This window comes from Rhinoraja longicauda, chromosome 15, assembly GCF_053455715.1.
Source record: "Rhinoraja longicauda isolate Sanriku21f chromosome 15, sRhiLon1.1, whole genome shotgun sequence".
Classification (NCBI taxonomy): domain Eukaryota; kingdom Metazoa; phylum Chordata; class Chondrichthyes; order Rajiformes; family Arhynchobatidae; genus Rhinoraja; species Rhinoraja longicauda.
In genome coordinates this window covers 37,334,699-37,473,235 of record NC_135967.1, presented here as the reverse complement: position 1 = coordinate 37,473,235, position 138,537 = coordinate 37,334,699, and the positions used below count along the sequence as shown (strand labels likewise).

At 41.2% G+C, this 138,537-nt stretch overlaps 3 protein-coding genes across 5 annotated transcripts in view; 1 reads left to right on the top strand and 2 right to left on the bottom strand.

Moving 5' to 3' along the window:
- Window positions 1–12,815, top strand: part of LOC144600658 (ras-related protein Rab-39B) — a 14,749-nt gene extending 1,934 nt beyond the window's left edge. The window contains exon 2 of the mRNA XM_078412509.1: window positions 11,327–12,815. Within this exon, the coding sequence (XP_078268635.1) occupies window positions 11,327–11,753 (427 nt within the window). The 3' untranslated portion in view covers window positions 11,754–12,815. The remainder of the gene's footprint in view (window positions 1–11,326) is intronic.
- A 9,653-nt stretch (window positions 12,816–22,468) lies between these two features.
- vbp1 (von Hippel-Lindau binding protein 1) lies at window positions 22,469–35,568 on the bottom strand. The gene is made up of 6 exons (XM_078412007.1): window positions 35,460–35,568; window positions 30,839–30,963; window positions 29,042–29,108; window positions 27,594–27,692; window positions 26,399–26,537; window positions 22,469–22,947 (listed from the first exon to the last, which is right to left on the bottom strand). Exons 1-6 carry the CDS (start codon window positions 35,547–35,549, stop codon window positions 22,877–22,879), a joined length of 591 nt encoding a protein of 196 aa, XP_078268133.1. The 5' UTR covers window positions 35,550–35,568; the 3' UTR covers window positions 22,469–22,876.
- A 9,870-nt stretch (window positions 35,569–45,438) lies between these two features.
- On the bottom strand, window positions 45,439–129,032 carry LOC144600657 (phosphatidylinositol-binding clathrin assembly protein-like). Of its 3 annotated transcripts, XM_078412505.1 has the most exons (22): window positions 128,401–129,032; window positions 98,295–98,437; window positions 90,839–90,914; window positions 90,517–90,619; window positions 88,470–88,563; window positions 86,862–86,973; window positions 82,833–82,939; window positions 82,581–82,622; window positions 78,365–78,450; window positions 74,821–74,944; window positions 69,318–69,353; window positions 69,058–69,206; window positions 68,030–68,130; window positions 62,900–62,983; window positions 61,665–61,730; window positions 60,520–60,630; window positions 58,696–58,812; window positions 56,540–56,570; window positions 54,215–54,332; window positions 51,703–51,759; window positions 50,883–50,987; window positions 45,439–50,247 (listed from the first exon to the last, which is right to left on the bottom strand). In XM_078412505.1, the coding sequence occupies exons 1-22, from the start codon at window positions 128,528–128,530 to the stop codon at window positions 50,233–50,235; spliced, it is 2,007 nt and encodes a 668-aa protein (XP_078268631.1). In that variant the 5' UTR covers window positions 128,531–129,032; the 3' UTR covers window positions 45,439–50,232. The 3 variants fall into 3 exon arrangements, with proteins under 3 accessions (XP_078268631.1, XP_078268634.1, XP_078268632.1); XM_078412508.1 differs by lacking the exon at window positions 61,665–61,730; XM_078412506.1 differs by lacking the exon at window positions 69,318–69,353.
- Between the last annotated feature and the right edge of the window lie 9,505 nt (window positions 129,033–138,537).

Below are 138,537 nucleotides of genomic sequence, written 5' to 3'. Positions count from 1 at the left end.
GTGCCTTGCTTCATTGTTTTATGCCGGAGGACTGCTGGCAGTAAACACTTGGTGCAGAAGTCTCTCTGGTGTGATATCATGGTTTTCCATTCCCATGATGCTATGAATGGAGAAATCTCTCTGCAGATCAAAGTTTCCATTCACAGCTCACTGAAGTCACACTTCAGCGCGCTTCCAACTTTTTTCTCTGACAGATCCCAGCAGATATTGACACATCACCACATCTCTGCAAATAGCAGCACCCCTTATACAAATGTGGAGACATCCCTAGAATCCCCTGCACCTTCTACAAATATTATCTCATTGCCAACATTTCCAGCCTTCTGTCTACGCTATCAAAAAGCAATTATTGCTAACATTGCAGAAGACAATATTAGCATGTAGTGACAGAAATAATTTAACCTTAACAAAAGTGTTAAGGAAAGAATATAAAAATTCTTGCTTTCATGCTTTTGTGGTATATCTTGTCCCAGATAAGATGAATCTGATGATCTTGCAGAGATCAGAAGATTCAAGGATTCAATATTTTAAAACGATGTGAAAAGTGTTACTTAGATATTCTAAGTTATATTCTTTGTTGAGTGTTAAGTAGGATCTACACTCCACCATTTCTATTGATAGAGCCACATAAGGGAGAACTCCCCACAAAATGTCTGCTGCTGGCTGTCTCTGAATATAAAAACAGGTGACAGAGGTATTATAATAAATGTACACAGAATGCTGTTTTAATGAGTACCTTTTTGAAGGATTATGATCAAAGCTGATGGGTTGTGGCAAAGCAGATAATTAAACAGCGTGCGGAATACAATGGCAGGTGAATGACCTGCTGGTAACCCGGAACTCAGAATCACCCTGTTTTCACCTTCTGAGGTTTTGAGCAAAGGAGCGAGGATGAAGTTCAACATTTTAAGGCAGAGATAGACAGATTCTTGATTAGTACAGGTGTCAGAGATTATGGAGAGAAGGCAGGAGAATGGGGTTAGGAGGGAGAGATAGATCCGCCATGATTGAATGGCAGAGTAGACTTGATGGGCCGAATGGCCTAATTCTACTCCTTTCCCTTATGACATTATGACACTTATACTGGACCTTAGTGAGACTGCACCTGGAGTATTCTGAACAACTTTGGTCTTTGTACCCAAAAATCTTTTACACAGTGATTGGTAAGGCTCTGGGGTGTGTTATAGAGCAGAGGGATCTAGGAGTGCAGATACATAGTTTGTTGAACGTGGCATCACAGGTAGATAGGTTGGCCAAAAAGGCTTTTGGCACATTGACCTTCATATGTCATAGTATTGAGTAGAGAAGTTTGGAGTCAAGTTGCTGTAAGAAAATAACTGCAAATGCTGGTACAAATCGAAGGTATTTATTTCACAAAATGCTGGAGTAACTCAGCAGGTCAGACAGCATCTCAGGAGAGAAGCTGAAGTTGCTGTTCAGAGTCAAGTTGCTGTTATATAAGATGTTGGTGAGGCCGCATTTAGAATATTGTGTTTAGTTCAGAGCACCATGGTATAGGAAAGATGTTGTCAAGCTGGAAAGGGTTGGTCGGTGTCGACAAGAAGGCCTTGTTTCCACACTGTATGACTCTAAAGGAAGGTTTGACACAGTTATTCTTTGGATGGTCTGCCTGTCAGATGAGGAGAGATTGGGTCAACCAGCCTGTATGCACCAGAGGTTTGAAGAATGAGGGGAGTTCCAGATGAAATGCATGGCATTTTGACAGGGCTGGATGCAAAATAATCTCCTTGCATCCAACATGATTCTCCTTGCATCAGGCTGGATGCACAGATAATATTTTCCCGAGCTCTGGAGACAAAAAACACGGAATCACAGTCCTGGTCTCATGGGATTATACATTTGGAACAAGGTTGAGGAAAAATTTCAGAGAGGTGAACCTGTGGAATTCTCTACCAGTGAGGTCAAAATACAGGAAAAGTATAAGAAGATGATGAATTAATAGATACATTTCTGAACTAAAAAGACATCATGGGGTATGAGACTGAGAAAGAGGAATATATAGAATGGCAGAGTAGACTCAAAGGGCCACATGGACTTGCTCCAGTTTTTTCTATGTTTCTAAAATGATAGATTGAATTCTACATAAAGACCTGGTATCATCAAATGGAATATGATGAGATAAGGACACCACAGCATATTGATTGCATGCAGCAAAATGTCCCAGAGTGATCAGGTAACATGTCAAACTGAACCAGACGAGATTTGTGGAGTGTAATGCAAGTCTTGGTTAGTTAAGGAGATCTGAAGGAGCACTCCAAAGCAGAAGTGAGAAGTGAATCGGAGGGACTTGTGAGTAGAATGCTACAGCCTGGACATGGTCGTTGATGAAGGGGGAAAGGAAATTCTTCATGCACAAGAATTGGAGGAGTGCAGTATACTCGGAGAATTGTGAGGCTGCAGCAAGTTGCAGAGATGTTGGCCTGCTATTTGCTGGCGATAAAGCCTGTGACTTGGACCAGCCTTATCAATCTTACTTAACTTTGGATTGAGACCAACGATCCTCCCTGTGGTGCCATGGTCTTCTTGGCAAAATGCATGGAGAGACATGTTCCAGCCCAGCCTTGTATACGCAGGAGATGCCCGTGTTAAAGTCACAACCTCCAAAAACCCGTTTCTCAACCTGAAAGATAAAGCTGACATCTGAATTCCTTATTAAAGGATGCAGGAAAAAAAATCTCCTCGTGGAGTTCCACACGATTTATGACCATAGTATTTTGTGACCTACGTCATAAATCTTAATGCAGGCCATGTTACTCTGGTATTGCATCAAATACATTATTTTTTATCATATCCTGATGTCTCATGGAGGTTTGAATAAATACTTTTCTCAAGCTTCTGCTGGCTGTCATGGTAATAATTGCTGGACATGTTGTGAGATGATCCCACTCACTGCGTGGAGGCATTTGAACGTAAGGAAATCTAACTTGTTGTTGTACTGGGAACTAGGGTTGATGGTGAGTAGGCCTTGCTACAATTTAGTATACAGACAGCAGGGATTTGGGTAAACTAAAGAATGTGAAAGGGGACAGAGGCGAGGTTAAGTGGGAGTGTTTGAATAATCAAACAGAGAGCAAGGGCATGATAGAGGATAGCAACAAAAGGGTCTGCAGCATTAGTGAAGCCAATGATATCATAAGATCATACGTGAAACGAGCAGAATTACGCCATTCGGCCCATCAAGTCTACGCCATTCAATCATGGCTGATCTATCTCTCCCTCCTAACCCCATTCTCCTGCCTTCTCCCCATAACCTCTGACACCCGTACTAATCAAGAATCTATGTATCATAAGAAAATAACTGCAGATGCTGGTACAAATCGAAGGTATTTATTCACAAAATGCTGGAGTAACTCAGCAGGTCAGGCAGCATCTCAGTCTGAAGAAGGGTCTCGACCCGAAACGTCACCCATTCCTTCTCTCCCGAGATGCTGCCTGACCTGCTGAGTTACTCCAGCATTTTGTGAATAAATAAGAATCTATGTATCTATCTCTGCCTTAAATATATCCACTCCACAGCCTTCTGTGGCAAAGAATTCCACAGATTCACCACCCTCTGACTGAAGAAATTCCTCCTCATCTCCTTCCTACAAGATCATCCTTTAATTCTGAAGCTATGAATAGTCCTAGACTCTTCCTCTAGTGGAAACATCATCTCCATATCTACTATCCAAGCCTTTCACTATTCTGTACGTTTCAGTGAGGTCCTCCCTCATGCGACAGGTGCAATGGCAGTTCTGGTGATGGAAGGGTTATGGGGAAAGGAGCTCGGTTCAGAATCAGATAGGAGGCCATGTTTGCAAACATTCTGGTCCAGTTTGTTTACTTCACTGGAGATGAGAAAGGAACAAATGGATGGAGAATAGACGTTATGTCGAGTATGAAAGACAATGACTGTGGTCTTCTTAATATTTAACAGGAAGAAATATTTGCTCTTTCAAAACTAGATATTGGACAAGATATGGAACGAGTTGGAAGCCTAGGAGAGGGTTTAGTTTTCTTATCATCATGTGTACCGAGATGCAGTGAAAAACATTGTTTTTGCATGCTATCCAAAAAGATCAGATATGCCATACATGAACACGGTCAAGTCAAACTCGAGTACAGCATGGGTATAAAACAGATTTAAAAGAGTAGAGCGACTGTTTCTGATGATAGTAGATCCTTCTGTGGGAAGATCATGCAGAGTCACCATGCTCCAGTGGCATCTTGCTGAGAGGTAAGAGACGTGATGGGAAAGAAATCAGGTCAGCATCTCTGGAGAACCAGTTGTGTTTTTTGGATGTTGCCGCCCAGAGGATACCTACTGATGGAATACAGGAAAGGTATCTTTGGGGTAATCGAGTTTACTCCACTATTCAATTAGGTCAAGGGTAATCTGCATTTACCCTTTGGTACCCTGACCGTTTGTATTCCTTTTGTTTCTTACTATCCTTTATGTGCCTACGTGCCTCCTGATTTTCCTTCTGAATAGTGCAGCCATAATTCTGCTTCATTGTTCTTGATTCTCCCAGCAGTGGATATAAAAGCTCGGCACCCACTGTTTAAAATCGGATCACCTTCCGTCTTCTTTCGCAGAAATTACACAAAGATTTACACACGGAGCATCAGTAATACAGTCAGCATTCCACACTGGCTGGTGCAGGTTAGGGAGGGAATGGCTATTGTTTACAGCAGCAAATCTCACGGGAACAAAAGTGGAGAGAGTGAGCATAAAAATGGGGTTTACAAGCCATGTTTATCCAATCCAATGCTGATAAATTCCCTCTGTAATTGTCAAAATGGGATATGCCTCGTGTTTGTATAGGAGAGCTCGTACTAAGTCAGAGCACAGGGCCTTGGACAAATTCTCAGCGATTTTATATGCATGACGCACCAGCCCATTGAGGCTGTTAGGTATGAAAAATGACGTCAAACAGCATCCAGTTTCGTTTGCAATCACTTGCACACAATTTGACTGCAGATGCAAACAGCATACAAATGCTGCAGGTACAAACACAAGAAGGTCTTAACTAGTGGATTCAATCTTCACTGTTGGGTTACAATCAGAGAGTGTGAGGAGAGTATTTATATTCAAGTAGGTGCTTTTTTTTCTCCAAGAAAATTTTAAGGGAGAAAAGGTTGAGATTAAGCAATCCTGATCTCGCTCCTCACCTCTCCCCTCCCCCCCCCCCCCACCCCCCCAACATAACCCAACAATCTTTAGACTTTAGAGATACAGCATAGAAACAGGCCCTTCGGCCCACCGAGTCTTGCCGACTAACTATCACCCCGAAGACTGGCGCTATCCTAGACTAGGGACAATTAACAATTTTTTGTATCAAAGTCAATTAATCTACATGTACATCTTTGGCTTGTGGGAGGAAACCAGAGCACCTGGAAAAACCCCCCACGTGGTCACAGGGAGAATGTACAAACTCCGTGCAGACAGCACCCATAGTCAGGATTGAACCCGGGTCTCTGGTGTTGTAAGGCAGCAACTCTACCGCTGCTCCACCGTGCCGCCCCAACACAGAAGAAATATGAATGTATGGAATGCCTTAGGCCTTGAACATAATAAAGCACAATCTCCCAAAGATAATCAATGAATCAAGTTGAGGGGATTTAATTGTCATATGGACCTGGACCAGAAACAAGGAAGCTTTATAGGCTCACAATGAAGCTTTATAGGTTCATTAATGGATTAAAATTAAAAATAAATATATAATAAACAGTAAATGATCAGTTGCATTAGGTAAATCAGATCATAATAGTGCAAGTCAAAGTAAGTAGTGTAAACGTGGAAATACTAAGTTATTTGGTGCTGAGGTAGGGTTATTTGGATTGAAAGGTACAACATGGAAAAAGATCCTTCAGCCCACTAGGACCATTGTGAGGCAGCAACTCTACAAGCTGTAGTTAGAATAGGAACGAACTACAGATGCTGGTTTATACCCGTAGATAGACACTAAATGCTGGAGTAACTCAGCGGGACAGGCAGCATCTCTAGATAGAAGGAATGGGTGACATTTCGGGTTGAGACCCTTCTTCAGACTGGTTTGTGCAGTGTTTCAAGAGACTGAAGGTTGATGGAAAGAAGCTGTCCACTAACCTAGAGATAATGGGTCTCGGGCTCCTGAACCTGCCTTCTGATGGTAGTAGCGAGATGAGAGCATGGCCAGGGTGGTGTGGGTCTTTGATGATATGGAGTACAGGAAGGAAACAGAGAATTTAGTAATGTGGTTTCAGGACAACAACCTCTCCCTCAGCCTCAACAAGATGAAGATAGTTATTGAATTTAGGAAGTCTGGTGGAGTACATGCCTCAAACATGAATATATTACTTTTTTCTCTCACCCCTGGTCATAAATAAAAGAGAGAAGGTGAAGTCACAGAAAAGATCTCTGGAGATTTTGCCAGTCAGAATGTGTACTTTTTAATCCTGTCTTTTATCTCCTAAATCTCAATGAATTCCCATATCAAAATGAAAAGAGTTCTGCATGTTGTCCTTTTTATTAATAATCTCTTGCAGGATGCCTTTTAGAAGACCTTGTACGTAAAGTCCATAGACATGACACTATTAGTAACCGCCTAACAGAATTTAGCTAGATTAGTCATACATGACTTATTCTATACAAAATGGGACTGGCTCTTCTGATCAGCTCATGTTTGCTCACGTACTCAGTCAGGCCACCTCTAACGACACATTCTAGTAGCTTTTCCACAACACGCAGGCCTAAGCTTATCAGATTTTTCTCTTCCACCTGCCTCAAAAAATGTACTAACTTTAGTACATTTCTACATCAATGTTATAATTATGAAAAAAACATTTCCTATCTATTTCTCCTAATCTCTGAGGTGGAAAGTAAAAAGTGACTTGGAAAGGTACATGGATAGGAAAGGTTTAGTGATGTGGACCAAATGCAGGCAAAGGGGAAGAGCTTAGATGGGACATCTTGGTCAGTCTGAATGAGTTGGGCTGAAGGGTCTGTTTTCCTTGCTGTATGATTCTATGACTCTACTGCACATTTATCTGTCATAGAGTGATACAGTGTGGAAACAGGCCCAACTCGCCCACACCGTCCAATAACGTCCCAGCTACACTAGTCCCATTTGCCTGCGCTTTGTCCATATCCCTCCAAACCTGTCCTATCCATGTACCTGTCTAACTGTGGGATAGTCCCAGCCTCAACTATCTCCTCTGGCAGCTTGTTCCATACACCCATCACCCTTTGTGTGAAAAAATTACCCCTCAGATTCCTATTAAATCTTCTCCCCTTCACCATGAACCTATGTCCTCTGGTCCTCGATTCCCCTACTCTGGGCAAAAGACTCTGTGTATCTACCCGATCTATTCCTCTCATGATTTTGTATCCCTCTATAAGAGCTCCCTTCATCCTCCTGCGCTCCATGGAATAGAGACCCAGCCTACTCTCCCTCTCCCTATTGCTCACACTCTCTAGTCCTGGCACCATCCTTATAAATCTTTTCTGAACCCTTTCAAGCTTATCCTTGAAGAGTACAGCACAGGAATAGGCCTTTTGGCCCATAATGTCTGTGTCGAACATGATCATGAACACATTTCCTCTGCCTGTATGTGATCAATATCCTTCCATTCTATGCATTTCCATGTGCCTACCTAAAAGCCTCTTACATGCCACTATTATACCTGCCACCACCACCATTCCTGGCAGTGCATTCCAGGCACCATCCATTCTGTTCATATTTTTTAAAAACTTTGCCCCTCTCACCTTTGAGCCATGCCCTTTAGTCTTTGACTTTTCCACCCTGGGAAAAGATTCTGACTGTCCACCCTGTCTGTGCCTCTCATAATGTTATGTATTTCATTCAGGTCTCCCCTCAGCCTCCATTGCTCCAGGGAAAGCAATCCGACCTCTCCTTATAGCTAATACCCTCTATTCCAGGCAGCTTTCTGTTAAACTTATTCTGCACCCAATCAAATCCTCCACATCCTGTCTGTAATGAGGCAACCAGAACTGCACAATACCCCAAATGTGGCCAAACTAAATTCTTATAAAGCTACAACATGAATTTCTGAGTTTCATTATTTTCTCCTTCCTCCTGCCTGAAGTTCTTCGTTGTGATTTAGTAGATCCTTTATCGTGAAATGTTAAGAGCTGCGTGCCTGGAATTTTTTTTGCATCAATTTCTTCATGATGCACCCATTGCCACCAAGGATAGCATTAATTGCCCCTTTCAAATCACCCTCGAAACAGTACTTGGTTTAATGTGGAAGGCAAGATGGATCACCCAATCAAGAGTTTCCAGTTTAAAATTATTGCAAATGCTTGCCTTTTGTACTCGCATGTTGCCTCCTGTAGTCCTGCCTGGATGTGGCAGGATTGCAGAACGTGGCAGGAAGAGATGGGAGCAGAATTAGGCCATTCGGCCCATCAAATCTACTCTGCTATTCAATCATGGCTGATCTATCTCTCCCTCTTAACCCCATTCTCCTGCCTTCTCCCCATAACTTCTGACACCCGATCAGTCTTTGACTCTTTGATCAGTTGAGTGGCTGTTGGGTTGCTTAGCTCTGTCTATGCCGTATAGCTTATCATGCAAGTAGTCCTGCATTGCAGCTTTTATCAGGTTGGCACCTCATTTTTAGGTATTGGGTACTGCTAGGAAAGCTACTGCTTCACGGTGACAGAGACCCAGGTTCAGTCTTGACTGTGTGGAGTTTGCACATTTTCTCCATTCCTCCAGGTGCACTGGTTTCCTCCCAATCCGGCCTTGGTGAATAGCCTGGCTCGGTAATGTATTTTTCTTTGACTATGACTCAGTGGACCAGAGTTGATCACCTGGCTGGATTGCAAGAGAGAATGAGGGATATCCCAGACTTCATGATCACAGATTATGATGGTGTAATTTGTTGCTGCAAATGTCCATAACACCTTATGGGTTCTGTCAGTTTCATTTTGAATCTATCCCATTTTGCATGATGATTGTGCCTTATAGGATGGAGAGTATCCTTATGAACAGACAGACTGTGCAGTAGTCACTTCTACCAATGTTGGTGTGGACATATGTATCTGAATTTGTAGATTGGTGAGAACGAGGTCAATTATGTTTAGTTTATTGTCACGTGTACTGAGGTACACTGAAAAGCTTTTTTGTTGTGTGCTATCCAGACAATGGAAATACTATAAAGATTACAATCTAGCTGTCCATAGTGTACACATACAGGACAAAGGGAATAACGTTTAGTGCAAGATAAAATCCAGGAAAGTGTGTTTAAGGATCGTCCAAGGGTTTCCAATGAGGTAGATGGGAGGTCAGGACCGCTTACTAGTTGGTGATAGGATGGTTCAGTTCAGTTTACTCCACATCACTTCTTACTGCAGACCAATGTGGCAGCCACACCCTTCTGGACTCCGCCAACACAGGCATAGTTAATGCTATCACTTTCATAGGAAGAGCATCCCTATGTCTGACATTTCACATTGTGGCAGTTGTGCTGTAAATCTAAGTGTGCATATAATTAAGCAGTTGCTGTGAAGATCTCCAGATTCATAAACTTGGTGATTTAGGGGAAAAGTGTGTTGTATCTCAATTTGTTTGTCCTTCGTGAATTCTTCTTACTGATCTAAAAGGTAAAATATTTTCACAATGATGTAAGGAATTCTTATGCTCAGCACAATTCATGGTGTCACCCAAGTGGTATTCACCACCATGAATAAGGATAAATGACAGTAAGGCAAAGTCAATTAACAAAATGAAGTAGGGTGTAACTAGAAATGGAAAAATATTCCCCAAAGTCCAACAATATTTATTAGTAAAAGATTAGGTCAGTGTGAGGGTTTCCATCCAGATACTCATGGAACTTCTGCATGCTCACCGTCTTCTGCCAAACTGCTACTTCCACTCCACTAACAGAAGTATGCCACATTCACAAGGAAATCTGGAGTGCATGACTAAAGTCATGAACATGGTGTCCTTTTGGTAAGTGATAAAATGGTAAAACGAGAGGAAGCCATACTTCTGTATTACCGTACTCAGCTTACATTATAGTTCTGCTTGTGTAATGATGCAACGTTATAATGTGAAATGCATGTTAACAATATTTTGAAATCTAACTGTTCCATTTGATTGCCACTTTTGTTTGCTACTCTATAAAATCAAAGCAGAGCAGAACTTTGTCTCTTCCCAGAAAGATGAAAGTTGTGTTCAGATCTCCAAGAGTAGGGTTTCCAGAGTTGTGTCTCAAAATGGTTTCTCGTCAGACTTTGCATACTTATTATCAAAGTTTGAAATGTTTCTCAAGTGTTTTATTTGAGTATTCTAATTTTTACTACTTTTAAGATTAGTTTTAACATATCTCAAAAATGTCCTCATTTTTCTCAACCAAGAACAAAAACTGATCAGCAAGTGCCAAGGTGCATGTTAACATCTTGATTTATCAGCATCACCTTGTAACAATAAATAGCTAGATAGGTACAAAATGCTGGAGTTACTCAGCGGGCCAAGCAGCATTTCTGGAGAAAAGGAATAGGTGACATTTCAGGTTGAGACCCTTCTTCAGACTAAGACTGAGAAGGGCCTTGGCCCGAAACTTCAGCTACTCCTTTTCTCCAGAAATGCTGCCTGGACCGCTGAGATACTCCAGGACTCTGCCAGTTGTAACATGGGCAACTGCTGCCGCCTTAGAACATAAAGCCAACTCTCTCCGTGGCCTGCATGGTCATTAAATGTTCATCAGTAGCAGAAAGCCTGGCCACAGTCGACTCTTTCATTGATTTATGGTCTGTGGGTATCACTGGCAAGGTTAGTATGTATTGTGCATCCTTAATTGCCATTGAGATGTTGGTCACAAGCTGCCTTCTTGAAGCACAACAGAATTATGATGAAGTACTTCGACAGTACTGTTAGCAGAGAATTCTAGTATTCGTATTTAAGGACTTAAGGAATGGTGATATTGATCTGAAGGTATCTTGGAAATAGCAGGGACATTCACCATGGATTTGCTAAAGGAAGATCATGTGTGATAATATGATTGAATTATTTGAGGAGATCACTCTGTTGATCATGTGTTTTAATAATTAGCCACTGATTTTCTCGCTGGGGACTAAATAAGGAAGTAACGCTCACAAGAAAGAAAATTACATATGGTCTTTTTAAACACTGCTTTTTCTCATTTTTAATTTTTGTTTGAAAAAAAATCACTGATTTTACTTTCCTCTTGACTTTTGTCACCAAAACCAAAATCAACAAGGTTTACAAAATGTAAGATAAAATGGAAATTTTAAATAAATGTCATGAATTTTGAGATTATTAAGCTGTTTTCAAACATTTTCTCTCCAACTTTTTAGGTCCATTACTCGTGCATACTACAGGAATTCAGTGGGAGGACTTCTGTTATTTGATATTACCAACCGTAGATCCTTCCAAAATGTCCACGAGTGGTTGGAAGAGGCCAAAGTTCATGTCCAGCCATTCCAGATCGTCTTTGTGCTAGTCGGCCATAAATGTGACCTAGCATCTCAGCGGCAAGTCTCCAAGGAAGAGGCAGAAAAGCTCGCTGCTGCTTACCGGATGAAATACATTGAGACATCTGCAAGAGATTCCATCAACGTTGAACAGGCCTTCACTGACCTGACGAGGGATATTTATGAACTTGTGAGGAGGGGCGACATTGTGATGCAAGAGGGTTGGGAAGGAGTGAAGAGTGGTTTTGTTCCAAATGTGGTCCACTCATCAGAGGAAGCTGTCAAATCAGGCAGAAGATGCCTCTGCTAATTAAAGAGTGGAAGCATTTAAATTGGATAAGTTCCTTCGCACGTAGAGACTGTACCAAATAAATACTGTTGGCCTTTTTAAGTTTGTATTGCAAATAATTCACTATTTCCACACAGTGGACATCTTGATCTATAAATTATGGGGCAGTCCTGAGCAGTCAGTTACCCTATTCTGCAAATGATGATGAAGATTTTCCAAGAGGGGCGATTATCCCTCTGCCTGCAAACTGACAACCTAACCCTGACCTTTGTACCACTGGGATGGGGTTCCCCATTTTAAGTTTGAAAGTTGCAATAAAGTACCTGCATATGGATTAGACCAATATCTACATCTTACTCTAAAAGAGGAAAGGAAGGCAGTTGAAGAACCTGCATCACTACATTGATTTGATCACCCAGTGCATATTCCTGGTACAGGTGAAGATCTGCAATGTAGCCTACCAATTCCCAATCAGTCACCCATGACTTAATTAGAGAAGATCCCAGTAGTAAAGACACAAAATTTAGGAATTTATTCTGCCCAAGACCTACTTAAAGTTGAGATTATTTTGTGTGTAGAAAAATGTTGTTCTTAGATTGCAGCTTCATGAACTTGTTTCTTTGGGCCTGGACATCATCATTGACCCCAATTTTGCCCATGGGCTCCTCCAACAAGATTCATTGGGCAGTAAATGATGAACTGCCATTTTCCCCTGAATAATCAGGAGACACGAAAACCAATGGTGTTATCTCAAATGCCACTGATCTTACACAGAATGGATCCTTCATGGTCAATATGGCTCATGAAGCATTATTTATAATTTCATCAAAGAATTCTCTATAATAGTGGGGTAGAGAGAAAAGGGGGAAACAAAAAAATTAAGATCAATAACATTTAATGTGAGTGAATAGTGAACATTTTGGAACTGCAAAATTAACAAGGCCTTTCCTAGCCTATGTGTAGTGACTGTACAAACAGATAAAGAGGTATTTGTAAATCAGTAAGTTGACTATATGCTGTATATGATAGATCAGTGCTATTGAATGATTCATTACCTTGCTGAATAAATGGTTAATCCATCTAGTCATTACTCTGGTGAATAAACCAGACCTACATTGAAATAACCAAAAAGTGAGTTTAATGAATAAAGAAACTCAAAAGTTAGTTAGTAACATATCCCGTTGTGTAAAAAGAAGCCACACACAGTACAGCAAAAAAAAAAGAACCTTCATCTGAATGAATTCATCTTGGATCATTACAATTGCATTATAAGATGATTCCAGGCTGAGAAATAGGGAGAACTAGAAAGTACATTTAGATATTAGGAAAGTAGTTAGGAGCTTTGTACAGTGGCACTGCAAAAACCTTTAGGTTCGTCAATAAACAGGAATTCTACCGAATGGGTAACTGCTGAAGAAGGCAAGTATGCATAATTCTGGATGAGAAAAATGCAATACAGTTCCACCCAAACTGCATGACTTAGATGTCGATTCTTCATCCATTGAGCAAACAAGGGCTTTAATGCAATTTCACAGCAAGTGCTTGGACTGTAATGCTTCTAGGAATTGATATAAATATCACCGAAAATTACATTTCTCAAGATTTTGAATTGTTTTTAATCTATTGCCGCTTTTAATATAATTTATTGCCACAGACGTTTCTGAATTTACTGAACCAGAGATCCTAACAATGTACGTTTCCTGTTTCTTGCATGTTTGATTTTCAGGAACTGCAGATGTTGTTTTATATCGGAGATTGACACAGTGCAGTAGCAACTCAGCGGGTCAGGCAGTTTCTCTGGAGAAAAGGAATAGGTCTCATTTTGGGTCGGAACACTTCTGCAGACTCATGCCCGAGACTGAAGAAGAGCTCCGACCTGAAACATCGCCTGTTCCTTTTCTTCAGAGATGCTGCCTGACCCACGGAGTTGCTCCAGCACTTTTGATTTTCTGTTGCTTATTTGACACAAGTGCCAGAAATCAAAATCAGCCCTAGTTTTTACTGCACCAAATGCATCAGATGGATCAGTAACACAAAATATATGCAGAGAGAAGTCTCCCTTGTCCATTCAAAAAACAAATTGGTTTCACAAAACTCCTTGTCAGACATCAGAACATACCAAAACACTATTTGAGTCTGTGTCTGGAACTCAGTCTGAAGAAAGGACTTGACCTGAAACGTCACCCATTCCTTCTCTCCAGAGATGCTGCCTGTCCCCGCTTGAATGAAAGGCATGCAAAAGGACAAATTAAGTTCAGCAAAGTATTGTAGAACAACATGAAGAAGGGTCTTGACCAAAATGTTTATTTTCCCCAGAGATGCTGCCTGACCTGCTGAGTTACTCCAGCATTTTGTGCCTATTTTCGGTTTAAACCAGTGTCTGGAGTTCCTTCCGACACCTACCAAAACACTTGACAATCATTCTGTTATTTAGAAAAAAAGCCTCTGATGCGCAGGGAAATAAAATTGCCATTTTTTGCAGAATAGGTTCCCCAAACTACAAAATAAATAAATACAGGCGCCCAGGCCGTTACAACCATTTGGGTTTCAGAAATACATCCTTACAGAGAATTCGGAAATCACTGGCTAGAAATTTGACAAATTGAATAAATTTTCACTTATGGAATGTGACAAAACCAGTAAACACGATTTTTTTTTAGCGTTTCTTAAAATCTAGGAATGCTCCCCCCCACTCCAATAATATGGGGATCATTTTGTAAATATTCAATCTAATTTTAATGAAGGAATTATGAAGGCTTGGATATGTGGAATGTTTCCATCTCTGTTCTTCAAACTTAAATGATCTATTATGATGATGTAGCATTATAGACAGATATACCTTTCACAGGTGACTTATTTTCAAAATACAGAAATTAGTACCAATTTCATGGTGGGAATGGATCATACTTATCTTTTCCTGAGACGGTGGTATTTAAATTTTGAACATTCTAAATATATTTGCATGAAAAGTTACAGATATGGTGGTGAAAAAGGCTTTTGGTACATTGGCCTTCATCAGTTAGGGTATTGAATATAGGTTGGATGTTAGCTACAGTTGTACAAGACATTGGTGAGGCCACATTTGGAGTAATGTGTTCAGTTTTGGTCATCATGCTACAGGAAGGATTTGAGCTGTAAAGAGAATAAAGAGGATTTACGAGGATGTTGCCAGGACTAGAGGGGCTGAGATAATAGACAATAGGTGCAGGAGTAGGCCATTCGGCCCTTCGAGCCAGCACCGCCATTCAATGTGATCATGGCTGACCATTCTCAATCAGTACCCCGTTCCTGCCCTCTCCCCATACCCCCTGACTCCGCTATCCTTAAGAGCTCTATCTAGCTCTCTCTTGAATGCATTCAGAGAATTGGCCTCCACTGCCTTCTGAGGCAGAGAATTCCACAGATTCACAACTCTCTGACTGAAAAAGTTTGTCCTCATCTCCGTTCTAAATGACCTACCCCTTATTCTTAAACTGTGGCCCCTGGTTCTGAGTATTTTACCTAAGGTAGGGAAATCAGAAACCAGAGCACATAAGTTTAAAATGAGAGGGGTAACATTTAATAGGAACCTGAGAGGCAAATTTTTCACTCAGAGAGTGGTAAGTATATGGAACGAGCTGCTGTAGGAGGTAGTGAGGCATATAAAAGACACTTGAACAGGTACAAGGATAGGAAAGGATATGGGCCAAATGCGGGCAAATAGATGGGCCATCTTGGTCAGCTTGGAAAAGTTGGGCCAAAGGGCCTTTTCCATGCTGTATGACTTTATGACTCTAAAAGCACTTGTTAATGTGTCCTATAATTTCCATTATACTATGCATGCGAGCTAAGTTAAGATATCCTAGCAGGGTGCAACTCTGAGCCTGGGGAAATTTAATTGATAGATACATTGACATCCTAAACAGTACTCCCCTGAAGATTCAGCCACGGTAATGTCCGTAGTTAAGCTGCAAATCACAACTTCTGAAACAGAAACGTGGTTACTTCTACTGAGCAAAGTTATCAGTACTATAAAAAGTGGATCAGAGAATCCTAGAAGTTTAGAGGGAGGCTGTTTGATACATTTAGTCCATGACTGCCAAAAAATTATATTCAGAAAATGGAAATGCTTTCCATTTCTTTGTCCGTGGTCATGTAAGTTATGGTACATTAAATGTTTATCCAAGCATTATTTAAATGTGAAGAGTTTCTGCCTTTAACATTATTGCAAGCAGTGAGTTAGAAACCACTATCCCTCGGGGGAGAAAAAAAATCCTCAATTCCACTCAAAACCTTGCAACGGTTACTTTGCTTCTTGGTTCTTGACCTTTCCGCTAAGGGAAATTGGCCTTTTTTGTCTAATCAATCTTATGATTTTATGTAGGTAGACACAAAATGCTGGAGTAACTCAGCAGGCCAGACAGCAACTCTGGAGAGAAGGAATGGGTAACGTTTCGGGTCAAGACCCTTCAGGCTGATGTCAGGGGAGTGGGCGGTATATAGATAAGGAAGTGTATAGGTTAGGAATGTAAGGTGTGAAAACAAGACTACGGGAATGAAGTTCAAGGAAAATGTGGAATAGATCATTGTTAGTTGGGAGAAGGTAACAAAGCAAACAGATAAAATGTACTCGGAGACAGACTGGTCGGAGAACTGGGAAGGGGGAGGGGATGGAGGGAGGAAAAGCAAGGGCTACTTGAAGTATTTACATGCTGTCCATTTAGATCAGTTAATACTAAATGTGAATTTAATCAAGCCAAACGCAAGTACATAAAGTAGAGCTAAGAGAAAGATACAAAATGCAGAACATAGTTCTCAATTTTGCAGTTTAACAGATTCAGAGAAAACATCCCTTCATCCAGAATGAGGAAAGCAATGGCAATAAGGTAACAATGACAGAGAACCACTCCTTTGTGGTATTTAACTTTTATGATGCTAGTTATTCAAATGTTATACTGATTTCTGTCATCTGTGGCATTTGTAAAAGTTAATATATAATGGTTTAAAATTCTGGAAGACTTGCTCAGTTCTTGTAAATGAATAAGCAAGATGTTTTTCCTGTAAATGAATAAGCAAGATGTTTTATGTATTTCAGTTAAATCTTTGCTCAGCCAATTAATTCTGTTCCAAAGAAAATAATCTTAACCTAGGAATAGATAGGGTAGATGCAAAGGAATAAATAAGGTAGATGCACAGTTTTTCACCCAGAGTAAGGGAATCAAGAACCAGAGGACATAAGTTAAAGGTGAGAGGGCAAAAATTTAATAGGAACGCGAGGGTCAACTTTTTCTTACAGAGGGTAGTGGGTATATGGAACGAGCTGCTGGAGTAGGTGGTAGAGACAGGTACTATAGCAATATTTAAAAGATATTTGGACAGGTACATAAATAGGAAAGATTGATAGGGATATGGGCCAAACGAGGGCAGGTGGGACTTGTGTAGATAGAGCATCTTTTCCGGCATAGGCAAGTTGGACCGAAGAGCCTGTTTCTATGCTGTATGACTCTGACTAGCCAATCTCGCAACTCAATGTTTCTCATAGTGTAACCCTTGAAGGATATCTTCAATTTACGTCATATTAGAGTAATGGAAGCAGTTAGACACTTTAATAGAGATGCTCCACAAGAAATTTTATTTACAATATCTCAAAAATTAAATATCAATTCTGGGGTAAATAAAGTATTATCTATTCCTATTATTTAATTTTAACACTCATATCCATGCTTTCAAAGTAGACATGCTAAACTCTTGTCAAAGAGAGAACTTCTTCAAAGTAGACATCTTCAGTCTGAAGAAGGGTCTCGACCCGAAACGTCACCCATTCCTTCTCCTGAGATGCTGCCCGGCCCGCTGAGTTACTCCAGCATTTTGTGTCCACCTCCATGCTTTCAAAAATAAGTCACCATTGTGAAAAGTTGCTAATTAATTTTTTTTATCCTATAAGCCTCAGGAACCAATTATTTTTTATTGCTTTCGCTCACCTGCCTCTTTCACCCATCAATTACAAGCTTTAATGCTAAGTGAAAGGCATAAGGATGAAGCTAAAAGGATGAATGCTCCATCTATACTAGTCCCACCTGCACACATTTGGTCCATATCCCCATTAACTTTTCCTATCTGAATGTCACTTAAATATTGCTATAATACCTGTCTCAACTACATACTCTGGCAGCTCATTCCATGTACCCACCACCCTCTGTGGGAAAAAAAGCAATGTTTAGTCCTGAAGCTTCAAAGCCAGGGATGGCATACGATAACTACTTGTGGATGGCAATAGGTTTATATTAATGTGCACGTCACGAAGTGTAGATGGTAGTACAATAAACTATGAGTGGAGGCCACAGATAAGTAAATGAAGAGATTGTCATAGTCATATAGTGTCATAGTCATACTTCATGGAAACAGGCCCTTCGTATCATCTTGACCACACCAACCAATACACTCGTCCCATCTGCCTGCGTTTGACTTATATCCCTCTAAACCTGTCCTATCCTATCCATTGTGGAGGAAGCTTACTCAAAACTGGAGTAGACAATAGGATTTTTCAAATCCATAATCACTGCTTAGACTTTTACATCATGAGTATAGAAGTAGGGAGGTCATGTTGCAGTTGTATAAGACGTTGGTGAGACCGCATTTAGAATATTATATTCAGTTCTGCGCACCATGTTGGAGGAAAGATATTGTCAAGCTTGAAAGGGTTCAGAGAAGATTTATGAGGATGTTGCCAGGACTAGAGGGTCTGAGCTATAGGGAGAGGTTAAGTAGGCTGGGTCTCTATTCCTTAGAGCGCAGGAGAATGAGGGGTGATCTTATAGAGGTGTATAAAATCATATAGGAATAGATCGGGTAGATGCACAGAATCTCTTGCCCAGAGTAGGGGAATCAAAGACCAGAGGACATAGGTTCAATGTGAAGGGGAAAAGATTTAATAGGAATACGAGGGGTAGCTTTTTCACACAAAGGGTGGTGGATGTTTGGAACAAGCTGCCAGAGGAGGTAGTTGAGGCTGGAATAATCCCAACATTTAAGAAACAGACAGGTACATGTATAGCACAGGTTTGGAGGGATATGGACCAAGTGTAGCTGGGACGTGTTGGCCGGAGTGGGCAAATTGGGCCGAAGGACCTGTTTCCAAACTGTATCACTCTGACCTGATTTTATGTTTTGTTTGTATCTGATTAGAATATATGATCAATTAGAACACTGGGAATAATCTTGCTAAAAGGAAAATTCACAAAAGTGAGAGTATATTAATAATAGAATCAAAATTGTCATGTACAATTATCCAACATTATATAGAGAAAATATTTGTGATGAGAAAGCAATGTTGGTGTTTCTGTAATGCATTCATTGCTAAGTTCTCGGTATGTTGTTGCTTGAAGAAATGCAACTTGATCTAGTGGCAGCACAGAGCAAGTAGATAACTAAATAAGGGAAACATTTAGGATCACAGCAAAAACACATCAATGAATAGATATGAAGATGACAAGGACACTGACTGGGGAAGATCCATCTACTGTATAGATTAAAAGGGAAACACAAGGAATTGCAGATGCTGTTTTATCAACAAAAAAAACACAAAGTGTTAGAGTAACTCAGCAGGTCAGGCAGCATCTGATGAACAGCCCTGACCTGAAAGGTTACCTTTCCACGTACTCCAGAGGTGCTGCCTGACCTGCTGAGTTACTGCAGCATTTTGTGGGGTTTTGTAGGTCTAAAAGGGCTAACCCATAATGAATGGAAAGAATTTGGCAAATAGGATTGCAAACCAGGAAAAAGGGTTAATCTTCATTGACTCTGACAAAATCTTGATCCTGCAATCAAATCACTCATGGTATTGTCGCCCACTTCCCCTGCCCATGTTTGTAATGTGCTCTAACCCAACAAACCAAGATCTCAGTATTGTTCCAGTTCCAATTTCTTGTTTAGTGTTTAGATGGTGTGTGGAAACACACTCTTCGGACCACCGAGTCCACGCCGACAAACGATCATCCATACACTTTTTCTATCCCACACACTAGGGACAATTTACAGAAACAAATTAACCGATAAATCCACAAGTGTTTGGAATGTGGGAGGAAACCAGAGCACATGGAGAAAACCCACGTGGTCACAGGGAGGACATACCAACTCTGTACAGACAGCACCTGTAGTCAGGATCAAAATCATGTCTCTGGCACTATAAGGCATCAACGCTACCGCTGTGCCACCGTGCCGCCCGATTTACTCTCCTACTTTTCATCAGACATTGGCAGTCATGCTTCAACAATCCAGATCCCGAGCTGCACATTTTCCTCTCTAAACCTCTCTGTTGTTTTAAACTAGGCAACTTTTAATCATCTACTATCTGCGATTAGTGATATACAGTAGTGTGAAAATGATCAATTATGACCAATGAAAGTTGCTGTTGCAGTGTTAGAAATCCAGATAAGCTACAATATGGCACAAAGAATTGCTGAAGAATGGTCCCAACCCAAAACATTGCCTATCATTCCCTTCACAAATGCTGCTTGACCCGCTGAGTTACAACAGCACTGTGTTTTGTAAAATACGACGACTTTCCGTCAAGACTCTCATTGTTCAAGTTACAGACAAAGGGTTGTGTTTTCATCTCCCAAATTACAGCACTGCTTCACTCTAATGAACAAACAAATCTAAAGAGTAAGATCTGTGAAACCTGCATCTCATCACATGCCGTGCAGTCACACTGAATGTTAACCATGTTAAATCAATATATTCACCACTTTTCTGAATAGCTCAAAATGACTATTTATGCCATAAACAGTTTTTAACGGTTAAAAGAAGCAAGCTGTAAAATAGTACCTATGGGCTTTGGAACATAGGTATATTTCAAATATTCCGAGGTAATTGCCTTCATATATTCAAACTTTTATTCCCCTCTTCTCCATACATAGTTAAAAATAATTTTCTATCCTCTTCATTACCAAATGAAAAATTCCAATGCCACCATTTGTTAATATCAAGCTGACTAACCTTCTAAATTGTTCTGCAGATAGCAAATGAGATGAGTCCAGCATGGAAATTCCAGTTACCCATGAGAATTGATTTTGTTCCATCACTCTATGTTCTTCCATCTTCCTTGTTCTTTGCACATCATTGTGGTGCGTTACCACATCTTTTAGTTTTAGAGATACAGCGCAGAAACAGGCTCTTCGGCCCACCGCATCTTCGGCCGCATCGATCCCCGCCATTAACACTATCCTACATACACTAGGGGCAATTTACACTTATACCAAGCCAATTAACCTACATACCTCTAGGTCTTTGGAGTGTGGGAGGAAACCGAAGATCTGAGAAAACCCACGTAGGTCACGGGGAGAACGTACAAACTGTACAGACAGCATCCATAGTCGAGATCGAACCAGAGTCTACCACTACGCCACTTTGCCTACACTAAGGGGATAGCCCGACTCAAAGATCATTATGGGACCGAGAGAAGGAATTAAAATAGTTAGCAACTGGAAAATCTAGCAGGCCTTGGCAGCTAGAGTGCAAGTGTTTGGAGAAACAGTCATCTAGTCCATGCTTGCTCTTGCCAATGTAAAGGATGCCACATTGGTAGCACCAAATGCAGTAGACATGGCGCGGGTGTACTTGACTAATTTGGAAAGGCTTCTGGGGTATCTGGATGCAAGTGCGAGAGGTATAGGGACAGTTGTTACGTCTCCTGCAGTTGCATGGGAAAGTACCTTAGGAGTGGTCGGATTGATTGGGGAGGGATGAGCGAACCATAGAGTTTGATTGAACGAGCATGGAAACAGCCCCTTCGGCCCACCGGGTCCTGCTGACTGCCAATCACTCGTTCGCACTAGTCTATGTTATGCCACTTCTGCATCCACTACCTACACACTACAGGCCATTTACAGTAGTCAATTAACCTACATCTTTGGGAAACCAGATCACCCAGAGGAAACCCACATGGTCTGCATGGAGAATGTTCAAACTCCATGCAGACCACACCCGAGATCAGGATTGAACCCGGGTCTTTGGCACAATGAGGCAGCAGCTCTTACAGCTGTGCCACTGTGGTGGAGGTAGTGGTCTCTACTAAAGGGGCGGGGAGAATGGGAAGATATGACTGGTGGTGGGATCACGTTGAAGGTGTCGGAAATATGGGATAATGATGCATTGTATGTGGAAGGTGGTGGTGTGAAAGGTGAAGACTAGGGGAACTCTATCCTTGGTCAGTCTGAAGGAAGAGGGAGCGAGAGCAGAACTGCTCAACACTGAGAAAACATGGGTGAGGGTTCCATCCAGACCAGCATGGGGAAAATCATGCTCACTCAAGTCATGCTCATCTTAAATATCCTAGAGTGGAAAGCATCATCTGGGGAGCAGATGTGGCAGAGATGGAGAAATTGAGAGTAAAAGATGACATTTGTGCAAGAGGAAGGGTGGGAGGAGGTGTAATCAACGTTACTGTGAAAGTCAATAGGTTTGCAGTAGATATCAGTACATAGTCTGTCCCCTGTGATGGAGACAGAAGGATCAAGAAAGGGGAGAGAGGTGTCAGAGATAGTCCAAGTGAATTTGAGGGCAGGGTGGAAGTTAGAGAAATCTTGTAGTTCAGAGCTGTGACTTTCCTCACCACCTGATCTATGCCAAAATGACCTAGGAATGTTTAATCCATTCACCGAGTGTTTGAAATGGAAAATGCTGTTCTTACCCACCTCTGATTGTCTTCCTTTTTGAACTGACAGTTAAATACTACAGGAGCACTTATTTTGTTCAGCAGTTTATTAACATCTCATGATAAAACCATACAAAATCTTTACAGGTCTGGTATCGCAGCAAATTGCATGGATACACAAGGTGTCTAATGTGCCTGTTTGACTGGACTGCAGGACTGCTGCATGTGTGGCTTGCAGTGAAAACTGACAATACATCTTGAACCTGTAGTTTATAACAATCTTTTGCATTACCACAAATGCCATATAAGCATGCAATAAGTCAGCGTTTCTACATTTCCGTAGTTTGTCTCTCATATGTTCTCAGGTCTAACATTCAATTTCTCAGCATTTCCCAAAGACTAAAATAACTGCAGCTTTCCAAACGCAAATGTTGCCAAATCGGTGGAATTCTTTTTAAGAAAACAAAGGAGAGTTTGGTGGTTAAACTATGTAAAATGTGCTTTGGTGAGCCTATGCAGTGCTTTTAGATGCTGCTTCGGAGCTTCTCCTTTTAACGTCCCAGTTATACACTCTTGCCATATCTAAAATTCAATCAATTAAGGAGAAATCAGATGCATCACAATCATTTTCAGTCGGTGAACGCGAGTACCTTCCTTATACCAGAAGATTTCCTGTTAATAAAAAAGTTATAGAAAGGAAAGAGCTCTCTAGGTCACTTCAATGGGCCCATACTTGCCCATGATAGGGAGTGTGGCAAAGTAACAGCTAGAGTGCTTCATGTTACATTATGAATTCAGAATCTATTGAAATAAGACCATGAAAAATGACCACGAGACACGTGTAATGCAAGCTATCTACTTGATCAAAGTGACTTACTGGCAACTATCTAGTCTGGTCTACCTGTGTTTATTCCTACATTACACAACCAGTATGTTTCAATGTGCTCTGTTGACTGGAAGGTTTCCTCATAATGTTTGGGTAGTGTATTTAATGATTATAGTGGTGATATTCCACTTATCCTTCAGCAGGACTTGGATAATGCAGCCAGCAAACCGAACTCTCCTTCGCCTACGAACGCACTAATCTGAATCAAACGATGGATCCTATCATCACACCCTGTCTAGTTTAGTTTAAGGATACAGTGCGGAAACAGGCCCTTCGGCCCTCCGAGTTCACGCCGACCAGCAACCAAAATGGCGGCGCTGCCATAGCAGCTGCGGCTTACCTGCGGTCCATTTGTCTTTGTGTTTTGTTGTTTTTTTGTGTCTTAATTGTCGATGTGATGTCGTGTTTTTGTGTTTGTGTACTATGTGTGGGTGTGGGGGGGAGGGGGGGAACTGTAAAATTGTAAATATGTGTCCCTTCCGAACGGAGACCCGACCTTTGTTTTCTGGGTGGTGTCTCCGTTCCTGCTGCGGCCTACCATCGGTCCAACTCCTGGAGCTGGCGGCCTCCAGGGCTCTGGTTCGCAGAGCCCGCGGATCGGACTTACCATCCGCACAGCCCGCGGATCGGACTTACCATCAGCGGAGCCGGCCGTCTTCGGAGGCTGCGGGAGCGGCTGCGACTCGCCTTAGGCTCGGGCCGCGAGGATGCCGACATCGGGAGCTCCGGCAGCGGCAGCATGTTCGCCCGCCCCGGGTCGCGGGGCTTGGGTCGCGGACATTTCACCGTCCGGCGCGGCCTAAAATAGGCCGCGGGATTTCTCTCTGCTGGGCGGGGGCTTCAATGTCGGGAGCCACGACCGCCCCGACGTGCAGCAGCAGCAGCGTGTTCGCCCGCCCCGGATCGCGGGGCTTGGGTCGGTCCGCTGCGGACCTTTCACCGTCCGGCGCGGCCTGCAACCACAACAGCTTGACTGCAGGAGAAGACGGCAGGGGAAGGGAAAATACATTGTGGCCTTCCATCACAGTGAGGAGAGGACTGGAGGAGGCTCACTGTGATGGATGTTTCTTTTTTTTGTGTGTGTTTTTGGGGTTGTGTAATTTGCCTATTTTAATGCTTTATTGTGTAATCTGCCTAATTTAATGTTTTTATTGTTGGACTGTGGGTGGCTGAATTTCGTCCAAAAAATTCGTTTTTTTGGATGACAAATAAAGCTATCTTGAATCTTGAATAGACAATAGGTGCAGGAGTAGGCCATTCGGCCCTTCGAGCCAGCACCGCCATTCAATGTGATCATGGCTGATCATTCTCAATCAGTACCCCGTTCCTGCTTTCTCCCCATACCCCATGACTCCGCTATCCTTAAGAGCTCTATCTAGCTCTCTCTTGAATGTATTCAGAGAATTGGCCTCCACTGCCCTCTGAGGCAGAGAATTCCACAGATTCACAACTCTCTGACTGAAAAAGTTTTTCCTCATCTCTGTTCTAAATGGCCTACCCCTTATTCTTAAACTGTGGCCCCTGGTTCTGGACTCCCCCAACATTGGGAACATGTTTCCTGCCTCTAATGTGTCCAACCCCTTAATAATCTTATATGTTTCGATAAGATCCCCTCTCATCCTTCTAAATTCCAGTGTATACAAGCCTAGTCGCTCCAGTCTTTCAACATATGACAGTCCCGCCATTCCGGGAATTAACCTAGTAAACCTACGATGCACGCCCTCAATAGCAAGAATATCCATCCTCAAATTTGGAGACCAAAACTGCACACAGTACTCCAGGTGCGGTCTCACTAGGGCCCTGTACAACTGCAGAACGACCTCTTTGCTCCTATACTCAACTCCTCTTGTTATGAAGGCCAACATTCCATTGGCCTTCTTCACTGCCTGCTGGACCTGCATGCTTCCTTTCAGTGACTGATGCACTAGGACACCCAGATCACGTTGTACGTCCCCTTTTCCTAACTTGACACCATTCAGATAATAATCTGCCTTCCTATTCTTACCACCAAAGTGGATAACCTCACACTTATCCACATTAAACTGCATCTGCCAAGCATCCGCCCACTCACACAACCTGTCCAAGTCACCCTGCAACCTCATAGCATCTTCCTCACAGTTCACACTGCCACCCAGCTTTGTATCATCTTCCCTACGTACTAACACTATCCTACACACACTAGGGACAATTTACAATTTTACCACGCCAATTAACCTGCAAAACTGTGTGTCTTTGAGTGTGGGATAAAGCCAGAGATCCCGGGAAAAACCCACGCAGGTCAAGGGGAGAATGTACAAACTCCGCACACGGTAGCGCAGCGGTAGAGTTGCTGCTTTACAGCGAATGCAGCGCCGGAGACTCAGGTTCGATCCTGACTACGGGTGCTGCACTGTAAGGAGTTTGTACGTTCTCCCCGTGACCTGCGTGGGTTTTCTCCGAGATCTTCGGTTTCCTCCCACACTCCAAAGACGTACAGGTATGTAGGTTAATTGGCTGGGTAAATGTAAAAATTGTCCCTCGTGGGTGTAGGATAGTGTTAATGTGCGGGGATCGCTGGGCGGCACGGACTTGTTGGGCCGAAAAGGCCTGTTTCCGGCTGTATATATATGATATGATATGATATGATATGATATGACAAGCACCCGTAGTCAGGATCAAACCAGGGTTCCTAGCACTGTAAGGGAGCAACTCTACCGCTGCGCCATCATTGATACAAATTTGCTAGAAGACATATGAGAGATGAATTCCTTCTGAAAGGCCATTGTAGGGAGTAAACTAGGTTTGAGATTTTAAAATAATACCCCAGCAAGCCCCCATTTGTTGCAATCCCCACTCTAATCTTGCCATTATCTCCTCAACTACCCCAGATTCTGCTACATACCTACATACTAGGGGCAATTTACAGTGGCCAATTAATCTGCATGTCTTTGGGATGTGGGAGGAAACTAGATCACTTGGAGGAAACCCATGGCTTCACAGAGAGAAGATGCAAACTCAATGTAGAGCAATGGAAGTCGGGACTGAACTTTGGATCACAGAAGCTGTGAGGTGTGCCACTGTGCCACCAAATTTTCAAGGTAGCTAGGCATTTTTCCAGAATAAACTCAAAGGCTACTCAGCTCAATGCCAACTTGTTCTAAAGGATACTGACTTCTGTGGTGGTGAACTGATCGCGAAGGAAATCCAGATCATCTTCTAGCCCTTCCAGATTACGTGTTGCAGTTGTCAGATTCTTCTCAAGTAACGCACGAGCTTCATCAATATCATATTCAAGCATTACATTGGCCTGAAGTAAGACAGAAACCTTTCTCGATTATTTTTTCATTAGTCCTCACCTTCACCTTGTTTACACTTTTAAAAATATAAATGGTAAGAACACTACATCGTGGGCTTATCATGGACGTGTGATGTTGGTACTTCATAAAAACCCGACAAACTAATAACTTCATCACCAGTACCAGTTTCTAAATATATCACACAAGCTGCTCATTACACCTTCCTCTACAACAATGTCCATGAATTCCAATCTGTCTTCTCTTTGTTCTACAATCTCTAGTTTGGTTAAACCTAACTTTACAAAACTCAGTTCTTGCCCCACCCTTTTCCCTCACCCCTTTCTACCAACAATCTTCTACACCAGTCTGGAAAAGGGTCCCAAAATCGTGACTGCCCATTTCCCTCCACTAATGCTGCATTAGTGCAACATCTCCCTTAGTCATGTCATCTTTGGTAATATCTGCATGTGTAGGCCTGATTCTTTAACAAGATTACGAAGCATTAGAAAGGAAGGAAAAAAAAATCCATGGAAGTTACCTCACTTGAACTTTGTGACCATTATTAGTCAATATATTGAAATGTCAGCTTTATACAATGGACACTGTTCGTGGAAAGTGGGTGGGTATCAGCCATTATGAAAGGAGCAAATTACTCAGCTGAGAAAATTTTGTTAAATTAAATATACACTTCCTCTCATTTTCACTAGATACCATAAAAGTAACATAAGATTTTCTATTTCAAAATACTTTGGTCAAATTTATAGATTGGATCCTATTTCATTAATAAAATCTGTTCATTAATAGATATAACAGGATTCATTGTGCAGCTTTCCAGTTTAAGGCCATTAACTGGAAATGTTTTTCTCTCCACAGACACTTTTGATTCTGCTATTTGCAGCATCCATTTTTTATTTCAGTTTTCCCCCATTTGTAGCATTTTGCTTTTGTATATGGAACAGTAGCTTTGCAACTTAGTGAAAATACACGATCGTGAAGACTTTATTCCCAATAAAATTCCCAAGAAAGACGTTCTTCTCGTAAATAGCCGAAAGAGACTCTGAACTTACCCCTAACCATAAGCACACTTTATCTGTAGGAGGCACGGAGGCTTTAGCATATAAATTGTCTGCCAGGAGAAACATAGTCTCCATTGGATCTGTGGAATCCTTGAAAATAAAAAGCAGAAGGTTTGGCTTACAATCAAATAAACCAAGCAAATACACACTCTCTCCTCTATATTTAGTAAATACAGAACCTCAAAACATGGCTTCAGAAATCCACCTGAGCATTGAATATATGAAAATAGAAGATAGAAAATAGAAATGCATTAGAGGTATCAATTTGATTGATGAATGAGAGATTAATGAAATAAAACTAAAAATGTTGGAATGACTTAAGTTTTGCCTGTGGGGAGAGATCAGTTAAAATTTCAGGTTGATTACTTATTCTGATGAAAGGTCACTAATCCAAAATGTTTACATATTTCTCCTTGAACAGAAGTTGTCTGACCAGCTAGGTATTTCCTGCACATTATTTTAACTTCAAAGTTCCAGCATCCCTGGTAGCTGGCTTTATATTCAATAATGGAGAATAAATCAGATTTGAATTTGAAAAATGGGTTTAATTGGAATGCTTCCGCTGGATGCAGTATCAGTAAAATATTCTATTAAAGGCCATCAGAAAGAAAAATAAAAGTTAAGGGTAATTTAAACAGAAATGTTTAGTCACAAAATATTATGTTGAAGGAAAAAGCAAAGATCTTTTACATCCAGGTTTTACATGGATAGTTCAAAGTTTCTATGAAAAGTAATTGCAGTTTATCAGACGGGGTTGCTTAAGTGCTTCCAATTTAAAAAAAGTAGATGTGAAATAAAGACAATACTCAGGGGAACGATTTGGTAGTAAAAGTTAGTGATGGCAAATTCTATAAACGTGTTTCATTCTGTGGCACAAACTTTGCCTCCTCTTGCCAGAGAGCCAGCAAAATGTTAACACAAAATTTCTACATCTAGAAATTTAATTACGTATTTGTTTAAAGAAACAACATAACTATAGCATTGTGGGATAAAGCCATAGTGTAGCTAATAGAACTGCGGCTTTAGTGACCACATTCAATCCCAACCTCTGCTGCTGTGTGCGGATTTTGTTATGTTATCCCGGTTACCGTGTGGATTTGAATGGATGAATGATACTTTATGAATGAATGAATGATACTTTCCTCTCTCCCCCCCCCCCCCGCCCCGCATTCCAAAGATGGCCAGATTGGTAAGTTAATTAGCCACTGTAATTTTTTTCTAGTGCGTATGAGTGGCAAAATATGGCAAAAGTAGATGGGGTTATGGGGAGAGTAATGTGGGATTAGTGCAAAAATTCAACATGACTGTGGTGGGCTAAAGTGCCTGTTTCCCTGCTGTATGATTCTACGACTAACCAAAATACACAACAGACATCCAAGAGCAATGGACAAATAAACAGTCAATTGGCCAGTTTTATGTGAGGCTTTGATGAGTTTTACCTTTTTCTTCTGCATGTGTTTTAAGATCTCTAACGTCTGTTTAATTTCTGGAATTTGACTTCTTAGCCTAGGAAAGAGAAGAAGCAAGTAATCATCTTCTAGCCGATTAACTATCACTTTTCATAGAAACATTCAACTAACCATGTAAGACCTGAGATGTAAAAGATCTCCACCTTAAGCATTAAACCTGATCGAAACGAAATCTAAGCACTTAGATCAAGCAGGATTGGTGCGATGCACAACTGAAGGCCCTGTTGTGCCCGGCACCCCTCCACAAGCAATATGCAGCATTTTCCAACTGCAACAATGTAGAAACACATTTCACATTTTCCCACAATGTAGAAGCTGACCATTTCGCCTATGGAGTTAATGCTAGATTTCACAGCAGCATCATTCTCCCACTTATTTCCCTGTGATTTATTTACCAACCAACTCTACTTTGGGGACAATTTTACAATAACCTAGTAACTTACCACATCTTTGGGATGTGGGAGAAAACCAGGAAAAACTCACGGTATTCACATGGAAAACATGCAAACGCCACATGGACAGCACTGGAGGGCAGGATGTCATCTAGATTGCTGGAACTATAAGACAGCAGCGATAACTGCTATGCTACCATTTATCTCCCATTTAGACACGATAGCATTCTGATAGGAATTAGGATTGTTTGTCACAATTTTATTTTATGAAATTCAAAACCAAAACAAAATCCTGCGTTCATCTTTCACTCATCTGACAGATTGTTTATTAGGAAGTTTTCTACTAATACCATCTGAATTTTGCTTCGAATTAGCAGTGACTCAAAAGTTCAAAAATACCAGCTGCACAATTATATTATGTCCTTAGGTGGCATACTTTTCTTGGCTGTGGGCATATTAGTAAAGGTCAGTTTGAAGTTATTTACATGCTACTGAATACTTTATCATACAAGTAATTTGATCAGCCTCTGTTTTTACTTTTTAACAGGAATAAAATTGACAGGTAAATTGCAAATTAAAAACCATGCAATGAACAAAATTATTGATTTTCAATTCTGAAAAGAGTTTAGAGAGTTATGAGAGTCATAGATCAGGTAAATAGTCAGTCTTTTTCCAAGAGCAAAAATGTCAAACATTAAAGGGTGAAAAAATGAGAGGAGGAAGTTTATAGGAGATTTGTCTGGTAAGTTTTTTTTTTAAACAGAATGTGCTATGTGCTTGGAACTCACTGCCAGAGGCAGAGGTGGGTTAAGATTGGTACTGGTAGCAAAACAACAGCAATATTTCAGAGGAATTTACAGGAATATGGAAATGAAGTGATATGTATCATGTATAGTCAGATATGGTTATTTTAATTTGGCACCATGGTCGGCCCGAAGTCCTGCTCCTGTGCTGTACTGTTCTATTAACTGGAATATAAAGAGGAACTGAACCAAAAATTGCAGAATATATGTAATAGAAACAAAATGCAATCTCATCGGCATCTGAAAATATAGTTAGCTTTAGTTTTTTGTGGGAAAACAAGTGGAATTTCAGAATGTGGCTTCTAAAACAGTTTTATATAAAAAAGATACTATCCCATCTACCAAAAATATCACTTATTCTTTGCAGTCACTGTACGTTAGAAGTTCTATCAATGAGATAATAGGAGATATAAACTCTTGAAAAATATTTCTATCAATAATACCATAATGAACTGATTTTCTTCAACTGCAGGTTAAACCACCCATTTTTTTCTATAAAGATAAACATCATTACTAAACAACTAACATGGTTTAACAGATTGGACATTTTACGGTTTGACATGATCTCTCACCTTCTCTTTTTTTGCGATAGATTCAGCTCCATGAATTTGTATTTTTGGTATTGTTCATCTAGCCTCCTCAGCACAAGGTCTGCTGTCTCATTACCGGGTTTCTTCATAAATGCTACAACATCTTCCTGGGAGACAAAAGATTAGCAAAGAAAATTAATCCGATTAACTGATGAATTTAAAAGAAATGTACCATTAAATATAGAGCAAAGAACCATATGTGAGTAATTGAGTTATGCAGCTGGGCAAACCTCTAATGGTGATGTGCAGAGGCATTTTGAGGTTCAAGCCCAAAGCTCCCTAAAAGCGGGCATGCAAGTAGATAAGAGTGGTAAAGAAGGCATGTGGTATGCCTGCCTTCACTGATTGGGGCATTGAGTATAAGAGGCAGGAAGTCAAGATGCAGCTTTATAGGACTTTGGTTCGGCCACATTTGGAGTATTGCGTGCAGTTCTAGTTGCCCCTTCACAGGGAGGATGTGGAGGCTTTGGGAAGGGTGCAGAAGAGGTTTACCAGTATGACCTGCCTGTGGATTAGAGGGTAAAGGCATAGATGCAGTAGACAGTCAGAACGTCTATCCCAGGGTGGAAATATCAAATACTAATAATAATAATAATAATGTATTTTATTTATCTAGCGCTTTTCATATACTCAAAGACGCTTTACAGAGATTTAGAGAACATAGGGAAATGAATAAATAGATAAATAAGTAAATAAATAAACGAACAGAGAAAGGAGACAGAAGGTGAGGTGACCTTCAGTGGTTGAAGGCAGCACAGATTTAAGTTGCGACGGGCAGAGTTTAAAGGAGAAGTGAAGGGCAAGTGTTTTTGGGTGAGTGCCTTGATATTGCAACCAGGAGTTGTGGAGGCAGATACGATAGTGCCGTTTAAGAAGCTTTTAGATAGGCACATGGATATGCAGGGAATGGAGGGCTATGGATCATGTGTAGGTAGAATAGATCAGTTTATCTTGACATGGTACTCGAAACAGACATTGTTGGCCAAAGGGCCTGTTCCTGTGCTATATGTTATATATTCTATGTTGACTCTATTGTAACATCAGCTCTGACAGAGGTGGAATAAATGCAATAACCATCAGCACCACGGCATGTGGATAACATCTATGATCTTATTCATAATTTGAGTATCCTGAACTTACTGGAAATGCAGGTGAGGACAGGGTTTGGTCAATTGTGATCACCTTCCTGTGATCTAATAATTCGATGGCCAACACTGTCCAAACTTCTTCATACAAAAGACACTGCCACAAAACCAACATTGTTACATCTCCAATGTACTGTTGGCTGTTATATATAATTCACAGCCAACTGGTCAGAAAGTTTGGTCATTTAACTAATAAACAGATTTGATAATGGTTACATTGCCTCTCTTTCTGCAATTTCGCTTGCCTCTAACACATATATTGCAGAGTCACGTGACAGAAAGGCAGCAGAAAGATTTTTAGCGTTATAGCGAATAAAAAAAGGAAATTTTATTTCTTAAGTAGCAAGAAATCATACCATACACGAGCACATGTGGCGGTGCAATAGCTTTTCACTGTGCCTCGGTACACATGACAATAAACAATACTGTAACTGAATATAATCAGAATTCAGAATATAGGATTATGGGGTGCAGAGAAAGTGCAGATAAAAATAAAATAAGTGCAAGGGCTGCAATGAGGAGGATTGGAAGAATGAGAATTAATTGTATGCAAGATTTATTTCAAGATTCTGATAACAGCGATGAAAAATCTAGCAGTACTTGCTTTCAAGCTTTTGTTATTTTCTGCCTCATGGGAGAATCACTGGTGTCAGTCACGGGTCCTTTCAGTTCAGTTTATTGTCACATGTCCCAAGGTACAGTGAAAAGCTGTTGTTGTGTGCTAACCAGTCAGCAGAAATACAATATATGATTACAATTGGTCTGAAGAAGGGTCTCGACCCGAAACGTCACCCATTCCTTCTCTCCCGAGATGCTGCCTGACCTGCTGAGTTACTCCAGCATTTTGTGAATATTACAATTGATCCATTTACTGTGTAAAGATACATAAGGCAATAATGTTTAGTGCAAGATAAAGCCTTTGATTACAAGGCAGTGTGAAGAAACATAGATGGGTCATTGTGGTGGGGAGAGGACGGGTGGGGAGAGGACGGGGGACGACGACTGGACGGGGGGGACGACGACTGGACGGGGGGGGGGGGGACCGGACGGGGGGGGGGGGGGGGACCGGACGGGGGGGGGGGGGGGGGGACCGGACGGGGGGGGGGGGGGGGACCGGACGGGGGGGGGGGGGAACTGGACGGGGGGGGGGGGACTGGACGGGGGGGACTGGACGGCTGCTTTGCATGATGGAATGGGCTGCTAACACAACTCTTCTATTAACAAATCAACTATTTCTTATGGTCGCAGACAGAACAGTGACTATACTAAACTGACATTCACCCAGATAGGATAGGTGACATCTTGGCATGGCACAATTACAGTTCTTATAGCCTTTTGTATTATTTTAGTTTCTTTCAGCAGTTTTCTCTCTGCCTCTTACATATCCTTTACTAATCCATCACTCCACGCACAACAGAATTTACAGCTTCTCCAACCTGTTTTCGGGAATACTGCACTCAATTTATAATCTGATTCAAATCAATCCTTTCAAACAAGGGTTTTGGCCTGTAATCGGCATTTTCCCTACTCTCAAGCTTTTCTATGGGTGAACCAACGATACACTATCTCTGAAGAAAGTATTTCTTTAGAGTTATTCAATCCCAAACTAAAGCATCCAGAAGATGATGTTAAATAAAATTTAAAAACATTAAACAGTAATCTATGTTACTCCAAATATGTGCCTCCATTTCTCACTACCACTACCTCGCTTTCTTCAATGACTGCAGAAATTCTGCTATGAAGCCTTTTGTTGGATAATGTCCATACATCAGGCAAGATATATTTTTAAATCCCCTCATCTGGTGTCTATATTGCTTAAGCAAACCTTTACAACAGATATCAACCAAATATATCCAGCAAACTCGAATTAAGCTCCCTTATTTGCGGAGGTGCAGACATGGTGCTGAACATCTCTGAAATTTTTTGGTACCTGGTATCAGTTTAAATATGTGTGTGGAATATTTAAAGATAACAGGCACAACCCCATCCTCGTCTATTGTCTGGGTACCCAAGTCACTGGAGACACAAGGAGCTGCAGATGCTGGAATCTTGAGCAAACACAGTGTTCGAGTAACTCAGCAGCTCAGGTAGCATCTGGGGAGGGAATGGGTAAACGACAGTTTGGGTTAGGACCTTTATCAAGCGACCACTATGGTTAAGGAAGGAATTGCAGATGCTGGTTTACACCAAAGATGGACACAAAATGCTGGAGTATCAAGCAGCATCTCTGGAGAAGGAATGATGTTAATAATGAGAATCATTAACAATACAAAAAGCCTGGCTGATTTCATCCCTTAAAAGCTCGCCAGAACCGAGACATGGAGTGGGTCAAGTTAAGAGTGCATTGTCATATTTCCCAGATAGAACGATGACATATACGCATCCACACACATGGATATACATACACACATGCATGCGTACATACACATAGATGCCTATACAGGTAAAGGAAAGAACAGCAGGTCCTGGTTTAAATTGAAGGTAGACACAAAATGCTGGAGTAACTCAGCGGGACAGGCAGCATTTCTGGAGAGAAGGAATGGGTAACGTTTACGAGAAGGGTATCGACTCGGAAAAGTTACCCATTCCTTCTCTCCAGAGATGCTGCCTGTCCCGCTGAGTTACTCCAGCATTTTGTGTCTACCTACATACACATACGTACATACACATAAAAAAACATAAGCAGGACCCGCTGATGTGTTTGGCTCAATAGGCAATAGGTGCCGGAGGAGGCCATTCGGCCCTTCGAGCCAGCACCGCCATTCAATGTGATCATGGCTGATCATTCTCAATCAGTACCCCGTTCCTGCCTTCTCCCCATACCCCCTGACTCCGCTATCCTTAAGAGCTCTATCCAGCTCCCTCTTGAAGGCATTCAGAGAATTGGCCTCCACTGCCCTCTGAGGCAGAGAATTCCACAGATTCACAACTCTCTGACTGAAAAAGTTTTTCCTCATCTGTTCTAAATGGCCTACCCCTTATTCTTAAACTGTGGCCCCTGGTTCTGGACTCCCCCAACATTGGGAACATGTTTCCTGCCTCTAACGTGTCCAACCCCTTAATAATCTTATACGTTTCGATAAGATCTCCTCTCATCCTTCTAAATTCCACTGTATACAAGCCTAGTCGCTCCAGTCTTTCAACATATGACAGTCCCGCCATTCCGGGAATTAACCTAGTAAACCTACGCTGAGGGGCCACATGAGTGGGAGCAGCCCCAGAGTAGAGAGCAGTGAGTGATCTCCGGGCGGAGCCAGGGGCCGAGCTGCGGCAGCGGGAGGGCAGGAGGCGCCGGCCAGCGCCCATCTCCATGGGGACAGTGAGTGGCGGTCCCGCCCGCAGCAGGCCCGGGCCACACACACACACGGGCTCCGAGACCGACAAAGGGACGAGCTCACCGCCGCCCTGACCCCAACTCCCGGGGCGGGGGGAGGGAAGGGGAGGACACACGGCCTTACCACAAAGATGGACTGGGGGATGCCCATGTGCTTGCGGCCCGGAGGAGCCACATTACTGTTGCTGTCGCCGCTCCCACTGGTGGTCGCCATCTTGGGGAGCACACTGACGTCGTCGGAGTGACGCAGCCCGGGCGGGAGCGCGGCCCCGTCAATCATCAGAGGGCGGGGCGGGGCGGCGCGGCGCGGCGCGGCGCAGCACTCTGCACGCGGGGCGACATGCGAGCAATGCTGAAGCATCGCATATCTCCCATGCATTCAACATGCGCAAATATCACACCCGAGTGGAGAACTGCTGAAGCATCGAACATCTTCCATGCATTCAACTTGCATGTTGAGGTCAAATATGAGGTCAAACTAAGGTCAAATATCACACCCGAGTGGAAAAAATGCTGAAGTATCAAATATCTCCCATGCATTCAACTTGCGCAAATATCTAACAAATATCACAGCCCCCGGGTAGACATTTGCAAGGAATGCTGAAGCATTGAATATTTCCCATTCATTCAACTTGGAAAAATATATTAATGTACCACATCTCAAAGTCGACAAACGCAGGGAATGCTGAAGCATCGAATACCTCCCATGCGTTCAACTTATAAAAATATCTAACAGATATCACATCCCAGAGTCGACGATGCAAGGAACGCTGATGCATCGAATATTTCCCATGCTTGTATAAATATGTTAAAATATCACATCCCAGACTTAGTAAAACGACTAGAAATAACAAACAGTTGACTTTAGACAATGCAAAAAGTTGGACCCCCCCCCCAAGTAAATATTGAACAGGGAACCGAGAACCCGAGGGCACGGGTGTAAGGTGGGGGGGGGGGGGTTTATCGGAATCTGAGGGGTAACTTTTTCCCCACAAAAGGTTGGTGGGTGTATGGAACGAGCTGCCGGAGGAGGGAGTCGAGGCAGGGATTATCACAACGTTTAGAAACATTTAGACAGGTACATGGATAGGACAGGTTTAGAAGGTTACGGGCCAAACGTGGGCAGGTGGGACTAGTATAGTTGGGACATGTTAGTCGGTGTGGGCAAGTTGGGCCAAAGGGCCTGTTTCTATGCTGTATCACTCCGTGACGCTTTGACTCAGGTGTCAACCAAAATAGCAAAGCGTCTGGAAATAACAATCCATGCAAAAAGTCAAATATATATATTTAAATCCCAAGCAAATATATATATATCCCAAGCAAATAACAAACCTGAGGAAAAAATGAACAATCTTTGGTGTGAATGCAATTTCTGCACAATCCGCTGTATGAATGTGCAACATTTTTCCAATTTAAAATTAAATGAAATATTGCATATATTTACACAAGGCTTATTGTCTTGCCAATTCTCAGCGAGTGGTCCCGTTGGATTGAGGAAAATTACAGGGTTATCTTCAGGTCTATGGGTTCTAAGGTAACCAATGGTTGGATGGAATTTAACAGAGAAGGTGGCTGGGTTATTAAGGTTAGATGCTTCTTCCGGCATGTTCTCCATGTGCTCATCCTCGGTGACCAATTTTAAGACAGCCAAGCCTCATGTGCGAAATCAAAAACTTTGTAATGTTAAAATAAGCCACTTAGTGCTGGTTCCTTCTTTCTTCTTGTATTTGTTGCGTCGCGAAGGTAATTTCCATTGTGTCTCTTACTTTATTGTCACGTATACCGAGGTACAGTGAAAAGTATTTGTTGCACGTAAACCAGTCAGCGGAAATACTCTACATGATTCCAATCGAGCCATCCACAGTGTACAGATGCATGATAAAGGGAATAATGTTTAGTGCAAGATAAAGTCCAGTAAAATCCGATTAAAGTTAGTCTGACGGTCTCCAATGAGGTAGATAGTAACTCAGGGTCCGCTCTCTAGTTGTTGATAGGATGGTTCAGTTGCCTGATATTAGCTGGGAAGAAACTGTCCCTGAATCTGGAGGTATGCGCTTTCACACCTCTTGTCTGATGCGAGGGGAAGAGGGAGAGTTAGTCAACACCATCTACATTTCATCTTTGGGAGGAGCTTTTTAGCTACAAGAAATCCTTCTTGTAGCTAAAAAGCTCCTCCCACAGATGAAAACCATTGTAAACCATTCCATGTGACAGAGGGCATGGGTGATCCTTTTGTAGTTAGCCTGATTGGATTGGTCTTATTTCTTGAAAATAATTATGATAATAGCATCAATAAGATGCCCCTTGACATGCTCGCCCCCTTCCTCTCACTTCGATATCATGGTCATTCCCCACTCTCAGTCCCGTTACAGGGTCCGTTTCTGAAAAGTTGTTGATTTATTTGCCTGCACAGATGTGGCCTGGCCCCCAGTCCGTCCAGTAAAACACAATGTTGTGGAGAGAATGTATAGTAAATATTTTGGTCACAGCTCCTTCTTCAGACTTCCTCTCGTAATCTATTTTTCGTCTCAAGCCTAAATACAACTCTCATAGTGTAGCTACTGATTGATACAAGGAGCACTAAAATATTACCATCTAATTTTCATGGATCTGTTGAGTACTGGGCGGTTCAATCTTAGCTGATCTAATGAGCAGATTTTTTTGTGGAAGTGTTAAACATCTATGAACATCTGAAAATGGGCATTGATACACATTTAGTCCATTTTCTGACATTTGCCTCACCGACTAACTTGTAGGTTGTCAGCTAATTCTGTTTCCAGGTAAAGTGTTGACATTTTCTACAGCATCCTATATGGACAGGAAACATTTGAGGTGATATACTTTAGACTTCTGGTTATGTGATCAAAATTGCTTTGAAGAATGTAAAATAATTTCAATACTAAAAGCACCCAATTGACAAATTAGTGAATTGGGAAGAGATGAAAAGAAAGGAATAAGGTCAAAAATCCTTGTGCCCAAGCTTGCAATGTGTTCCCACCCCACCATTCATTATCCACAAGTAAGATTTTATTAGATGGTAAGAGGACATTCTCATCCATCTGAGCAACAATGAAACTGCATCTGTAGAACAAACTTTATTTCCATTTGTACTTCTGCAGGACACGCTGTCCTGTTAAAAATGCACAGCTACATGACATCTTGACTCTTGTATTCAATGCCACAGCCTAGGAAGGCAGCATGCCAAATGCTGGCTCCACTGCACTATCTGTGAGTGTTGCCATTTTTGGGGAGTTTTGAACTGCACTTCAAGGTCCTGCTGTAGATCAACACTGCTGAGGTCCCTGGCATTCACTCATTTAAAGGACATCTGGACATGTACTGGCTAGGAGAGGAATTGAGACATACGAGTCTAATGCCGTCAAATGTGATTAGTTCATAAGACATTGGAACATAATTAGGTCATTTGGCCCATCTATTCTATGCTGCCATTCAATCATGGCTGATTATCTTTCCCTCAAACCCATTCTCCTGTCTTCTCCCCGCAACCTTTGACGCCCATACTAATCAAGAACCTGTCAATCTCGGCTGTAAAAATACCAAATGACAACCTCCACAGCCAGCTGCAGCAATGAATTCCACTGGCAAAAGAAGTTCCTCATCTCCACTCTAAAGGTATGTTTGTTTATTCTGAGGCTGTGCCCTCTAATCCTAGACTCTCCCGCTATTAGAAACATCCTCTCACTATTTTCAGTATTTGTAATTTTAAATGAAGCCCCCCCTTATACGTCTAAAATCCAGAAAGTACTGGTTCATCAAATGCTAATCGTACATTAACCCAAACATCCATGGGATCATTCTCATAAATCTCCTCTGGACCCTCTCCAATGTTAGCACATCCATCGTCAGATAGTGTAGCTTAGAGATGCAGCTCAGAAACAGGCCCTATGGCCCATTGATTCCGAACCAACCAGCGATCCACACACACTAACACTATCCCCACACACTAGGGACAATGTACAATTTTTACCAAGCCAACTAACCTACAAACCTGGTAGACACAAAATGCTGGAGTAACTCAGCGGGTCAGGCAGCATTTCTGGAGAGAAGGAATGGGTGATGTTTCGGGTCGAGGCCCTTCTTCAGACTGATGTCCGGGGAGGGGGCGGGACAAAGATAGGACGTAGTAGGAGACAGGAAGACTAGTGGGAGAACTGGGAAGGGGAGGGGGATAGAGAGGGAAAGAGGAACTATCTGAAGTTAGAGAAGTCATGTTCATACCACTGAGGTGTAAACTGCCCAAGCGAAATATGAGATGCTGTTCCTCCAATTTGCGCTGGACCTCACGCTGACAATGGAGGAGGCCCAGAACAGAAAGGTCAGATTGGAAATGGGAGGGGGAATTGAAGTGCTGAGCCACCGGGAGATTAGGTTGGTTACCCCAGTAGTATGAACATTGGCTTCTCTAACTTCAGATAGTTACTCTTTCCCTCTCTATCTCCTCCCCTTCCCAGTTCTCCCACTAGTCTTCCTGTCTCCTACTACATCCTATCTTTGTCCCGCCCCCTCCCCTGACATCAGTCTGAAGAAGGGTCTCAACCCAAAACATTGCCCATTCCTTCTCTCCAGAGATGCTGCCTGACCCGCTGAGTTACTTCAGCATTTTGTGCCTCCCTTTGATTTAAACCAGCCTCTGCAGGTTTTTTTTTAACCTACAAACCTGTACATCTTTGGAGTGTGGGAGGAAACCAGAGCTCCCAGAGAAAACCCACGCAAGTGACGGGGAGAACGTACAAACTCCGTACAGACAGCACCAGAAGTCAGGATCGAACCAGGTCCCTGGCGCTGTAAGGCAGCAACTCTACTGCTGCGCCATCGTGCCGTTTTAAGATACGAGGCCCAAAACTGCTCATAGTATTCCAAATTCAATCCAATTCCAAATACTATCACTGGGCATGTATTAAGGAACGCATTAAGGCATTGATTAATGATACATATTTAGATGAACATTTAAAAAAAATTGCTGACCCCACCCCCTTCTTATCCAGGCTTTTCTCCCCTTTCTTCAGAAGAGTCATGATACAAAAATGTTGCGTCAATTCCTCCATAGGTGCTGCCTGACCTAGTGAGTTCCTCTGGCAGATTTGTGTTTTGCTGTCAAACATTAAACCAATGATATTGTTGAGAAAACGTTAGTAAACGTTATTCCTTTTCTTCTAATGGTATACCAAAGAAGCTCGGATGAGACAGGAAAGAGAGCAACTCAGCATTTCACAACACATTTTACTCAATAGTTCAACAATGCAAAACAGTGTCCACCCAAAATGGAGTATCCAAGATGGGACGTTTATTGGCACCCAGATGGACTAGTCAACACAGACAACAGTCATGCTGAAGTTTTGCTTTCAATTTACAGACACAATTACAAATTGCAACATCTATGTATTCTCGTGACTCTGACTCCACCACTTCAGATTTTGAACTTTAACTCAGTTTAAGTAGGAATTTCCTTAAATGATACTTCAGAATTAATATTGGATTATGATCCTCCATGCACAGAATACCTTTGGGATTTCTGTAATTCAATCCACTGCAGACGGTCAATGAAAGGTTTAACACACTGACGATTTAAACTCGGTTCAACTCGTCTGCCATTTCCTTGTTCCATGACCCCACTGACGAACACCAGACCTTAATCATGAACACCATCACGGACCTCACCATTTCCGGCGCTCTACCCTCTAATGCCTCCAAACGTATCGTTCCCCAGCCCCGCACGGTCCGGTTTTACCTCCTACCTAAAATCCATAAACAGAACTGTTCCGGCAGACCCATTGTTTCTGCCTGTTCACGTCCCACCGAACTTATTTCCACCTACCTCGACTCCACCCTATCCCCCTTGGTCAAATCCCTCCCCACCTACGACCAAGAGATCTCATATGCTCTCCGTCTCCTCGATAACTTCCGGTTCCCAGGCCCCCACTCCCTCATCTGTACCATGGATGTCCAGTCACTCTACACTTCCATCCCTCACAAAGATGGTCTTGAAGCCCTCCGTTTCTTCCTCGACCGTAGAACCAGCCAATCCCCATCTACTAACACTCTCCTCCGCCTAGCAGAGCTGGTTCTTACCCTTAACAACATCTCCTTTGACTCCTCCCACTTCCTCCAAACCAGAGGTGTAGCTATGGGCACTCGCATGGGCTCTAGCTATGTCTGCCTCTTTGTCGGGTATGTCGAACAATCCCTGTTCCGGACATACACCGGCCCCATCCCCGAACTCTACCTCCGCTACATTGACGACTGCATTGGTGCTACCTCTTGTACCCATGCAGAACTTAGACTTCTTACACTTCACTACCAATTTCCATCCTGCTCTTAAATAATAATAATAATAATAATAATGCATTACATTTATATAGCGCTTTTCAAACACTCAAAGACGCTTTACAGGGATTTCTAGAACATAGAGAAGTGAATAAATAGATAAATAAGTAAACGAACAGAAAAGGAGACAGAAGGTGGGGTGACCTTCAGTGGTTGAAGGCAGTGCTGAACAGGTGAGACTTCAGTGATGTTTTGAATGTGGTGAGTGAGGAGGAGTCTCTGACGGTTTGGGGTAGTGAGTTCCATAGGGTGGGAGCAGCGATGGAGAAAGCCCTGTCCCCCCAGGATCTGAGTTTGGTCCGGATGGGGGGGGACAGGAGATTGGCAGCAGCAGAGCGGAGGGTGCAGGTGGGAGTGTGCCTGTGGAGGAGGTCAGTCAGGTAGGATGGGGCCAGGTTATGGAGGGCTTTGTAGGTCATGAGGAGGATTTTGTACTGGATTCTCTGGGGGATGGAGCCAGTGGCGTTTGTAAAGGACGGGGGTGATATGGTCACGGATCGGGGAGTGGGTGAGTAGACGGGCAGCGGAGTTTTGAATGTATTGAAGTTTACTGATGATTTTTTAGGGTGCGCCATAGAGGAGGCTGTTGCAGTAGTCCAGACGGGAGGTGATGAAGGCGTGGATGAGGGTTTCTGCAGCTGTGGAGGAGAGGGATGGACGGAGACGGGCAACGTTTTTGAGGTGGAAGAAGGCTGTCTTTGTGATGTGTTTGATGTGTTTGTCGAAGGAGAGGGTTTGATCAAAGATGATTCCAAGATTCCGGATGTGAGGGGAGGTGGATACTGGGAGACCATCAATATTGAGGATGAAGTTTTGGGTGGATTTGGACTATCTCCGACATCTCACTACTGTTTCTGGACCTCACCATCTCCATCACTAGTCACAGGAGACAGACTAGTGACTGGCATCTACTATAAACCCACTGACTCGCACAGCTATCTGGACACTTCTTCCCACCTTGTCTCCTGCAAAAAGTCTATCCCCGACTCCCAATTCCTCCGTCTACGCCGCATCCGCGACCGGGATGAGGTGTTTCTCACTAGGGCATCAGAGATGTCCTCATTCTTCAGGAAACAGGGTTTCCCCTCTTCCATTATAGATGAGACTCTCACTAGGGCCTCTTCCATATCCCGCAGCTCCGCTCTTGCTCCCCCTCCCCCCATTCGTAACAAGGACAGAATCCCCCTCATTCTCACCTTCCACCCCATCAGCCAGCGTATCCAACAAATCATCCTCCGACATTTCCGTCACCTCCAACGGGACCCCACTACTGGCCACATCTTCCCATCCCCTCCCCTTTCTGCGTTCCGCAGAGACCGTTCCCTCCGTAACTCCCTGGTCCACTCCTCCCTTTCTACCCAAACCACCCCATCCCCAGGCACTTTCCCCTGCAATCGCAGGAGATGCAACACCTGTCCCTTTACCTCCCCCCTCAACGCCATCCAAGGACCCAAACAGTCTTTCCAGGTGAGACAGAGGTTCACCTGCACCTCCTCCAACCTAATCTATTGTATCCGCTGTTCTAGATGTCAACTTCTTTACATCGGCGAAACCAAACGTAGGCTCGGCGATCGTTTCGCTCAACACCTTCACTCAGTCTGCCTTAACCAACCTGATCTCCCGGTGGCTGAGCACTTCAACTTCCCCTCCCACTCCCAGTCTAACCTTTCTGTCATGGGCCTCCTCCAGTGCCATAGTGAGGCCCATCGGAAATTGGAGGAACAGCACCTCATATATCGCTTGGGCAGCTTGAAGCCCAGCGTTATGAACATTGACTTCTCCAACTTTAGATAGTTCCTCTGTCCCTCTCTTCCCCTCCCCCTTCCCAGTTTTCCCTCTATCTTCCTGTCTCCACCTATATCCTTCCTTTGTCCCGCCCCCTGACATCAGTCTGAAGAAGGGTCTCGACACGAAACGTCACCCATTCCTTCTCTCCTGAGATGCTGCCTGACCTGCTGAGTTACTCCAGCATTTTGTGAATAAATACCTTCGATTTGTACCAGCATCTGCAGTTATTTTCCTACACTGACTCACAGGTAAAGGCAGTCTAAAAGGAGTGCCAAGAACCAGGTTCTAGTGCTGTACTTGCGTGGAGCCCAGAGAAGCAGGAAGTTTGAAAACGGAGTAAAGAGTTCATTGGCTGGAAAGTTTGTTACAAAAGAAGGTGACGCACAGGTAAAGGCAGTTTAAATAGAGCACCAAGACCTTCAGGTTCAGGTAATTTACTAATCAATTTACTAATCAGCCCTAAAGTAGCTGATTAGGTAGCAGATAAAAATAAGTGGAGCTTTGTTGGTGAAATGTGAGTCTTTGGCTCAAGAGTCTTCGGCGAGGAGGCTACGCTTGTTTGAATTTTGATTTTTGTCACTGAAGAAATGGCAGGCAATTTGGTGCAGTGTGTTTCCTGCAGGATGTGGGAAGGCAGGGACACCGCTGGAGCTTCTGGAAACTGCACCTGCAGGAATTGTGTCCAAGTGCAGCTCCTGAATGAACGTGTTGGGGAACTGGATGACCTCAGAGCCATCTGGGAAAACGAGTGTTTCCTGGACAGGACCTACAGTGAGGTTGTCACGCCAAGGACACAGGAAGAGCGAAGGTGGGTGACTGTGAGGAAAGGGAGTTCAAGTGGAGTGCAGGAGACCCCGGTGGCTGTGCCTAATGAAAACAGGTACACCCTCTTGGGAGCTGTCGGGGCAGAAGATGCTTCCAGTCCGAACGACAGACAGGTCGGTGGCTCCAATACTAACGATGAAACTCGACAGGTGAGACCGGCGTCGGGCAGAGCCATAGTGGTGGGTGACTCCATTGTCCGAGGTGCAGACAGGAGATTCTGTGGCAGCAGACGAGACTCAAGGATGGTCTGTTGCCTCCCTGGTACCAGGGTTCAAGATGTCACGGACTGACCTCAGAACATCCTCGAGAAGGAAGGTGAACAGCCAGAAGTAGTTGTGCACATGGGCACAAACGATGTTGGAAGAGGAAGGAGGTTCTGCAACGCGAGTTTAAAGAGTTAGGAAGACTGAAAAGCAGGACTAAATAGTGGGGAGGAGGGGTTGACAAATTGGGAATGACGAATTACTACGCTTTTTAAAATCTAACCTCTTGCACATGGGTGGCGCAGCGGTAGAGTTGCTGCCTTACAGCGAATGCAGCGCCGGAGACGCCGGTTCGATCCTGACTACAGGCACCGTCTGTACGGAGTTTGTACGTTCTCCCTGTGACCTGCGTGGGTTTTCTCCGAGATCTTCGGATTCCCCCACACTCCAAAGACGTGTAATTAGGTTAATTGACTGGGTAAATGTAAAAAATGTCCCTAGTGTGTGTAGGATAGTGTTAATGTGCGGGAATCGCTGGGCGGCGCGGAACTGGTGGGCCGAAGGGCCTGTTTCCGCGCTGTATCTCTAAATCTAAAAGAAAATCTACCATCACTCCAAGCTTAGCAACCATGCTTTCAACTGTTACCTTAAGATCTTGATTTCTCTTCAGAATCTTCTCTATTATTTGTCCTTCCCGAAGTTGCTTCTTTAAATTTATCTCTTTGATCACCTTTACCTGTGTTGCTCGTTGTCAATTTTCTGGTAATGCTCCAGTAAAGCACAGACATTTAACTACATTAAAAGGTGCCATGCACATGCGCACATGCACAGTTGTAGTTGTAATTGGACTCTCAGTCACAAAAACTATTTGACGATATTCAATAGTGTTTAAGACACAAAAGTAAAGCATCTCTCATTTAATCTGAAAGAACACAAGCTGGGTTGTTTAATACATTTCCTTTATTATGCAATAATGCACTTGCCCACATACTGATTTCAGAATCAAATACAACCCTGATGAAACTTGCTATTTTTCTAGGTTTACTAGTTACTTTGAATGTATAAATGATAACATATACAGGTTTCAATTACTCAAAAATATAATCTGCAAAAATGCAATACAACAGCGTAATTTTTATATGTTGCAATTCACATAATTTTTTTTGTTCCCCTCACAGCATAAACTACTCAAAAAGGAAAGGAAATTCCTGCACTTATTTACAAAGAAGCACCGATCCACAGTGCGTAATTATATATTCAGTTCAACTCCCACTTCTACGTGCACTAAAAATCTTGGGTAATATCCTCCATATTTCAGTGCTCACACATTTACCACAGTGATACATATAAATGTTGGAAGATTTTTTTTATTAAAGTGATGGATTAATATGGAACAAGTCTGTTAGGTGATGGAAAAGGTAGTTTATAGTGTGAAGGAAATTCAACATTTTACTTGTTTAAAACTCATTGTTCTGGTGACATTTTAAAAATTGAAGACCACACAGAGGGAAGCATTTAAACAGCACGTGGCTGTAACTTGAAATAAAAAGCATTCCTGGGAGTATGTATAGAAGATTAAAATGTTTCCTTGATACTTTTAGATTTGCATTGGTTCACCAATAAAAGTAGCAGCAAGTCAATGTGCTTTAACTACACTGGAACTTTAAAAACAAACGAACATTTTTGTAAAAATATGTGCAGACAAGTGCTTTGAAAGTTTTTCCATGCAAATCAAAACCTGAAGAAATTATTGCAGCACAATTATGTATGTATGACTGAGTCAATTAGATTTCCACACATGATAAAGCAAGAAGACCAAATTCCTTTACAGCCTGCTCTGTCGGTTGTTCATTCCATTGGCACATTTGTATGTATTTAAGAGATTAATTAGTAATTTGCAACCTTGACAAATGTAAGGTGTTAATGAAGGATTTCTTGATTTTGATAACATGAAAAAGTCAGATCAGAAGAAATTATTGTACATAAATAGTAAATGGGCCCTCACTTACTGCAATTTAAGATAATTTACTGATTGCTCAATCACAAAATCCAAGTACAACCTATATTAAGCCAAGATCAGGGTCAAGGTAGGTGGTGCTATGATCTATTGCAACACAAAAAACAGGTTTCAAACAAGCTTGGTTGGCTTATAATGTCAACAACTTGCAGACTTCTACCTGGTTACTGAAAGGGCCATATTTCTATTGCATGTGGAATGTAATTTTTTATTACCACAAACTGAATATCCTTAGTCGTTATTTTAAATCCACAATTTTTAAAAATAAATTACTTGTGCAAACTATGATTATATAATACTGAGCATAATTTGCAAGTTTCTGTTCTCAAGTTTAAGTAACTTGTCTTTCATTTTCCTTTCCTTGCACGCAAGCCAAGAAGCCTGCACAAGTCTCTAAATTTTGAGGATGTGGCAAATGACAGAGTTGTGAAAGTGACCTGCTACATGGTTCCAGTATTTTCTGCTTTTAATCAACATTGATTACTTTGATTATGCATTTTCATATTACAGGCCACATCAGCCTCCATAGATGGAACTAGGATTATTTTATGATGCATTTCACACTAAAACAGAGCTAAGCATTCATTCAGGCAGTTAGTTACTCCTGAACATTTGGCAACATGAGATTACAGGCAGCATGACAGATGAAAGACCTCCATAATTACAAACATAGACTTAACTCATAAGGGTTTCCTGTCTGTTTGCTTTTCTCTCTCTGCTGCATCTCTTCAGCAGGACTTCCTCTCCAACAAACCCTCTAATAAGATGATTCAGTGCAAAAAAAGTGAAGCAAGCTCACAAGAGTCCTCTTATTAACAATAACAAAGATGGTGACCATAATTTACATTAATGTGAGGCAACTGTATGATTCTTTATGAAAATAACCTTTTCTACATTTGAGAGCTGACAGCAACATAAAAACTGGTGCATTTCAATAGATCTCGTTCTCAACATGATGCCATCTCCTTGAATTACTCAAATACATTTGATCAAGAATATCATAGATTTTTTAAAAAGTCTTCCCTGCATTAGTAGATCAACTAAGATGTTATATAAACAATGAGTCCCTTTGCATTCCAGGGCTTTATACAAATTTGCACACATGTAAAAATCAGGCTATTGTCCAAATTGTGAAATAACTCAATAGTGTGGATTTTACCTTAAACTTTGGAGCTAGCTATCACCTCCCTTAAAAAGAACTAATTGGAAATGTTCTTTGCATTTTGTACACAGATGAAAATCCAGATAAGTCTTATTCTTTGTGCCAAAAGCCAAATGTACATCGTTTTTCTGACCCCTCTTATTTCCCCAATTCGAAAACAAAATGATAAAGCCCAACTCTGAGCGGGATAGAAAGAAAAACATTCTGGAATAGGGAATGAACAATCGGAACATTCAAACAACATTCACTAGCCACAATTATATTTAATTAACCCTTACATTGCACAGACTTCAGTGCCTGCAATTTTTAAGTCATATTAAAATTTAGGTGGAGAAACTGGCATGAAAAGGCAATTAAAATAGCAACAATGAAATATAGCTTTTCCTGATCTGTCAAAACATTATTAACTTTAAAGTGATCACATAAATTTGATCAAGTATTATTGAGTTACTATTATAAGTTCAGAGGAAGATATGTATATCAAAGTTCCCTTACTCAAGTAAGTTCTTATTTAGAAATTGTAAAGATTCTCTAGCTACAAATGGATAATGTTATGTTGGCACAAATTTGTAAAACATTCATAATTCAACTTACATTAACAAGCACCTCATCAGAAAGGATTTTCCATTGTAGATGCAAAACACCAAGTAGTGCAATATGGTGGGGAGGGGGACTTGGAGAAAATGTTTCATCCATGTATACTGACTAACTTGCCCGAGGTTGGTAGGTGTTCGTCCATAATTGTTTCTACTCTGCGATGTGTGGGGTGGGAGAAGAAAATGTTCCTAAGGTTATTCATTACCTGCCTATTAAAGTTGCTGACTGAAATGGTGATCCTAATACTTAGGGCAATGAAGAACAGGGTACCCATTGGTCTTCCTGAAATCCCTTAGGTTCATGGAATCAGAACCAAATCTAAATGGGTAGAAGAGTACGATAAAAATTGAGATTAAGTATATCCCTGGAGCTTTGTAAATCAATATAAACACTACACTGATATAGTACTTAATCCCATGTAATGCCTGTATTTTTTGTTTGTTCAGCCTTCCTATAATCATAACCTTTAATATTACACAGTTTGATACAAAATTAATGCTACACACTGTTTGTTTAGCCCGCTTTTGGTTAATCAATTCTTGCCATTCAACATTTCTGTAATTCAAGTGCCGAGCTGTCTTTATAAAAATGTATTTGGTTTGCAATGTATTCTCAAAAATCAAACTTATGGTAAAAGTTATTTGTAAATAGAGCTAGTTAACAGTGTAATGTTGCCACAAACATAATCTGGAGTTGGGAGAGGGAAGGGGAAGTACGATGATAGGAATCAAGTTAAATTTCATTAGTGATTCAACAGGTGATATCAATAGAAAATCACGTTCACCTGTCATGAGCACCTTCGGTGTAATCAACGGTGTACAAATAAGGGAATCCACTTTCAGAGAATCCTTGGCTAAATAGTTAAAATGTTAACCTTTTAAAATTTTATAAGTACAAGGACCTTGGAGGAAATGTACACATTAAGAAACTGATGTGACTTGGTTGTTGATGCTGATGTGGTGCTTTCAATAGATGTTCCAAGTAGCACAGGCATGACTGTATGCAGCAATTTGTTCAGTAGACAACCAAAGCTAACCCATCAGAACTTCCTGCTGATGGTAAATTCAATTTCAGATGCATTCAGAATAGGGCAGCTCTAATTAAACCATACCTGAGATCCATCCAGCAGAAGTTGGATGCTACACATTGCTTTTCTTCACCTAGCTTGCAATAATTTGATAATGTTCAATTTCTACTGTCTTAACTTTTAATATTGAGAAAGGTTAGTGATAACTTAATAAAAAAATGCTAATTTCATGATTTGAAGTTATCCAGAATAAACACCACACAGATATATGTATTATACTTTCTTTTCAAACATACTGTAAAATGAATACTCATTTTATGCACAGCAAAGCACAATGATATTCCCAGTAACAGTTGCCTGACATAAACAAAATCATGTATTACAATGCACCCAGTCATAAAAGGATGAAATCCTCCCAAGCTGATCAAAAGGAACAAGGAAGTAAACAACTGTCAATACAAACTTTAATTTTCAATGTTGTGCATTGAAATACTTATCTGCTAGTAGGTTAATAAACCAACCCAAGCAGCCTGACAGGATCTAAGAAATGTTTTTGAATGTGTCTGAATCCGATGATTCAATTTCAGGTTTCCATTTACTTGTTAATATTACTGGTAGCTTTCATGTTCTTGCGGTTAGAACAGTTGTTTCAATTTCGTTCAGCAGAGAAAAGGAACCGCACTGAACAGGTCAATAAATATAAACATCATTTCAAGCCTGCTCACTTAGATAATAATCATTCAATACAGATTGGATTGTTTTCCATTCAGCATTTCTCCATTAAAAAGTTAGAGATTAGGAAGCAGTAAGGTAATGCAAGTTCAATGAGATTTTTAAAATGATGATTAAGCCCCAAGTCTTGGGCTGTTTCATCTGCCTTCATCCAGATATTTGGTGCTTACTGTAATGTGTGTTGATATATCATTGCTGTCTCTACATGAACTGCAACTGAGATAACAGAACAATCAAGCGTTAGTACACACTTTTAAGGATGATAAGAAACACAAACAAAAACATATCTGTCAGCGTGGAAACAACTACATTTGAGGAAATGCAGATTGAGTGTTCAATTCAACAAATAGTTGCCATTGCATACTTGCCATTATAATTAATGGTATGAAAGTTCTGGTTCACTTAAGAAGTATCATATTGTCCATGAGAATAACTGGTTTCTTTGAAGTTCATGGAAAAAAATAAACTTTAAGTCTTTAAACCAGTTCTTTATAATGAGGGTTAGAGTCCATGCTCATCATTAAGCACCCACTTACACTAATACTATTTAATTCTGCTCACATTCTCATCAAGTACACTCAGATTCTACCACTCGCCTACAGACGAGGAGAAATTTGTAATGATCAATTAACCTGCTAATCTGCACATTTTTGGGATGTGGGAGAAAAATGGGAGCATCTGAAGAAAATTGGGGACAGGTTGAATATGCAAACTCAACACTGGAGGTCAAGATTACTAGCTCACTGGAGCAACAAGGCAGCAATTCTATTAGCTGCACCACTGTGCCATCCTGGGTGCTTCATAAGGTGGAAAACCTCACACGAAATGAATAGTATATGTGCAATGCGTACCTGAGCTCCATTAACTGGTGCAAATGGATTAGTTGCCCTCATTACAGTCTGAGGAAACATCACTGGCTGTTGTGCTACCACAGGCACTGTTCCCATTCCAGGTACCTGTGAGTCATACAATGAGGCGATAAAATTAATCAGTGAAAAAAATCTATGATTACGTGTATCTTATAAGTAGAATAATTACATTTCTAGAGTGTAGAAAATTCAATTTTCGATCCAGCTTTGATGAAGTCTTGATCAGTGCGGGTGTCAGGGGTTATGGGGAGAAGGCAAGAGAATGGGGTTAGGAGGGAGAGATAGATCAGCCATGATTGAATGTCAGAGTAGATGATGGGCCGAATGACCTAATTCTGCTCCTATCACTTATGACCTGATGAAATATAAGCAGTAATGTCTAACTCTATTCTGTTTGGAGATTTATGCCCAGGAAAAAAGTGCAAATAATTAATACAAATTCAACAAAGGCTTTCTCATTCAGTTTTAAGGACTACCTTAGCCAAAAAGACTAAGGCTCAGGATACCTGCCAGCTAACTACCTCCACATCCGAATCCAGCAGTGTGGTAGCAATAAGTTCCAGGAATGCCCAAACTACAGGTATTAGTTTCCCTGCAGTTTTCCAATTCATCATTCTAGGCGCTGCATGATGAATTATATCACTCGCTGGCCTCTGAAGCAGAAATCATTTTGGGGGAATATGCAGCGCCTTTGTTGGGAAGTTCATGTTTGAAGTTATGGGATAATTTAATCAAATATATGGGCAGCACAAGTAAATTCCCTCAGCACAGGCAGAAATATTAACCAAAAAAAATTGCTCACCATTCCATATACAGGCACTTGAGGTGTTGACACTGGGAAAGACATTGGCGGTGGCACCTGCGTGCAAATAAAAACATTAGTTCAATAATACTGTATTGGAGATCTATCATTGCAATCAATTATAGGAAAAGAGAAGATAAGCTGCAAGATCTCATCTGTGCCTCAGCATGAGGCTCAATAAAGTGGCCAAATACAATATAGCTATTCTGTTATGTCTCCTTGTGTGGGAAGGAACTGAAGATGCTGGTTTAAACTGAAGATAGACACAAAAAGCTGGAGTAACTCAGTGGTCTAGCAGCATCTCTGGGGAAAAGGAATAGATGACATTTCGGGTCAAAACCCTTCTGTAACCTGAAACACCACCTATTCCTTTTCTCCAGAGATTACTCCAGCTTTTTGTATCAATCTTCTGCGATATCGCCTTTCCAGTTACATGGTGTAGATAGTGCTCCAGATTACTGTTAAAAAAAATCAAACAAAAAAGGGGCATGAATATGGCAAGCACTTAAAATCCTTTTTTTCTGCCGGCTTACAGACAGAGATTAAAAAGTGAGGCATCAACAAAGAATAATATGGCAGTGGTCTGGAGGCTGAGGGTCTACTTCAGGGCGGCTTTGAGTCGGTGAACTGGAACATGCTCCAGATCATTTCATCCCCTTGAATGAGTATACATCAGTAAGCACCAGTTTCATCAAGAAATGTACTGACGACAGCATGCCGACAAAGATAGTTAAGGTCTGTCCCAACCAGAAACTTTAGATGAACAGGAAGAATCATTCTCTTTTAAAGTCCAAATCCAAGGCTATCATAAAGGATGATCCCACAATATACAAGGAGGCCAAGTATTATTTCCGCAAGGCTATCGGGGACACCAAGCGAGGAATCAAAAACAAGTTAGAGGTTCAATTTAATCAAGTGGATGCTAGGGACTGAATAACTTCACAGGCTACAAATCAGAGTCAGGGTCGACTGGTTACCTCTATGGGATGTGCTTAATGCCTTTTAAATAGGTTTTGAGCAGACAAAGCTCCACCAAGACACTTCCCCCATCCCTTGCTGCCTCTGTCCCATAAAAAGGCAACACGGGGAGAAAAGATGAGGTACGAAGGTAAGCCAGCCAATAATATAAAGGAAAAATTCATTTAACTACAGTTCAGGCTTCAACACAATAATATTGAAAAAACTTGTCTCTAAACTTAAGAGGCATAGAGTCAGAGCCATACCATGTAGAAACAGGCCCTTCAACCCAACTTGCCTATGCCGACCAACATTCCCCATCTACACTAGTCCCACCTGCCTTTGCCCCATATCCTTCTTAACCTTTTCTATCCATGAACCTGTCCAAATGTTTTTTTAAAATGCTGTTATAGTACCTGTCTCAATACCTCTTCTGCCAGCTCATTCCATATACATAGTCATAGAGTCATATAGCGTGGAAACAGGCCCTTTGTCCCAACTTGCCCACACCGACCAACATGTCCCATCTATACTTGTCCCACCTGGCTGCGTTTGGCCCATATCCCTCCAAACCTGTCCAATCCATGTGCCTGTCTAATTGTTTCTTAAATGTTGCATTAGTCCCTGCCTCAACTACCTACCACTCTTGGCAAACATATGGTATTCATTGTAAAATATATATTTCATATAAGGTTTCATTTATAAAACAAATAAATTAAAATGTAAGCCATGGATTGTTTGGTGCTAATTATATTTCCAGTTCAAAGCACCTCTCAATTGCACCTCCAGCAAAGGCACGTGTATACAATCAATCAGGGAATTATGAAATTTAAAAAAAATGTTTACAAGCAATTCCACTTCCAAACAGGAAGAAACAGGTTCCACAGCAACATGTTTCAGCAAATTTATTTCTGTAACTCAAGAAACCCCCCCCCCCCCAATCAATTTATGTCTATGGTACTTGAATAGGTGTGAATTGCAAAGACCAGCATTACATCCAACCCACTCTGAACACTGTTTCAGCCCAAAGGTGATAACCTAATTTTTTGTAGGTTAACATTTTAGAGCAAGTTTGATGGGGAATTATTTTGCTTTCAGGAAAATGATGCAAATTAAGACTGTTGGTCATGCAAGATTTTGGTTATAGGTTGTAGCAGGACTCCTGCACCGTTTTGATTAAAGTAAATTAAATGAATGCTAATATTTAATTTAACAGAATCTACATTAAAGCAGGACGGCACGGTGGCACAGCGATAGAGTTGCTGCCTTACAGCACTTGCAGCGCTAGAGACTCGAGTTCGATCCCGACTCGTTTGTACGTTCTCCCCGCGACCGCATGGGTTTTCTCTAAGATCTTCGGTTTTATCCCACACTTCAAAGTTCACACTATACGGGTTTGTAGGTTAATTGGCTTGGTATAAGTGTAAAAATTGTCCCTGGTGTGGGTAGGATAGTGTTACTGTGCGGGGATCGTTGGGTGGTAAGGACCCGGTAGGACGAAGGGCACTATTTCCGCACTGTATCTCTAAACTAAACTAAACTGTTTTAAACATACCATTGGAGGAACATTCATTGGTGTTGCACTCCAGGAGGTTGATGCAGCGGACTTTGGTTGCCAATTCGATCCTCCCGTCAATTTCTTCTCCCCACTCTGGATCCACTGTTGATCCATTCTACACATAAAAAGATTTTTAAAATTCAATTTTTTTGTGGTGGAGAAAAACAAGATTAATATTTCATCTTAAGCACTTATTGACATCACTTAATATTCCTGTCGCAATCTGCAATTTTTAAAGGAATTTTCTTTGTCAATTGTTGGAGCTGCTTCAGGAATTGAAAGGCATTCCCATGCAAATGTGCAAAGGTCTAAACATTGAGGTATATTTGTGTTAACAAGTTGATGTTGGTTCAGGTAAACCAGCATTTTTATACATTTTCTGTTACTGTAGTCCTCTATGTGGTTATAGCAGTCAAAGCATCTCTTGATCTTGATCTCAAAGCATCTCTTGTAGACACAAAATGCTGGAGGAATTCAGCGGGACAGGCAGCATCTCTGGATAGAAGGAATGGGTGACGTTTCGGGTCGAGACCCCGGATTCCAACCTTGATTATTGGGATTAAGCAGTTTAAGCAAATTTATCAGAATAAATAGCCTTCTAGTTCAAGGCTGTTGTTGTAACACAAACCTATGTAAAATTTGCATGTGTATATTTGAAAAGCAACAGCATTCACATGGAAGGAGATAGGAGGGGGGAGAAGGGCAAGCAGAGACACAGGTTTCTACTATAATCATCCACATAAAGAGGTAAGATTATGGGTGCAAAAATAATCTTGCCACCATGAAGGCTAGCAAATTTAAATTCCTGTGTACAGCCACCTTTGACAAGGTCAGAGAACTAGGATTGATATCCACGGGAAGAACCCATCACAGTTGCTCCTGCTGATACTCTACAATTCCAACTGAGGTAAATTCCTTATTTAACATAACTAAATAATGCTGATAACCTAGTTGTGCACTATGCTAACTCATCAGCTGGTTAACTATAGTCCTCGAGGGGCCGCAGCAAACATACGAGCCAACTGTGTAACAAAGAACTGCCTCATACTACAGGCAATAGCATGGTGGCAATATATTGATGATTTCAACAAGCTGTGTTCTTTCGCACACTGCCTGTGAAGACGTATTGCCATCTATTGGCAAATAGCAAGGATTCAAACTTGTGGTAGTTACCTAAAACCAACTAGTATTCGCTCATCCTGTTGATAGCTTAGATAGAGAACAAAAGAGAAGATTTGTTTCCTTCAGATTGAGAAAGCGACACAATAATAACTGGCGATGGAGACTTGGAAACTAATCGTGTAGGAAGGAACTGCAAATGCTGTTTTAAATCGAAAATAGACACAAAAAGCTGGAATAACTCAGTAGGCCAGACAGCATCTCTGGAGAGAAGGAAATCTAATATTGAACAAAAATCTGGATTACTCACAGTGTTTGCTTATATTTATTCCTAATGAGTAGGATGATCCAAGTGGAAATAAAAGCAGGAACCTGGGAAGTTAGGTGCTCTGATTAGCTACGTAACTAGCCAGTTAAATTCTACAAGCAATCCAAAATAGATTTGGATACTTGCAAACATTTGTTTAAGCGACATACTTATAACTCCTAAGTCAAATAGGATACTTTTTTAGGTGTTAAATTTAAATGCTGGAATCTTTGACATGGATGTTAATTTATCCATACTTAAAATTGGAGAAACAAATATAGCCAAGGGTTTCCATGCAGATTTGACTCTAAATTCAATCAGTAGTTTCACAGTGCTAATTATTTTGCATTCAATCATTCTCCAAGTGGTTCATTAACATGAGACTTGGAAAGGGGAAATATATGCAATGTACAAAATTGTGTATTTGAGGAACAAGATTCATACATTTCCCACCAATTAAGGGTGCAGACTGACCATAATGGAGACCTACAGTATGGGCGATAGGGGAGACAATTCCATGATGGCGAGAGTGTAAATGGTGCTAGGAATTGCCAAGTATCATGAGAGTCAACAACATGCCACAAAATATTATATAGAAGTTCCAGTACATGCTTTCCTTTTGATTTTGGTTACAAGCAAGGAATTTGTTGAAAGTGAGTTGATTTGTTCCTCCGCGCACTTTCTTCTTCACGGTTGATTTTAGTTCAGTTTTTAGTGAGGGCAAACAAGAATCCAAATAAAGATTTGATCAGTGTCCCGCTGATTCCTCCAGCATTTTGTGACCATCTTCGATTTAAACCAGCATCTGCAGTTATTTCCAAAAGATTTGATATCTTCCCCACAATGGGAATTCAGATTCCTGAAGCAGTAAAATTATTTAATATTAAAGTCCTTACTTTTTCATTGGGGTTCCTCCAAAATTCAAATCTATGAAAAGAAGGAAAAGTAAAAGGAGTTTCAATACAGTAGTCAATTATGGTCTTGAACAGTACCATAAAACAGAGGCAGTGAAAATATGGAGATATATTAGGCAGTTTTATTTTTATTTCAAAAATACAAAGAAAACAAGCTTGACTTTTTTTTATAGGGCTATACCATAGAACAGTTAATCAGATCAAGGATCAACATGACTTCCATTTCTTCTGAAATTGTATAGTTATGTTCAAGACAGCAGTGTTACCTAAAATTAACAGCATAGTTCCAAGGTTCTCTAAGAAATGTGAAACTGAGTCTTGATCTACATGTTGAGGTTAACTCAAAACATTCCCTAGCACAATCAAGCTGCTGTTGTTTGGTTCTCCAATTAATAACTTTTTTCTCTTAAATTATTTTGCTTTCTCTCACTGAGCCATGTTTTTAAATACTGCCTGACCTGATGCTGTCTGACCTGCTGAGTTACTTTGGCACTTTGTGTTTTAAAAAAAATAACATTTAAATATCATTTTCTTCCATAATTCATGGGCTTTTACTTTCCTTCCATGTCTGGTTCTTGGTCCTCCAAAATATTCCAAATGGAATTTAAACTGGAGGTGGCGGAGTATGGACTTAAGCAAGAAGGGCTTCTTGGAGAAGAGCTGCCTTAAATTCTGCTTTAAATTAAGGTCTGTAGCTAGCACAGGCCTTACATTTTTTAGAAATAATATCATATTAGAAATTTTTCTGTAAGGAGGTATTTTTCACAATACCTCCTTACAGATTAATTTCCTGAAAGTACATATTTTTCACAATAATACCTCTTCTCACAGATTAATTACCTGAAAGTACATTGTGTACTGTTCCGTCTGGTGTTAAAATCTTGTAACTGTAAAATCTAAAATCTTTTAAAACTGTGTAATTTCTTGTTCAGTTTAATTGCTTCTTTCTCTCTCCTTTTTCTGTACCTAATGTAACAGTGAATTCAGCTCCTCCTCCATTCTCAGTGCATGAGCTATTAATTTCACCATCCTTTGGTTTAAAGAATCAGCCCAGCCAGTCTGGCCCTACCCTATTAGTCATTCCCATTGTCCTATTGAGCAACTCTCATGACCCCCCCCCCCACCACCACCACACATTTCTGCAACTTAAAACAAGATAGTTTTCTCGTTTTGATAACGAATTTTTGACCTGAAAAATTAACTGTCTCTATTCACAGTTGCTGCCTGACCTGCTGAGCATTCCTAGGTTTTTGTGTTTTATGAGTACAGGCAAGGAGATGGGGGACTTAGTGACATGGTGTCTGGACAATAACCTCTCCCTCAATGTCAGTAAGATGAAGGAGATAGTTATTAACTACAGGCAGCCTGGTGGAGTACATGCCTCAATCGACATCAATGGTGCCAAAGTGGAAATGGTTGAGAGTTTCAAGTTCCTTGGTATAAATTTGACCAAAAATCTATTGTCGACCAACCACATTGATGCAACATGTGCATCAATGCTTCTACTTCTTCTGGAAACAAGAAATTTGCATGCCTGCAATGACTCTTACAAATGTCTACAGATGCACCATAAAAAGCAAAAGGTAGGGTTGCATCACTGCTTGGATTGGGAACCGCTCTGCCCAAGAACGCAAGAAATTACAGAGTTGCGGACGTAGCCAAGACCATCATCCAGACTAGACTTCCCACCATCGACTTCATCTACACTTCATACTGCCTCAGAAAGGCAAGAAACATAATCAAAGAGTTGTCCCAACCCAGTCATTCCTTCTTCTTCCTGCTCCCATCTGACAGAAGGTACAGAAGCTTGAAAGCATGCACTACCAGACTCCCCTCCGTTATCAGGATTCCGGACATTGGACATTGTCTATTAAGGCATTATAATACTGAGAACTATATTCTGCACCATGTATCTTCCCCTTTGCTCTATCTATTGTACATGTTAAACTGATTGTATCTACATATGGTACAGCTGATCCGTTTGAACAGCATGATTTTCATTGATTTCCTTGGTATACGTGACAATAAAGCTAAACCTATTAGTATAGGAAAATAATTTCAAATGGTCATTTCTTTAATCTTAGCTGACTCTGTTAACATAACAAAGGCTATCGGGTATCTTGTTTTTATATACATACTGCCCACAAGGTTTGCAAGGGATGAATCCAAGTCAGTTGCTAATAGCTTGTTATTCTGCTGGTTCACTGCTGGAGTTGTCTGATTTTTGGCGAGGAGAGTTGGCATCAACATTTCACCTGGTTGACCAAACCCTGTCAGAACATAACAGAATCACAAGATTAAAGCAAATATCACTTGTAAAATCCTTCAAAGTTTTGTTTATCTATTCTGTCCTGAGTCATTGAGGAATTGTGTGATGCGTACAAATTCTTTGTTTTACAAAAATCTAAAATTCTTAAACTACTTTTCTATCTATTCCCGAAAAATTACGGTATTGTTAGAGCGAAGCTAAACTGATTAAAATATGAATGTATTTAACATTTAGTGAACTTGTTAGCAATTTTGGATTGAAAAGTAAGATTAAAAGCCATCATCGTTTTGTCTTTAACTAGAACATTATTTAATACACTTTGACCAGCTTTTTGACTATCTCTTTTATATCTCTTTGTGGCTTTATATAAAGGTTTTGTGAAGTTCCTTAGGGATGTTTTGCGATATTATAAATGTTTATATAAATACAGGTTACCACTGAGACAGGCAGGATTGAAGCACATACTAAGTTCACAATCTCTGAGGTCTCATGTGTTAATTAAACTAAATTTGATCTCTCATGACCAGATTTTAGTCAGCCATGCAATGAAAACCCAACTTACCATTCATTTAGCACGAAGACATCAGGTCAAAATGGAAGCATGTAAAGAGAGTGAATAAGAAAGCTGAATCAATGTCAAAACTCCATGTAATAAATGTGGCATATATAAACAGACAAAAACATTAAAAAATCTAGTTTTCACATTCTGAAAGAATTCTTTTAACATTGTCTCAGTATGGTCCACTTAAATTGACTTTATACAAATAGTGAAGGTAGAAATATTTCTACAAACACAATGGCAATCAATACTAAGTCAATTCTTAATTAGAAACCCCAAGGTTGATTTATTTCTAATAAACACAAGGCCGTAAGACATAGGGGCAGAATTAGACCATTCATATATTTTTTCTTCTCAACCCCGATCTCCTGCCTTCTTACCCATACTAATCAAGAACTTGTCAATCTCCGCCATAAAAATACCCAATCCGAGTTGGCCTCCACAGCAGTCTGGGGCAATGAATTCAACAGATTCGCCACCATCTGGCTCAATAAATTCCTCCTCATTTCCATTCTAAAGGTACATCCTTTTATTCTGACCGTGTGCCCTTTGGTCCCAGCCTCTCCCACAACTGGAAACCAGAAGATATTCCATTAAGTTACATATTTTGAGCAGAGAGCAGCTTTGGTTGCACCGAATGGTGCCTCAGGCTTTGGGACCACCAAGCCTATTCATGCTCTTATGTTCCTATTATGTTATCTGTTGGTACAACACAACTACATACTTCACATAAATCTGAAAGGAATTAAACAAAGCCAGAAAATGCTCAAACTAAATTGCTTCAAGGTGCAGCAGATAATGGTCTTGTGCCTCTCTACTACTGAAATGGCATAATGGAAAACTACCAAAAATCCCCATGTAGTTTACCATCAAAAAAAGAGAATTGGATGTTTTACAGGTCAAATATCTAGTGCTAAATCTCTTTGTGATTATCAGGATAATTTCCCTGACCAAAGGATGAGAACCAACGAGAAACACTGAGGATCTTGCTTGGGGGAAAAAGTCAAACTGCACTGTTTTGTAAAAGTGGCGTTGCTAGAGTATATAACAACATTATTACTGCAAATGCTGCTACAATTTGTGAAATACTAGAAAGATTTAGTATAAGTAAAGCAATTTAGGACTGGGCATTACCGCTTGCATTCTGGGCATCAGTGGCACCCAACTTAGCTCCAAACACTGAGTCAAAGTCCACATTCATTGCTGTTGGAGCAATCATCTGAGGGACAGGTTGAGGAGCAAATCCTAGGGGGAAAATGTTTGATACAAAGAATCATTATTAAGAAAACATAAACCAAACAGGGAAAAATCGTGACTTATTTCATCCATCAGATGTTCCAAAGTGGTTTTCAAAAATTGCTTACTTTTGAAATGATGCAGCTATTGTGTATACTCATGATTCCACAATACAACAATTAAGATAATAATCTTGTTTGAAAGGTGCTGATTGAGAAAAGAACATTTGTCAAGATTCTCTGGTCATATTCAACTAGATGTACAATTTTACACATGTAAAAGAATATACTTTTGGAACTGGCAGTAATATGAAACATTTCAATTCCAAAACCTTGTTCATTTACTATCTTGAGTTTCTGGCAGTAGAGCTGTTATACTTGCTGAATAATTTTCCCAAATGACCACATGAATATACTTCCTTTCTTTCGATGCCAGTTGTTTCCAAAAATAATGACATCCATTATTCCAAAAGAGGAGCAATTATGATCTTCAACTTCCCCCTCATGTTTATAGATCTACTGCCACTGTGGTTCATTACTACAGAAATACTCAACCATGGCCACACATCCAAGTTTGTCCAACCTCTATAACTAATACCCTCTAATCCAGGCAGCATTCTGGTAAACCTCTTCTGCACGCTTTCCAAAGCCTCCACATCCTTCCTCTGGTAGGGCAATCAAAACTGCACACAATACTCCCAATCCAGCAAAACCATTTTTTTACAAAGCTGCAATATGATTTCCTGACTCTTGTACTCAATACCATCAAGAAAGAATGCATGATTGAAAAAAGGGCAAAAAGCAAAGAATGCACATGCAATTTGTCTACAAATGATTGTAGTGCAAGTGAGTGGGGGAAAATAATGGAGTTAAATGGGATGATGAGCAGTTGTAAGCACAAGCAAGCTGTGATGCAGTATAAAAACATGAAAAGCATTTGAGATTAACTTGGTAACAAGCCAAGTGCAAACATGTATGCATTGGGAGACAGCAATGAGGAGACAGAGAGCAGATAAACGTACTTCTCCAAAGAAAGCAACTCACCAAGAAAAGGGTCATGGTTAGGAATAACTTCAGGAACAGGAGCTGGTCCTTTTGAGGTGAAAGAATCTGATGCAGAAAAGGAGAGTTCAGGTAAAGTAATTAGGAATAGGAGTAGACAATATGGCTCTGAGGCTGCTCCACTGTTCATTACGGCTAATCTCGGTTAGTTCCATTTTTCTGCCCTATTCAAATATCCTTTAGTGTCTAAAAATCTATTGATCTCAATGACAGTCCTTAGGGTGAAAGCTCCAAGTTCACCACTCTACATCAAAAAGCTTTTTTTAATCTCAATTCTAAATGGTCTATCCTACAAGTCTGGGTCCAGACCCCTCAGCCAGGAAAACATCTTCCCCATAACCACTCAGTCAAACCCTAAAATAAATTCGTAAGTTTTAATGAACCCACCCTCATTCTTCTAAATTCTACAGAATACAAGCTTTGTCTGTTCAATCTTTGCTAAACCCACCATCCAGCAACCAGTCTGCAGAATCTTTACTGCACTCCCAAAATGGCCTCACGTGTGTACATATAACTGAAGTAAAATACGCTGACTTGTGTTTTCAATTCTTTGCGTAATAAAGGCCAACATACCATTTACCTTTCTAAATTACTGTGTCACAACTGCATATTAACTTTCAAAAACTTATGAATGACCAATCTAATGTGAATTTTACAAATAAGCTCTTCCTCTGATTGTGCACCAAAGTGGATGATCTCGTATCTTTCCACATTATATTCCATCTTTTATTTTCTAACCCATTCTCTTAGCTTAATGGTATTCCCTTGCAGCTGCTTTGCCTTCTTGCAATCCAACTCAGTACATCATTAGCGAACTTGGAAATGTGACATTTAGCTTCCTCAGTCAAACTGAGCAATGTTCCTCCCGAAACACGACAAGTTAAAATCCATAAACTTTCAGGAAGTTAAAAAAATATATATCCTTGATTTTTAAAAGTAATTAAGATTCTGTTTTAATTATAGACCATTAATTTTTTCCTTGAGAAAAGGTTGAAAGATTTCAATACAATTGTACTGCGAATTCTGCCAATTAAAACAAAAAAAGGATAAGATGGTCTGAAAATCAGCAGATATAATTTTCAGGATGATATGGAAATGGGATTAGAGTACGCCCACTTGCATAGTGAAGGTGGCCAAATGCCCACTTCCTTTGCTTCAATTTCTATCATTTTTTGTATTGAGTCATCACTACACTAATTATTATACACATTAGATACCTGAATCAAACATATCTGCCTCAGGAAAATGTTCAATTTTTGTAGACGTAGCAGGACTTGGTTCAGCAAAGGAGTTAAATACATCTGGAAGAGAATTACAGACATTATGGACAATAAGCTTTTGGCACTTCATTAAATGGGTGAACTGAAAAATGACTAAACACTAAGTATTCCATTGGCTATGAAAGACAATTTGAAAGGGATGTAAAAAAATTAAATGCACTGGAGTAAGAATGAGGAAAATAAATACTACAATAATAATCCCTTTTGTTTGACACAAACTAATAGCCCCCACAAAGAGCTTTAGACTCAAACCCAATTTATGCAGACCTGAAAAAAATAGCATCAGAACCGTCAGTCAAAATAATGACGCTATTACACTTTCTAGAAAATGCATCTGCAATAAACCTTTTAGTTTGTTTATGATGCAGAACAGGGTGATTTATTTTCTGCAGTTCAGTATCTTGCATTATTCAGCGATATTTCTTTAAACTTGCATTTTAATCAGCACATCATTAAAAAGCATTGCATACTACCATCAGGCTTCCAGTTTGCAAATGCTCAGTTCCAAGCTAATCGTTAGTATTGTTTAAATGAGTGTAAATGAATACATATTTATACCACCAGGGGGCACCGCACGACGGCTGCCTCGCCTACAGTCTATCTGTACCTTTCGAACCCTTTTTTTATTTTTGGTAAGTTTTAGAAGTGTGTGTAAATGTTCTTTGATTTGTTTTATGTGGGGGGGGGGGGGGGGGGGGGGGGAGGAGACCTTTTTTCATTCTCTTACTTTGCCGGAGATGCGATTTCTTTCCGGATCGCATCTCCGGTCTCTCTGCGGCCTAACATCGTGGAACTGGAAGCCTTGCCTGGGACTGAGAGTCAGGGGAAAGGGAAACAAGAGATGTAGATGGTAATGTGGAGAGATATAGAACAAATTAATGGAAGATATGCCAAAAAGGTAACGATGATAAAGGAAACATGCCATTGTCAGCTGTAGCCTCGGTGAAACGAGTGTAGACAATGAGATTCAACTTTGAAGCTGGTATGACTTGGGTGGGGGAGGGATGGAGAGAGGAGGAGATGCAAGGGTTACTTGAAATTTGAGAAATCAATATATTGATACCACTGGTAAGCTGCTGACCCGATGAGTTACTCTAGCTTTTTATGTCTATCTTCGGTTTAAACCAGCATCTGCAGTTCCTTCCTACACATGGGAGATGAATATCTTTGGCTCTTCAGAAGGGACCAGTAGAGATTCTGTGAGGAATCTGATATTGTACAGTATAATCTCTACAAGCTGTTAATAATAAACTATATAGGATATTCATCTTTAAAATCTTGACTGAAAATCAGTTATATGTTTAAATAAAACAAATTACCTCAAGTACCCTCTGCAGAAAGGTCACACACATATGACAGAAGTAAATTAACTAAGTCACAGCAAGAGGCACTTCCATCAACATTGCCATTCTCAACAATGGTTGATCCAGCAAATAAGTGCAGAAATCTAGGCTGCAATGTTTGTTCCAAGCTTCAAATGTCAGCAGCAGTCATGAAGAAATTCTATACCAAATCACACCTTGGCGTAAACTGACGAAACAATAAAAATCCCCTGTTGTCCCATCCATAAAGAGCGGGGAATTTGTGAAAGGAATGTGCTTTACAATGTCAACAAATGCATTATTTTTGTACTGAACATTAAAGTACTCAAATTCTTCATCAAAAGATCCTTCAGTGAACATGAGTGCGGCTACAATTTTCTCCAAACTCATCAAGTCTGACTGAATCCTATGCATTTACATCAATACGAATTCTGTCTTCAATGCTGCAGAATGATGGGGAATTGTTATCATGAATCTCTAAGTATGTCAGCTTCCTTTAAAATAGCTATCCAGTAAAATCATTTCATGTTTTCTATGATATCTTGGTCCATAGTTGCATTAAAGATGTAATGTTAGTTGGCAAGAAGATGGTAAATCATCCCCAAGAGGCAAGTTAGATTGGCGAGATTTGCAAATTAGCTGCTCAGCAAGAGAACATATTTGCTATGTTGTACTTTCTTGAAGAACAGCAGGCACAATTAAGCCAATAATGAAAAAGTCTTTATCCATTCACCTTTGTCTTCCAATGGTAAAATGTTTTAATCAATGAGATCCCTCGACAGTGCCACATGTTAGAGAAGTAACTCCATTTTTGTTTTGTTGAAATCCAGCAGCAGTCATTTCACAACTGCAGCAATAAAACAGATCTTGGTTTACACCGAAGATAGGTCCTCTTCTCCAGAGATGCTGCCTGACCTGCTAAGTTACTACAGGATTTTGTGTCTATCTTATTGCAGGTTATCCCATTTCATCAGTGTTGTATGTTTGATCTGGAGAGAAATATTTTCTTGTAGCTAAAATTATTGAAGTAGTTCCAAGATTCCTTTGCTGCTCCATGATCTATTGTTTTTTGTTCGCCTTACACCTCTAATGGTTTAATTCCTTGACAGACTTTGAAGCAAGAAGAACAGCTGCCAGAAATGCACATGTTTCAGTTAGGCTCATATGATTCTTAAAATTCCTTGGCCTTTTCAATGAGCATTGATTTGAATATCAGGACTTCTATAAAATAGTCTAGCTTATGCAGCTTAGATTTATGTAGAGTATGCTTTGTAAATTTACTGCTTCAAAACGTGCACAAAATTGAATGACATTATTGTTCTATATCTTGATGTAATAGATGGTGAAAAGCCTACATTGTCGTTCTTCAAATGATTCTGATTTTCAATTGATTTAATCTGGCTTTTCAAACACAAACTTATTCAAAATTGCACAACTTATCTGAAGAAGGGTTCTGACCTCTTCCTTTTCTCCAGAAATACTGCCTGACCCGCTGAGTTACCCCAGCATTTTCTGTCTTGCTTAACTAACATGTTTACTTGCTAAAATAATTAGAAGTTTAATATGTCCTCAGGCATGAAGTCAGATGGCAAAAAAAATGCTTTTTATTGCATTCTTATTGTCCATCATGCCACTCGTGCCTCTAAATGGAAGCCTGGATTGAAGCTGTAAATGCTAATTTGCAGCATGCTCTGGAATCCGATATCTATTGCTGGCTCGCTGTCTAAAGCATAGAATGGTCATCAGTGGAAGCTAGTACTCTTGTCACATGGCTCTGGATAGCTTTGCAACTTGTAGGATGTCATGCCAAACAGGTTACATGACTGTTCACATGATTGTTTAAATTGCCGATATTTTCCCTTAGGGAGTTTCCAAATCTTATTTTGATAATATGATATGAACAGGAATTGTATCATGAAATTCGATCTGCATGGATAATTGTTTTAGCATTATTTGGAAACTAAATAATGGTTAAAAGGTGCTTAAACACTTCTTCATCCCTACATTTATTACTTTCTCCAGATTAGGCACCATTCATAATTCTACTGAAATGCAAACTTTCAATCAGTATGAGTTAAAGTCTTCAGTGAAAAAATAAATCTTAGTTTACCTTCCTCGAAGAATGAACTGAGAAAAGTAGCAAACATTTATCATGGATTTACTATGCAAGAATTCACTAACCTGAGATTCCTCAACTCCTTATGAGCATTAACATTGGTTAAGATGGATATATTTGAGCCACATGACAAGAATACTATGTTCCACTGATGACTATTCTATGCTTTAGACAACAGGTCAGCAATAGATATCAGATTATGGCGTGTGCCACAAATCATTAACACTTCCAAGCTTCCATTTAGAGACAAATGACACTTCAAGGGTGAAACATGCGCACATATAATGATTTTATATTATTATATTATTTATATATAAAATTTATTTAATGGTGAATGTCCAATTATGAAATATACTTGAATGATTGTGTTCTAAAGGGATCCATTTTTAGAAGCTCCTGCAGCAAATAACATGTATTTTGTGATGATTTGTAATATCCTTATGGTTTCCCAAGTATTTCAGGCATTAATAAGTCGCAAATCTATTTACGAAAGAAAAAGCAGCTTGGTGCACATTTATCTGTTTTAAATGCACATCTAAAATACAGCAAAGTGCTTACCCCCTAACCAGAAGATTTATACTCCAAATGAGAGCAAGGTGAGAAAGACCAGGAATCAGGATTTGATTTTATTTTGTTTGGAGTTTGCATTGCAAAAGTCAAATAAAATTCTCATGATTCAGAATTAACAATTCATTTGCAGCTTTCTGAACTTTTTGTAAACTTTCTGCGATCGGAGATGAGGAGGCCAAACATAACCAACAAAGGAACAACATTTGTTGAGCTACTTATAATATGCAAGAGTGTGAAAAATTGCCTTGCCTACCAGAATGGAAGGCAGTTGATGATATTGGAGGGGGTGGAAAAAATTGCGTGGGTCCTTTACAACTACCATTTATAAAGATAATTTGCATTTACTTCAGCTACAAAGCATGTTTTTTTAACTTGAAAAGTTTAAAAGAAAATTGATAGAAATTGCATAAAGAAGATGTCCGACCACAGGACTGGGAAAATAGCAGTTGGAAGCAGGGTGCAAATAGGCACTGCAATAAAAAAAATCTTAAGTATTCTCAAGTGTAATTGAAATACAACCTTTCTGGGATAATGTGCTGACGGTTTAAAACTGTGTAGATTTAAGATGATGTATTTATTTCACAAAATGCTGGAGTAACTCAGCAGGTCAGGCAGCATCTCAGGAGAGAAGGAATGGGTGACGTTTCGGGTCGAGACCCTTCCTCAGACCGATGTCAGGGAGGCGGGACAAAGGAAGCTAAAGGAAGATGATGTAGATCCAGAAAGATCAGTTTACTATCTTTCTACAGAATCTTGTACTGTAACTTTTTGTGCTATGTTTAGTAACTTATTAACTTTATTTATATGCTGTAACTGTAATTCTTTTTGTGCACAACCCGCAGGCATTGCCACTTTCATTTCACTGCACATCGAGTATGTGTATGTGACAAATAAATTTGACTTGACTTGACTTGACTTTAGTAAAAATTCTCATTGATACATGAATGTGAAATAAACAATGCTATTGATTCTACTTCAAGCCCAAGCAGCACAAGTACATTTTTTACCAAAATGAGGATAGTGTCAAAATAATCGATAAAGTTTACAAGAACAACTTACCCCCCCATGCATTAGCTGAGGTTGATATTGCTGGGGTGCTCTGCACTGTTGGCACAAAAGCTGACTGCATATTGAAGATATCATTGGAAAGACTGGGTGCACTGTACAAGAAACCAAAAAGTTCCAAATTAATGTCACATGAGATTTCCAATATAAAATATTAGAATAAAATATTTCTTATACTTCCAGGTTGACACTGCAAATGCAGGAGGGTAGAGCTCAGTAGTTAACCAAGCCTATTTTTGTTGGTCTCAATTTATGTCTGCATGCTGCCTATCTATATTGAATCCATTGAGAAGTTAAATTCAAAGCTTTCCACTGTTTGAACTGCCTTCGTCACCATTCTTAAGCTCCAGACACTGAGCCCAAGGAGCACAGAGCCTTCTCCACCGTGTGAATTGTGCCAAAAGATAGTGCACTAAAATACTTTTTACAAAGATCAGCAAGAGATAAAAAATCATAGCAGATAACAAATCAGATCCAATGTTTTTTAAAAACAAACTAGATTAAAAAAAGTTTGAAATAAAGTATTACAGTCTACTGCATACTTCATTCCTGTTCAGCAAACTACTGTCACTCATGCTCCAAAGAATTCCAAATAACCGTGAAAGGACGACATGGAAGAAATCAATATTCAAGCAGCTATTTTTTTTAGAACTATGTATGAGTGCACAGCTCCTTTTATAGAAGATTGATTGAAGTGCTCGGTAATCTTGCCATGCTGTTTCAAGCAAGGCCATTACAATAGAATATCTATTCTAATACTAATTTCTTAAACAGGTCATGCCTAATTTGCACAAAAGATGGCATAAGATTAATTTTACTTTTACAATTCAATACCTGATAATTTTCTTTATTCTTTGTTATTTTATTATTATTATATTGATATAAAAATGTCGAAGAACTGACAGTCCCCAGCATGCAAATCAGATCAATTAGGTGAACTCAAACTGGTTAAATTAGTAACACAAGATTAACGATTCACACCTATTATGAAGGAGTTAGGATTAAAAGTAAAATATATTTACCTGTTAGTACTTGATACTGGTGTGGCCACTGCGAATAGATCAACTGCTGTCGACGTGTTGATACTCTTCCCTGATGTGGAGCTCGGAGACACGGTGGTAGATGCAGTTGCTGACTGGGGTTGCATTGGTATCTCTTTATGCCGCTGCTCCTGTTAAGAAGAGAGTCGTCAAATTTCTCATGATGTCCTTGCAAATAAAAAATACACACAGGGTAAATGAAAATGAATCCAACTGTTAAAATAATAACGGATATTACCTACCTGCATCAGAAGTCCACGTGGAGTAGCATCATTTGCCTACATGTACAGTGATTACAGATTAGGTACTGCTAGTTGGGGGGAGTGATTCTAAGCCAAGGTCACACAATTTCAGATTCTGAGACAGATTACTTGCAACCAAACAACAGCTGGTCAGACACAAAGTACTGGAGTAACTCAGCAGATCAGGCAGTATCTCTGAAAAACATGGACAGGTGACATTTCAGGTCAGGGCCCTTCTTCAGACTCCCAGTCTTAACAAGAACCCACGATCCAAAACGTTATCTATCCATGTTCTCCACAGATGCTGCCTGACCTGCCGAGTTACTCCAGCACTTTGTGTCTTATTTTGTAAACCAGCATCTGCAGTTCCTTATTTCAGTATCTGGTTAGTTTCTTCAATGAAGCAATGGTTAAAAAACTGCAATATTTTCTTCAAAACTACATGTTTTTAGTTGGTTTGCAGACTTGGTTTGGCCCAAGTTCAATTTATGTGAGTTAGTTGAGCCCATATTGGTCAAGGTTGGCATGTGATAAAAAAACATTAACATCCCTGGACTAGAACACAGATGATGCCAAGGGGGAGAAACAGACTTGGTTATAAAAAAAACAAAAACACTATCAAAAATCATATTCTAAAATACTCACCTGAAAGTTGTATCTTCTAGGTTTACAATGCCCTCCATAATGAAATTACCTCGCTACTCAGAAATGTCTACCACAGTAAATGATATCCAGCTGAATAGTGCATTAAAGTATTTAAGGTCCATAATTGAGCTTCTTTTAACCCTTTTACTTTAATCACCATCATAACTCTCTATTCCCTTCCCCTCATACTTTTCCAGCCTCATTTTATATACAATACTTCATGCCTTTACTACTCCCTAACAGTGAGTTCCACATTCTCACCATTGAGCAACAATATTTCTTCAGAATTCTCCATTTGTTTTCTTGATGACTACATTGATAACCTTTCATTTTGTTCCATCTCGGGACAATCAAAATACTTTAAAACACGCTATCTAGCCATTACTTAACTTGATTTGACCCCAGCCTACTGTTTTTATCTGGAGAGTAGTGACTAGCTTGTTCATTTTTTCTCGACATGTACAACTTCTCATTTGGAATCACCTTTGCGAATCTTACTATGTACGGCGTCTTATGCCTACATAACATTATTGTGATATGATGACCAAAACTATACAGAAACTTCCAAATATACTCTATGCAAGGATTTGTATAACTTCTCTACTTTTCAAGAACTTCTAGAAATAAGCTCCTGTATTTGTTATGTTTTTTTACATGGTCTATATTTTTGTATCTCCCATATCTCTTCAGTCTTCATTTAGATACTTATTTTCTGAGCAATGAGAAGTCCATATTTTCACTTCCAAAATACAATGGAAGGAAACCTATAGTGTTTGAAAGCAAACAATGCCAATCAGTGTTTTCATCTGTTCTGCGCCTATGCAAGGTCAGATTAGTTTAGTTTAGAGACACAGAACGGAAACAGGCCCTTCAGCCCGAGTCCACACCGACCAGCGATCCCCACACACTAACACTATCCTACACACTAGGGACAATTTACACTTATACCAAGCCAATTAACCTACAAACCTGTACGTTTTTGAAGTGTGGGAGGAAACCGAAGATCTCGGAGAAAACCCACGCTGTCACGGTGAGAACATACAAACTCCGTACAGACAGCACCCGTAGTCGAGATCAAACCCGTGTCTCTGGCACAGCAAGGCAGCAACACTACCGCTGTGCCACCATTCCAGTACAACTCATCTCCTGGGCACCCACTGGACTCGCACTGAGTCTATGGATGAACTCCTTGATCCGAAGAGCCCAATACATTCATATTGAAAAGACAAAGTGTCAGAGTAACTCAGAGGGTCAATCAGCATCTCTGGAGAACATGGATAGGAACAATCAGTCTGAAGAAGGGTCCCGACCTGAAACATGACCTTTCTATGTTCTCCAGCGATGCTGTCTGACCCACTGAGTAACTCCCGCACTCGTGTTTTTGTTTGTAAACCAGCGTCCTTGTTTCTACTTTTCATATTGACGCTTTTATTTATTTGAATGGGACCATGTGAATTTAGGTAACCATTTACATCTGGACAATGCTCAAAGTTACTTTCACAACTGGCAACTTTAAAATTTCACAGAAATCATAAGATTCTATCATAATATATTGTTTTACTTATCACTACAATTTAATAATTGAAATCAGATTCATAAATCATGAATCTAATTTGCTATCAGTTCTGACAATCATTAAATAAAGACTGCAAATTAACAGGGATTATAGTAGATGGGACTATATGGTGAGCCTCACTTTGGTCACAATGGAAAATATACCCAAGCCAAATGTGAACATAGAAACATAGAAAATAGGTGCAGGAGTAGGCCATTCGGCCCTTCGAGCCTGCACCGCCATTCAATATGATCATGACTGATCATCCAGCTCAGTAACCTGTACCTGCCTTCTCCCCATACCCCCTGATCCTTTTAGCAAAAAGGGCCACATCTAACTCCCTCTTAAATATAGCCAATGAACTGGCCTCAACTACCTTCTGTGGCAGAGAATTCCACAGACTCGCCACTCTCTGTGTGAAGAAATGTTTTCTCATCTCGGTCCTAAAAGACTTCCCCCTTATCCTTAAGCTGTGACCCCTGGTTCTGGACTCCCCCAACATCGGGAACAATCTTCCCGCATCTAGCCTCTCCAACCCCTTAAGAATTTTATATGTTTCTATAAGATCCCCCCTCAGTCTTCTAAATTCCAGCGAGTACAAGCCTAGTCTATCCAGTCTTTCTTCATATGAAAGTCCCGCCATCCCAGGGATCAATCTAGTGAACCTTCTCTGTACTGCCTCTAAGGCAAGAACGTCTTTCCTCAGATTAGGAGCCCAAAACTGCACACAATATTCCAGGTGCGATCTCACCAAGGTTGTACAACTGCAGTAGAACCTCCCTGCTCCTAAACTCAAATCCTCTTGCTATGTGAAGACAGTTGGTGCAGTGGTTGCACCCATTTAAGTTACCAAATACGGTCACATTACTGCATGTGGTATCAGCAACAGTTGCCAGGAACCCAGCTGGGTCACTAATATACTTTAAGGTAGGAAATCTATTATCCACCAAATCTGGCAATATTTAAAATCCCTCAGTGACAAAGTCCAATTTGTGATTTTTCCTCGCATATTACAATTAGGATGGCACAGTGGTGCAGTTGCTGCCTGAGAGTGCCAGATACCCAGGTTCCATCCCGACTATGGGCGATGCATGGAGTTTGTAAGTTCTTCCTGTAACCCTGAGTTTTCTCTAGGTGCTCCAGTTTCCTCCCACATTCCAAAGTTGTGCAGGTTTGTAGGTTAATTGACCTCTGTAAAAAGTCCCTAATGTGTAGGATAGAAGTATTGTGTGGGTGATTGCTGGTTAGCATGGACTTGGTGAGCCAAAGGACCAGTTTCCACGCTGCATCTCTAAACCCTAAATTTCCACAACAGGAGCATTGTCACTACAAATGCAATTCAAGAAGTTCTCACAGCATAACTTTATCCAGGGCAAGTACTTCTACAAGTAATGAAATAAAGAGGGAATAAATATTTTTTGGCCATTAGTACCATAATTTCCGCTAAAATAATATTCAAAATAATGTCCAAAAGGGGAGTAATGCAGGCTGAAAGTCAGTCTTGGTTTGTAGTAATTGAATTGAAAAGTTTTGCCGCAGAATCCAGACCAAAATGAGTAATATAAGGCTCAGTCATGTATCACAGTATAGATAACCAGCTGAAGTGGCATTGTATCATTTGAAACTAAACAAACACGGATATGTTTTGACCTTTTATGATATGCAAATAAATTAATTTCCTCACCATTTAAATTTTTAATTTAGACATTAAATGTTTTGCATATTTTTGCCATAGGTTACTGCAAATTAGCTACTCTCCAGTCGTCCAGGACCACACCTGTGACTGGAGAAGATGGAACAATCTTCTTCAAGGCTCCTGCAAACTCCTCTCTTGCCTCTGCCAATAATCTAGGATGGATCCCACCAACACTTCTAACACTTCCTCCTCCTTAATTTCAAACTGCCCTTGCATGTTAGCATTCTCCACACTGATCCTCAATGTCCTCCTTGGTGAAAACAGTTGTAAAGTGCTAGTTTAGTACCACACCTTCATACCCAGACACAAATTCCTTCCTTTATCCTCGAGTGGTCCTCCCTTCTCTCCGGTTACCCTTCTTTTTAAAAAAATGTAGATATAAAATGTTTTGATATTTTCTTTAATCTGACTTGTCAAAGCTATTTTGTGGCCCTTTTTGGCCCTTCTAGTTGCCCACTTTCATTCTTTTTAAAAATATTCCTCAAAGGCTTTGTCTGATTCCATTCTCTTAAACCCTGCATGCACTTCCTTTGTCTTTTTGATCAAATTTACCTATTTGATCATCCAACTTTCCTTTACTTTGCCATACGTATCCCTCCTCCTTACTAGAAGATGCCTGTTCTAAACTTCGATTAACAATACAATTGCATTTTACTTAGGACGTGCAATATTGGAATACAACTATAAATGATCAGAGGTCCAGTTAAAGCCAATAATCTGATTGAGTGCTAAATTAAATGCATCCACTTTTGATTTTGACATAGCAATCCCACATATTAAAATCCATACCATACAAGACTCTTGTAATTTACACATCTAACTATACATTTATATATTGATGTTATTTTGCTGCAGCGCAACTCAGGTCTATAGAATGATTGACAAAGCTATGATAGTTAAAGAATAATGGGAAGAAAACAACATCTAAACAACATCTAAACTTTAGGTCTAAGTTTCTGAAACAAGCCACCCACTCAGAATCTACTGTTAATTTAAAAGCAGTTAAGATATCTTTTAGCCATTTTTTTTAACAGAATGTAGTTATTTACAGGGCACACTTTTGCCAGTTATTATTGACAAGGCAGTAGCTACCAAATTAACATTCTCAGAATTGGTAGATCGATGTTCACATCTTGCTCTGAGTTTCTTCTGCATATATTGCCAACCAATTAAAAAGCGATGCATTAAAATAGAAAATAAAAAAAACCAATATTTAACTTGGGTGCAAAATATACAATGGCTTCATTATATATGTTTTCAATCTCTTCATCCCGACTTCTAACTGCAAGACTCCATTGTTACATAGAAATTTACCCCCAAGCCCAACAATCCCTTCACTCAATCCCAAAGCAAATCCAAGATCAAAGCTATGATAAAAGACTAGGCTTTAAGTATTCTAAAACAGCTGTAAGAGGCACTGATGAATGTTGAAGCAATATTTCACTGTCCATTTTCATTTAAATGCATATCCATATAATCTAAATACAAAAATAAGGAGCTAATGTTAATGCTTCAATAAACCATGTTGGAATGGCTTATTGTATATAACTTGATATACAGGTTATACACAGATAGTTAAATGATGAATAGAGAAGCAAGCCACAAACCTTGAGAGCTTGTAGTCTAGCTTGCTCCTCTTCCAGAGCTGCTTGTTTTTCCCGCTCATCAACTTTACTCAAGGACATCCCTGTATTGGAAAGAGTGGAGACTGCATTCGATAGGGTTGTTGCTCTGTGGAGTGGGAGAAAGATACATTTAAGAAGTTGTCAATTAAGCTTGTTGACAACACTACTGCTAGTGAATTTATTTACAATTTGAGTACATCTATTTCTACTTCTATCCCTATGTCAGCTGTATTGATGTGAACAATTTAACCTGCATTTTCTCTTTAAAGATTGTTTTCTGTGCAAGTTGACGTTACTGTGTAATTCATTGTTTGCTTTACAACACACTACCTCAAGTCAAGGCTCATTGGCTGACATAGTGCTGTCAATACATTCACTGAAACAGATTGCAGCTTTATTGCTAATCTAGTTATTTCCAAACATGACCAAGCTTAGGTTTGTACTTTAGTTTTGTAAGGACTAGAATATAAAGAAATTGAGGACAGTGAGAATTAAGTGGCCTCCGTGCTTCATATTGTGTATTAGTGGCATCAACTAACATGAAATTACGAAACTAAACAGTAAAGTTGATGGTTTATTTCAGCTTGTAATATTGGCCGTATTAAACGTAACCCTGCAATACCATTTACTGAAGAATCCCTTTATCATCAACAGCTGAACTGAAAGTATTGAATAGAGGCAATGATATTTGTTGAAAAGCCGGCACAACATTTTTCAAGGGTATTTAAGATATATGTCTTAAACTATTAACTTCGCCCTATAAAATTACATTATTTATTTTAATTAAAAAAAATATAGCAGTGTCCTTCACAAAAGCAGAGTACAATGAAATCAGAAAATTTGATGAAATTTCAATTGTCACTAAATATTCTTTGGTCTTTAGTCAAACTTGAGAGCTTTGCAAATGTCAGGTTAGAAGAAATCTGGTAGTATGACCAGACAGGATATTGTGAAATACTGAATCATGCAGATTAACGTTAAATATTTAATGTAAAAGATACACAAAAAAATTATACCACTTCATTCAAAATCTCTCACACTTGTCTAGAGCAAGTATCAGAAAATTCACCTCAGAGAACTCCATTTCATCCTCAGATATTGCCACATATACAAATATTTTGGTGCAGATTGGACATAATTTAAAGATTTCTTTAACAAAAAATGTAATTTTCATCTTGGTCACCACTACTCCTGCTAATGTTATCCATGATAATTTGTTCTTCCACTATTTAATTTGGATGATGGGACCAGCCTGCCACAAATTTGAAAGCGAGTCCAAGTTGGAAGGTGGATGCAGATAGGTTTCAGTGGGGTTTATAGACAAATTAAATGAACAGATGGGGATAAGACAGGTGGAACACAATGTAAAAAAATATGCTATAGAAAAAGTAAAAAATACGAAATACTTTTTAAACTGTGACAGATTGAAAGGTTCAGAGTTATGGATGACCATGTACGTATATTATTGCAAGTTAATGTGCATGTACTGCAAGCAATTTGGAATGCCAACTGGATGTTGCCTTTTATTGTGAGAGAATTTGAGAATAAGAGTAAAAACATATTTTGTCAATTATCTTCTTGAACAGTCCCTCAGGGCTGAGAATGACTTGCTTCCACGCTGGTTAATGGGTTCTGGGTTAGTTGATGAGCCTAATGTGGTCACCACACAGTCTTCCACAGATTGGGTAGATATTCATGAGGTAGTGCACCTGTTACATCGCTTGTCAGACTTCAGTGTGCTCAAAAATCCCTCAAGGTTTTCATACCTTCCTGAATGGTCCTTCTCCACTTTGACCAGTCAAGAGCCAGAAATTGCCAGGATTTAGTAAAGATGTTCCCGATGTTGGGGGAGTCCAGAACCAGGGGTCACAGTTTAAGAATATGGGGTAGACCGTTTAAGACTGAGATGATGAAAAACTTCTTCACCCAGAGAGTTGTGAATCTGTGGAATTCTCTGCCACAGAAGGAAATGGAGGCCAATTCACTGGATGTTTTCAAGAGTTAGATTTAGCTCTTAGGGCTAAAGGAATCAACATATATAGGAAAAAAATCAGGAACGGGTTAATGATTTTAGATGATCAGCCATGATCATATTGAATGGCGGTACTGGCTCGAAAGGCCGAATGGCCTACATCTGCATCTATTTTTCTATGTTCTATGTTTCTTCAAGTGAGCACGTAGCTGATTTTTTATTTCTGCCTGGCAACCTCCTTGATGGAGCTCAGGAGGTCGTGGGAACCATGACAGAGCTCAAAACAGAGTGTGTGTTTGCAAGTCTTTAGTCAAAGATGTGAACAATGTGACCTGTACAACACCGAACATTGAGTTTAACTAGAGCCCCAAAGTGGAGCAGGTTGACTTGGGAGAAGGCACTAAATTTGGGTCACTTATCCTTCCATGAATATGGAAGATTTTGCAGGGGCAGTATTGGTGGAATTCATCCAGGACCTTAAGATGCTAACTGCACATATTCCAGGTCTCAGATATATTTACAAGGGCAGGGAATCACTGCTGCCCAATAGACCAAGTCTTGGGACAAGTCTGGTGGTCTTGATCATCAAATACTTTTCTCTACTATTGATCAAAATCTGTACTGGTGTATTTAACGTGGCAGTAAATTTAATTGTCATTATATGCCCTGGCAATGCATATTTATCACGTTGACCAATTTAGGTTATCTGTCCTGAAATCTCCAGCTGTGGATCAATGTTATAAATACTCTTGTTACACTCCAGTCTTCATCAACGGGGACAGAGTGGAGAGTGTGTCCAGCTTCAGGTTTCTGGGCACACACATTTCAGAGGACCTCACATGGTCCACTAACACCGCTGCGCTGGTCAAGAAAGCACAGTAATGGCTGTTTTTCCTGAGGACGCTGAAAAAGGCTGGTCTGCCCCAACAGTTGCTGATGACCTTCTACCGTTGCACCACAGAGAGCATACTAACATACGGCATCTCTGTGTGGTATCTCAGCTGCATGGCAGCGGATAGGAGAGCTCTTCAGCGGCTCGTCTGCAGAACACAGAGGATCATTGGGATACAGCTACTAGCCCTGGAGGACATCTACACCGCACACTGCCTCAGGAAAGCCACCAGCATCTACAAGGACTCCACACACCCATGCCATCATCTGTTTGAACTACTTCCATCTGGCAGACGTTACAAGGCCTTCTACGCCCGCACCTCCAGACTAAGAAACAGCTTTATTCCTAGAGCTATAGCTGCTCTGAATCGGACCTGCTGAGTGCCGCCCATGATCTGTCTCTGCCCTCATGGTCATCTGGCACAATTGACCCTGCATGAACCTATTTGCACTTTACCTAGTTTCTTTTTTTTTCTCCCTTCTTTTGGTTGTTTTTTGTTTTTGCCGTGTTTTATTTATTTTATATCATCGATATGGAAGTGGCATTCTTAATCTCGTTGTACTTGTACAATGACAATAAAGATATATTGTATTGTAAGTACTTGGGATGATTTGATGTCTTAAACATAAACCTTCTGCTCCAATTATTGTGATAATTCTCACCTGTTTGCTGCAGAGAATTCTTTTGTCTTTTTTCCTTCCAGAGATGCCAAATGCTGCTCTAATGCTTCAAGAAGACTGCTTGGAGCCTGCAGTGAGAATGTGAGGAACCAATCGGTTAGATCTGATGATGAATTGCACTTAGCCTCATTATAATGAAACCCACATTTTCATCACTGGAAGAGTAGCATTGGCTTACATTGAATCAACAATAACGAAGAGGCTCTGCAAACTTCCTTTCACCTGCACTAATGAGATCAATATGAAAGTCAACTTCAAGATACTGCATTTCTATTTGTCCTGTTGGGGGAAAAAAAAGCTATTTGTTCCATTTAAGGTCACTGAATAATAGAAACATGATTGACTCGTTGAACCTCTTTATTTGCTCGTCTAAAATGGTTACTTTGTATTAGAAGGCAAAATATATATACTATACTCAACAACTTTAAATGAATGTCTTGCAAATACACTATTTATAATATCCAGATTAATAAAGCAACTGTACTTCTCCAGTAAACCACAAGGTGACATCCTGTGCATCAAGTACTTTTATATAGAATTCCTAACCAAGTGCAGGCTTGGTTAGCATTAGGTCCTCCATACACATCAAATTTAAGCTCAAATGAGCACAATTATAAAGCTGAGTGAGAACCTCCCTGACCTTCCCCATCTCCTAGTCCCTCCCTTTTTCTCCAGATTATTTATTAAGTGCAACATATGAAAATTGGTTTAGGGTGAACATGGTTTCAACCATGGTGTGATAATTTTTTAATAAACTTCCTGATCATTGTCAGTCTGTAGCACAGGCTGGAGAGAACATGAATCCCTATTCACTTTTGGAATGTAATTGAATAGGGGATTGGGGAAAGAAACATTTTGCAGTAAACTCGAATTTAAAAAAAGATTACTGCATATTTTTCCAATGTTAAAGGTACAAGTAGCATCATTTAATGCCCAGTTATCTTATTACTTGAGCCATGCAAGCTGGATTCAGGCAAATGTACCTAACAATCAATGCTACCCAGCAACATGCAAATTGTATAGGATTAGCCAAAATAGTTTTGGATAGCTTGCATCAATAGAAATGTTACTAAGGAAGATACAAGCAATCTCCCAGATGTTCTAGTGGCCAGAGATCCTAAGGTGACGGAGGAACTGAAGGAAATCCACATTAGGCAGGAAATGGTGTTGGGTAGACTGATGGGACTGAAGGCTGATAAATCCCCAGGGCCTGATGGTCTGCATCCCAGAGTACTTAAGGGGGTGGCGCTAGAAATTGTGGACGCATTGGTGATCATTTTCCAATGTTCTATAGATTCAGGATCAGTTCCTGTGGATTATTGTCCCACTTTTTAAGAAAGGAGGGAGAGAGAAAACAGGAAATTATAGACCAGTTAGTCTGACATCAGTGTCAAGATGCTGGAGTCAATTATAAAAGACGAAATTGCGGAGCATTTGGATAGTAGTAACAGGATTGTTCCGAGTCAACATGGATTTACGAAGGGGAAATCATGCTTGACTAATCTTCTGGAATTCTTTGAGGATGTAACCAGGAAAATTGACTGGGGAGAGCCGGTGGATGTGGTGTACCTTGACTTTCAGAAAGCCTTTGACAAGGTTCCACATAGGAGATTAGTGGGCAAAATTAGAGCACATGGTATTGGAGGTAGGGTACTGACATGGATAGAAAATTGGTTGACAGACAGAAAGCAAAGAGTGGGGATAAATGGGTCCCTTTCAGAATGGCAGGCAGTAACTAGTGGGGTACCGCAAGGCTCGGTGCTGGGACCGCAGCTATTTACAATATACATTAATGACTTGGATGAAGGGATTAAAAGTACCATTAGCCAATTTGCAGATGATACAAAGCTGGGTGGTAATGTGAACTGTGAGGAAGATGCTATGGGGTTGCAGGGTGACTTGGACAGGTTGTGTGAGTGGGCAGATGCATGGCAGATGCAGTTTAATGTGGATAAGTGTGAGGTTATCCACTTTGGTGGTAAGAATAGGAAGGCAGAGTATTATCTGAATGGTGTCAAGTTAGGAACAGGGGACGTACAACGAGATCTGGGGGTCCTAGTGCATCAGTCACTGAAAGGAAGCATGCAGGTACAGCAGGCAGTGAAGAAAGCCAATGGAATGTTGGCCTTCATAACAAGAGGAGTTGAGTATAGGAGCAAAGAGGTCCTTCTGCAGTTGCACAGGGCCCTAGTGAGACCGCACCTGGAGTACTGTGTGCAGTTTTGGTCTCCAAATTTGAGGAAGGATATTCTTGCTATTGAGGGCATGCAGCGTAGGTTTACTAGGTTAATTCCCGGAATGGCAGGACTATCATAAGTTGAAAGACTGGAGCGACTAGGCTTGTAAGCACTGGAATTTAGAAGGATGAGAGGAGATCTTATCGAAACGTATAAGATTATTAAGGGGTTGGATACGTTAGAGGCAGGAAACATGTTCCCAATGTTGGGGGAGTCCAGAACCAGGGGCCACAGTTTAAGAATAAGGGGTAGGCCATTTGGAACTGAGATGAGGAAAAACTTTTTCAGTCAGAGAGTTGTGAATCTGTGGAATTCTCTGCCGCAGAAGGCAGTGGAGGCCAATTCTCTGAATGCATTCAAGAGAGAGCTAGATAGAGCTCTTAAGGATAGCGGAGTCAGGGGGTATGGGGAGAAGGCAGGAACGGGGTACTGATTGAGAATGATCAGCCATGATCACATTGAATGGCGGTGCTGGCTCGAAGGGCCGAATGGCCTCCTCCTGCACCTATTGTCTATTGTTACAACTCACATGCTTGTTTTTTTATAACTTCCATTCTTTTCAGAAGATAGTTTAAGGTAGTGCCTTGATTTTAATAGTCCCATTAAGCTTCTCATAAGGTGAATTTGTTTAAAAAAAAAGTATTTTAGCAAGCAGTTACAGCAATAGCTACAATAAAAATCATGGGTGCGTTATTCAGTAACTGTGCTAATACATGCAGTTTAGAATTAAGGGTGCAAATCAAGATTAACATTTAACAAAGAAATTAATAAGATTACAGCATGAGCACAATTCACTCTCCTTGTAGATATCTACCCAATCATTGTGCCAGGATAAAGTGCTGCCAATAATCATCTTGCTTCTTACCCATCATTGTTAACTCTGATCCCTTCACCCAACATATTTATACTTCCAAACTTGGGAAAACAGAGGTTAGTATGTTTCTCTGCGACTGGCTTTACCACTATTTTGTAACAGAGAGCTAGAACCCTTATGCATGGAGCATCATACACTTAAAAAAAGTTAATTTATCCAATTTCAATTGGTCTCTTGTAATATTCATATGTTAAAACCCTTCTAATTATTTATACACATTTCAACATGTATCAGCTTTCAAATTTCAAGCAACTGAATGCCACCATATATATGTTATCAAATCCTTCAATCCTTATCGCCGACAATTTCCTCTTCCATCTGACGTCCATAAACACATAAAATTCACAATCAGCATCATTCAAACCCTACTTTTTAAATAATCTCCAAAACCCCCTTTGATTGTGCATTTAATCAACATGGAACTTGATTTATGCATAAAGAACTTTATGTTGACCTCTGTTCTGATATAGTCAGAGCGTTTATCCACAGAATGTTTTCATCCAGTTCTGTGGCCATTCCTTTGCCTAAATTTGTTTCCATTGTCCTTCAATCAATAAGTTGCACCCTGTAAATTCTACCAGTAACACAAAAGGTTGGCATGATTTTTAATGAATAGGTATCCAAACATGTTAGGTAGAAAGATGAGGGGATAATTCAAAGCAGCATCCCTACATATAATCAAAAGTACACTGATCATAAGTCTGATCCACCTGATTTTGAGCTGAACGGTGAAAGCTATAGTAATAAAAGCAATAAAGCATGTACGTTTACATGCTATTTGGGCATTATAGACAGAGGTACTTTAAATTAATAATCATTGTAAACTACCTCCCAATTCTGTAACATAGCTATAAAAGTTAGAAAGGTTAGTGTTGGGGTACATTGACCAGCTACCCTTTAAGTCCCATTCCGTTGAAGGCAATATTTTAGCACTACTTCATAAACCACAATGTAAACAAGCACGGACTGAGTTCACATACAGTATACATGAATAAAATCATGTATGCACAGAGACTCATGCTCTCTGTAGAAAAAGAAAACTTAAAACCCAGGAATGGATAAAGCTAAATGATATATGTACACTGACCTGAGATAGATCTGGAATGTCACCCTGATCAATTCCAACTTGCTGTGTCAACAAAGAAAAAGTTCACATTACTTCATGCAGTGGCAAGTAAATAAAAACGGAAAGTGACTTGCATGCTTATATAAATGCTTAATATACAAGAAAGTAAAGCGGAAGAGTGTGAAGGAGACGGGGGGGGGGGGGGGGGGGGGGTGGGTGGCAAAGCAAAAATGGGTTGCGATGGACCACAGATGAGAAAAAACTGATGTTCACCTCTGCAGTTTTGAGGAATTCAGACAGCTTTGTCATTCTGGCCAAAAACTTTTTGTATATGTCCAGGGCCTCCTTGCACTGATTTTTCTTCATATCGAAGTATTTCTCTAAAAGAGGGTAATTAAGATAAGAGATCTAGTACCAGGTTTTGAAAATTAGAAGCATTTGAAGAGTTGATTTATTTTTAAACATTTAAATTCTTAAATATGCATTTGTTCCATACCTGCCACTGTATTTGTTTTTAAAGCAGCTGCAGTCAGAACCATTGAAATGCATGAAAACAGGAGATAAAACATACCTAATTAACTGCAACATTGCTGTCGAAATTGGTACAAGTTTTAAGTATTTAAAAAAAATAGCTAATATCCCAAAATGCAAATTGCATTTCTTAGATAAAAAATTGATGTTAACTCTTCTCCACTATGTCTCCTAAAATCTATATTATTTCACGACATATGGGAGCACTAATTTTCTGGACAGTATCAAGAGATTCTAAAGTTCCGAAATAACCAGGAAGGAAATTCAGTTTGGTTCTATGAATGTTCGTTTCCCTGGTTCCCAATGAAAAACGATACACACTATCATTTAAACTTGACTCCACATAGCTTAAATTGAAAAGTCAATTATAATGGCTTGATACACAAAATAAATTGGTTGAAGAAATATCTTGATGCTTATCTTACAATTAAATCCTCTAAAGTATAATTTGTGCAACAGCTGGGCTGGTCTATATTTTAAGTTAGACAAAAAGCTGGAGTAACTCAGCGGGTCAGACAGCATCTCTGGAGAAAAGGAATAGGTGACGTTTCCACCCGAAACGTCATCTATTCCTTTTCTCCAGAGTTGCTGTATGACCTGCTGAGTTACTCCAACTTTTTGTGTCTATCTTCCGTTTAAACCAACATTTGCAGTTCCTTCCTACACATACCATATTTTAAAATGTTGGCCTGCATGGGTCAACTTAAAATTCAGAATTCTGTTCACTTTATACACTAGTTCAGGCTAATTCATAGCACATGCTGGGAGCTGTACCACTGAATGATACAGAGTATGATTATTTACAAGATGAATCACCATTTCCATAATATTAAAAATGTTGCCATCCTATGACAAGTAAGATATGGGCATACTTTGGACAGTTGAGGAGGTGGTTTTCTTTATTAAAACAGGGTTGTCAATGGAAAGGTAAACAGTTAATGATCTGATGCCAGCTATAGTTATTTGTACTGTTTCATCTCTGTATTCCAACAATGCTCTCATTCACAAAAATTCAAATGTCTTAAAAATAAGTCAAAACATTTAAAAGATAAAGAGGTAGTCAAAGTCAACCTAAAGTAAAATAGTATAACCAAACCTGACAATTAAGAGATCATAAATTAGAATTAAAATATTCAGGAAAGATTGGCATTGTTGGCATGCATGGCAGAAAAGTAATTTCACAAGCAATTGTTTTTCCTTAACCATCCAGGAAATATCATGTACTTATCATAAACTTTATTTCCACCAGTCCAGGAATACAAAAGATGAAATTAAAAGGGCAAGATCTTAGAAGGGCTCATGAGAAACGAGTTATATTTAACGACTAATATTTTCCAGGTTTATACCAACAGCTCCCATGATGTTTCAAGCCGTGGGTTCGGTCTTTACAACAAAAGTGGTCGCCCCTGTAACTGGGGGCGAGTGGTGAGCAAGGGGCTCGGCTAGGTTGTAGGGTTGAGAGGATTGTGCTAGAATGGATCCCACGTCAATATTGTATTAAATTTGATTCATAATGATCTTGTTCAACAGACACTTCCAATTTTAAAAACCAATAGAAAATCTCTGTGTATACAATGATATGGATTCAGTATCACAATAAATAAAGACAATGATATATGGACAACATTTGAAACCGTAAATATTTAATGACAACAGACAAATAAGTGGCTTTTCTCATTTTGAATTCTCACTACACACAAGGGCAGAAGTATATCCTAAGAGACACAAGAGCCTGTAGATGCTGTAATCTGGAGCAAAAAGCAAACTGCTGAAGGAATCCAGCAGGTAGAATAACATCAATGGAGGCACATGATTTGATGATGTTTTGGGTCAAGACCCTGTGTCGATCAATTCTTTTTATCTCCATGGATGTTGCTTGACATTTGGTGTTTCCCCAGCAATTTGTTTTTTTTGTTCCAGTAGTATAAGAACACTGATTATGTATTGAGGCTTCATTTGGAAGATGTACAGGTTTGCCACAGAAGACATTAATTATTTAAAATAATTTATTGTTTAGGTCAGAAACCATTTGTTTAGACTGCAGACTGATTTTTGCACAACTAATTCTTCACAAAGATAAATTGCTGAAGCTACTGCGAGTTGTTTCCAATTCTTTGATAACATCTTTCTGTCTATTATTAACAATATAAAGCAAATCTTTTTAAGATTAATCCAAGGATAGGAAAAATGTTAAACACTCATCACTACGTATACTGTGCACACCACCGTGTAATGTCAAATCTGAATGTCACTGAGAAAGTTAGAATGAAATCTTGAAAATGGTAGACACAAAATGCTGGAGTAACTCAGCGGGTCAGGCAGCATCTTGGGAGAGAAGGAATGGGTGATGTTTCGGGTCGAGACCCTTCTTCAGACTGATGTCAGGGGAGGGCGCGGGACAAAGATAGAATGTGGTCGGAGACAGGAAGACCAGTGGGCGAACTGGGAAGGGGATAGAGAGGGAAAGCTGGGACTATCTGAAGTTAGAGAAATCAATGTTCATACTGCTGGGGTGAAAACTAACCAAGCGAAATATGAGGTGCTGTTCCTCCAATTTGCGTTAGGCCTCACTCTGACAATGGAGGAGGCCCAGGACAGAAAGGTCAGATTGGGAATGGGAAGGGGCGTTGAAGTGCTGAGCCACCGGGAGATCAGGCAGGTTAAGACAAACTGAGCGGAGGTGTTCAGCGAAACAATTGCCAAGCCAGCGCTTGGTCTCGCCGATGTAGAGAAGTTGACACCTGGTACAGCGGATACAGTAGATGAGGTTGGAGGAAGTGCAGGTGAACCTCTGCCTCACCTGGAAAGATTGTTTGTGTCCTTGGATGGAGTCGAGGGGGGGAAGACAGGTGTTGCATTTTCTGCGGTTGCAGGTGAAAGTACCTGGGGAGGGTGTGGCTTGAGTGGGAAGGTCTTGAAAATGGTCAGTGACTCATAACAGCAGGCTATGAGTAACAGCAGGTTATGAGTAACAGCAGGTTATGAGTAACAGCAGAACACCTTCGCTCAGCCCACCTGAACCAACCTGATCTCCCGGTTGCTGGACACTTTAATTATCCTTCACATTCCTAATTATGGGGGATAATGCACAAAAAGTGGCAAAAATAAAATTAAACTGAAAATAGAATTGGAATGTTTAGTTCTAATCAAATGATCACAGAAAAACTGGCAAATGGTTGCTTCCGTTTAAGCTGATTTTTAAAAAAAATCACTGGCCCAATCTTCACTCCAAGATCGTTTGCCTCCACAAATAGAAATATGCACAACAGCTCAAGAGCTTTATATCTTGCAGAAAATTAAACTGGTACAAAAAATGTTTTGCAATATTTTGCATGAAGTAGTTGAAATAAGGGATTCTGCTGATGATGACACATATTGGAGGTTACGTAACAGGATGTATATTTGGACAAGGCACTTATGAAATGCCAAGTGCAAGCACTTTAGAAAAGGCACTTAAGAATATACCACTAAGCTATTTTACACTTGCAAGATTTGTCCTCACAACAGATTGTAAAACCATTTCAAATGGTCAAACAAGAATGTTGTTTTCACTTTTTACACTTGGATGAAAAACGCTGCCATGATTTTTCCCAGTTACATCCGATATCAAATTAATTGCAAACCCATATCTGCGTGGAATAGATTACTGTAACATCCTGTTCAGCAAAGAGTAATCTGTTATATTGTAACAACCATTCTGTGATAATTAAACCATGTTCAAATCGGAAAGTATTTTAATAAGTATATGTACACATACACCCAGTTGCCTACCCAGTAAGTTGATGATCCCTTCATTGTAGGCAGCAAAAAGCCTGATAGAATCTTTGAACAGTAGCATGAAGGCAGCATTTATTACTCCGTTAGTTAGTTCATTAGGATTTGCCTGCATTCAAAGAAGAAAGGGTACATTAAATATTGCAGACAAAATTGACAAGCTTTGAATGAACAGTTCATGGACCTGGGCAAACCGACTTGACATCTGCCAACACTTACTGATAAATTGTGTTCTTTGACAAGCCTGCTGAAAGAGGGCTGACCCTGTGTGCACAGTGCACCACTCCCAATTATCAGCCAACAGCAAGGTTAAGTAACTAGCTCTGGTGATGGTATCATTAAAGTCACACCCATTACAGCCCCAATTTTTAATTTATCCAAAGCCCATAAGTACAGAATGAATGGGATTTGGTTATTCCATCGCAAATATTCAGACCACATCCGAGCCAAAGATCTTATTTATTCATTTACTATTTGCTTAAGCTATTATTTCAATAATTGACTTCACATTTTTGCATAATTGCCAGTATTTTCTCTAATGGAAATAGAAATATCTATAAAGAAAACATCTACCAGCTTTTAATACAATCGCATAAATTGACCTATATCTAACAATGAAAAACTAACATCTTCAGAGGATGCAGTAATAATTTTATGTTATTTTAGTCTAAATCTAAAGCTGCTTCAACATTCCACATTATCTATATTCTGTGACAACAACAACATCAAAACCCAAATCCTTCAAAATAGCAATAAATTGAATGCTTTTTACACAAACCAAGTGAAATAAGTAATTGCATTCTCATGCTTACTTGTCTCTATCCCTTTCCAACTACTAATGCCCCCACGGCCCAGACTGAGATAGCTGTCCAGTTCCTTCCCAGTGTCTCACTCAGTCCGAGGCCTAGTGGCACCAAAAAATCTCAGGACAGCCTGGATTACCGAAAGAGATCCTCATTAAGATGCATACAGGTAGGTTAACTCCTGGCATCCAGGCAAGGGACGAACGAACTGGCCACCTTCTGACCAGAAAAGCGCTTCATCTACTCGGATACCAGTTACAAAAAGATATATATTCCAATCATTAAAGGAACACATCGACTACACTTCTTCGCACTCTGCTTCCTGCAAAGACTCTATCCCTTACTCCCAATTCCTCCGTCTATATCTCTCGTTTCCCTTATCCCTAACCAGTCTGAAGAAGAGTCTCGACCCGAAATGTCACCCATTCCTTCTCTCCAGAGATGCTGCCTGTCCTGCTGAGTTACTCCAGCTTTGTGTCTATCTTCGGTTTAAACCAGCATCTGCAGTTCCTTCTTACACAAAGCAATTTAGTTATTTATTTGGATAGAAGCTTCAACTCCCACTACATGCAACCAATGGAGACTGACATTTGACTCTAAAACACCATTAATTAAATAATCACTTGTGCAGCTGGGTTATAAGACTGCATGTTTTGCCATAACAGAGGCAAAGTGCAAGTTCAGTTTTATTTGCAGAAACGCACAACAGCAATGAGGTGTTACATGCATAGTCACTGACCAACTCCTCCAGATGAAGCAGCAACATCTGGGCAATGATTATAAGAATAATACTTGCACATACATCAAAATCTAAGAGTGCATCAAGCTGGTTCTGTATTAGAGGCAGCGTCTTCAGCAACTTCTCAGTATTCATAGTTCTCATTACTCCATCCGTCCTACATGAAAACACAAAATATCAATGCATATTTCATTTCATTTATATACTAACATTATTCGCTGAAAATTATTTTTGTGTCATCTGATTGCAGAGAACATGCACAACCCCCAATTTATTTTTAAGTATGTTACTAGAAATTAAAAGCATTTATTTTTAGAAACATAAATATGTAAACATGGGCCTCAATCCCAATCAAATATAAATTCAAGCACTTGTTCACTGTCAGATTACAAAGATGAACATGTTGCAATTCTATTCTGATCCAAAATTATCAAAAGTTTGAGCATTTTTAAACAGAATACAGACATTTCATACATTTTAATAAATTGTATCAGATTTTCTCTGATGTTGCTTACTAAATTAGAGGATATACAGGAGTTTTTGCAAATTAATCATTGGGCTGAAACATTAAAACATTTTCTCACTGATGTGGTCTAACCTCAACATTTAACATTTTTATTCCTACCTCAAAAAATGACACAGAGGGCAGAATCATAAATATAGTTAAAGAGCCACATATAATCATTACACTTTAAATAGATTGAAGAAATTGCAGATGCTGGGATCTTGAGAACAAATAAGGTGCTGGAGGAACTCAGCAGGTCAGGGAACATCTGAGGAGGGAATGGAAAGGCGATGTTTCAGGTCTGGAACCTTCTTTAGAGTAGGGGGAAGAAAGCTGGAGAGGGGTGGTAATGGGCCAAAGTCTGGAAAGTAATATGTGGTTGCAACCGATGGAGTAGTGATTAGCATACGGGTGGTGTAAGTGGCAAAGGTTAGTGATGCAAAGGAGACAAAAGGGTGTTTGATAAAGAGAGAAGAGGAGTGAAATGATGCAAAGTTGGAGTGAGGGATATGGGTGGTAGGGAACAGGAGGGTGGGAAGGTGATGTGGATAAAAAGGTAATATGGTATTTGGGGATGGGAGATGAGTGTAGAGAAGCAGGGTGACTAGGGTGGTGGAAGAAATGTACAAGCACTGTAGTGGGGGTGGGTGGTAGGCTGTCATTACTTGAAATTGGAGCAATTAACATTCATACCATTGGATTGTAGGCTACCTAAGTGGAATATGAGGTGTTATTTGCATGTGGTCTCACTCTGGCAACGGAGAAGGCCAAGAACCGAAAGGATGGTCTGGGCAGTTAAAATGGTTGGCTATTGGTAGCTCCGGTAGCCCTTGATAGTACTGAATTCAGTGATACACTTCAGTGATTATTATATTATAAATATCTAGTTATAAATTATTTATGTTCACTCAGCTCAGTTATCCAACAATGCGATTGCACATTTTTAAACAATGAATGCAGTGATATGACTGCAGGAATTCGAAGGATAGATCCTTCAAGGAATTGACTATTCATTGACTCAGTCAGATTAAAACATTTCTTCCTAATTTGGAATTGACATGTGAGACTATTTAATAGATTATAGGAGTCAACCAGCTATCAACGGTAAACATTACCGTTGTTGTTCTCCAGACACTACCTGGTCTGTTGAGAATTTCTTGCATTTTGTATTTTCATTTCAACATTTAACTGAGCAGGTCTGGCAGCGCGGATCAGTGAAAACGTGGATAGGCAAAGTTTCAGCCCCCTTATAGATATGCTATCTGACCCACTGAGTTACTCCAGCAATGTGTTTTTTACTCGATTCCAACATCTGCAATTCCTTGTATTTACTTTAGCATTTACAGATTTGTTTTTCTTTATTTGTACCAAATATAAATGTGTTCCACCCATTGCATTGAAATTCCTTGGCAACCCTGAAAGTTGTAAAAAAACATTCAAATAATAGTCTTATCGTGATTTAATTATGGAGTCACTTCCAAGGAACTATCATGTACCAAATTAGTACACTTTTTCAATGATTTTCATTAAATAAATTTTTAGAATCAATTTTGTTATCCTGTTGTGTTTATTAGTATCCAACTAGTTCAGCATCACTTGTCATACCCTCTCTTCATTTTAGTGAAGTCAACCGCCATTAGTCTGTAGGAAAGTGCCTTTTCATTAAGGTATCTGCTATACCGTCTGATGAAAGTCGACATATCATATCCTACAAGGCAGAAGAAAATGTGGTCACTGATATTTGTCATGCTTTTCACTCAAAAGATTTATAAAGTTCACTTCAGTTACTCTTTAAAAACAAATTCGAGTACATGTAAAAATCATCAAACATTATTTTTAAAGGTTCAATTAAGCCATTAACATTAAAAACAAATGAAAATCAGCATTCATATCTAAATACCTCTGTGCTCTTCCCTCACAAACCTACCTTGCATGGCACCTTTATCCAAAAAGTTATTCAAGTTGAACAATGTGTTTCTTGAAGCCAAATACTGGATAAACCGCTGAGGGAGAGAGAAATAAGGTTATTATTTGGAATTAGAGACTAGTATTAATACCAAATTTATTTTATCTAATGTACCTATCATAGAACATATTTATTGTTCAGCTTTTTCCAAAATGGACTGCTGGTTCTGACGTAGTCAGTCCTGAACTGAAAATTTCTAAAATGAATGGAAAATAAATTAATAGCAAGTCCAAAAAGAAGCTTTGAGAATGTGATTGAATGGATAGAGCAATAGTGTTGAGCGTCATTTTACCAAAATTAAAATCTCCATCAAACTTCTTAAAATTAAACTCAAATTTTGTTAACACTAACTCCAAAACTGAACTAATGGCCTCCCTTGTTTCAGGAATATCAGCCATAGGGGATAATTTTCCAGCATGGTCAATGCTTTTTTTTTACCCTTTTCCTGACTATAAAAGTAGCTCTTATGGAGTCCTCTTAGAGGGCTGCAGTGAAATACATCTAGCATTCTTTCAGTAAACGGAAAGTATTGTAAAAGGACAAATCTATGCTATATTGCATGGAGGGCAGAGTTCTCATGGAGGCACAGGCAGAGAAACCTGCACAGGTTTCTGAAAGACCGTGCATACAGGAGGCAGCTTCCTTCTGCAAAGTGCATTGCATGCTCATGCTGGGATTGGAGGTTCACTGTGTCATCCTGTACGCTTGTTTACCATTTTGATCAATCTCAGGCCACAAGCTTCCTCCGACAACTTAGTGATGTGGATCCATTTACTCCTTCCCCAACACAACCTCCACCTCTCCCGTGGAAGCTTTGTTAACATATCTAAAACACTCCTTGTGCTTTTCTGGTAATCTTCTGTCACTGAGGTTGGAGAAGATCGTTTACTTTGAGAGTCTGGTATCAGACATGCAAAAAAATGTGACCTGCATGCATTTAACTAAGTGGCATTGGAGCTTTGATTATAAGATTATTGACCTGGGAGAGGCTTCTCATATTGGTTTATCTTTCCTTGTATAGCATTGGTGATACCTCTCTGGTGTTTTAAGGTAGTCCATGTTTCTAAAGTATACATGAGAGCAGAAATCATTGTTGCTGGCAGTCCTTGCATTTTATACAGGCTGAGCCATCAGGGAAGCACTGTTTAAAGCCCCTTTATTAAAATGATTAATTTCCCTTAAAGGATGAAGTGGATTATAGTTCTGAAGCTGTACATGCAAATGTCATGTAACAATCTGGCCATTATATCTCCATCAAATTCATTATAATACCTACAGCCAATAAAAACTAGTCTGGATTCTAAAAGTAGAGAACATCTTCTACAGTAGAGAATACCTGACGCTTATTTCTATTTTGACATAGACATGCAGAATACCTGCCAGAGTTTTTTTTAAACTGGAGAAATGTCAAGGGTACACTATATGGATTTCTTATCTATATTTGCAAAGACATAAACTTTGATTATTGTCGAGTAGCTACTGATGGAATCTGCAACAGGCTGGACAAAGCCAGCACTGGGATTCATTGATTAGAGTCATAGAGTGATACAGTGTGGAAACAGGCCCTTCGGCCCAACTTGCGCACACTGGCCAACAACGTCCTAGCTGCACTGGTCCCATTTGCCTGGGACTAGTGTAGGATTGCAGGATTCTTTCTTCCCCAACCCCCTCCATGCTAACAATTGATTGTACAATTGTATCACTAAAAAGTGCATCAGGCTAACAGCCAAGCAATTCAATAATTCAACAGTAAGGTACAATTCCTTTGAAAAAATATAAAATTCATGAGTCAGCTCCAAAGCTGTTCAGAGTTTGGTGAGAAAAGCATTGGCTACAGCAAAATGACACACCCCCAAGTTTCAAAAGACAGTTAATCTGATTACTCAGATTCCAAAACTTGAAATGTCAAAACAGAAAGATAGAAACAGCACTGAACAGAAGTCACAGGATCCATTATCCATTCCACCTCAATGTGGGCTTGGGTTCCTCTTTGACTGAGACCCCCGGGCATTTTATGCTGCAGTGCATAATTTAACTATTCCCAATAAATATATGTTTTCTATCCAATCTACAGAATCCAGCCCACCACTAGCATCAAATGTGACTGAGGTGCTTATTTACCAGATTTAAACTTTGGCAGTAGAACTTTAAAAAAAATTAATTTGTAAAAATAAATTGGCATCTTTCAGAACTATCTGTCTAGAGCTGACAGAGCCCTCATGGGCAGTATCAAAACAAATCGCACCACTTCATAATTTTACAAAATAGTAACAGCAAACAATCCACTGAGATGAATACACATGTGGAATAGTAAAATACAAACAGAAATCTAGCAATCACTATAGAAGACTAGAACAACCTTGCTTGGCAACTGCAAACATAATTTTCTTACTCTTAAGGGCTTGTTTGTTTTATCATGCTTCATGAGAATATGACAAATTTCTTAAAACTGAGCTGATTCTAAACATATGTGTATATCTGTTGTGTTAAAAGTTAGATGGGCACAGGTTAAGGACTGGACATAGAATGTAATTTTATTTTTAAAAGTTCAGTCAAGATAAAGTAAAAGATTCATCTTTAAGTTTAGTTTCGACCCACTGAGTCCGCACTGACCAGCGATCCCCGAACATTAACACCATCCTACACACACTCGGGACAATTTGCACTTATACCAAGCCAATTAACCTACAAGCCTGTACTTCTTTGGTGTATGGGTGGAAACTGGAGAACCCGGAGAAAACCAACGCATGTCATGGAGAGAACGTACAAACTCTGTTCAGGCAGCACGATCAAACCCGGGTCTCTGGCACTGTAAGGCAGCAACTCTACCACTTAACAACAGATTTCAACAAAGGAATTAATAAAGGGCAGGATATTTAGACTAGTTATTAAATCCACCATTGTCGTAATTAAAACAATTCACAACTATGCTTCCCTTAAGTGAATCGTACAATCTTTTGGATTATAGCTGTATTGCCATTGCAACATCTTTGGGGAGAAGGAGAAGCTAGGATAAGAAATCCAAATTTTGTTGAGCTGTTGTCAATTGCCAAGCTGGTTCCTGGATAATCGATTTCTATTGCATGGTGTGTAGAGATAAATGATTTATCAACACCACCATAGCCTACAACAAAAGCACCACCCAAGATCATCATACCACAGCCAACATATCGTACCGCTGCCTCAGCCAAATCAAATTAAGCGCGTTAAGCCTGCTCCGATGCAATGCAGGTTTTGTGCTGTAACAAAACTGTTTCCAGAAAATCAATTAGAGATCCTCAATGGTCATTCCCTTTGCACACTGGGAGATTTAGTACTTAAAAAGTACATAACCTGTCAGATCAGCTCAATTGGATTTTTTTTATTAAGAGAGTTATCCAGGGGTAGAATCCTATAATCAACATCATGAACAAAACCTAGTTGTTTGAAACCATCTTCATTCTGCATCATGGCACATAGAATACTTTACAACATCCTTTCTTTTGGAAAATAAATTAAAAAAAAGATTTTTCATCAAAAAACTCCAGATGCTAGAAATTGAAAGTAAATAGACAATGGTGGAAACAGTCAGCCGGTCAGGGAGGATCTGTAGAAAAGAAAAGCTGACATTTCAGGTCAATGACCATTCACGAGAATAGGTCAGAGAGAAAACAAGTTAGTTTTACGTTGCGGTTAAGGTGTAGTTTGGGAAAGGTTGGATACGACAAAGGGAGTATCACTGAAAAAGTTTGGCAAATTGAACAAAAAACAGTTCAATATTACAATAGAAAGCAGCTCTCGTCTCAGCTTATGCAAGCCTCCTGCAGCTGCACCTTTGATCTTGAGAAAGTGAGTGGAGTTGAAACAATGTTCACATTCAAACAAATGAGTAGACTGGCGAAGGGGATCTGTTGGGTCCTGTGACCATCCTGTTATGGGATGGAGGGGTAGTGTGACTGTACTTCCTTTGTAAATATGAGCCAGTTAGGTTGAGGGAATTTGAAACTGTTAAAGTGGAAGAGGGCAGTGGAAAAGGGGTTGGACTGGGGAGAAAGGATGGAGTAAAACCAATTTAGTGGGGCATGAGCAGGCTGAAACAATGGGTCTACTCAGACAGTTCAACTTGTTATTCTTAATTGTACCCATGAAAGTGACGATGGGCTGGTTTCTTGAACAGTTGCAGTTCTCTGCTGAACACATTCTCGACCTGAAACGTCACCCATTCCTTCTCTCCAGAGATGCTGCCTGGCCCTCTGAGTTACTCCAGCTTTTTGTGTCTATTTCCGATAGTACTATTGGGTGTAGAGTTCAAGCATTTAGATCGTGATAAAGGAATGAATTATATTTCTAAATTAGCGTGCAGTAATTAGCCAATTTGACCAGTCTTTGTGTTTGTTAACAAAGGTCACACCTGGCCAATTTTACACACCGTCAGGTAGAAACTGGTGTTTTAACTAAACATAGCACAAAAAGTAAGGAAATTTGTGTTTGGTAGATTATTTCTTTGTTGTAACAATGCTTCTTGGCAATAAATCTTATACCGTTGGAAAGCCTGTTTATTTCCCTTTTAAATGGTGCCACATTTGTAAGGAACATGCATTTGTGGGATGAGCAGCAGAGCTGAGTATATGGGTTGCGCCCATGAAATTTTTTCCAAATCTTCTCTGCCAATGCCAAACAGCTTATTCTGCTGTTGCTATTGACTCTTGTTTTGAGCTTCTGGTATCCCCAGGTGCTGACAATCAGGTGCCTGATTGGCACCTGATTGGCAGCATCTGTGAGCATGGGCCCTGCTACAGTGGTCAGTAGGTGTCTGCTCCAAGAATCAGCATGCCACGTTTGACTGATCTGGATAGGGCCCGTGCGATAGGGCAACTTCAAGCAGGTGTTCCGCAAAACCAAGTTGCGGCATTATTTGGAGTGAGCCCTAGTACCATCTCCAAAGTGAAGGCCAAGTTCCATATAACGGGGGATGTCAGAGACAGGCCGCGAAGTGGGCGTCCCAAGAAGACGACACCCGAAGAAGACCGTTTCCTCACCCTGTCAGCACTTAGGAACCGTAGGCTGTCTTCTACAGATTTGCAGTCAAGGTTTGCAGGATGATATGGCCGACGGCTCTCTGCTCAGACAATTCGGAACAGACTGCACGCAGCCGATCTCTGGTCTCATAGGGCTGCCAGGAGGCCTGCCATGACTGCCCTTCAGGCACGTTTGCGCTGGTGTCGGCAACACGTGCACTGGAACCTGAACATGTGGAGGAACGTTATGTTCAGCGGTGAGTCCAGATTCTGCCTACGGCAGTTGGATCATAGGGTCAAAGTGTGGAGAAGACGCGGAGAACGCTATACTGATTGCTGCACCGATAGAGTAACATCTTTTGGTGGAGGCAGTGTGATGGTGTGGGGCGGCATCTCCCTCACTGGAAAAACGAGGCTTGTCATCATTGGAGGCAATCTCAATGCAGAGAGATATCGAGATGAGATTCTGCAACCAGTGGCAATCCCATATCTCCACAGTCTGGGACCGAACTCTATCCTCCAAGATGACAATGCTCGCCCCCACAGAGCAGGGTTTCTCAGAGACTACCTCCAGAATTTGGAAGTGGAGAGGATGGAATGGCCTGCCGGCAGTCCTGACCTCAACCCCATTGAACACTTGTGGGATCAGCTTGGGCATGCTGTTCGTGCCAGAGTGACCAACACAACCACGTTGGGTGATTTGCGACAAATGCTGGTTGAAGAATGGGATGCCATCCCACAACAGTGTGTGACCAGGCTGGTGACCAGCATGAGGATGAGGTGCCAGGCTGTTGTGGTTGTGTATGGTTCTTCCACACGCTACTGAGGCTCCTGTTTATTAAATGAATAAATTGTTAAATTGCCAATATGTCTTGTTTCTTCAGACTTCAATCATCCAATCCACCAAACAACACCGAACAAGAGTCAATGGCAGAATAAGCTGTTTGGCATTGGCAGAGAAGATTTGGCAGATTTTTCATGGGCGCAACCCACATACTCAGCTCTGCTGCTCATCCCACAAATGCATGTTCCTTACAAATGTGGCACCATTTAAAAGGGAAATAAACAGGCTTTCCAACGGTATAAGATTTATTGCCAAGAAGCATTGTTACAACAAAGAAATAATGTACCAAACACAAATTTCCTTACTTTTTGTGCTATGTTTATAATAGGACAGCTTGGCTACTGGAACAGCTACTCTAAAGTGCAGGTCTTCAGTGCCATTGAGGGCATGTTGTCTGTTTCCATAGCCTTTGCAAATAATAAGTGCTGTTGGTCATTACTTGATATCCAATGGAGTGATATGAATTTACAGACTTCTGTTTGGATGAGAGAGGGGGCAGGAGGGGGTGGAAATTGCAGGAGAGAGCCAAGATGATCATCCATATGGTGCTTATGGCTGAACATAGCAGGAAAATACCAGGTTTCATCATTGGTTTCTACTGACCCCTAATCTCAATGAGGGAAATATAACAATGACGTCAAATATGACAGGATAGCAACAGTTGAATGAGTAAGCATATTGACATTGTCACTAAAGCTGTTATAAGTAACTAGACAAAGTGTCAGTGTTGGGCCCATTCCCCCACCCCCGCATTCTCTTCTCCCCCAGCCCCCTCTTACTCTCCCCCACCCCCCCTTTCCTCACCACCCCCTTTCCCCCACCACCAACCCCTCTCCCCCCCACCCCCGCTGTCCCCCTCCCCAGTCACACTCTCCCCCCCCCCCACCCCCATATCTCCTCCTCCCACCCTCCCCCCCCCCCCCACTCTAACTCTCCCGGAGTGGCAGACTACTGGAGACGGGCTGCGCGGCTGTGGCCTATCCGAGCTGGGATTACTCGCGGTGGTTGTGGGGGAGAGGGGAGACAGAAGCGAGGGGAGAGAGGAGAGAAGCAAAGGGAGAGAGGAGAGGGGAGCCCCTGATTGTGGGCAGGCGGCTCCGTTAACGACGTCCATCTTGTTTGTGCGAGTGAAGAGAGAGCCCGGGCTCTCTATGGTGACGTCATACGCACAGCAGCCCTTGGAAAAAGGTCTTTAGAAATGAGATTTTTGAACTTTAAAATGTCTAACTTAAAAAATATAAGATGGATGTAAATAAAACTTGGTCTAAACAGTGGCTGTGAGAGTGGTGATTAAGGTGGCACAAAAATTGTGGCGCTATGGTTTACCGTTTTGGCAAAATCACAGAAATACATAGATACATACGGATACATATGGATATATATATATATAATTTGAAACAATTACTTTATTTCTCCCTCCCCAAATGCTGCTTGACTTGCTAAATATTTCTATTTTTATTTCTGATTTCCAGCATTTTTTTTTTTTTTTTTGCTTTCCAAGAACAGAAAATATACTTTTTAAATGGGAGGCGCCAATGATCTCTGCCCGAGATTTAAATAATTTGATAACACTTACCTCATTCCCATACATCATCAAATGATGTGTTGTTATTAATGCCTTAAACACCACAACCCAGCTGGTGTTGGTTGCTCTCTCAAATAACGTATCTGCCATCTGCGGTATGTTCACATTCATCTCATTGGTACACTGGATCAAATCTAGAAAAAACCAACAAAATGACAAATAGGATTGAGATCTATGATACCTTGAAATTAAACTTATGCATAGGATATTTTATTTGAGATTTTCCAAGCTCTTCCACCTCCTGGTTACACTCTCACCACATCTAACCCCTCCACTGTAATACCTCATTGGCTATCCTCCCTCAGATCTCCCCCAAAATCCTAGCTCTAAGCCTCCCATCAACCCCCACCAAATCAATTATCTCCCTTACCAAAATAGTCCTCCACTCCCACCCACAAACCCCGAGTGATTATCTTTCTAATTCAGATACTGATAGGAGATCACAGAAACGCTAGCCATGAACAAACACTTTGGGCTTCATGAACAGCAAAACATCAGAGCCTAGGTTGGTGGGCTGATGGTTTGTTGCAGCTGCCATAATTTGGACACACCCAACTCAAAGGCAAATACACAAGATAGCATATGAGACGCCCATTTCATTCGCCATTACTAACAAACATCATATAGCAGAATAACAGAGGTGGACAGAGAAAAAGTTCCTATACACTGTGCGAACAGCATGCCAATTTCAAATAATCTTGTAGATAGGCAAAAAATGCTGGAGTAACTCAGCGGGACAGGCAGCATGTCTGGAGAGAGGCAATGGGTGACCCTTCTTCAGACTTATGTTCCCTTCTCTTTCTCTCCACCCGTCTCCTCTTCCGATCCATTCCTGATCCTTCCATTTTAGTTCCCTTTTCCACACAACGTAACTAGCCCTTCCTCAGTCATTTCTACGGCTTACCCCTCCTGGTTTCCTCCACCTATTACCCACACACTTTACCCTCGGCATCTATTTCCCCATCTATTTCCATCTGCCTATCTCTCTTTTAAATGGATCCCATTATTATCGACCATACTTATCAGATTCCAGAACTTGTAGCCTTTGTCTCCCCCGCTCATCACCCTCTGGCCTCAGTCTCCACCTTTATCCTCCCCCTTCTCCCCACCTGTATTCATCCACACTTTTTTCCCCGATTTATTCCCTTGTCTGCTTCCATCTATCAACCCCTTATCTGTTGCCCAACTCCACCCCCCCTCACCCACCTAGCTACATCTGCCAATCATCTTGCACTCCACCTCGGTTCACCCATCACCTTCCCCCTCTTTTCACTCTGGCTACCGCCCCTTTCCACTCTCTATCCTCTAGGCCTGAAATGCTGAAAATTCCTTTCACCTCTACAGAGGCTGCTCAATTTATTGAGATGCTCCAGTAGCCTCATCACCTTCTCTAACCTCAGCAAATGTATCCGGTGTTCCCGATGCAGCCTCCTGTACATGGCAGAGACCAAGTGTAGACTTGCCGACTGTTTAGCTGAACACTTGCGCTCAGTATGCCAAGGCTTGCGGGATCTCCCGGATGCTAACTATTTTAACTCCCTTTCCCATTCCCACAACTGACCTTTCTGCCCTGGGCCTCCTCCATTGCCAGGGTGAGGCCACATGCAAACTGGAGGAACAGCAACTCATACTCTGCTTGGGCAGCCAACAGTACAAACATTGAATTCTCTAATTTTAGGTAACCTCTCGGCCCCCCCTCCCCTCAAACCAAGACATTTGACATTTTCAAAATGTACACTGAAAACTAGTTTCTACTTCTGGCAGTCAGATGGACAACATCTGAGCAGACTGATGAATTGTAGGCCAAGAGGTGCAAAGTGGACAGCCGGTCGGTACTTGTGTCAGCTCTGCAGCACTATTCACACTGACAAGATGGTCATGACAAGGTTACTTTGTTTCCCCAGTCCCATGTATTACAGCAGACATGTAGGCTTTACAAGGCTCAGCTTCCGAGGACCATTATTCCATAATGCAATCCGAAGCTGTCAATAGCTATAATGCATTCAGGGAGCATGTCCCATCTCAAACTCAATCCTCAAATCCAAACTAATGCTCACCTTGCTTTTTTAAAATATATTTGTCTGTTTTCTCATGTTATTCAAAACTGAGGGTTTGTTATATGCAAATACAAATTCAGTACCATATTTTGAGTTATTACAGATAAATATTTGAACTTACTATGAAATTAACCAAAACTTTTCAGCTTACAACCACAAATAGAGCATTATCATTGCTCTTTAAATTAAAGGTGGAGGAGTAAATACGAGGACGATGTGGTCCATTGAGAGGCAGTCAACTTGATCTTGACTGCGTGACAACTCCAAGAAAAATGCAGAGAGCCTCACCAATCCACACATGGCCTTTTTTTTAATACATCAAAGCCTTTGATTCCATCAGTGGAGAGGTACTGTTGAAACATTTTCCTCAAAGTTGGTTGCCTGTAGAAATTTGTCTCCATTTTATCCTTGAAGCATGACAACATGGAAGCCAAGATATTAACCAAAAAATTTACAACCAGTGAAGACTAGTTTCAAATAAATCATTGCCCCAATATTTTTTTAAATCTTTGAATATAACATTGCCTCTCACTTTAACAGCATTGGAGCTAATCTTCAAAACTGATGAGAAACACTTCAGGTTACAGTTAGTAGAATACAGAACCATGGCTACTCAACCTCGGTAATTGAGATGCTGTATGCAGATAGTACTTGGTTTGTCCCGGCTCAGGAAGACCTTTCACTTAGGCATTTAAGTCAATGAGCCTTGAATGCAAAATAAAATTTCTTGGCCAACTTATTCCCGCAATGCAGCCACTGAAAGTAACTTATTCCTGCCATCAGTCACTGAAAGTAAGCATGCAGGCACAGCAGGCTGTGAAGAAAGTTCATGGCATGTTGGCCTTCATAATGAGAGGATTTGAGTATAGGAGCAAGAGGTCCTTCTGCAGTTGTACGGGGCCCTGGTGAGAGCACACCTGGAGTATTGTGTGCAGTTTTGGTCTCCTAATTTGAGGAAGGACATTCATGCTATTGAGGGAGTGCAGCGAAGGTTCACAAGGTTAATTCCCAGGATGTCATATGATGAAAGAATGGAACGACTGGGCTTGTATGCACTGGAATTTAGAAGGATGAGAGGAGATCTTATAGAAAAATATAAAATTATTAAGGGATTGGACACACTAGATGCAGGAAACATGTTCCCGATATTGGGGGAGTCCAGAACCAGGGGCCATAGTTTAAGATTAAGGGGTAGGCCATTTAGAACTGAGACAAGGAAATACTTTTTCACCCAAAGAGTTGTGGATTTGTGGAATTCTCTGGCTCAGAAGGCAGTGGAGGTCGACTCACTGGATTCATTCAAAAGAGAGTTAAACAGAGCTTTCAGGGCTTGCGGAATTAAGTGATATGGGGAGACGGCATGAATGGGGTACTGATTGTGGATGATCAGCCATGATCACATTGAATGGCGGTGCTGGCTCGAAGGGCCAAATGCTGCACCTATTTTCTATGTATGTAAAGGTCAACACTGACGATGAAATTCATCGCTATTTCAATGCGCCAACAGTTTTTGGGGAAAAAGGGTATTTTATGATCATATACCTGGTGTTAATATTATGGTTTACCGGGCAGCACTGATTCCTCCCTTCTGGTGTGCCTCTGAGATCTGTACCACCCAGATCAGGCATGTCAAGACACTGGAAAAGTACACCCAATACTGTCTCTGCAAAATCCTCTAAATTCACTGGAAGGATAAGCAACCTATAACCATCTTCCATGCCAGTATGAAGGGCCTAAGTACACCCAGCCAGCTATGATGGGGAGGCTTCACCATTCAAAGGGATGATACCAGACTCTGAAAACAGACAGATCCAAACTCCAGGCAGAGGAAAATATTTAAGGATGGAAGAAATGCAAAATCTTCATTTGCTTATGGGAATTACTTTCCCACAACCACTCAAATTGGAGCATTTGAAGACCTAGAGGCTATGTATGATCAGTGTCACAGATGTGAGATTGGCCTTCCCATGGAAAGCAAATAGAGCCAGTGACTCTATCCAGTCACTGGCTAGAATATGCAGAAGATGCACAAAATGCTGGAGTAACTCAGTGGGACAGGCAGCACCTCTGAAGCGAAGGAATGGGTGACATTTCAGGTTGAGACCCTTCTTCAGGCATCTTTAACCTCAGTCAAACAAAACACGAAGTGCTGGAGGAGCGCAGTGGGTCTGGCTGCATCTGTGGAGGGAATGGACAGGCAATGTTTCGGCATCCTTAACCTCTTCCTACTCCAATCTAAGCTTCCCACATGGTTTAAGAATCAACATGTATAAAATAAAATTTCTTGACCAATTTGGTCCTATGTTGCAGCCTACCATGCACCAGCCTTGCTCTCTGGCTCATCAGTAATCACACCAGATATTTAAATTGCACATTCAGGACTGTCTTTGACAGTCACACTCTCTCAGGACTTGCCAATAATAATGTAAATAATATTTTTAAAATTCAAAAATTATAATAAAAACACAATTTTAAAAAGTTTATCAGCTAGCAAATAAAAACCTCTCATCTAGTAGATGATTTCTTCCACTGATTTCAATGAGCTTGTTGTACCTGCATCACTCAAACCTGCAAACACATGAGACTGCAACTACTAGAATCTGGAGCAAAAGATAGATTTCCAGTCCTCATGCATGGTCTTGACCCAAAATGGTGACCATCTTCTTGCCTCCCACAAGTTCTATAAGTTTATCTTTTGCTCACATAAACCCAATGTGGGTTCTACGGTTGAATTTCCCAGTTAAACAGCTGGGGAATCTGTAAACACAAGGACATGCAGGTGCTGGCTTACAAAAAAAGATAAAGTGCTGGAGTAACTCACCAGGTCAGGCAGCACCTCTGGAGAATATGGATAGGTGACATTTCAGCTTGGGTCCCTTCTTCAGACTGACCTGTGCTAGGTTTAATTATCCTGTTGGATTCCATGAAGAGTCCAAGTGGATAATGCTAAGAGGCTGCACAGTGGCGCAGCAGTAGAGTTGCTGCCTCACAGTGCCGGAGTCCCAGGTGTGAACACTGGATGGAGATTGTATGTTTCCCCTATGACCGCATGGATTTTCTCCAGGTGCTCCGGTTTTCTCCCACACGCCAAAGACGTGTGGGTTTGTAGGCTAATTGGCTTCTGTAAATTCCCCCTAGTGTGTAGGATGCGAAACTGGAAAAACATAGAACTAGTGTACAGGTGATCGCTGGTCGGCACAGACTCGGTGGGCTGGAAGGCTGTTTCCATGCTGTATCTCCATAATTTAAAAAAACAAAAGTCTTGAACTTGGCACTCTACTGAGGAGAAAACTGCAATCAATCACATATCTTGGAGTAAGAGTTTCTTTAAAATACTTTAAAAAGCACAGGCTTCCCTCTTAATAGGAAGCTCAGTGATTGTTCAATTATTTCCATCACTATGCAGTGAATCTCTTCTCAAGACACCTCTTTCCCAAGCTAAAAACCATGAGCTTTATCTTTGCGATGCCTCCAGCACTTCAATAACTCCTTTGCTCCCCGTGACTAGAATTCAATACAGCAAAGTGCTGTCTCACCGGACTTAATAAAGTTCAGACCTGCACCTGTGTAATCTAACCCTGCAAAAATACAGTCAGATAAAAATAACACTATGTGTTTATATGTGGGTGGGTGGAACCCCCCCCCCCCCCAAATATTAATCATTTGTTGATAAAACAATAATTAAAAAACACTTCATTGATTCCTTTGTGAACCTAATAAAAATCTGGAATCCTGGTGTGACAATGAATTAGTCAAGAATTTGTGTGCTTGAGACACAGTTCAAAGAACATGATAACATAACCTCTGATGTTCTGGGCAAATTACATCCTTCAACTGTTGCCATCAGAAGCACACTAACTTATCATTAATTTTATTCAGCACACGGTAATTGCTGTGGTTGTCTACCAACTTCCGGCTTCTATTTCAGTTGTGCCACATTGCACGTTGTGTGGTGTAGGGAAGGTGCATACATTTTGCAAAATAGTGTGCAGAATTAGGAAGTATTGAGTTGGAATATCCAACTTTGTATGTGCTTCAGCATAAAAATGAAAAATATTGTGCCTTCACTACTGATGTAAATACAGCTCATACACTGATGAGCCAAAACATTATGACGTGATGAACCAAAACATTATGACCACCTGGTCCTCCGTGTGCAGCCCCATACACAGCAGGATGCAATGCACTGTGTATTGTGACACATTCCTCCCTTGACCACCATTAAAAATTTCTGTGACTTGTGCCACAGTAGACCTGCTGTCGGTTCGGACCAGACGGGATAGCCTTCGTTGCCCTCGTGCATTGAAGAGCCTTGGGCGCCCAACACCCTGTCCCTTTGTGGTTTGTCCCTCCTCGGACCACTGTCGGTAGGTACTCACCACTGCTGACCGGGAGCACCCCACAAGCCTTGCCCTTTCAGAGATGCTCTGACCCAGTCGTCTGGCCATAACAATTTGGCTCTTGTCAAAGTCGCTCAGGTCTTCATTCCTGCCCATTTCTCTTGCATCCAACACATCAACTTCAAGAACTGACTGTTCACTTGCTGCCTAACATATCCCACCCCTTGATAGGTGCCATTGTAACAAGATAGTCAATGTTATTCACTTCACCTGTCAGTGGTCATAATGTTTTGACTCATGGGTGTATACAAAAACAGCTACCTAACATTATGCTGCAATGTTAGTGCAAGCTCTGCGACCTTATGCACGGAAAAACTGATGAGATGTTACACTTGCTTATGACTACTGACAGCAGAGTAGGGAACATATTCTGTAATATTTTTGAAGGGACACATTGATAACAAGCAACATAAGTATTAGCAACATAGAATAAAAGCCAAAAGCCGACAAATGGATATGCTTCTTGGAGTGTAAGTTAAGAACCAGTATGTTGCAATACAGATGACACATTCTCAATGCCCATAAATTCTATATACTGTAGTATGAAGTTAAACAAAAATGTATCGTATTTATTTGAGCACTTTAGCAAGTTTCAAATTCTGTATCATAGTCATACAGCATGGAAACAGGCCCTTCAGTCCACCTCATCCATACCGCATCCAAGACAGTCCCATTTACCTATGTTTGGTCCATATCCCTTAAACCTTTTCTATCCATGTACCTGTCCAAATGGCTTTCAAATGCACCTCCACAACTAATGCCTCTGGCAGCTTGTTCCATACACTCACGGTAGTGTATATAATGGTAACTGTAACTTTAAGGACCAGAATGGTGTGATTTGTGTCATGTGATATATTCATCATCTTATCAGTCTCATGAATATGTGTGAGTATGCGCAGTATACTTCTGTAAAATAAAGAAGACCCACATTGGCAACAGTGTGTACTGAAAACCTGTGCTTGTTTCTATCTAGATACTCCTGTCGTAATATCTTACACTCACCACCATTTGCGTGAATCATAAATGCACAATCCTAATTGTGGTTGCTAATTTAATTATTTTCTTTTAGAATGTTAACCATTTAGTCATGGTTAGCAAATTGCTTTTTGTTGATTTAATTTAAAATTGGTGCAGTGATGGAACAATGTGCTCTACTTCCTAGAACAGAAATAGAGCCCAAGAAATGTTGAATATTTTTTCTGTGTTAATTAAAAAATGATAGCACATATCATTTAGACAATCGACAATAGGTGCAGGAGGAGGCCATTCGGCCCTTCGAGCCATTCAATGTGATCATGGCTGATCATTCTCAATCAGTACCCCGTTCCTGCCTTCTCCCCATACCCCCTGACTCCGCTATCCTTAAGAGCTCTATCTAGCTCTCTCTTGAATGCATTCAGTGAATTGGCCTCCACTGCCTTCTGAGGTAGAGAATTCCACAGATTCACAACTCTCTGACTGAAAAGGTTTTTCCTCATCTCAGTTCTAAATGGCCTACCCCTTATTCTTAAACTGTGGCCCCTTGTTCTGGACTCCCTCAACATTGGGAACATGTTTCCTGCCTCTAACGTGTCCAACCCCTTAATAATCTTATAGGCAAGTGTGATCAATAGCTGAATATTTGTTGCACGGGTTTCATTATACCGTCCTACTTGTTCAACAGCTCTTATCTTAATATCTTGGAATTGCCCATTAATACTGGGGGATCTCCCACAACCATAAGTGGCGAGAGGGTTAAATTATGAGAAAAAGATAACATAAGCAAACGTGGAGAAGCTATTAGCAGGAGAAATCAAGAACAAAGGGAAATCATCTCAAAATTACACCATCCAGAAACCAAATCTAGAAGGATTTTCTCCACATAAAGCATAGCATAAATTATTTATCAGAGATGCCATGGATACCTGACAATTGGATATTTCAACAACTCAAGATTTTGTTTTCTACTTTACGTTTGTAACAATACATGCAGTTAAGTGACTCTGAACTCATCTACAAACCAAAGAGCATAGGAATAACCTACATCTATATCACAAGTGTAATCTAAAATATCTCACAATAATTCAAAGGTACATTATCAAACAAATCTAAAAATATATCAGAGCAGAAGAGCTAGGTTTCAGACTCAACTTAAATGATAAAAGATTGAGATCTGGGGAGTAAATTTCAGAGCGCAGCACCTCAACTGCTGAAACCACAGCTACGGGAAGTATAGCAATTAAAATCTGAGGATGCAAGTGTTGAAATTGCTGCTTGTGCAGATAACTCACAAGAATGAAGGTCTGAGGTTAAGAAAAAAATCCTTCAAATTCAAAACATTACTTATTAAAAACCCTGTGGTCCAATAAAGTGTTATAGAAAAACAGAACTTGGAACAAATTAGAACAAAGATGACAACAATTATGGATTAGAAAATGGGAACCAGACAAGACAACTAAAGGCGACAAAGGCATGACTGAGGGATTCAGCAAATGACCTAAGAAGGGGTCGAGGTGAGCAATGTCAAGAGATGGAATTAGGTGGCTCAATAATGACACTGCTAAGTGGTCAGAAGAGCACCTGGGGTTAAATCAGACACCCGGGATTGACAAATGTAAAGTTCAACTTCAGACACCATCGGGAATAGAGAGGCCAAGGAATGGAGGAGGCAGCGGAAACTACAAACAATTGTGTGGCAACTGAAACTGGAATGATCGTGACACTAAATTGACCACAGCTTTTGGCATCTGCATGTGGAATTAGGAATTGAAATCCATATGTTGCTATCACTGATCGTCATTTTATTTCACTTCCTGGTTTGTCTGTAAGAATTATTCAATCTGATTGGACGCTCAGCCTGCTTCCTGACATTACTATTGGTATTCATCTGATATCCCAATTTTAACCTCTACCAACACCAACCAAACACCAGCCTGTCAATGAGATTATAGATACCTTGGAACATCTCCATACTCTGCTTAAGACATTCCCCAAAACACCTGTCATCAAACTTGGTCTGTTTGGTGAAAGATCATTTTGTCTTATCATCTTTTTCAGTTTAGTTTAGAGATAGTGTGGTAATAGGCCCTTCAGCTCACTGAATCCACACTGACCAGAGTACTTAAGGAGGTGGCTCTAGAAATAGTGGAAGCATTGGAGATCATTTTTCAATGTTCTATAGATTCAGGATCAGTTCCTGTGGATTGGAGGATAGCAAATGTTATCCCACTTTTTAAGAAAGGAGGGAGAGAGAAAACGGGTAATTATAGACCAGTTAGTCTGACATCAGTGGTGGGGAAGATGCTGGAGTCAATTATAAAAGACGAAATTGCTGAGCATTTGGATAGCAGTAACGGGATCATTCCGAGTCAGCATGGATTTACGAAGGGGAAATCATGCTTGACAAATCTACTGGAATTTTTTGAGGATGTAACTAGGAAAATTGACAAGGGAGAGTCAGTGGATGTGGTGTACCTCGACTTTCAGAAAGCCTTCGACAAGGTCCCACATAGGAGATTAGTGGGCAAAATTAGGGCACATGGTATTGGGGGTAGGGTACTGACATGGATAGAAAATTGGTTGACAGACAGAAAGCAAAGAGTGGGGATAAATGGGTCCCTTTCGGAATGGCAGGCAGTGACCAGTGGGGTGCTGGGACCCCAGCTATTTACGATATACATTAATGACTTAGACGAAGGGATTAAAAGTACCATTAGCAAATTTGCAGATGATACTAAGTTGGGGGGTAGTGTGAATTGTGAGGAAGATGCAATAAGGCTGCAGGGTGACTTGGACAGGTTGTGTGAGTGGGCGGATACATGGCAGATGCAGTTTAATGTAGATAAGTGTGAGGTTATTCACTTTGGAAGTAAGAATAGAAAGGCAGATTATTATCTGAATGGTGTCAAGTTAGGAGGAGGTGTCAAGTTAGGAGGAGGGGGAGTTCAACGAGATCTGGGTGTCCTAGTGCATCAGTCAATGAAAGGAAGCATGCAGGTTCAGCAGGCAGTGAAGAAAGCCAATGGAATGTTGGCCTTCGTAACAAGAGGGGTTGAGTATAGGAGCAAAGAGGTCCTTCTACAGTTGTACCGGGCCCTGGTGAGACCGCACCTGGAGTACTGTGTGCAGTTTTGGTCTCCAAATTTGAGGAAGGATGTTCTTGCTATGGAGGGCGTGCAGCGTAGGTTCACTAGGTTAATTCCCGGAATGGCGGGACTGTCGTATGTTGAAAGGCTGGAGCGATTGGGCTTGTATACACTGGAATTTAGAAGGATGAGGGGGGATCTTATTGAAACATATAAGATAATTAGGGGATTGGACACATTAGAGGCAGATAACATGTTCCCAATGTTGGGGGAGTCCAGAACAAGGGGCCACAGTTTGAGAATAAGGGGTAGGCCATTTAGAACGGAGATGAGGAAGAACTTTTTCAGTCAGAGAGTGGTGAAGGTGTGGAATTCTCTGCCTCAGAGGGCAGTGGAGGCCAGTTCGTTGGATGCTTTCAAGAGAGAGCTGGATAGAGCTCTTAAGGATAGCGGAGTGAGGGGGTATGGGGAGAAGGCAGGAACGGGGTACTGATTGAGAGTGATCAGCCATGATCGCATTGAATGGCGGTGCTGGCTCGAAGGGCTGAATGGCCTACTCCTGCACCTATTGTCTATTGTCTATTGACCACCTGTACACTAGTTCAAACCTACACACAAGGGACAATTTACAGAAGCCAATTAACCTACAAACCTGCACGTCTTTGAAATGCTTGAGGAAACTGGAGCACCCAGGGAAAACCCACGCGGTCACAGGGTGAACATACAATGTGTAGGAAAGAACTGCAGATGCTGGTTTAAATCGAAAGTAGACACAAAATGCTGGAGTAACGCACGGGACAGGCAGCATTTCTGGAGAGAAGGAATGGGTGACGTTTCGGGTCGAGACCCTTCTTCAGACCATACAAAGTCCGCAGACAGCACCCGTAGTTAGGATCAAACCCAGGTCTGGCACTGTGAGGTAGCAACTCTACCGCTGTGCCAATGTGCTGCCCTATCTTGTCAAGTTCAAACTCCTACAAAAAAAATGCTGTACTTTTTTTATTTTTGGGACTATCCATTTATTACGAGGTGGTAGACTTGCTTGCTAGCTGATTTACTTCAGTGGGGAATTCACATACAAATTAGATTAGGTAGGTTTTAGACAAACATCCCGGAACGCTAAAGAGAAAAACAAAATACATGGAAGCAGTGCAGGACAATAATAATGTTAAGAATAATCAAACTGTGCCAGGAAGGAACAGGGCATATAAACAAAAGAGTGTAAAGGATCTGAGTAAGAAAAAACAGTAATAAGAGAAGGCCACATATTAAATGTTGTTATGGCACCCTAAATATTTTTTTTAAAAATCTATGTGCTAAATACAAAAACACAAACCATTCATAATAAGATGATCAAATTAATAGTACAAATAGATGTAATCAGAATCAATGCAATTCCCATTAGGAGACAAGGCAACAAAGTGACCAAGGCTAGGAGCTGAACGTTCAACGATATTTGATGTTTAGGAAGGGCAGTGAGAAAGATGAGATGGGATGGCATCGTCATTAAAGGATGAGAATAGATCAATAGTGAAAAGTAATGTCGAGGGGCACAAAACCTGGTAGGAGTTGTCTGCAGGCACTCAAACACTGGTAATGTAGAGGATGGCATCAAACAAGAAATTAGAAATGTGTTTAAAAAGGGTACTAGAGTAATAAACATAACTTGCATCTCCATGTAACAGCTAAAGTTAATTACCAATTATAATACAATGGAGGATGAATTACCGAAATATGCAAGAGATAGGTTTTTTTAGGCCAGTACATTGACAAATTGAAGATAAGACACAAAAACCTGGAGTAACTCAGCGGGACAGGCAGCATCTCTGGAGCAAAGGAGTGGGTGACTTTTCGGGTCGAGACCCTTCGTCAGACACCCATTCCTTCTTTCCAGAAATGCTGCCTGTCCCGCTGAATTATTCCAGCTTTTTGTGTCTAGCTTCGGTTTAAACCAGCATCTGCAGTTCCTTCCTACACAATCAACTAAATTGTCCTGGATTGGATATTGTGCAATGAGAAAGGTTAGTTAATAATCTTGTTGCTTGGGGTACTTTTTTCCATAAAGCTGCTTGGGGTACTTTATGGAAATGTGATTTATAACATTATAGATTTGTTCATTAAAATGGAAATTGAAGTAGAAATTAACAGTATAATAAGAGGAATTAAACAAAAATAATAGTGCAAAAGTACAGGAGAAATTAATGGTACAAAGACTTTAGTTCTCCAGGGCCAGAATCTCTTTCAAAATTTATGGATTATGGATCAATTCCTGCAGATTGACAAATATAACCCCACTATTTTTTTTAAGAGAGGCCTGATATCAGTAGTATGGAAAATGCTGAGTTTATTACAGAGAATGTGGTGACAAGACACATAGAAAATGTAAAAATAATTGAAAGCCAGCACAGATTTACAAAAAGGAAATTATATTTCACAAACTTAATGTGTTTGAAATAGAGGATCAGCAATGATCATTGAGGATGGCAGATCAGGTTCGAGGGGCCTTGTGACCTACTCCTTGCTAGGTTTCCACATCTCTTTTACAACTATTCTAAAATAGAACACACAATACCACGTTCTTAACCCATGCAAGCTGCCGTCGCCGCTGCCGTCGCAGCTGCGGCTTGCCTGCAGTCCGTCTGTCTTTTGTGTTGTTTGTTGTTTTTGTATGAATTGTAGTTTTAATATGGTGTAGTGTTTGTATGTTATGTTTGGGGGAGGGGGTGGGAGGGAACGGGAACTGTAAAAAATTCTCTCTCCCGAACGGAGACGCGACCTTTGTTTCTGTGTCGTGTCTCCGATCCCGTTGCGACCTACCACCGGCCATGCACCTGGGACCGGCGGGCTCCACCTACCACCGGCCATGCACCTGGGACCGGCGGGCTCCACCTACCACCGGCCATGCACTTGGGACCACCTGGGGCTCTGGTTCGCAGAGCCCACGGCCCGGACTCACCACCTGCGGCGCTGGCTGCCTGCGGATGCTGCGGGAGCGGCTGCGACTCGTCTCCGGAGGCTCCGGCGCGGGCCGCGTGGACGTCGGAAGCCCACAGGCCCCTGGATGGGGGCCGACATCGGGAGCACCGGCAGCGGCAGAGGCAGCGTGTTCGCCCGCCCCGAATCGCGGGGCTTGGGTCGGCCCGCCGTGGACCTTTCACCGTCCGGCGCGGCCTGAAATAGGCCGTGGACCTTTCACCGTCCGGCGCGGCGCTCCAATGTCGGGAGCCCCGACCGCCCCGACGTGGCAAGTTCAACAGCCTGACCGCGGGAGAAGACGGCAGGGGAAGAGAAAAGACATTGTGGCCTTCCATCACAGTGAGAAGGGACTGGAGGAGACTCACTGTGATGGATGTTTCTTTTGTTTGGTGTTAGTGTATGATTGTATGTGTTATTGCATTTTTATTGATTATTCTTATTGGTCTTAGTGTTTCAACTGCGGGTAATGTTTCATTTCACTACACATTTATGTGTATGTGACAAATAAACGACTATTGACTATTGACATATAGAAAGCCAAGAAGCAGATCAATTATACACTTGCACTCAAGATTGGTAAATGAGAAAGCGCATAGATTTCACAGGTGCAGATGCAAATCTCTGCAATTCCTCTTTGTGGGCAATGCATCAGCTTTGCCTCTCTGTTGCTGGTCTTCGGGGCAGAGCTCTATGAGAGGCATCAGATATGCTCTGTATGTGGTCACTGCACATTAAGATAGCCAAAGTTGGTATATGTAGCAAGACCTCATTCATTTGAATTGGGTTGCCAATCTTGGAGGAAAATGGTACATGGTTTAGACCTTGTCTTTATTTTTAAAATTAATTATTTTAAATTGACACTCATCTAACAAATACATTTACTGTCTACATATCTTTAAAAAAATAGCTACATTAATATAAATCATTTTAAAATGTCTCTATCAGACACATGGAAGCATATTGAAAATATATTTGACAGCACCTGTCTCTTTAGCAGTTATCTCTGCTCTTGCTATCTAAACTAATATATTTCAAAATATCGACTGATTAGCCTTAATATACTGTAGTCAAACCCCAGGCAAGAATGATATTTCAAATTCATTACAATTTCTGCCCTCAAATAAAACGCACCTTTCTTACTATCTCCCAATTTGGAACAGTTTTACAAATCTAGCACACTTTTTTGTTAGAAATGTATTCCATGCCCTCCAATCAAACTGGTTTTTAAAAGCATCTTTCACTAAATTCAAGAGAGCTTGAAATCTTTGAGCAATCTTCCAGGTACATTGCAATGCATTTTAACTGCCAATTCTGCACTGAAAAGCCTCATGAAAGAATAGATAATTTCCACCAGTTTACTAGTTAATTTATTTATACAATCTGAGCTCTAATGTATGATTTGCTGTGGAAAACATCAACTGGTGGATTTTTGTCTAAATTAATTATATTTTCATGATTTACAAATATCTAGAAATATTGAAAAAACAACTCAGTAACTGAAGCATATATAGTGAAATTATATTTGATTATATTTGCTTTTGGTTAATTTAACCAAATTTATTTTACATAGAATGACAATTTCGTTAATATAGCCATACATGAAATCAAGCGCATAGAATACAAATTCTTTCAAATACACACCAAAAAAAAAATTCACTGTTTTCTGAGAATAGGTAATTGAGTATAAAAGTTAGGATGTTATGTTGCATTTGTACAAGACGATGGCGAGGCTGCATATGGAGTATTGCATAGGAGGATTGCACGGCAGGCGAGGTCACGACCCCTGACCCATACTGTTGCCACGCAAGCCTTCTGGCGTGCAAGCGGTGAACTTCAGGTAAGCATTTACTATGGCTGTCATTGAAGAGTTGGGATATTTGCTTAGTCTTTTTCTTCTATTTTATGTTTGGAATGACTTCAGTTGTGGAACAATTCGTCAGTCCTAATTTGAGAGGGTGTTGCAGTTGAATGTTGCGGCTGCACTTTGCTGTAACTCGGCTTCCCCCGTCTTCTCCCACCAGCGCGTCGCCGGCTTCCTCCCAGCGCTCCGAGTGTCCCGACACCTCTCCCCATTACTGCGCTCCTCCAAGCTCGGCCTGCGCTTCGGTTCCTGCGGCTCTTTGGCCCCTCGCCGCTCCTGCTGGCCCTCCAGCCCTTCTCGCCATCTCCGTCAGCCGGACTCCGTTTCCACTTGGCCTGCGCTCTAAACCTCGAGGCCGAGCAGAGCCATGGCCTAGTCCTCCACCTAGCGCCCAGCCCAGCTCTTGCTGCTGCTTGGCCTCCGCTGCCGATCGGCCTCTCCCCGGCCCCTCTTCCTCCTCCTCTTCGGGCTTGACACTCCGCTCCTCCTCCTCTTCCACCGCCTCCTCCTCCAAGGCTGTCGAGCACGACTCCCTGCGCCCTTCACCCTCAGACCCCGGCGGGTTGCCGACCTCCAGCGCTAGCTGCTTCTGCACTTGCAGATCCTCCAGGCCCCTCGGCTCAGATTCTTCCCGCTGCTCCTCTCCCAGCTCGCTCAACCCCGTCCTTTCCTCCTCTCCTCCTCTTCTTCTCCCCCCGCCGGCCCCCTGTTTCTCGGCCTTGCTCTCCTGCCTCCCATCCCGGCCGCGTTTCCCCTTCCGCCGGCTGGCCAGACTTCTTCCCAGCTGCTTCTAGCATCCGTAGGCTTTGCAGCCCTTCTCCCGGTTCCTCTTCCTCCGCCAGATCCTCCAGCATCTTCCTCATTTTATACAGCACAAAAATTGGCCATTTTGGCGTTTTTTTCAAGGTAAGAACGTACGCTTTGCATGTGTTACTAGTGTATGCCGTATGCTGCCACGTACTCCAGATGGCTTGAACTTATGACTTTACATGCAATCCCCCTATTCAGTTTTGGTCACCCTTCTACATGAAAGATGCCATTAAGCTGGAAAGGGTGCAGAGAAGATTTACGAGGATGATGCCAGGACTTGTGGGCCTGAACAATAGGGAGAGGTTGGGTAGGCTATTCCTTAAGGCACAAGAGGCTGATAAGGTGAATAAATAAGGTGAGTGCACACAGTCTTTTTCCCAGGGTTGGGGAAATCAAGAATTAGAGGGCATAAGTTTAAGGTGAGATGAGAAGATTTAATAAAAACCTGAGAAGCAACCTTTTCCACAGAGGGTTGTGGGTATAAAGAACGAGCTGTCAGACGATGTAGTTGAGGCAGGTAAAATAACCACATTTAAAAGCCATTTGGACAGGTACATGGATTGGAATGGTTTGGAGGGATATGGGACAAACACAGGCAAATGCGACTAACTTGTCTTGGTCAGCATGGACGAGTTGGGTCAAAGATCCGGCTTCTGAGCTGAACTCTGAATGGAACACGTTTACAAAAATTCTCGTGTAGTATTAAAATAACCTGTATTAAAGTAATCCGGTTGCAATTCTACTATAATGCTGTAATTCTTCTCTTATTACCGGATGATATAAATCGCCAAGATTTAAAAAATATATATATTGAGAATATTAGCCGTATTTGTGTGTGTCTTTTAAGAAATGCTGCAAAGCAATGGCCTTGATCACTGTTTCATATTTAACTATGTAGTTAATTTTATCTTTTACTTGTGTCTCAAAACAAACAGTACAGTGAAATATGATAGGAACAATGTTGCAGATAATAGGCAGCAGAAACTGTCTGCGGTTTAGGAATGCAGAACATGTGGGAAACTGGAAATGATAGTAATAGTGGGATTTGAGAACATGTTTGAGGCAGAGGGTGGGGTGACAAGTGTAAAAAAAATTTAAAACCTAGAGGAAAATTGGGAATGCATACCAGGATTTAGGAAGACCTTATAGGGACTGTCAGAGAATCCAGCGAATAGCAACTGATGAAGGATCCCAAGGAGGAATGAACAGAAGGGGATGTTTGATGTTCAACCAAAGGGTAGGTGAATTTAACGCAGAAAAAGCAGGATATGTCAAAGACAAAAGCAGTGGTTAGGAACAGCCTTAAAGATGAACAGAAAATAGCAGGGAGTGGAAAATTATGAAAGATTGCATAGTATAAAGGGAATAATTGAGCTGCATTGAATCCAAAACATTCAGAACAAAATTAACAAAGCATAATTAGCACCTTTTTTTGTTTCCAAGGTAGACTAAGAACTAGAGATATTTCATCCTATTTTAGGTCTAAATCAAGATCAGAATCAGTCAACATTTTAAGAATTTATCAAAGACATGGATATTGCAAGCAGTATAAGCATACAACAGCAAGAGCCACTTGCTGGACCATTTCAAGGCACGATTAAGAGTCAAGCTCAATACTGCAGATCTGGAATCACTTTTAGAGCAGAGACGACAAGTCTGGTAGATTTCATTTCTAATACCAATCCTCTGTGTAAAGCCAACTGTGTCCAACAGAGAAAAAATATCCACAATCCTCCATGTTTTGCTGGGGCCACTTCTTGGATTACCGACATTCTTTTGTCCCAAGCTGAAACACTTAGGACGTTATCACCCTTCACCTCTGCCAACATTGACAATCCTTCAAGATGTTGCAGTCCTATGTACTAGAATTCCCATTTGAAACAGCAGCCCACAATTACAAAGCACCATTAAAATTAGTAAAACTTCCCATGGTAACTCGTTAAACTTTCCATGGTAACTTATAAATTAGATATACATAAATCATATTACCAAATTTAAGAATTAAATATTATGCAGATAAACAGACGCTAGGAATAACTGATAGAAATTTGATATGCAAAGACAGGTTTGGTAGATCCCAAAGCAATAGTTTTAGAAGGTTTTTGTAGGCATGCTCGCCAAAGATAAGGGAAAAGTTGTGGTAAATGAATGCAAATCAGAATTGGAGCTCTTCTCACTGCAGTTGGCAAAAACCCATGCTGGCACACTAGCAGTGATGAATTTCATAAATGACATCTATCTTTGCTGCCTCGTGGCTCCTGTGATGTTGTAAGTCATTCATGTCTTTAAAGGTCCCATCAAGGATCTTTAGTATTGGAATGGGGGTGGGAAGGAGCAAAGAGCACACGAGTACCAACTAGGCATTACACAAGTACAACAGGTAGTCAGAGAAAAATACCACACTGCAGAATATAGTGTTGCAGCATTATAGCACTACCGTTGGAGAGAAAGTGCAGTTTTTTTTAAAGTGCAAGTGGTGCAATGAGGTAGGTTGGGAGACTGGCACTACACTCTTAGTTTCATTCTGAAGAAGGGTTTGGACCTGAAATGTCACCTATCCACGCCATGCAGAACTGAATATTAATGTTGTTGTTACGTGACCATCAGCATCAAGGCAATATCTGACCGTCAAAATTGAAGTCACATGGATGTCTTTAGTGAGATTAAACATCTCAGCTCCATGATATTGGTGTAGGCTTTCCTCAAAAACCAACTATATTCAGGTGCGTCGCTATAAGATCAAGATGATTGATCAACATTCAACCAGATTACAATTCTTCATATAATAAAGCAGATTGTGATTGCATGCAGGAAGATCTAATCAACATTTAGGCTTAAGTAAATAAACTGTGAATAACATTTGCATAACACCAATACTTGGCACTGACCGTCTCAACAAAAGGAATTCCAAGCAACACTCACCCTGGCACCCCTTTAACATTATTATACAGCATTGCCATCAATAAACCCTCCAGCATCAAATTTATGATAGCCACCAATTGATCAGAATTTAATTAGAGGTGGCGCCGTACATGGCAGTCGCGCCAACAGCCTGTCGCGTCTTTTTCTTTTCTTTTGGTCTGTGTTTGTATGTTTTTAGTGTATCTTCCGTTTTTGTATTATGTGGGGGAGGGTTGCAGGAAACCTTTTTTATCTCTTTTCTCGTCGGAGATGAGACTTTTTCATCGTATCTCCGTCTGCACTGTGGCTTTAACATTGTGCAGCTGGCGGTCCGTTTGTTGGGGATCGACTGTGGGAGCTTCAACCGCAGGAGCTTTGACTGCCCCGATCGCGGGAGCTTCGATCGCCCCGACTGCAGAAGTTTTGATTGCCCTGACCGCGGGAGGAAGAAGGTATAAGTTATCACAGTGGGGAACGTGAGGTCGCTGAAAAAACAAGATGGACGTGCTGCCTGCACTGGTGAAGACTCGGAGGGAGAGCCATGAGTGCAGTGATCTCGGTGTTTTGCAGGGACATGGCTCCATGAAGACATCCCGGAGTCTAGTGCGAGTGTGGACGGCTTTCTGGCTGTTCGGGCGGGCAGGGACTGCAGAGAGAGTGACAGCGGTGGGAACAACTCCGGTTACATCACGGTGAAGGAGCGTGTGTGTGGCCCGGACAATGAACTGATGGCTGTGGGTCTCCGCTTATGCTGTGTGCCCTGGGGATTCTCATAGGCCGTTGTGGTGGCTGTTTAAGTCGAGGTTTAATTTTATGTGGTTATATATCCTGTTGCTTTTTTGTATGACTGTTGGCAAATCAAATTCCTTGTATGTTTACATACTTGGCTAATAAATTAATTACAATAATAAATTAATTACAATTAATTAATGTAACGTGTTCTGTAGTTATGACAGCAATTCTGAGCCTGGAAATCCTATAGCAAATGACTTGCTTCCTGACTCTTCAAATCTTTTCCACTGTCTACTACACGAAAGGCGCTGTGTGCCAGGGTATAACTGTCTAAAACAAGTTAGTCAGATTTACTGCTGCCCAATTTCCAACATGCTCTGCTGCAACTCGCTAAGGTTTCTTCAAATGTACTTCTCAAACCCCAACCCATGTCACTTCGAAGGACATGGCAGAAGGCTCATGGCAACGTGGCCACCAGCTAGCTGCTCTTCAGGTCAAACACCAGCCTATCTTGGAAATACACCGCTTTCATTCATCATGTGTCTAAATACTGGCACAGTAGCCTTCAGCATAAGGGGTAAAGCAGTTTAAAAAGTAAATCATTGCCACTTTCACAAATATCAATGACCGTTAACACTACCCATATATAAAATTAATATGTAAAAAGTTGACATTGTGCGACCTAGACATGGGAATTAGACTGTGTTCTGCTGAGTTCTAATGTCCTTGATGACGAGATCCAACATCGTCTTAAGTGTGCTGGAACAGCTTTTGGACGTCTTCGAACAAGAGTCTTTCAAATTCGTGACATCCGAACGGACACCAAAATGTTAGTGTACAAAGCAGTGGTGATTCCAATGCTCTTGTATGCATCAGAAACCTGGACAACATATCGACGCCATCTGAAAACACTTGAAAAGTTCCATCAACGATGTCTTCGAACCAGCTTAAATATCAGCTGGGAAGACAGAAGAACCAACGTCAGTGTGCTGAATGAAGCAAAAACATCAAGCATCGAAGCCTTCGTCATCAAGAACCAACTAAGATGGAGCGGTCATGTTGTTCAGATGGAAGACGAGCGTCTACCAAAGCAAACCTATTCCCAGCTTAAAGAAAGCAAACGTAAAAGAGGTGGACAAAAGAAGAGATTCAAAGACGCTTTAAAAGCCAGCATGAAGAAATGTGAAATCGACATCGACAATTGGGAAACCAAGGACAGGAAACTCTGGCGAACCATCATCCAAAAAGGAACAGCAACCTTCGAAGCCAACAAATGCGCAGAATTAGAAGAAAAGAGAAGTAAACGGAAAAAGAGGCAGCAACAACCAAAGCCCGATCTGACATCTGGAATTACCTGCCCTGAATGCCAAAGAACTTTCAAAGCCAGGATTGGACTCATAAGCCACCCGAAAGTTCATAAAAACAACGGAACGTCGACCATCATCCACGACCTTGAGGGATAGCCATGACGATGACGACAATATATGATTTGCAGCTCTAAGTTACATACATAGTTTGCACTTATCATTGTCTAGCTACAGATATCAGCACACTCTGTAATTCCATCATGTGGTTAGCTGCAGGTTCAAAGTTCCTATTACAACATATGCACATTGTACAAGCTTTTCACAATGCTGGATTCAGAAGCATAAAACTCATTACAAACAAAGGCTCCAACATCGATACCCTACGGTACACAATTTATTACAGATTTCCAGACAGAAATATTCCAATCCACCACCACTCTCAGCTTCCTAACAACTAGGCAATTTTCGATCCAGTTTGCCAACACATCTTGGCTCACCTGTGTCATAACATTCTGGACCAGCCAACAATGCAGGACTTTGTCAAAAGCCTTACTGAGGTTTGTCAACACATGAAACAAACTACACATACATGAAACAAGCCAGTGAAAAAAAACAAGACATTAGTTAAAAAACAAAATGAGAAAATAAGTCCATGGTACTGTGAGAGGTGTGCCATAGTGCTCCTTTGCCGAGGTAGGATTAACATTGTGCAGGTCGGTTCAAGCCCTCATGGTTGTAGGAAATTAGCTGGTTCTGAATTTGGTGGTGTAGGACTTTAGGCTTCTTTATTTTCTGTCAGATGGTAACAGCGAGAAGAGGGCCTGGAATGTGAGGATCCTCAATGGCAGCACCTCATACGAACTCTTTTAATGGTGGGAAGGACAGTGCCTGTGATGGACCCAGAATGAAGTCCACCATTCTTATAGAGCCGTAGAGCTGTATAGCATGGAAACAGGCCCTTCGTTCATGCTAACCAAGTTGGCAGATTGGGCGTCCCACTTGGTTGCAATTGGCCCATATCCCTCTAAACCCTTCCTATCCATATATCTCTCAAAATATCTTTAGAAAGTCGTAATTCTCTCTGCAGCCTCTTGCATTCCTATGCATTGGAATTGCTGCAGCAGGCCATAATGCATCCATGCAGGTTACTCCATCACCTCAACAGATTTCTGAACAAGAAAAGTCTTTGGAACTTTTCCCACAATGAGACAATATTTGACTTCTATTTTAGAACAATGCTGGAAAATGTTCTTTAAAGGTTTACCTGTGAAGGCAATAACCATTTTCATTAATCAGGCTCACATCCCTTTACTCTACGGTAAGCAACTAAATTCTTTCCTCATGAGCTATGCACCATCTTGTTCCTGTGAAATCCCTAATAAACAAAGGATAGCCAGCCCTACAGTCACTCTCTAAACACAATGGACTTTACACCACGTGCAGCTTGAAATGATAGAAAATTTACAACCAAGGAAACCATTTAGTCCATCGCTTCAGTGCTGCAAAAAAAAAAATCAGTCTAATCTGACCTTCCTGCATGTATTCAATTTTGCAGGTCACATATCTTCCAAGTATAGGAGCCAAGTGAAGTTTAAATGTGACTAGATCAAGTGGACCCGTTGGGCCCAAACCTATCCTGCGGGCCTCTCCTGCGGGCCAGACAACCCTCCCCCAACTGACGATCTTGCAGGCCGGGCAACCCTCCCCCAATTAACGATCCTGCGGGCCCAGCAAAAATTAAACGGCTTTTTTTTAAAAATTGAAATAAATATAAATGAAAGTGTCTATATTTTTTAAATGAAATAAACCTTTCTTGAAAAAAGTGTTTTTTCTTTAAATTAAACGGTGGGTATTTTTAAGATTAAAGAAATGTAAATGAAAATGGCTATCTTTAAAACAAAAAGAAAAAATCTTTCTTTAAAATAACACGTTTTTAAAAATGAAATAAATCTAAATGAAGGGATTTATTAAAGTTTAAAATGTCAAGAACTTTTACAATATAACACCAATTTGAACGAAACTTGCTACTGCACACCCCAGGACCTCTCCTGCGGACCCGGCAACCCTCCTCCAACCGACGACACTCACCCACTCCATCCCCCTTTCCCCCCACCTCCCCTGCCCCCTACCTCCTCCCCAGTCCTCCCCCTCACCCATTCCATCCCCCCTCCTCCCCACACGCCCCCCCCCCCCCTCCATTCTTAGGGGCTCTCCAGCACTCCCTCCCTCCACTCCGCCCTCCCCCCAGGGTTGCCAACTGTCCTGTATTAGCCGGGACATCCCGTATTTTGGGCTACATTGCCTTGTCCCGTACGGGTCAGCCCTTGTCCCGTATTTGTACGGGGGCAGAGGGCCGTCCCGGGGGAGGCGGACTCCACCAAGCAGAGGTTGCTTAGCAACCCACCTACCGGCACGGGCGCTTCACTGTAGTGGAGCAGGGGTGGGGAGAGTCCTGTCCCGTCCCGTCCCAGGGATGTTCAATGCAGTGGGTAGACAGCAGCGGTTCTTCTGCTGACGGCCCTCAGGGGCCAGAGCATGTTGCTGCGCCGATGCCGCTGGACTCTGGGCGGCGTGGGAAAAATGCTGAACCAGCCGGGGAGAGGTGGGGGGGACGGGGGAGCCGAGGGCAGGCCCAGGCCTCAGCCTCCACCAACGCCCGGCCTCACCGCCGCCCACCTCAGGCTCACGGTTACCCAGTCACGTCCAGGTCCAGGCTGCTTCTCCCGGCATCAGGCCTGGCTCACCCTCCGCTAAGGAGCCAGCATAACCACCCCCCAAGAGACAAGTGGCCCAGCCCTGCTCGTACCCGAGGGCCACGGAGGGCGAGGTGAGAGTGGCGGTCGGCGCCAGATCACAGCCCTGACCACGGCAAAAATACTGTGCAGGTTTCAGGCGGCCATCTTACGTAGATCAGTCTGAAGAAGGGTCTCGACCCATAAATGTGAGGTTATCCACTATAAATGTGAGGTTATCCACTTTGGCGGCAAGAACAGGAAAGCAGAGTATTACCTGAATGGTGACCGATTGGGAGAAGGGGAGATGCAACGTGACCTGGGTGTCATGGTGCACCAGTCATTGAAAGCAAGCATGCAGGTGCAGCAGGCAGTGAAGAAAGCGAATGGTATGTTGGCATTCATAGCAAGAGGATTTGAGTTTAGGAGCAGGGAGGTTCTGCTGCAGTTGTACAGGGCCTTGGTGAGACCGCACCTGGAGTATTGTGTGCAGTTTTGGTCTCCTAACCTGAGGAAAGACGTTCTTGCCTTAGAGGGAGTACAGAGAAGGTTCACCAGATTGATCCCTGGGATGGCGGGACTTTCATATGAGGAAAGACTGGATAGACTGGGCTTGTACTCGCTGGAATTTAGAAGACTGAGGGGGGATCTTATAGAAACATATAAAATTCTTAAGGGGTTGGAGAGGCTAGATGCGGGAAGATTGTTCCCGATGTTGGGGGAGTCCAGAACCAGGGGTCACAGCTTAAGGATAAGGGGGAAGTCTTTTAGGACCGAGATGAGAAAACATTTCTTCACACAGAGAGTGGTGAGTCTGTGGAATTCTCTGCCACAGAAGGTAGTTGAGGCCAGTTCATTGGCTATATTTAAGAGGGAGTTAGATGTGGCCCTTTTTGCTAAAGGGATCAGGGGGTATGGAGAGAAGGCAGGTACAGGCTACTGAGCTGGATGATCAGCCATGATCATATTGAATGGCGGTGCAGGCTCGAAGGGCCGAAGGGCCTACTCCTGCACTTATTTTCTATGTTTCTATGACCCGAAACGTCACCCATTCCCTCTCTCCTAGATGCTGCCTGAGCTGCTGAGTTACTCCAGCATTTTTGTGATATGCAAGTATCAGATCAACAGGCCCCACCTGCGCATGCGCGGTTTTTTAAACTTTAAAAGGTGAATAACTTTAAAAATATAACACCAATTTGAATGAAACTTCCTCCATAGCACCCCAGGACAATGGTGAGTAAAGTGGGCCTAAAATTGTTGCGGTATCGTGTACCGTTTTGGCTGTATTGCAGGAACAAGCAAACTGACAAACCAACAAGATGTGAGTTTTAGTAATATAATAATATAGATAGAAAAGGGTTTTCCCTCTACCATCATTTCAGTTGGCAGATTTCAGATCTGTACTGCCCGCTGGATGAAAATGTTTCATTCAATTACTTTAAATCTGTCTAAGTATAGGAAAGAACTGCAAATGCTGGTTTAAATCGAAGGTAAACACAAAATGCTGGAGTAACTCAGCAGGACAGGCAGCATCTCTGGAGAGAAGGAATGGATGGCGTTTCGGGTCGAGACCCTTCTTCAGACTTTAAATCTGTCACTAGTTTTTGATTTATTCACAAAATGCTGGAGTAACTCAGCAGGTCAGGCAGCATCTCGGGAGAGAAGGAATGGGTGACGTTTCGGGTCGAGACCCTTCTTCAGACTGATGTCGGGGGTGGGACAAAGGAAGGATATAGGTGGAGACAGGAAGATAGAGGGAGATCTGGGAAGGAGGAGGGGAAGGGAGGGACAGAGGAGCTATCTGAAGTTGGAGAAGTCGACGTTCATACCACCGGGCCGCAAACTGCCCAGGCGAAATATGAGGTGCTGCTCCTCCAATTTCCGGCGGGCCTCACTATGGCACTGGAGGAGGCCCATGACAGAGAGATCAGACTGGGAATGGGGAGTTAAAGTGCTGGGCCACCGGGAGATCAGTTGCGTTAATGCGGACCGAGCGCAGGTGTTCAGCGAAGCGATCGCCGAGCCTGCGCTTGGTTTCGCCGATATAGATAAGTTGACATCTAGAGCAGCGGATGCAATAGACGAGGTTGGAGGAGGTGCAGGTGAACCTCTGTCTCACCTGGAAAGAATGTTTGGGTCCTTTGATGGAGTTGAGGGGGGAGGTAAAGGGACAGGTGTTGCATCTCGTGCGGTTGCAAGGGAAAGTGCCCGGGGTTAGGGTGGTTTGGGTAGGAAGGGACGAGTGGACCAGGGAGTTGCGGAGGGAACGGTCTCTGCGGAACGCAGAGAGGGGAGGGGATGGGAAGATATGGCCAGTGGTGGGGTCCTGTTGTAGGTGACGGAAATGTTGGTGGATAATATGTTGGATCCGCTGGCTGGTGGGGTGGAAGGTGAGAACGAGGGGGATCCTGTCCTTGTTGCGAGTGTGGGGATGGGGAGCAAGAGCGGAGCTGCGGGATGTAGAAGAGACCCTAGTGAGAGCCTCATCTATAATGGAGGAGGGGAAGCCCCGTTTTCTGAAAAACGAGGACATCTCGGAAGCCCTAGTGTGAAACACCTCATCCCGGGCGCAGATGCGGCGTAGACGGAGGAATTGGGAGTAGGGGATAGACTTTTTGCAGGGGACCGGGTGGGAAGAAGTGTAGTCCAGATAGCTGTGCGAGTCGGTGGGCTTGTAATAAATGTCCGTCACTAGTTTTTCTCCTGTGATGGAGATGGTGAGGTCCAGAAACGGGAGGGAGATGTCAGAGATAGTCCAGGTATATTTAAGGGCAGGATGGAAATTGGAGGTGAAGTGTATAAAGTCAGTGAGTTCTGCATGGGTGTAAGAGATAGCACCAATGCAGTCGTCGATGTAGCGGAGGTAGAGTTCGGGGATGGGGCCAGTGTACGTCTGGAACAGGGATTGTTCGACGTACCCGACAAAGAGGCAGGCGTAGCTAGGGCCCATGCGAGTGCCCATAGCCACGCCTCTGGTTTGGAGGAAGTGGGAGGAGTATACTACTAGTTTTTGACCTCGCTGTTGTGTAAAATAGGCTTTTCGTTTTTACCATGCGGGCCCCTCAATTTTATACACCTGAATTGTCTACCTTCAGTCTCATCTGCTCCAAAGAAAACAATCTTAGCTCTCTAATGTTTTCTAATGGTTACAATTTTACGGTGCTGACAATATCCTCAAATCTCCTCCACACACTCTCCAATTCAATTGCATCTTTACTGTAACGTGAAATGCAATTCTCAAGGACTAATTAGCACTACATACAGTTCTTGCCAGCCCTCCTATTCTTGTATTCTGTACCTCAGCCAATAAAACACCCCATATGGTCTTTTAACCAGTATATTGACTTGTCATGCAACCTTTATCGGTCTGTGCCTCATTGTATTGTCTCATTGTGGTAAAGTTCCAAAGACTTTCCTTATTCAGAAATTAGTTAATGTTGTATCCTTGTCAGAGGATTATTATGCCGGCTCTTATAATTTTGTCCCAAAATGTAACCTTAGGTCACAGATGCCAACATTACACCTTCATTAACACGTGGTGACAGCAGAATGAGATAGTTTTGGATAAAGTGCCAGATAAGAGCATGCAATATCAAGAAGAATGGCATGTAGATGACTTCAATGGCGATATTCGGTGGATTTTATACGTTCTATTACAGTCAGATAGCAATCCGACATGCAGTTTAACCTTCAGCAAACAAGACATGACATTTTCAGAATGTACTAACTGCAACACTAAGTTAAAATAAAACTCACCAATCAGTTATTTAAAATTGATGTGCCTTAGTCCTTAAAAAGTGATCAAGTTTTTACAAAGGATTATATCAGAAAGGATATTTTTCTCCTTTGATCGCGTGTGAAGTGCTGAAAAAGTTCAATCTTTTCTGCTATTGTTTTACTTTTTCTGCAATCAGCAGTATTTTAGTTTTTAGTAAGATATCAGCTGACTGGCTGCAAAGATTAGGATACAAAGTGTCAATTTCAGCAAAAAGCTCAGACATGCATCAAGGACTTGCAACAACTGGATTCAAACACTTTTCTGACTGTTCCCATGGTTATTTACGAAAAAAAATACGTATTTGGCCAGCTTCCATAAAAATATCAACATTAGTCAAGTACAAGATCAGAGTTAGCCGTTATGTTGTTGCAGTCGAATACCGCCTGATTTTTTATCAGGGTGTGCTTGATTGCCTGCCTTCCTAATGAAAGAGTAAGAAAATAACTGCAGATGCTGGTACAAATCGAAGGTATTTATTTCACAAAATGCTGGAGTAACTCAGCAGGTCAGGCAGCATCTCAGGAGAGAAGGAATGGGTGACGTTTCGGGTCGAGACCCTTCTTCAGACCTTCCTAATGAGGTTCTCTCCCTATCTCTCTACTAAGCTCATGCAAAATCAGCAACAATCTTGATAAGTTTACAAAGACCAATTATTGCTCAGAGTGTTTTAAACAAAAATTATGAGCGATATTTTCAAGAGAGAAAATATTAATTTTGGTGAACACCGAAAAAGAAATTTCTACAGATACTGTAAAAACTTAAATAAAAGTAGAAAATTCTGGAAACTGAGGAGAGCAGACAAATGATGTAGGAACGGAAAGGAACGGTTAGCATTTCACGTCAATGAGATGGTGTTGTAGTACTAAAATTCTATGTTTTGTTTATGTTAGAAGAGGAAGTAAAAAAAAAAAAAAAGCAGTAACAAGGAAATTTGAGGATAAAATTTTGGAATTTAAACCAGAATCTTGCTACTTTGAACTGGAATCCAGACCCACAATTAATTTCATGAAAAATATTTACAAATTAATGAACAAGTTGCTCATTTCATTTAAAACTCCATTGTATTGCACTTAACCCAGATGCTCCTATAACATAATACCATGGAATATAACAACTAGGACCAGGAGTAGGCCCTTCCAGCCTGCTTTGCAATTTAAGATTGCAGCTGATCTCCAACATCAGCTCCATTTTCTTGCATTATTCCCATATAACCTTGATTCCCTTATATCCAGAAACCTTCTGACCTCTCTTTTGAATAAACTCAATAACTGAGCCACCAGGATACAGAATTCACTTTCCATTTAAAGAAAAAGTAATTTCAGTACTAAATTTGAGGTTATGATCCTTGGTTCCCAATTCAGCTGCAGGGGAAAATCCTCTTTGTAGTCAAGATCAGTATGTGGCTATCTAAATACACATTGTTATAATTATATAAAATGGAAACTTCCTTTATAAAAATATTATATCCTTCACTTCCTTTAATGGCAACGTATCTATCAACAATTCTAACATCATTTCCCCAAGCTGCTTTCACATCTTTAACTAGGTCATTTTGTGCAATTACTGTCCAAAGACTCTCCCAATTCCCAAACACGCATTCATGAACTGAGGGCAACAATAAAGATAGTTTATATTAAAATCAGGTAGTTAAACAATCAGGAAATTCTGCATTGGCCTCATTGAGAGTGCCGGCCACAAACAGGACTCTTGCACTGCTAAATGTACATTTGGATGTATTGTAGTACAAGAACCTTACTTCATTCAAACCACAACTGAGAGTGTACTGAAACTACATTTAAAATTTCCCTGTTACCTCAATTTGAGTTGGACTATGTCACTGTCTGCTGTGTAGTGGAATTCTCAGATTCTGTTTTATATGGAGCTAAAGGAAAATAATACATGAAATTGAAAGATGACACTTGGTCCATTGTGCTTGCTTTGTCTTAAATAAGTCCATAGTTGATATACCTCAATGGCATATTGCTCCAATTCCATGATTTCCTTAATATTTACCTGTCAGGAAATCATTGGATAGCAGAATTCAAGTGCAACTCATCAAAAAAGATGCCAGGTATCTCAAACAAAAGGTCCAACTCTCAAGATAATCGATTTCCAGATTAAAATGGATGGAACTGACAGGTGTAGCTTTATTCTCACACACCGTCAGAAGCAGCCCAAGTTCTGGTATTCTCATACGGAAGACACATCACATTGCCACATCGCTGAGCCTGATCCTTCTCATGAGATAACCAGAGGGTGGAGACACTGCCAAGGACTAGTAAAATGAAATTTATTAAAGGGCTGTTGTAGTTTTTCCACAAATCTTTCATGTTTGCTTCAATAACTGGCAAACACACTCTAATGAACAATTGTGAAAAGGTCAAAAAGGGGGGGAGGGAAGAAGTGTAAGGCCCGTCTTCTCCACCCGCACTCCCCCTCCCTCCTCCTCCTCCTCTGACTTCAGCATTCGAGTACTCACAGTCAAGATGCTTCTTCTTGGGGCCCATCACCTCGTGTGTGGTGGCTTTACACGCCGCTTTGGTGATGGCCGAGCCGGTAACGCTGTGCTGGGCCGCGGTGATCCGGTCCGTGATCGACTGGCCCGACATGATCCGACCGATCCCTCCTGAGGTAACAGGCGCTGCACTCTTGACCAAATACGGCGACAAAAGAAAATAAAAAACAGCACGAAAAATGTTGTTCTTCACCCCACCCCACACACACACCACACCACACCACCGACAAAACAAAAAAATCTTCAGGACCCTCCCGGTCCCCTTTCCACACACACCGAAAAAAAAAAAAATCACGATCTGACAGACACTTGAATAATTTAGGAGGGGAGGAAACTTATTGTGTTCAAGGAATTTAATGCCCGTTTCCGTGAGGCGGACCGTAGTTGTTTCAACAAATAGCGCGTTGTTGTTGCTGCTGCCTTCGGAAGAGGAACCGGTCGCGACTTAAGCGGGAGAGCAGGTGGAATTTTCCAGCATGTCTGGTTCGGGGGGTAGTTGACGGGAAGCCTGGGCGATGATGTTGGCCGAGGGTTTCGGAGCTCCCTGCCCCCCTCGGGCCGGCGCTCTTCCGCTTTCTCCGACACTCGCCGCCAAAATGGCGGCGCCGCCTCGTCAGGTGATTCCATCTCGGCCGAGGGGTTAAGGTAGAACTGCAGAAAAAACTTCCCTTCTCCTCTCTCAGGTCGTGCTCGCTTATCTTTACATTTTACTTTCTTTTTTTTGAGAGAGAAAAAAAACCCAAATCACATTTCAAAGCTTCCAAACGAACAGTCCTGCCGGGTTTTTTTTTCCAATGTTGAGGGCATGACCAGGCTGATATCATTATTTCTGCCTACAATGTGTCTTGAAAGGCTATGTATGGTTAGATTGGCAAACCTGCCCAAGATGAAATTAAGGTTTTTTTTGCCTCGTCATTTGATGCTTTATAGCCCTTGGCTTGGGGGATTGAATGGAGTTCACTGAATTATGGAAACGTTACAGAAATGACATGTGGAATTTGGGGGGGGGTTTCATTCCCCTCTTTTTCCAATACCCAAGGCATTGCTTGTCTGTTTTGTTCACCTAATATTAATAAAATCCTCAATGAGAAAGGGCCATTGGTACGCTGGAATCCCTCTATCAACCCCTTCCCTCCTTTCAGGCACAAATGACCACATATACCACGTTTTTTAGTTACCCTAATATATCTTTGTAGTTTAGTGTGCTTTTTTTGTTTGATAAAGCTCCTTGAATTGTCCTTTACCATCTAGGCTGAAAATGTTCCCAGTAGTGCTGCCCTGTAACCAAACATGTTGTCCAAGGTACGGCTTTATTTCTACTTCATGTTTTTTCCTAATTTGATAGCATGCACAATATCTCTACCTCTATCTTCACTTTTTACAGTGAAAATGTTTAATTGCTTGAGCCTTACTTCATAACTTATTCTGTTGGGGTCTAAACACATCTTGAAACCCTTAGTTGAACCCTTTTAAACATTTGTCTATTTACCTTTGTAGTATCTGACTAAACTGACCAATTGGCCTTATCATGGATCAATACAAAGTCCAATAACTTCTGACTTGAAATCAATTGCACAACAGGTGTACTCAGTTACCCAATTTGATTTATTAATAACCAAACAGGCTACTTGGAAATTTTCTGGCAATATCTACTGGACCGTTCACAAGAACTGTTGTGTGAATTTTTGTGTTATTAGTAAGATCATGGCTAATTTTCACGCACATTCCCATAATACGTTATGCCCTTGATGGTCATAAATTTCTGCTTCAAATGTACAAAGATTAAGGATCACTTTAATGTTATTTTTCTGATTAAAAAATAAATAAAACACTAAGTCATAAGTGGTTCAATGGTGCTTTATTATTATATGTACTTAGTGATTTTTTAAATTAATTTTGCATCCTGTCTGTAAAATCTTACTATACATATGTTCAATCATACCCAAGTACAAGAGTGTAAGAACAGTAGATTACACTAATACAGTGCACAAGAGTCGCCATATTTTAGGCACCAATTTGTCTCCTTCAATGTTCTTAAAAATGTAGAGTCTTAACTTGGGCTTACATTGTCCTGGCAGCAGCATTGGTATTGCTGGGTTGGCCTAGCCTGGTGATGTTGTTGATATTCTTCTCTGTCGCTTTGGGGTGCTGTACATCTATGCACTCATCTGACTTCTGTGGGATCGCCAGCTGCACTTGATCCAATCAATCCCCTGACTGCGGGAGGACCCTGAAGGAGGTGCTACAGCGGGAGTTTAGAGAGTTAGGAAAAAGACTGAGAAGTAGGACGTCGAAGGTGCTGGTGAGGCCAGGAACAGAGAGATAGAGGGTATGAATTTATGGCTGAGGGGCTGGTGCAGAGAGCAGGGATTTAGATTTCTGGACCACTGGGATCTCTTCTGGGCTAGGGGTGACTTGTACAAAAGGGACGGGTTACATCTTAACAGCAGGGGGACAAACATTCTGGCAGGCAGGTTTGCTAGTGCGACACCTGTGGCTTTAAACTAAGTAGTGGGGGGGAGGGGTTAACAAATTGTGAATATGAAGATAAGGTTAAAGGGAATACAGGAGATATTGCAGAAGACTCTCGGAAGAATGGGAACAGAAGTTCTAGAGGGGAAAAGAGATTAAGGGCAGGGCCATTTGTGACCGATGTGAGAGGGGAGGTAAATACAGAAGTTAAAGTGTTGTACTTAAATGCGCGTAGTATAAAAAATAAAGTGGATGAGCTTGAGGCTCAGTTAATCATGGGCAAGTATGATGTTGTAGGGATCACTGAGACATGGCTACAAGAGGACCAGGGCTGGGAACTGAATATTCAGGGGTACACAACGTATAGAAAAGACAGACAGGTGGGCAGAGGGGGTGGGGTTGCTCTGTTGGTAAGGAATGATATTCATTCCCTTGCAAGGGGTGACATAGAATCAGGAGATATTGAATCAGTATGGATAGAAATGAGGAATTGTAAGGGTAAAAAGACCCTAATGGGAGTTATCTATAGGCCCCCAAACAGTAGCCTCGACATAGGGTGCAAGTTGAATCAGGAGATAAAATTGGCGTGTCACAAATGTAATGCTACGGTGGTTATGGGAGATTTCAACATGCAGGTAGACTGGGAAAATCAGGTTGGAAATGGACCCCAGAAAAGAGAGTTTGTAGAGTGCCTTCGAGATGGATTCTTAGAACAGCTTGTACTGGACCCTACCAGGGAGAAGGCAATTCTGGATTTAGTGTTGTGTAATGATCCTGATCTGATAAGGGGACCAGAGGTAAAAGAGCCATTAGGAGGCAGTGATCACAACATGATAAGTTTTACTCTGCAAATGGAAAGGCAGAAGGGAAAATCGGAAGTGTCAGTATTACAGTATAGCAAAGGGGATTACAGAGGCATGAGGCAGGAGCTGGCCAAAATTGACTGGAAGGAGGCTAGGAGGGAAGATGGTAGAACAGCAATGGCAGGTATTCCTGGGAATAATGCAGAGGTTGCAGGATCAATTTATCCCAAAGAGGCGGAAAGACTCTAAGGGGAGTAAGAGACACCTGTGGCTGACAAGGGAAGTCAAGGGCAGCATAAAAATTAAGGAGAGGAAGTATAACATAGCAAAGAAGAGTGGGAAGACAGAGGATTGGGACTCTTTTAAAGAGCAACAAAAGTTAACTAAAAAGGCAATACGGGGAGAAAAGAAGAGGTACGAGGGTAAACTAGCCAATAATATAAAGGAGGATAGCAAAGGTTTTTTTAGGTACGTGAAGAGGAAAAAAATAGTCAAGGCAAATGTGGGTCCCTTGAAGACAGAAGCAGGAGAATTTATTATGGGGAACAAAGAAATGTCAGACGAGTTAAACCGTTACTTTGGATCTGTCTTCACTGAGGAAGATACACACAATCTCCCAAATGTTCTAGGGGCCGGAGAACCTAGGGTGATGGAGGAACTGAAGGAAATCCACATTAGGCAGGAAATGGTTTTGGGTAGACTGATGGGACTGAAGGCTGATAAATCCCCAGGGCCTGATGGTCTGCATCCCAGGGTACTTAAGGAGGTGGCTCTAGAAATAGTGGAAGCATTGGAGATCATTTTTCAATGTTCTATAGATTCAGGATCAGTTCCTGTGGATTGGAGGATAGCAAATGTTATCCCACTTTTTAAGAAAGGAGGGAGAGAGAAAACGGGTAATTATAGACCAGTTAGTCTGACATCAGTGGTGGGGAAGATGCTGGAGTCAATTATAAAAGACGAAATTGCTGAGCATTTGGATAGCAGTAACAGGATCATTCCGAGTCAGCATGGATTTACGAAGGGGAAATCATGCTTGACAAATCTACTGGAATTTTTTGAGGATGTAACTAGGAAAATTGACAGGGGAGAGACAGTGGATGTGGTGTACCTCGACTTTCAGAAAGCCTTCGACAAGGTCCCACATAGGAGATTAGTTGGCAAAATTAGAGCACATGGTATTGAGGGTAGAAAATTGGTTGACAGAAAGCAAAGAGTGGGGATAAATGGGTCCCTTTCGGAATGGCAGGCAGTGACCAGTGGGGTACCGCAAGGTTCGGTGCTGGGACCCCAGCTATTTACGATATACATTAATGACTTAGATGAAGGGATTAAAAGTACCATTAGCAAATTTGCAGATGATACTAAGCTGGGGGGTAGTGTGAATTGTGAGGAAGATGCAATAAGGCTGCAGGGTGACTTGGACAGGTTGTGTGAATGGGCGGATACATGGCAAATGCAGTTTAATGTAGATAAGTGTGAGGTTATTCACTTTGGAAGTAAGAATAGAAAGGCAGATTACTATCTGAATGGTGTCAAGTTAGGAAGAGGGGATGTTCAACGAGATCTAGGTGTCCTAGTGCATCAGTCACTGAAAGGAAGCATGCAGGTACAGCAGGCAGTGAAGAAAGCCAATGGAATGTGGGCCTTCATAACAAGAGGAGTTGAGTATAGGAGCAAAGAGGTCCTTCTACAGTTGTACCGGGCCCTGGTGAGACCGCACCTGGAGTACTGTGTGCAGTTTTGGTCTCCAAATTTGAGGAAGGATATTCTTGCTATTGAGGGCGTGCAGCGTAGGTTCACTAGGTTAATTCCCGGAATGGCGGGACTGTCGTATGTTGAAAGGCTGGAGCAATTAGGCTTGTATACACTAGAATTTAGAAGGATGAGGGGGATCTTATTGAAACATATAAGATAATTAGGGGATTGGACACATTACAGGCAGGAAACATGTTCCCAATGTTGGGGGAGTCCAGAACAAGGGGCCAAAGTTTAAGAATATGGGTTAGGCCATTTAGAACGGAGATGAGGAAGAACTTTTTCAGTCAGAGAGTGGTGAAGGTGTGGAATTCTCTGCCTCAGAAGGCAGTGGAGGCCAGTTCGTTGGATGATTTCAAGAGAGAGCTGGATAGAGCTCTTAAGGATAGCGGAGTGAGGGGGTATGGGGAGAAGGCAGGAACGGGGTACTGATTGAGAGTGATCAGCCATGATCGCATTGAATGGCCGTGCTGGCTCGAAGGGCTGAATGGCCTACTCCTGCACCTATTGTCTATTGTCTATTGCTGCAGCGGCCCACTCACGGGCACGTCGATCCGGACACATTGACCTGCAGATATGCCATTAATCAACTTCCACAGCCACTGCCCCAACTCGTTCACTTGGGCACTTCCTGCAGCCGTCCTCAGAACCCATAGAGCAAGAGTTCCCAACCTGGGGTCAATTTCACTTACCCATGGGGTAAATTTGAACAAAATAATAATGTTAAAAACTGTATTTTAAAATGTCCCCTTTGTCGGTTGCTTTATTATGGTAGAAGTGTAAACTCAAATTACTGAACAAAACAGGGTGGGGATAAATTTACTTTCAAAAAGTTGCCAGGGGTAAACGGGACAAAAAAGGTTGGGAACGCTTGCCCTAGAGTGCCTCCAAGGATGCGGGAGGTGAGTCCCCAGCCCGGTGTCCGGCTACTATATCTCCATTCGCTCCAGCCATCATCTTGAAGCGGGTTATATGTGTTCTGTTGACGGTTATCAATAGGGAACAAGAGCATGCTCCCTTTCCTCAAATAATCATTCAACACACTAAAGTGCATGTGAATGTGTACACTTTTAATAACTATGCGTTTAACAGGTTCCAAAAGCTTTCAAAATTAAATTCCTCGGCAAGCCCCTACTAGCTTTTGTACACATGACCCTGCATGTCACAGCTCACTCCATCAGAACCGATTCTAAATGTGGCAATCCCCTTACTAATTATTATTTATGCAAGGTTAGTGTGTACAGAATTTAAATATATTTGAAAGGGTATATAATGAATGCTAGGATTTTGAAATAATGATGGGACTTGAAAAGAATTCATGTATTCCTTTATTCCAAGCAGAAATTTAATCAATTTAGCAGCATCCTGGATTTTTTGTTTTCCATTCGCAAAGGCATTTATCAATGAGAATGACATTAGATCTTCCTTACCCTCATGTAAACAATTTTATGAAAACATTTGAAAAATTAGGTAAAGTGTATCCACTAGATTAACCATTTTGAATCTTTCCCCAGTATACATTGAAACTTGATTGTTAAAAACATGCAAATGCACAGGATCATCACCCTCCATGTATATTATTGTCATTTCCATTTTGAGCAGTTTTCTGGGTAAATTTTCAGGCACTCTTTAAATGCATTTGCTAGTAAAAGCAGATTCAGGATCACCGTTTAATCGGCATTAACAAATCCCAGCAGGATAATAACAGGAGTCAAATATGTCAGTCTGCAATATGAAGATTATTTTCTGATTAGGTAGCAGGAAAGTGTGGATTTATTCCACCTTAATTAATGTGTGAGTATCTTAAATTTTTAGACTTCACATTCCAAAGAAAAGTTTCGTAATCACGCACAAACTAGGACATGCTATTTTACCACAGCCTGCGTGGTGATTCAGTTATTGTCTAGTATCACACATGACCCTCTTACCTGTCATACTCCATGATTCACACTGCATCAGATATTAAAGCTGCAGTGAGGCAATGGTCAGAGATGATCAATTAATCTGAATAATAAACCATGACAAACTGTTTTAAGTCATCCTTTTCATTTGCTTGGTGAATATTCAGTGGGATAATTAAATTTGAATGGTTCTGCTTTTAATGGATTAAATTTAAAAAATGCTTAAAAATACGTCCTAATCTGAGAAAACATTCCCACATTTGTAAAAGCCTTAGCATTACATCCTTGCTTTTATATTCTAGTCCTCTCAAAATGAATGCTGGCATCGCATTTGCTCTTTTTTTAAGAGTCTACTAGACCAAGTGAACCTGTTGAGCTGAAACCTCTCCTGCATTGGTGCAGCACCCTCTCCTCCCCCACTCTCCCCTCCCCTCTCCCCCCCCCACCCACAGTCCCTCCCTCCACCCCTTCCCCATCACCCCCTTCCCCTCCCCCCCACTCCACCCCCCTTAACCCCCCCTTCTCCCCCTTCCTCTCCCCCCTTCCTCTCCCCCCTCCCTCCTCCTCCCCCATCCCTCCCTCACCTTCCCCCTTTCTCCCCCACCCCCAAGGCCCCCCCCTCCACTCCATTCCCCTCAACCCCTCTTATCCCCCCTCCTTCCACTACCCCTCCATCCCCCTCCCTCCCTAGGAGATAGATTAAAACTTTAAAATGTGAATAACTTAAAAAATATAACACCAATTTGAATGAAACTTCATCCTTAGCGCCACAGGATGATGGCGAGTAAGGTGGGCCTAAAGTTGCCGCGCTATCGTGTATTTTGGCTGTAGTTCAGGAACAAACAAACAAGGGTTTTAGTATATAGACTGTTAAGGATTAGGTTTCAGGGTACTTGGAAGCACATGATAAAATAGGCCAAAGTCAGCAAGGTTTTGTTGGGAGATTTTGCCTGATAAATCTGTTCTAATCCTTTGAGGAAGTAACAAGCAGGATAGACAAAGGAGTGTCAGTGGATGTTGTTTACTTGGATTTTCAGAAGGCCTTTGATAAGGTGCTGCACACGAGACTGCAAAACAAGATAGGAGCCCATAGTATTAGAGGCAAGGTACTAGCATGGATAAAAGATTGATTGACTGGCAGAAGGCAAAGAGTGGGAATAAAGGGGGCTTTTCTGATTGGCTGCCAGTGGCTTGGGGGTGGGGGGGGGTTGGGACAGGTAGTGTTCAGGAATTAGGGAGTTTGCAGAAGGACTTGGATGGGTTGGGAGAGTGGGCAAAGAAGTGTCAAATGGAATACAGCATAGCAAAGTGTACAGTCATGCACTTTGGTAGAAGGAATAAAGGTAGACTATTTTCCAATTGGGCAGAGGATTCAGAAATTGGAGATGCAAAGGGACTTGGTGAGTTGGTGCAGGATTCCCAAAAGGTTTATTTGCAGGTTGAGTCAGTAGTAAGGAAGGCCAATGCAATGTTAGTGTTCATTTTGATAGGACTAGAATATAAAAGTAAGGATGAGATGCTGAGGATTGATGGCACTGGTCAGGTCACATTTGGAATATTGTGAGGAGCTTTGGAGCCCCATATTTGAAGAATGGTGTGCTGGCATTGAAGAGGATCAAGAGGTTTACGAGAATGATCCCGGGGATGATTGGGTTAACGTATGAGGAGCGTTTGAACGTTCTAGGCCTGTACTCACTGGAGTTTAGAAGAATGAGAGGGGGTCTCATTGAAACCTACCAAATAATGAAAGGGCTAGATAAAGTGAATGTGGAGAGTCTGGAACCAGTGGGCACAGCCTCAGAATCTTTAGAGTGGAGATGAGGAGGAATTTCTTTAGCCATAAGATGGTGAAACTTTGAAATTCATTGCCACAGTTAGTGTTGGAGACCAAGTTGTTAGGTATTTTTAAAGCAGAGATTGACAGATTCTTGATTGGTAAGGGTGTCAAGGGTTATGGGGAGAAGGCAGGAGAATTGGGTTGAGAGGGAAAGATCGATCAGCCATGATCGACTGGCGGAGCAGACTTGATGAGCCGAATGGTCTAATTCTACTCCTACGTCTTATGGTCTTATGATGTAATTGGAGGAATATCACTCAGAAGAAATTACATCAATTTGATAAACGTAAACCGTTTTAAAACAAGTGTCTTTTTAAAAATAACACTCCTTACTACAGGGTTCCCCTTTTCTGTATCTATATTTGCCATGCACTTCCCTCAGTTGAGGAGAATAGTCATGTTCATCTGAAAACTGTTGTGAAACCGAATACAGGAAATATCCTAAAAACACATAGGCACAAAAGGCTGGAGTAACTCAGCGGGACACACCCAAAAAAAAGCATGCTGGATCTGCTCAAGGGATTTTCGTGGAGATTCTGTTAAGAATCGTTCACAAGCAAGTTAGATTGAGATTGGAATCTCAGTTTATGGCCAGATTCTGCTACAGCAAGAAGCTTACATTCATTTTGCAACCTCAGGACATCATCTGTCCAGCATGTTGCAGTTTATGAAATGTTTCTTAAAATATAGTCACTTTGTAATGACAGAAAGCCTGCAGCCAATTTGCGTTAATCTCAGTTGGACAAATAGCAGAAAGATAATGACCAGGTAATTTGCTTTAGTGATGGTTGTTATGAGATAAGTTTTGTCCTTAGCTCTGGGGCGAACAACTTTATTCTTTTTTAAATATAATGCTGTGCATTCTTCTATATCCATCTGAGAGAGCAGAATGAGCTTTACTTTAACACCTCATTCAAAAGATGGCAAATCTGATTCTACAGGGTAAAGCATGTTCTGTGTAAATTGTCAGCTTGAATTATGTGCTTAGTGCAGTTGAACCTGAGTCTTTCGGGTGAGAGTATTGCAGGAGCCAGAGCTGAGTTCTATTCTGCCTCTGCATTCATGCCATGCTTTCCAATGTGCCCTCAGTTTATACCATATTTGTAACAGTTGTGATTTTCTAACTATTCAGTCCCTCGGGTCATTATGCAGAGCAGCAAACCAATAAGAATCTGTTCTCTAGTTTTGTTCAATTCCTATTGTGTGGCATTCAAAACATATCAAACTCAGAGAACTGGGTCTCTTCTTGTCCTTTTACAATTAGCTCCTTGACTAGCTTATCGGCAAATCACAATCAGTCGAACTGGCGACAACACTTCCTCCTTGATAA

Excerpts from the sequence above, each read along its gene's own strand:
- LOC144600657 (XM_078412505.1), bottom strand. The coding sequence starts at position 128,530 with ATGTCGGGCCAGTCGATCACGGACCGGATCACCGCGGCCCAGCACAGC. Across the intron at positions 98,438-128,400 it reads CAAGAAGAAGCATCTTGACT|ATTTGATCCAGTGTACCAAT; the intron begins GTGAGTACTCGA and ends GGTTTTTTCTAG. Across the intron at positions 90,915-98,294 it reads TGATGATGTATGGGAATGAG|CGGTTTATCCAGTATTTGGC; the intron begins GTAAGTGTTATC and ends TCTCTCCCTCAG.
- vbp1 (XM_078412007.1), bottom strand. The coding sequence starts at position 35,549 with ATGGCGACCACCAGTGGGAGCGGCGACAGCAACAGTAATGTGGCTCCT. Across the intron at positions 30,964-35,459 it reads TCCCCCAGTCCATCTTTGTG|GAAGATGTTGTAGCATTTAT; the intron begins GTAAGGCCGTGT and ends TTTGTCTCCCAG. Across the intron at positions 26,538-27,593 it reads AAGTGTGCTTATGGTTAGGG|GCCAATGTAATGCTTGAATA; the intron begins GTAAGTTCAGAG and ends GTCTTACTTCAG.